At 38.7% G+C, this 117,071-nt stretch overlaps 8 protein-coding genes and 2 non-coding genes across 19 annotated transcripts; 6 read left to right on the top strand and 4 right to left on the bottom strand.

The window, feature by feature from the left end:
* The first annotated feature begins 1,210 nt into the window (after positions 1–1,210).
* On the top strand, positions 1,211–19,209 carry plekhm1 (pleckstrin homology domain containing, family M (with RUN domain) member 1). 2 transcript variants are annotated; one of them, XM_085170241.1, is made up of 12 exons: positions 1,211–1,420; positions 2,104–2,190; positions 5,152–5,393; positions 6,356–7,027; positions 7,422–7,875; positions 8,850–8,997; positions 10,556–11,524; positions 12,917–13,062; positions 13,964–14,157; positions 14,311–14,374; positions 14,471–14,628; positions 17,158–19,209. In XM_085170241.1, exons 2-12 carry the CDS (start codon positions 2,140–2,142, stop codon positions 17,264–17,266), a joined length of 3,207 nt encoding a protein of 1,068 aa, XP_085026367.1. In that variant the 5' UTR covers positions 1,211–1,420; positions 2,104–2,139; the 3' UTR covers positions 17,267–19,209. The 2 variants fall into 2 exon arrangements, with proteins under 2 accessions (XP_085026367.1, XP_085026368.1); XM_085170242.1 differs by lacking the exon at positions 1,211–1,420 and having other exon boundaries at positions 1,427–2,190.
* Positions 19,210–20,947: 1,738 nt separating this feature from the next.
* Positions 20,948–33,429, top strand: LOC146512349 (kelch domain-containing protein 1-like). Of its 4 annotated transcripts, XM_085170246.1 has the most exons (14): positions 20,948–21,059; positions 21,159–21,829; positions 22,576–22,646; positions 22,920–23,037; positions 26,339–26,451; positions 26,654–26,744; positions 26,835–26,933; positions 27,871–27,945; positions 29,780–29,838; positions 30,262–30,374; positions 30,687–30,759; positions 30,939–31,023; positions 32,222–32,301; positions 32,978–33,429. In XM_085170246.1, exons 2-14 carry the CDS (start codon positions 21,728–21,730, stop codon positions 33,096–33,098), a joined length of 1,200 nt encoding a protein of 399 aa, XP_085026372.1. In that variant the 5' UTR covers positions 20,948–21,059; positions 21,159–21,727; the 3' UTR covers positions 33,099–33,429. The 4 variants fall into 4 exon arrangements, with proteins under 4 accessions (XP_085026372.1, XP_085026373.1, XP_085026374.1 ...); XM_085170247.1 differs by lacking the exons at positions 20,948–21,059; positions 21,159–21,829 and adding an exon at positions 21,889–22,086; XM_085170248.1 differs by lacking the exons at positions 20,948–21,059; positions 21,159–21,829 and adding an exon at positions 22,149–22,250.
* A 138-nt stretch (positions 33,430–33,567) lies between these two features.
* On the bottom strand, positions 33,568–48,439 carry LOC146512348 (LIM and SH3 domain protein 1-like). 3 transcript variants are annotated; one of them, XM_085170250.1, is made up of 8 exons: positions 48,311–48,439; positions 47,267–47,361; positions 45,676–45,760; positions 39,876–39,983; positions 38,396–38,503; positions 35,057–35,126; positions 34,889–34,980; positions 33,568–33,967 (listed from the first exon to the last, which is right to left on the bottom strand). In XM_085170250.1, the coding sequence occupies exons 1-8, from the start codon at positions 48,377–48,379 to the stop codon at positions 33,794–33,796; spliced, it is 801 nt and encodes a 266-aa protein (XP_085026376.1). In that variant the 5' UTR covers positions 48,380–48,439; the 3' UTR covers positions 33,568–33,793. The 3 variants fall into 3 exon arrangements, with proteins under 3 accessions (XP_085026376.1, XP_085026379.1, XP_085026378.1); XM_085170252.1 differs by lacking the exon at positions 33,568–33,967 and adding an exon at positions 33,984–34,673 and having other exon boundaries at positions 34,829–34,980; XM_085170253.1 differs by lacking the exon at positions 39,876–39,983 and having other exon boundaries at positions 33,575–33,967.
* A 491-nt stretch (positions 48,440–48,930) lies between these two features.
* LOC146512346 (plexin domain-containing protein 1-like) lies at positions 48,931–68,474 on the bottom strand. Of its 2 annotated transcripts, none has more exons than XM_085170245.1 (13): positions 67,897–68,474; positions 60,428–60,588; positions 57,114–57,257; positions 56,959–57,028; positions 56,736–56,858; positions 56,534–56,652; positions 56,301–56,400; positions 55,178–55,270; positions 55,005–55,086; positions 54,876–54,936; positions 54,673–54,790; positions 52,611–52,768; positions 48,931–51,006 (listed from the first exon to the last, which is right to left on the bottom strand). In XM_085170245.1, exons 1-13 carry the CDS (start codon positions 67,970–67,972, stop codon positions 50,881–50,883), a joined length of 1,431 nt encoding a protein of 476 aa, XP_085026371.1. In that variant the 5' UTR covers positions 67,973–68,474; the 3' UTR covers positions 48,931–50,880. The 2 variants fall into 2 exon arrangements, with proteins under 2 accessions (XP_085026371.1, XP_085026370.1); XM_085170244.1 differs by having other exon boundaries at positions 55,178–55,273; positions 67,897–68,472.
* On the top strand, positions 49,304–49,375 carry trnac-gca (transfer RNA cysteine (anticodon GCA)). The gene has a single exon. It is a non-coding gene; the product is annotated as a tRNA-Cys (tRNA).
* A 4,698-nt stretch (positions 68,475–73,172) lies between the features above and the next one.
* Positions 73,173–73,245, bottom strand: trnav-cac (transfer RNA valine (anticodon CAC)). The gene has a single exon. It is a non-coding gene; the product is annotated as a tRNA-Val (tRNA).
* Positions 73,246–78,682: 5,437 nt separating this feature from the next.
* LOC146512344 (dickkopf-related protein 3-like) lies at positions 78,683–85,720 on the top strand. Its single transcript, XM_085170240.1, has 4 exons — positions 78,683–83,696; positions 83,843–84,017; positions 84,111–84,312; positions 85,113–85,720. Exons 1-4 carry the CDS (start codon positions 83,544–83,546, stop codon positions 85,171–85,173), a joined length of 591 nt encoding a protein of 196 aa, XP_085026366.1. The 5' UTR covers positions 78,683–83,543; the 3' UTR covers positions 85,174–85,720.
* Positions 85,721–87,257: 1,537 nt separating this feature from the next.
* tectb (tectorin beta) lies at positions 87,258–92,017 on the top strand. Its single transcript, XM_085170851.1, has 11 exons — positions 87,258–88,340; positions 88,422–88,497; positions 88,798–88,988; positions 89,482–89,633; positions 89,742–89,814; positions 90,007–90,110; positions 90,204–90,287; positions 90,382–90,544; positions 91,273–91,351; positions 91,449–91,481; positions 91,740–92,017. Exons 2-11 carry the CDS (start codon positions 88,431–88,433, stop codon positions 91,814–91,816), a joined length of 1,023 nt encoding a protein of 340 aa, XP_085026977.1. The 5' UTR covers positions 87,258–88,340; positions 88,422–88,430; the 3' UTR covers positions 91,817–92,017.
* An 866-nt stretch (positions 92,018–92,883) lies between these two features.
* Positions 92,884–104,208, bottom strand: gucy2g (guanylate cyclase 2g). Its single transcript, XM_085170989.1, has 18 exons — positions 103,834–104,208; positions 102,562–102,910; positions 102,068–102,177; positions 101,120–101,302; positions 99,904–99,994; positions 98,832–98,998; positions 98,620–98,751; positions 97,556–97,627; positions 97,007–97,175; positions 96,762–96,917; positions 96,222–96,399; positions 95,860–96,000; positions 95,577–95,769; positions 94,989–95,163; positions 94,127–94,225; positions 93,233–93,324; positions 93,057–93,149; positions 92,884–92,964 (listed from the first exon to the last, which is right to left on the bottom strand). Exons 1-18 carry the CDS (start codon positions 104,206–104,208, stop codon positions 92,884–92,886), a joined length of 2,856 nt encoding a protein of 951 aa, XP_085027115.1.
* A 676-nt stretch (positions 104,209–104,884) lies between these two features.
* Positions 104,885–114,411, top strand: acsl5 (acyl-CoA synthetase long chain family member 5). Of its 3 annotated transcripts, none has more exons than XM_085170848.1 (22): positions 104,885–105,008; positions 105,752–105,810; positions 106,389–106,554; positions 106,654–106,765; positions 107,991–108,055; positions 108,157–108,258; positions 108,344–108,443; positions 108,727–108,905; positions 109,053–109,085; positions 109,177–109,228; positions 109,953–110,026; positions 110,153–110,230; positions 110,298–110,432; positions 110,556–110,690; positions 111,634–111,729; positions 111,987–112,059; positions 112,173–112,261; positions 112,590–112,706; positions 113,436–113,579; positions 113,658–113,759; positions 113,850–113,921; positions 114,246–114,411. In XM_085170848.1, the coding sequence occupies exons 3-22, from the start codon at positions 106,399–106,401 to the stop codon at positions 114,381–114,383; spliced, it is 2,052 nt and encodes a 683-aa protein (XP_085026974.1). In that variant the 5' UTR covers positions 104,885–105,008; positions 105,752–105,810; positions 106,389–106,398; the 3' UTR covers positions 114,384–114,411. The 3 variants fall into 3 exon arrangements, with proteins under 3 accessions (XP_085026974.1, XP_085026975.1, XP_085026976.1); XM_085170849.1 differs by having other exon boundaries at positions 104,951–105,008; positions 105,757–105,810; XM_085170850.1 differs by lacking the exons at positions 104,885–105,008; positions 105,752–105,810 and adding an exon at positions 106,018–106,042.
* Positions 114,412–117,071: the final 2,660 nt, after the last annotated feature.

The following is a 117,071-nucleotide window of genomic DNA, read 5'->3' as shown; positions in this document are numbered from 1 at the left end:
TGTTGTCTTAAATAAAAAATAACCCGGAAACCATAAGACACAAAAAATATGTCGACAGTAAAAATGAAATCTCGCCAGAGGATTGGAAATCAACTTGAGTTGGAGCTCGTTTAGATGGTGAAATGCAAACACGCTCTATGTAACTCCTGCCACATTAAATCCTTATATAAATAAGCTAAAAGCATACATAACAGATAAAACAATTTTATTCTATTTACTTTTTTCTATTTAATTGAGCTTTTTACTTTCGTGTATTTTTGTTATTTTCATGTTATTAAGCTATTTGGGTTTAACCCTGTACAAATACCAGGATAGAATGGTTTATCTTCTGGGTGATAAACCATTTTATCATTCAGAAGGGCAAAATAGCCATTTTTGTCTTTTGTTTTTTGTTTTAATGTGAAAGTCATAAAGCTAATAGCTATGTCACTTCTAAGTCAGATTAAATAACATAGGAGGTCACTTTTACAATTCATGAAGAATAATTTTAATGTCAGGGGCAGGGTAGGCATGCAAGTGACACAAATAATGTCAATAATTATTATTATTTTTTGTTTTGTTTTGTTTTTGTTAAGACTGAGGAATAAGTTCAGGCAAGAGTTTCCATTGGCTGTGATGCTCGCAGATGACATTGCGATCTGTAGTGAGAGTAGGTAGCAGGTGGAAAAGGACCTAGAGGTACGAGCCATGAGGGAAGGTTTACAAGACAGGAAAGAGACCTGCTATGATTTATGGTTTGGAGGTGGTGACATCGACAAAAAGACAGGAGATTGAGCTGGAGATGTTAAGGTTTTCTGTGCAAATAATCAGACTGGAAATGAGCATGTCAGAGACAAAGCTCAGATCAAGTACATTAGAGATAAAGTTAGAGAGATAAGGCTGAGATGGTTTGGACAAGGGATACTGCATATACTGGGCAGAGGATGTTGAAGATGGAACTCCGTGGAAAAGGGGAAGACCACGGAGGACGTTCTTGGGTGTAGCGAAGAAGAACATGCAGAGGGTTGGTGTGTCAGAAGAGGATGTATAAAATAGGGTGAGATAGATGATCCACTGTGTCCTTGAAGAGGATGAGTAGGAGAATGAGAAGAAGATCAAGAAAATTATAAAGAAGCTCACGAAGAAGAAAAAGATCGACAAGAAGAGAATCCATGAGAACAAGCCCAGTTTCACAGCATTTGTGATGGAGCCTGAACGCATCACTAGTCTGAGTTCCCATGATGCACTTCGTCTTCAGTTGGATGGTGACAGTCCAGCGTCTAAAGTCGAGCTGACTTCTGCTCTATTTTTAGGTGTTTTGGAAACGATGGAGAGTGACTGCACGGATTTTTGTGCCTCTAACGTGCAGCTCATGTGTTTACGTTAATTTAAGGAGGCCACGCGCTTGTTTTTCGACCTGTTAGCTAGGCTGTTTGTTTCGGTAAGCAAAACTTAGCTAGTAAAAGCCGCCGACAACGTCTGATTTTACTATTATTACATAGCCGATAGACATTTCGTTATTTACACAGCTTTTTTAAATTGCTTTTTTATTTTATTTGTTTAATTTACAGTGTTTCGGTCGTGCATTTCTGTCATTAATGCACACACGCCCAATGCTCGTCACTGCAAAGCGTCTGCAGAGAAAACGAATGCTTCTAAATGTCGCTTTGGGTGTTTAAAACGAAACTATTAACCAGCCACTGTTTGGTAAACAGTACTTTGTTTGCGGATAGCCCAACACTTGATGTATTTAACGCATCTTATTTGGATGTGATGATGTCAGGGTGGTTGGATTACATGCTAATTAGTTCTCAGATTGTCTCTCAGTTTTTATTGGGGAAGTAAGAAGCTACTTCCCTGCAGACGTCTTCTTTAATCTGTGCTTCACATGACTTAGAGGGTCACTCACAGAAAGCATGAAATGGCAGATAATGTCACAGAGCACAGCCTCGTGATAGGAAATTCTGGAAACTCGATGTGAGGAGGGAAACTCGTTTCCTTCTCGTCACATGTCTGGCTCGGAGGCGTGGCCATATTCAGGATACAAACTCGCATGACTCGTTTGGTCGCTGTTAGTCAAGCCTGCAAGTGCAAAAAGCGCAGGTCTTTTTTTGTGTGTTTCAGTGTGCCATGTTGGAGTAACTTATTCCAGGAGGTGCCATGCTCGCCACGCAGACTGAAGCTCCACACGAGACTAAGGATGTTAAAAAGGTAAGAATCAGCTCGTTTCACGTTGCGGATTTCACTTCTGTCTGGCTCCTTCCTCTGCTGGTGAGCCAGCGTGAGAGTTGGCTTGTGATATTTAAGTAGTATTGTAATGCAAAGTACCCCCTTGATGTTTAGGTTGTGGGGAACACGGGGTGCTCCAAAAGGAAAAACAAAACAACAACAGCACAGCCTGTTTTCAATACGCCACTAATAGCGGATGCAGCAGAGGAAATGCAACATAATCCCGGTGCTAAGCTCATCAACAGAGGATTTTCATTATGTTTAATGGTGAAGCTGGTCTTGCATAGGTGTAGTCCCACCCAGGACTACAGGAGGTCTTCTGGTACAGACAGGAAGGGAAACAAAGGCCCAGATGGACCTCTCTGCTGCTGTTGTGCACACTTTAGGGGACCTGCATTGAAAGACTGAATGAAGGTTAACCTAAGAAACTTGTAACAAGTTCTATTCTTTTGGATCAGTGGTGGACATGTTTTCTCTCACAGGGTCTTACTTACTTTGATAAATTAACCCAAGAGTCAAATATTGAACAATTAATGTGAAATAGTTTCACATATTTCAGAAGTATTTCAAGATTTTTTCATAGACATAACTGACGCATCAGGCCTGGGTGATCGTGTCAGGAATCAGGAACTTGCTGTTAGTACTTTTTGTGCTTGTGTGTCTATGGTGAACTGTAACATAAAACCATAAAAGCTGAATTACTTAACAAAGAATAGATCTGGCTAATATTTGCTGTTTACTTTTAATATTTTAACTCACACATTGGCTTTCTTATACTTGATACATGCGGCATTAGTTTATTTTCAGTGTGACTATTTTTGAGAATTGATTATAACTCTGAGATTTTAATGAATCATCCCGTGTTTCTTGAATCTAAATAATGACAACAAGTGAGACGGTCACCTCTCACCATCAAAGCTGTTATGTTAAACATGTTATTGCTCCAAATGTGTTTGGGTTTGTTTTTAACCACTAACCACAACTAAACTCCTCAACATCATTCATATTCAATCTGTTATGATGGCTTGCCGAGATTTGTTGTGCACTGTATATGATTGTATAACTTAAACTGTGTTCTTAACTGCCACCAGTCTGTGGGCTACTCTTTGAGAGTCTTAACTCTAACCTGAATGGTAGACTTCAGAATCAGAATACTTTTATAATCCCTAAGTAAATTATGTGTGTTAAAGTTGCTCCAAGACAGTAACAGACCAAACTAAATAAATAATGCAATATGCTACAAAGGTTACAAATTTAAGAAACAGCGCTAACATATACAAATTGCTCAATTATAAATATCAAGAATATTACAGAGGTAAATATATATGATTGACATTTAACTCTAACCTGTGAACTTTGTCATTTGATATTTTACTGTAGAGAGTGTGCAAAAGGGTGTAACTATTGCAGTGTTTACAGTATATTAGATGGAGGACTTGTACAGGGAGATGGCCACAGGCAGGAATGATTTCCTGTGTGGTGCAGTGTGCTTTTTGGTAATCCGTCTCTCATTGAACGTGCTCCTGTGACTAGCCTGCATGTAATGGAGTGGTATTATTCAGCATTGTCCTTATCTTGGACACCATCCACCTCTCAGACACGACCCTTCCTGCAACATTACTGGCCTTGCGGATCAGTTTGAGTCTGTTGGCATCTGCAACCCTCAACCTGCTGCCCCAGCATGCAACAGCATAGAGGATAGCACTGACCACAACAGACTAACAGAAAATCCTGAGCATTGTCCGACAGATGTTGAAAGACCTCAGCCGCCTCAGAAAATAGAGACGACCCTTACTGTAGAGTGCAGTGGTGTTCTTAACCCAGTTCAGTTTATTGTCTTTGTGTACTCCAAGGTATTTATATTCCTCCGCAATGTCCAGAGGGTTCAATTAAAGAAGAAGTGTTCCAACTAGGCTTTCCTAGGATCATAAAAATGAAGACGTAAATGATCCTTTAACAGTAGGAAGCCTGAGTCATAGGTGGGGCTACCCACTAAAGAAGTTTTTGACCTTTCACCAAAGAAAAGTATCCAGAACTATGATTACAAATATTTGTAACCAGTATTTTTTTTTTTTTTTAAAGTGAGGCTTATTTTACTCAAGTTTAAAATACTTTTTTTAAAAATTTGTTTATAAAATAGCTAAAAATAACAGGGAGAAACTTCTGTTAGCTTAGATAACAAATCTTATTTTCCGTAACTATGGACCAGTCGTGTGTAGTCATCCTCCAGACGCCAGGAAAACCCCAGGGTTATGGGTTTTTTTCAAATGTGTTTTTCAGATGTTTCAATGAAAGGAAAAAAGATTAGTTAAAAAAGCGTAAATAATTTTTATGTTTTGTTAACAAGGCTTTGAGACCTCAGATTATTAGGTAAGGTGAAACAAAGTCATTGCTTTGAGTATAGTTGGACAAACTGTGCTTGTCTGGCCCATCGTGGACCGTGGAAAAACCCTGTAATTCTAGTTTTGCAGAAAATAACCCCGCTGCATTAATGTACTGTATATGTCCAAGTGCTTGGAACTAGACCTGTAGATGTTTTTCTTCTAACAAGTCAAGCACCGCAAAGGAAGAGTTCTTCAGTGCTCAAGAGCACTAAGTTTCTTGTGTGTTGCGAAAGAAGCTGCCTTTGTCCTCTAACCTTTAACATAATGTAGGTCTAATGTGTTTGTTATTTTTTCCCCATCAGCTGACAGTGGGTGACATGTGACAGGAGGTTATATACAGGTTGAGTGTCATAACATCACAGCTGATCTCAGACTGCTTGTTTGTCATCACACTGTGGAATGAAATGCAGAAAAAAGTGCCAGTCGATGCTTGAAGATGTTTTCTATGTATGTGGTTGAACAGGAATTTTTTTCTTGTTTGACAGCTGCTTCCCATCAGAACCAGTTGAGGAATGTGTTTTATTAAAATCTTTTTCCTCTTCCACGTATTGTTTCTTAGATCAAAGAGAAGTTGGCGCAGTCGCTCAAGGCCCTGCAGAAACGATATGTAGCGTCAGACTCGGTAGTCACCAGTGATGATTCCGATGCTAACCTCCTCTGCTCTGCCCTGGAGGCCATCTTCATCCACGGTATCAAGAGCAAGTACGTCCGCTCAGAGTCTCGAAGCAGCAGTAGGAAAGGGGACCGTGGATCCCTTCCTCAGCCTTTTTTCTGGAGCCTCCTCAAGAGTGTCACCCACCGGTAAGTCAGAACCAAGGCACAATTATTCCTAAACTTTGGGGGTTTTGGACTTTTTCCCTTTGGAAAAAATACATTTGGAGATTTTATCGTAGACTTCAGGTTAATTTTATTGTAGTGTCTTTACCTTATGCAAAGTGCCTTGAGGCAACTTGAATAATCAAGTATTCTAACAATTATTCCACTGATTAATCGAGTAATCTGATGACAACTACTTTTTTGGGCTAAGGCCTGTCCTTGCTATCAGAGGGTGAGAGCCAGGGTCCACCCTGCACAGGTTGCCAATAAAATAAGGTATACATTACTCTCCTTCTTGGAAGACTATCTTCCAGGAGGCAAAAAGAATTCTGACAGTATTGTGTCTCCTGGATGAGGGGGTTTTGGTGTGTGTTCATGTGTATGTGTGTGTCTCTTTAAAGCAGCATGTGGTGGCTGCAAAGAAGAAAAGTGAACATACAATGTTCAATCTTCTCAACAACAATGTTATTGAGAAATTCAGATCAGTGATTCCCAAAGTGTGGCCCTCAGCTTCCTTTTGGGTATTGAAGGTATGCAGGTTGTCTGTGTGGTCAGTGAAACATTTACAGTTGTTGAGCTTGAAGTTAAAATCTTCTGAGTTCCCTGAGTAATTTTCAAGTTTTAATATTTCCATTTACAAAACAAGTACAAGACAAAAGATTTTAAAAATTGACTGATCATTATCAGATGGCAAAAAAAGGCTGTTAATAAAGAATTACACAGAATAAGAGAGATGATTGATCAAATGAAATGAAGAACAGAAACGTCAGGAGGTCATTAATCCGAGTCTTGTGTTTAAATCAGAGTTTTTAGTAAAGGGTTAGAAGTGTCCCTGAAGATTTTCAGAGTTCATATTGAGTGATGCCGTTCTTAAGTTTAAGTATGACTGATTTAAGGTATTATTCTGTGAAAATGCAATATGTTTATCACACTCTTTCTTTACCTAGTGATGTGATCACAGAGCTGGAGAAGATACGCTTTGTGGGCACTGATGTGGGTCGCTGCCGAGCGTGGCTGCGGCTGGCCCTCAACCACGGCCTCCTGGAGTGCTACCTCGTATCGTTGTTCCGCGAAGACTCCAAGCTGCAGGCCCATTATCAGCCCAGTGCCTTGCTCCTGAACCCGGAGGAGCGAGAGGTTCTGCTCAGCTACCTCCAGGGTTTGGCCTCCCTCACATTCAGCCTGTCTTACAAGTCATCTGTCCTCAATGAGTGGACCACCACGCCTCTGGCTCTTGCCGGACTCTGCCCTTTGTCCCAGGCAGACTTACTCGACCTGCCCCTCAATGGTGGAGACACTCCCACCTCCAAGCCCATATGGAAGGAAATTTGGGATACAGTGTCTCAGTCATCGGGTTCTTCGGACGCACTGGATGTACAGAGAGGCTGCCCAGTTTCAGTGGGGAGGGGATCAGATCTTTTACAAGGGAGTGAGACTGCTCTTCGTTCTTCTAATTTAAGCCTGGATACCACAGGCTCCTCTCAGCTGTCCTCCAGCTTGAGCTCTGACAGCCTTCTGCATGGACAGGACCCCCGCAGCCCGACAGGAGAGCATTGGTCTTCATGTGACTTGGAAGCAGCCATTAATCCCAACATCTGCACCAAGAGGCCACAGAAAAAGTATGTATACATTTTAATCAGTTTTTAAGCATTCTTGAGCAAATAGGAGTTAAATAACTTTGTTCTTAGCACCTGAATGAGCCCCACCTTGTAGTATATTTTTAGTCAGTCCCTCATACACCATCCTGTTGTTCTGATAATCACCAGAGCACCAGATATGTGTTAATCATTGGCAGGAAATAGCCTCCAATAAAACTGAAAGATATGTGCACATCCACCCCAATATGGGCTCTGGCACGGAACTGAAAAGCAGCCAATAACCAGTATATAAAATTAGCAGCTTGGATGCAGAGGTTTTGTTTGTTTTTTTTTTTTTGGTCTTTCGTCAACAAAAGCTTTTCTTTTATTTAACTTGAAGTAGAATGCATGTTTTGAGTTGTCTGTATCTCTGCAGCTCGCTGACTGATTTCCGGGAGAGCGGACACTGCAGTCAGGACTCGACACAGGAAGACTCATTTGTCTCCAGCATGGGTGCTTCTCAGTTCTCTGAGAAGGGTATTATCAGTGACAGTGAGCCCCAGGCTTCTGAGTACCAGCCTCCAAACTTTGGACAGCTTGATTTAGAGCAACCAGAAACAACCACTGAGCTGCCATCATCTGATGATGATAAGTGTCCCGCTGAAGTCTGCAAAAGTGCCTCTTCAGAGTTGCACTCGGACATATGTCTTATCTCAGCAGTCAGTGAACCTGCAGAACCTGTGGAGGAAGTAAGTGTCACTGTTGAGCCTGTCCAGGAAGAGAAGCCAACAGAAAGCTCTGAAAAAACCAACGCAGACTCTGCAGTTCATCAGTGCCCACGTCGCTCTACAAGCATCTTGTGCAGAAAGTCATCTTCAGATTCACTATCAGTAAGTGTAACATGTCTATAGAGGGTAACCGTTATTTGAGCTAAACCACAAACTTTATCTGGCCTTAATGCAAATTTGTCAAATGCACTCATATCAGTTCATAAATGCTGTGGTTGCTGATTACATGAAACACAAAAAAACCTGTTTGATATTTGTTGCATGAAATGTCAAGTAGGATGTTCAACTCTTAATCTTGAATCTTGAATAATGCATGGAGAAAAAAACAACACAATCTTTGTAATAAATAATGGGAAAATGTTATTTTGTGTTTATTTTTTCCCATTTTAAAACCCCTCACAAAAATGGTGAGTAGTCGCATTAGTTTTACTAACTTAGTCTGTCCATCCATCCATCGTCCGTCCATCATCTAACTCTTTGTCTAATTAGGGCTAACTTTTATTGACTGAGTACTGAGTCTTACTATAGTACTCACATCCACAGCGACGTTTTACCTGAAAAACACCTCTCTGTGGAATCTGTGGGAAGTAGCTTAAGCACGCAGCAGAAACCCACATGGGCACAGCAAAAACACACCAACCGGCTGTTCTAGTGTTCAGTGTTAATAGACTGTGAGAATACTGCCGGAAGGCAAACTGGTAGTGATATGAAACCAGTCCTGTGGTGAAATGTTAATAAAATGGAGTACAGAAAGTAGCCATACTATACCAGCAAATGCCTAGAGTGAAAATAACTCTTAATTGTGATCTCTGAATGGGAAAAGCTAAAGAGATTTCTTAGTGTTTTACATAAATATAGGAAAATCTCTTAACATTAGTCAAGACAGACACATTTGTGCTTAAATTCACATGACCGTTTAGAGACCAATGTTTATAGCTTCTACACCACTAACACCAACGACACATGATAAAAGGGGAACCATTTTTTTGCAAACTGCACTCTGCTACTTGCCATTAACATGCAAATGAAACCCTTTGGTTCCCAATGCTAAATAAAACATCTCCTGCTTTTTGCAGCATTCTTATTCTTGGATCTCAGACGATGACATTTATAAGCCCCATCTGGAGAATTTGCCGGACAGCGATGACGCACCTGTCTCTCCTCCCGCACCTGAGCCCAGCATCTCACCGTCACGTCCAAGTGTCGTCCATCGCAGACAAATAGGTACCATCCCCTGTCCCCCAAGCTTTGAGTGTAAAACCTATGGTAAACGGTTGTATGAAAAGAGTTTTGGGCGCTGGGCATAATTCACAGCAGTCAGTGCTCAATGTGAGAACATAATAAAGATTCTTTTCTTTCTTTTTTTTGTAAATGTGCACTACAAGCTTGCGTATGACAAGGAAAGATGTAAGACTTTTATGCGATATCAGAAAAATGCATAAATGAAGGAATAAGTAATTATGGGGAATCTCAACAATCTCACTGCCCGAGGAAAGAAGTCTGAGTTTCAGAATCCTGTCAACTGAGTTTCTCTGAACAGACTGTGTTTCTGTCACAAATAGATCATTGCATTCAAGTGAAAGAGACAGAGCTGTTAAAGAACAAACTAAACAGAGGTCCACATGTAAAATCGTTGCTCCACAGCACTTCTAGTGGTACCTGCAGTGTGCGCACACCTGGTCAATACAGGCCACTGAGGGATTACAAATGAAGTAACATACTGCACTAAAGTCCGGGAGCACTAGAAAGCGTGGAATGAGATTAAAGCCACGCCCCCAGATTTTCCCAGCAGGTAATTTCCTTCAGGTCTCAAAAGAGAAAACGCCTGCTGTTACGTAATGCTTGGCGTGTGGCCACATCACTGTGGAATGTGATCTTACTACATTTGCAGGACGTCACCTGGATGAGTCCCACGGCCTGTTTTAAAAATAGAAATAATGTGAAAGAGAGTAACACAGTAACATTAACAGCGCAGATAGTGAAGCATGTCATGGGACATTTTGTGACAAAGCATATGGACTATGCTTATTATTTATTTTTTAAATTGTTTTGTCAATAATGGGACTGTTCACGAGTAGCTAATCTCAGTCATTCACATCAACAGATTAGATTATTTAACTGTGTTGTGAGTCAATGTTAACTTATCTATTGAAGCAAATAATGGGGAATGTTGGCTGGTGAAATTATGCCACTGTCAACTTGAATTCCAAGCCTTCTTTTCATTTTGTTTTCGCGCTGCTAACAGGAACTCTGAAGTCATGTAATAGTTGATTGGAAATCCATTGACAGCTCACGTATCGGCCTGTTCTTTTTCTCGTAACCCCGTTTCCTTCTCCATTTTTTTTCTCTACATTGCATCACTGTGTTGTAGCAAGTTGAGAGGACTTGCCAGGGAAGAATTACTTTCTGGGGAAAGTAATTTGTTAGATTACTTATGTTACATTTGCATTACCATATAACGTGGCCTAAATGTCATAGAATTACCAGACTGTAATAACACATTAACAAACAATATAGTTTCTTACATAGACACAAATCCCTGTCCTAATGAGGATTTTTCTTTTAGTCTTTAGGTTTTAACACATAGTTGACAGCTACATTGAAAACCAGTCTAGTTTTTATTTATTTTTTTAATTTTATTTATGACAACCCTGCAAATTTGCTCAAAATAATGCAAAAGGTTCAATTGTTTCTGTATGTATAGCTCAGCTAGTAAACATGGATGTAAAAGAGGCATTCTCAGTGTGAAAACACAACAATGTCATCTATGTGTTTTTCCCAGGGCTGTCAAACCCCTTTCGAGGGTTGCTGAAGCTCGGTCACCTAGAACGACGCAGCGCCGTGGGATTATGGCGCGACTACTACTGCGAGCTGTCACCCTTTGAGTTCCGCCTGTATGTGAATGCAGATGAACGGATATGCTGCGAAAACTGCTCCCTGGTGCGATGTGAAGACGTTCGTATCACCTCATCTGAGGGCCGCTTTGACTTGATCTTCCCCGGAAAACGGCTTTACCTCCGGGCGGCCAATCGTGACGAAGCTGAGGACTGGGTGGACCGGATTATTGAGGCTGTCAACAAAAGCCGACCAGTACCGCATGACGAGCAGTGGGAGGTGCTGCACACCGGGTGTGAGAATGGTGTGGATGAACGTGCAGTTTCTTCGCCACCCTTGTCCCCTTCCAGCCCTGAGCAAGGCCCGTCTGGTTCTGATGCTTGTGGAGGGCAGGATTCTCCATCTCCTCCTCAGCAGGAATTTGACTGGACATCGACTACAAATTTAGAAACAGATTCCATCAAAGAAGCTGTTTTGTACTTCTCCACAGATCCTGAGGCCCGGACGTGGGAGCGTATGGTTTTCTCTCTCTCCTTGGAGACCTTGAAAGGATTTCTCGTAAAAGAAGGAAGGAAGCTACAGCGGCTAAACTACCCTGTTGAGGAAATCCGGGATGTGGTTCCCGATGTTTCTCAGGGGGGACCAGCCTTTTTCAAGCTCCTGACAATCCGAGAAACACTTAGATTTAGAGCGGAGAATGACAAGGAGGCTCGCTTTTGGAGGAGGTTTATCCGAGATGCTCTTGACTCATACCTGGAGAACGGGGAGTGTGAAGGCTCTGAGGTACCTTTGGAAGCGACTGGAAATCTGTACAGACTGGTGCAGCACAGGCTTAAAGAAGATGGAGCACTTCTTGTTCACCTTTTCAAAGTTCCCTCAGAGAAGGGCCTGGACACTCAGGGCTTCAAATGTGCAGGTAATGTTAGAATTTTAAAAAATATCTTTAAACCTTTTTAAGCCTGTTTGATGTAAAATCAAGCAGATTTTGCTTGTTGTGGTAATCCATCCTGTCTGCAGTAGCAAAAGTTGAAGCTTTTCATTGCACTTCTAGTGTAAGTGATTGGGTCAAAACCCTTTACTGGATTTGAGCACGCCCTTTTTTTATTTTTATTTTTTAAATTTAAGACTTCAGCAGTCTGAGACGGACAAAATCAACCTTGTTTTAAAATTCTCAATTTAACAGCATTAAAAAGCATGTTTTTAACACCGTTTTGGACTCTTGGATAGTTTCGTCCTTCATTAATAACCTTTACAGTAAATGAATGCTTTAATAACGCATTTGTTTGCATTTGACTAAAGCTTAAAGTTAAGGGTATGGCCTAATGTTTATAATGTGCCTTTTGGAACATTTTAATGGACCTGACTTCCTGTGTGGTACTGATCATTGCAGATGCGTCTGTGTGTGTGAACCTATGGCTTGAGCTTGCTTGTGTTAGCTAATAACTTTGCACTTCAACCTCTTATTCAAATATTGTTCACTTCTGGCTCTGCAAAACTAATATATTGACAGCCAAAACAATAATGCTGAAACTTTAAAATCCAGGATCCATAAACCAGTAGATAATGTAATGTTATGTACTAAAATAATAGAAGAAACTTTATGGAAGATTTGCACTTGTCTGTTCAGTCTGTTCATTTCCTGTTGTGTTTAGTTTGGTTTTGAGTGTGATGATAAAAATCAACATGTTGCCTAGGAGTCTAAGACCTGATCTTGTCGTTCAGTTGTATTTTTTACGATCCTTTTACCCAAAAAACAATAAATCTCATCTTTAAGATCCACCTATTTTCCCAAAAGAAATTTAAAGTATTCCTTTGCTTTTGTCCCACTTTTCCAGCAAGTATCTTAAAACTTGGTCAGGTGTTTCTTTGCGTAATCCTGTTGACAGATCCACAAACAAACGGCAATGCAAACATCACTTCAGCCAACGCGACACCTTGTTTACCTGCAGTATTGAAGAACAAAGAGCTATTTGCAAACGTGGAATGTGCCATGAGTTAATGATTAGCGCTTGTTTGGTTTATAATAGTAAGCAGTGATTACATTTTCTCACCTTTAGCCTCTCATATGAAGTTTACAGCCTGTGTAGGCCACTTTGTCCAGCCACAGTCTCATCCATCTGTTTTGGGGTTTGTTCTTTTTGTGGGGGGGGGGTAAATCTTGGGATGATGGGATGAAAGACAGCAACTTCCGACACGCGGAGCAGATCAAGCATAGCCTTGTAAATAATAAAGTATCACTGGCTGGAATCAGACTCATTGTGAGAGTGGATGTGACTCAGACTGAGTTGTGCTTTGCTGTGTCTTGCAGGCTGTCCTCAGAAGATTGGACTGTCACTGGGCAGAGCCAGGTTATGTGAGTTCTCTGGGCTGTACTACTGTGAGTCATGCCACAAAGGTGACACCTCCATCATCCCCTCACGCATGGTACACAACTGGGATGTCGCCCAAAGAGAGGTAGGTGCAACACATAACTATCTGCAAACAAACTTCTATAAAAAAATTAGTTACAAATTTACAGCAATTAGAAAAAAAACATATATGACTTCCTACCTGCTAATTTAGATGAAAGCTTAGTGTCATTTGAAGAAACTGGCCTTGGGTATTAACACGAGTGCTGCAGACTGGAAGCATGAAGCACACTGTGTAATGTGTTACACCAAACTCTATGAACACATCTTAAAGGTCTGAGTCTCATTTGAAACTACAAAAATGTTTTCTAATATTTGTTTTTTTGTTTGTTTTTTTGCAACTTAACTGTTTTGTGACCTCTGAGGTTAAATAAAAAGATGGCTTTGCTAAAACAATCAAGTCAAAAAGTAAATGCCATTTCAGTTTTTAATATCTCAAATTTAATTAAGGAAATATTTATATTCACATACACTAATTATGAGCATAAATGTGATCACTGTCATAAATATGAATGAGTAACCTTTTTCTTTATTTCTTGCAAGTTTTGAGGTTTGATTCAAACATTGATTTATTACAAACCTGAATCAGGAATTGAAGAATGTATTAGGCTAATATGTACTAAATGTGCCAACACAGTGTTTATATTTTGAGGTCACCTCTTTCTAAGACCAAAAAGTCTGGTTGTTGCTGTTTGTCACAGAAACTCTTCACACAGCGCCATCTGCTGGAATAGAGTTAAATGGCAGTACAGACTATTTGCATTTCCTCCAGGCTAACTGACAGTACAGTCCTTTTACTGTTTTTGTGTGCGGGTTTGTTTTATGTATTCTAATCCACTCATAACTAAATATTCTAGTTTGTCTTTTTTTTTTTTTTTTAAATTGCTGAACATTTTGAAGCAACATGTCAGCCTCATGAGACTGCTTACACTTGTTTGTCTGCACAGGTGTCTAAGAAAGCCCTGTGGCTTCTGAAGCAGGTAGAACAAGAGCCTCTGCTCAACCTGGAGCAGCTGAACCCTGAGTTGGTTGCGCACACAGAGTCCATGGGTCAGGCCCACGAGCAGAGGCAGAAGCTATGCCTTCTGGTTGAATATCTGCGTACCTGCCGCAGTGGAGCCTACAAGAAACTCCAAGCGAGGTGTTTGGCAGAATGCCTTGGCAATAACAATAAATTACTCTAGGCTACATTGTTCCTATTGAATTTCTTTTTAATTGGCACAATCAATTTAAATGCTATAAAACATGTTAAACACCTTTCTTTTCTTTTTTTCTTCTCCTTCCATTTCTCTAGAATGGGGCAGCGAACTTACCTGTTGGAGTCAAACCACCTGTACAGTGTCAAGGACTTGCGACAGGTAACCTTCTGGCCCACTTTCATTGCATACAGGATCCGCCACCTTAAAATACCTACATATAGGCATTTGTATTTTTTTTTATTTCTTTTTTGTCAGGTAGCAGAGGGCCAGTATGTAAACTTTCTGCGCAGGCTGGTGCAACATGCCTCTAATCACGTGTTCAGCTGCGACCTTTGCACCCAGCGTGGCTACATTTGTCAGATATGCCACTCTACTGACACCATCTTCCCCTTCCAGTTTGAGACAACCACAAGGTATGTTTTCCAAAGGCATCTCTCTTCATTCCTCATTCTTTTTATTTGTTTGAACTAGGGCTGCCACAAACGATTATTTTGATAATCGACTAATCAGATCATGCATGCATTGGACGTACAACGTACAGCTTATTGCACCAGCATGCATCTGCTCTTATATAAATATCATTAGCTTACAGCTTTAAGTGTTTAAGGTATGTGCTAACTAAAAATAAAGACAAGATGATGGTTTATTAAATTTTAATGAAATTTGCAGATTGTTTTGGTGAAGTTTAATAAACTCAGCCGTCTGCTCCTTGCTATCTAAAATATACCGGAGTATATTCTCGAGCATCTCACACTTCTGATAATCAGTTGTCTGCTTGACGTTTATTCAGCTGTGTAAAAACTATAACTTTCATCTCAGCCAAACCGATTTACTCAGGAACAAATAAAATACTAAAAAAAGCCAAACAATAACATTTTTAAGTTATCTAAATGACTTATACATCATGTTTAACCTGAGTAGCGAAAGACGGCGGTGGGTTTGAAAACGATTTGCCGGGAGTCCGGTGTTCTCACGGGCTCTAGTGAGCCTTGCCCCCGGCTAGCTATCGAGCTAGTGGCTAACAGACGTCTCCCAAAACGTCGGAGCGCTTTTGAAAATATGTGGTGTCTTGATAAACTGAGCAGATATTTGAGGTTTACACAGCTACATTCTCGCCTGAAAATATGTTAAATGTTTATTTTGTGACCCAGAAAGAATAATAAGAGTAATATTAAAACTAACTAGCTGCCGCCATTGTTGGAAACTGAGCAGGGCTGCGCTATGAATTCTGGGACAGAGCTTCTTCTTCGGGGTTTACCGGCAGCTGGCATCCATGTACATGCAGTGCTGCCATCTTCTGTTTCAGTCCGTTATTACACTCTTAAATCCTACTACTTATTCCTACGTCTTTTGTGATCTTACAAAGCTTCAAACGACGCGTCGACTATTAAATCAGTCGTTGACGATTTTGATAGTCGACGTAATCGTGACAGCCCTAGTTTGAACCCTAAAACAAAATAGTTTTAAAAAGAAAGGAAAAAGTCTCCACAATGAGGCCAGCCTTGTTGTCCAAATATTCTAAATTAAATGCTAAACACCAGCTCCAACTTTTTAAACATCCTGTTCTTCTGTGTGACTTCCTTTCCCTTGTTTTCAGTGTTCTGTTTAGTCGCCACTGTCTGTCGCTTTTTAACGTGGGCTACATAAAGTGTAAACAGGACAAAAATAAACCGAAGCCCTCTTGTTAATATGAATAGCAAGACACAATCTACCAGAGAGACGTAGAAAACACTTTTAATAAAGCACACAGACCAAAATGATCTTCTTTTGGCTGCTACTTTTAGGGGTCGCCACAGTGGATCACCTGCCTTCATCTCACCCTATATGTAGCACCCTCCTCTGTCACTCCAACCCGCTGCATGTCTTCCTTCTCTTCTCTGTGGCCTTCCGCTTTTCCTCCTGTCTGGCAGCTCCATGTCCAAACCATCTCGGCTTTGCCTCTTTAACTTTGTATTCAAAACACTCATCCTGAACAGTCCTTCTGTTACAATAAACTTGTCTGTCCTGCTCACTCGCACTGAATCTCTTAGCATTTTAACTTGTCTACCTGCAACTCTGCTGGTGCCACCATCTCCAAACCATCCATCTTAGTAGGTCTCACTACCATCACTACTTCCAGGCTCATATGGGATTTGTCACCAACCTAATGAACATCTCTTGACGTCAGTCACACAAACTCTGTAACAGACGATCATCCATGTCTTTGTCACCACCCGGCTTTTCCCGCAAAGCCCTGGACAGAATCCAGTATGTCCAGAACTCATCTGCCAGGCTTCTAACATGCACTAAGCTCGGGGAACATATCACACTCACCCTCATAAATCTCCACTGGCTCCCAGTCAAGTAACGCATTACGTACGAGATCCATCTTCTCATTTACAAATCCCTCAATGCCCTGTTTTCATGTGCTTTTTTTGAAGTGGAACTGAAATCTTTGCACTCTTGTCAAACCAGCCAGATTCCACTGACAAAAATAGTAATTATACCTGAGAACACACTTTAGATTTAGATTAGCAACTGCTGTCTGGTGGCTTTGAAAATTACAATGTACTCATTAGTGTGGAGAAAGTCCAAGGGGGCTTTGAGCTTCTGAGTGAGAGTTGGTGTGATTCAAACTGTTCTAATATAAATGACTGTCTTGTCCTGTACCTCATTTTAAAATATTGATAACATCTTAAAATCTGTGTCTCCAAAGCTATAAAAATAACACCTATATGTGTGGAAATTATTTGGGAAACACATTTTTCTCTATCGGAGGATTTAAGGCTGACACTGTCAACTGACTGAGAAATTCTTTTGTGAAAATCATACTTTAAGTTTGTGGAAAAGCAAAACAAAACCTTTAACACATGCTAACTTTGGTCATTAGTATTTTTACTAGAAGTGGTGTGGAAATTGTGTCCACAGTGCCTTTAATTTGGTTTGTTTTTTCTCTTGTCCAGGTGTGAAGATTGCAAAGCTTTGTTTCACATAAGCTGCAAGGCTGATGAGCAGTCTTGTCCTCGCTGTCAGCGGATGAGGAAATACATGGAGAGGGATCTGCAGGACTGAGCACGGTCAGTAGGGACAGTGCTGAGCTGTGAGCGACAGGGGCCAGACTGTTAAACGTAAGCTGGTGGAGAGTGAAGAAAACAAAATTTAGCTTTCACATGATGTAACCTCAAGTGCAATTATGAGTTTGCCTGCCCTAACTGACTTAAAGCAAGCATGAAGATGAAGGTATTTGAAGTCACAGTGCTACAGTAGCTAGACTCTCTTGCACTAATGTAGAGGCATTCAGAGCCTCGTGCTGCTCACATGATGCAGCCAAATGTTACTGACCAGTGATTTAAATACCTCTCTGATTTCTGATTCAGCCACGACATCAAAAAAGGCCAGGTCAGACGTCGAGGGTGCTGCCAATCTATTGTATCCAAACATTTTTTAGAGTTGGCCGTTTTCCACTGCAGGAACTAATAAGTAGCTTGCACCATTACCTATTCTAAACTCAGGAATCCCCACACCCACTCCCGTAGAACCTCTTCTAGGACTGCTTCTGGATCAGTATCTACTCCGGGATAAGAGCCTGTACTTAGAGGTTCTTAACTACTATGAAACACTACTTTTTTTTTTTTTAGTTTCAGAACAAGAAAATCTTTGAAAAAAACCCAAACCTATTCGAACAAAGAAGATTAGGAGTCTTTCAAATTGTAAAATTTAAGTGGATAAAACGAATGACAACCATCATCATCTGGTTTCACGGATTCATAGTTTAACTAGTGGTTTAATAATTTTGAAAATGAGACCGAAATCAAATGGAAAGTGTCGGATTTCAGTTTCCTGAACCAAAGCATACTAGTCTGGTAAAAGCTGTAATGCACCGATCAGTGGAGGAAAAACCAAGGTATGAGCAGAAATCATAGCATTGTCTTACCCTTCGCCTTTTTTTTTTTTTTTTTTTTTGGTGCATTCAGGATCTCCACAGATTGTAAGAGCTGATCATGGGGACTTCCTGTAAACTTGGTTCCTGCTACAAGTTTGTGCAGTGGAAAAGTGACCATTCACGCTCTTTACTTTGCTTGTCACATCAATGTCTTCTTAACCATCATGTTTACACAAGTGATCCACAGTATGTTTTCTGTTTGCTCTCAATGCACAAATTATTCAGACATGATTTCCAGCATTAATATTTAGTACTGTACTTGTAGAATAATGAGAAATGTTTTGATTAACAGATCTTGATTGTGCCTTCTTTTTTTATTTAAGCTTTACAGTTTTCCCATGATATCTCACTATTACGGGGCCAAAACTCTTTTTTTAACCCATAATCATGCAATAAAAAAATTAGATTGATCAATAAAAAAAATTAGATTTAGTGTAAATATGAGCGCTTTGTGGAATGTTTCTATATATATGTGTGATTAAACAGGCCATTCTTAAGGCTCACAGAGGAGATTTGTTTATGCTGCTTATTCATGCATTTAATGAAATAATTTAATAAAAAGTTTGTGGCAAAAACATTAAAAATGAAGATTTGAGATGAGTGTTTATAAAGTTTAAAATGTAATTTGCATATTTGCACTCGGAAATGACTGTTAAATGGATATTTCAGCTGAGTTATTTGAGCTCTGATATTTTCGGCCACATTAAATTATCCCTAAACTAAAAACCCAGCTGTGTTTATGATCTTTTTTTCCCCCTTTTCTTTCATTTTTGACTTTGAACTGGGAATCATCAGACTTCTCTGGGGTCTGCAAAGAACAAAAATAAGTTGAAGATGTACTGAACTCCATTTTGCGATGTGCAGAACATATCATATGCAAAGGGAAAATTGCATATACTGCAGTACTGTTATTTCCTGATTTGTATTTATTTCGTCTCATTATGTATGAATGACTGTATTGAAATAAATGTCAGTGTATTTGATTCGGTTGTCTTTTATTTTAAGCCTTTCACACCAGATAATGTTCATTTTACTCACAAAGCCATGTACGGAAGAGGATTAGGGCCACTGGGAAGGGAAAAAAAAAAAAGTGGGCACGTCTTTTTTTTCCTTCTTCTTTTCCTGAATTCTGACTTTTTTCTCAGAATCCTGAAAAAAAAAAAATTTTGATGAAAAAGTCAGAATTCTGACTTTTTTCTCAGATTTTTTTCCAGTGGCCCTAATCCTCTTCCGTAGCCATGGCACACACAGGCATACCGGCTAATTTTCATCATCAGTCCCTGGAAGGCTGATGAAGACCAGATGCTTATTTTGCAGTACACACACCCCGGCACCTCACAGTCACAGAGTCATCTCTTCAGTAAAACAATATTAATTCCTAATAAAGTCAATAATATATAAACAATTAAATACAACTGCCAATAACATGCAAACCTGGATTGAATAGTATTATTGTGCATTACAGTCTTATAGCAGCTTGCACTGTGGTGCACTGAGTCTTTGGCTGAAGATGCTACTGTTGATAACCTCCAGGGCATGGAGTGGCATGTAGTGGGTGGGTGAGGGTTGATCATAATTGACTTCACTTTTGAGAGGATTATTCTTCCACCACCTGCTGGACTACCTCTGTTTTGAGACTGTAACACAGAGCTAGTCTTCTTGATATATTTGTCTCCATTGTGGACACACAAAAAACAGGCCGTGCAGTGCCTACCATATAGAGATGTTTGCTAATGCACATACTGTGGTCTAAGGAAGCAAGCTGTAATAAGGTTTGATTTGACACAATAGCTCTGATATACGAAAAGACCAGTCAAGCGTCTTAATGACATGTGGTGAGCGCTATGGGTCTTGTAGTCTTGGTATTTGGTGTGATGACTCTCCTTTGCAACAGGGACTAAGCAAGATGTGTTTCACAGGCTTGGGACCTTTTGCAAATGCAGGTGTGCTGGAGGACCACATATTTCTGCAGAACATGTTTTAACAGTCTTGGGCTGATGTCCCATGACCCTGTATAATTCAGGGGTAGGCAACTCCAGGCCTCGAGTGCCGGTGTCCTGGAGGTTTTAGATGTGTCCATGATCCATCACAGCTGATTTAAAGGGCTAAATGACTCCTCAGCATTTCTTGAAGTTCTCCAGAGGCCTGGTAATGAACTAATCATTTGATTCAGGTGTGTTAACCCAGGGTGCGATCTAAAACCTGCAGGACACCGGCACTCGAGGCCTGGAGTTGCCTACCCCTGCTGTATATGAAAGTATTCCAGTCAAATGTGAGGCCATTTGTCCAACGCTAAAGCTTGGTTCAATAATAACACGGTGTTTAACAAGTTCCTCTGTGCAATAAGGAAGTCAGGAAGTTAGTTTCATCGCCATCTGTCACACTGAAATCATTGTAGGAATTTGGGTGTGTCTTTACATGTAGAAAAGATAGAAGAGAAATTCCTGTTTTCAACAACTTTTAAGATGGACATTTTGTGCTTTTCATCATTTTCTGTCATATTTATACGGATACATCAGGGGATCCTTATATTAAGATAAAAACATACCAAAATTGCGAATAGTGAAATCAATATTTATAAATGACGAAAGCTGATGCTTCAAAGTGTTCTAAACAGATAGTTTGATCCTCACTCTGGACTCTGTTTTAGTTCATTGAGCGTGGATATCCCTTATATGGTCACATGTGGCACACAGCAGTCCCACAGACCTTATGTTTACCAATCAGAAGAAGGATGGCTTAAAGCGAGAGGTCCTAAAACAGTCTATGGGGCTGTAACAAACACCAGTATGAGAAAAACAAGGATTATTTTAAACTGAATAATGCAAAGCTACTCTAGTTGAGTCCAAGTTTAACATGAACCTTGAAATGTGCTTTTAGAGACAAAGAGTTCCTGCAGAAGGAAGTGGATGACCATTAAATGTGATTTACAGTGTTATGGGAAATAAACAGGATCAATGAAACGAATGTTTTGACCTTCATTTCACTAGAATTGAACTAGAATTTAGGAAGCTCCTGAAGAGGGGAGGAGGGAGAAGTCTTGGCTGTATAACAGGTTGACAAGAAAAGGAACAGATGTATCACTCGGAGCAGATTCCTTAATACCAAACCTACCTGCCATACTTGACACTTCTATGTTCTGATTTCATCTGTGTTTGGGGAATTAAAATATCCACTTCACTGCTTCTAACCTGCCTGTTTATTGTTGAGTATACTAGCATGATTATATTTCACTCTATCACAGAGAAATTACACGCAATGTGTTAAATTTTCATGCGGCCCATTTAAACAAATGATTATTAATGACTTAGGTATTCTAAATACGCGACACCTCAGTGCGCTTTGGTGTGCCGAACTTGCATGAAGGGCTCATGCTTATGGGAGGAGTAAGCAAAGGCAGCAAGCCTGAAAAACACGTTCCGCAAAGCCTCCAATCCAGACGGTACTTTTCTCTGAGCCAGAGCGACATGATCAGGTCCTCTGAGCCGCCACAGCATTCACCTTGAGCTTTGTTAAGCACTTTTCGGCGGTTTTTATTTGGGGGACGTGGCGCTGCTCATCAGGCAGGAGTGTCAGAGCGCAGAGCTGGGATGGATGCTGCTCAGAGAGACGCGCCGGTCAGCCCGCTGGAGAGGAGCAGCCACACCGCGTTCATACACAACAATACGCTGTATGTGTGGGGAGGTTACCAGGTAAGATGAGCCGAGGTGTAATTATAGCCTCGCTACCTGTGCAGGTCCCCAAAACTTGATTCTGTTAATCTGAACGTCATGGGGGAAACATTTCGTCACTCATCCAAATGACTTATTCAGTCTCGCACTGATGATGAAGAGAATGAACTTTCTAGAATTTCTTCTCTTTACCTGGATGATTAGGTGCAGGTGTTTCTACGCGGAGCCACGTCATGACAATACATTTAAAGAAAAAGTCACTGGTGACTGCTTCTATGGTAACTCTGCGTCCTCGCTGTGTTTACTTTGAGGAAATTGAATCCTAAAGGAATAAATTACCGGAGTATATCAGTGTTCGTATTTATATGATGAGTACGACAAATAACATGCATCCAGCATGTGTCGTTGAAATGTATTACAGCTTGAGCTGCTACTGAACTGAGTGAGTTACACAAAGGTGCACCTTTGTGTAACTGTTCACTTTAATTAAAAGTGAACAGTTGTTTTGGTTCAGTGCGTTTGTGACTGTATATGTAGACTTAAAAAAACACTGCGGAAACCAACTTGGCAAATAAACTGGAGATTTCAAATATCCTTCTAGGAATCCTTAGCTGCAGGAGCATGTTTCAACAAGAAACATTTTTTTTTAAACTGCATCTTGCTGCATCCATCAGCCATCTAAAGTCACCACAGCTTTTCAGCAATGTGCAGCTTTAGTGAACAAAAGAGGACATTCACAGCTTTATCTTGTCTTTGTTCCTTCACAGGTAGTTGCCGGACAGGATGTCGTGTTGCCCAGTGATGAGATATGGCTCTGTGATTTAGACAGTGGGATGTGGTAAGATCAAATGAGGGCTGTTTATCAGCTGAGATAAACGGTGTGCCACACTGACACGTATCAGAGGATAGGACAAACTAGATATAAGTGACTTAGCAGGCTGTATAAGAACACAGATTCAAAAAACAGCCTTTTCTTTAATGGTTATTTGAGTCAGGTCAACTAAAACCAAAGCCAACCTTTCTTAGTGTTTACTTATAGGTGTGTCTAAGATTTCTAAGGCTTTACCTTCTTATCTTTTACAGGCGTTTTTTAACGATTTTGTCTTTGCAGGGAGCGGAGAGAGATGACTGGAGACATCCCACCAAACCTGTCGGCCTTCTGCGGTGCTAATATTAACACTAAACTCTACATCTTTGGAGGATATGAAGCAGCTGGGTACTCCAACCAGGTGAGATGCTGGGCCACACATTCTGTTCCAACTCAGACCTGAGCATCACGTTTGATAAAGATAAATGCTTAAACTTCTACAGTCATACAAAAACCTTCTTTCAATTTTATGGTTTTATGTATCACGACATAATAAAATAAATCATCTGGTACTTACCACGTTCATCCATCAAAATGCAAAGGTGGTGTCTGAAAAACTTCAGCGGAGGAAATAATTATGCACAAGGTTGTGTGACAGCGTTTCAGCTTGGTTGAGGTGTGGACCTTGATTTTTTATTTTTTTATTTTTTTGTCTTGTTTGGCCAATTTAAATAGTCTTTAACATGAATACAGCCATTACTTCCTCTTGAAAACATAACACTAAACCTTTTACTGTAAACCTATTCCAGTATTCTTTATCTCAACTCATCTTATTTTAAATGATCATATCTTTCATTAAAATACTTCTGGTATTGCCAGATGTCGACACTTAGACATCTTGGCACTATCCTATGGATGCTGGAGAATCTGGATTTTCATTTTCTTCTTTACGGTGATTTTCTTATCTTGGACTGGCAAATCATGCGCTCCATGGCGTTCACTTGCTTGGTTCCTTTTCTTGTAGTCCTTTTTTATTTATTGAGCTTTCACTCAAGCTGTAGTGAGTGTCTGACAGCAGATTGCATAGCCCTGTTGGTTCACAATAATTCAGCTCTACCAACAAATGCACGGTGGTAAGTTAAAAATGGGCCAGTGTACATGTTTCACTAATGAGACACTAATTGAACAATTTTCTGCAGGGTAAGAACTTTTCCATGCAGATATTAGTACTTAAGTAAATGCCTTCTTGTATGGCTCAGTTTCAAGGAAGTTTTAAGTTGTCGCAGAGATGTCCCCACATCTAGAGGAGTTCATGCTCCTCTGGCTGCAAAATAAGCCCTATAATCATTACCCATCCACCACCGTACTTGACAACTGGACTGCCATGAACTTTTACATTTAACATGTTAACAGAGGCCTATAGAGTTTGAGCTCTTGGGTTTTTTTTCAGTTTCTCAGAGCATGCTGTTAACAGCGCTCCAGCTACTTCCATCCATCCATTTTCTTCAGCTTATCCAATTTGGGGTCGTTATGGGGGTGGAGACTATCCCAACTGTTATAGAACAAGAGGTGGGGTATATCCAAAACGGGTCGCTAGTCTGTTGCAGGGCAATCATTCACGCTCACATTCACACATATGACCAGTATAAGTTCACTATTTCACTTAACTAACTTCATGATAACGTGTGAAACTGTTGGAAAATTATTTTAGCCTTTCTATTTGACTGGGTGTAGATGTATCAGTGACAGTTTGCCTACCAGTTTGCTCCTGTCAGATAGTTTAATGTGAAAATTGGTAAATGAGTTGTACAAACATGTAATCCTGGTTTAGAAGAATGGACAAGAAAGTGTACCTTCTCACCTACTCCCATCCTTACCTCCAAACTGTCACCATGGCAGCTCTTTTTCATATATACAGTTCAATATTAAAACGTCTCATTCACATTGGAACATTGTATTTATACACTGGCTGTTCTTTGTCTTTGATATAATGAGCAAATATTAGCATACACAAAGTCAAAAAGTTAGCTAGTGACTTGAACTGGTGTAAATGTTAGACCTGAGAGGCATCAGCATCTTGGCACTGTTGTTCTTGTTCAAGTTCAAGATCAAGTTATCATTCTGAACGTTGCTAGACTTGCTCACAGTGGGAGTACATACTTCAGCAGAACTGTTTGAAGGATAGTTAACTACACCCAGCTACCTGCCCGTCAACTTTTGATATCAGACTTTACAGTTTTTGGTAACTTGCAAAAAAGCAAACATGTTTTTTAAAAGTCAGTTTCAGCACAATATTACTAAGATGCACGATAGTAAGAAAGCAGATAAGGCTCACTTTCTAGGGGTTTCTAAAAAAACAACTGACAAAACAAAATTCCTTGCATAACTACTTGACACTTTACATGTATGTGCAGCGGTGTGCATGCCTCCTTCCCCAGGAGCAACACATTAGAAGTTATGTATTTTTTTTAAAAGTGTAATATTGTTCATTATGTTTCAGATGTACTATTTGAGTCTTCTGAGCATTTTTTTAAAAGAAAGCTGTAAAAGTTGTTTGACTTTTTCAAAGGTCGTCAAATATTTGTCTCTTCTGAAAACGGGCTCAGCTGTGTGACGTCATTGTTGTGATAATGTTTAAGAAGAACTCACTCAGAGCCTGACCTGTTCTTTATGCTTTCTGGTGGCTGTCACTGATATGAAAGATTGGACAATGTGATCGGACGTGCATAAAGATTGCCCCAGAGTCGCAGGGGCTTGTCTGCACATCAGTGTTTAGAGAGGCATAAAGGAGATTCATCTATTTCATGTTTTGACTGTGGTGTTTTGATTCAGGGTATGAAGACAGTCTCCAAATGCAGTTTGTCTTGTGTATTATTCCAAGCACCGTGTGTGCGTGCGCGTGTATGTGTACAATTCACAAATGCTGTTTTGCCAGGCTCATACCAGACTCTGTAGAGACTGGAGATTATCCAGCTCGATCATCTGTTCTGATAGCTATTTGAAGCGTGTGAAAGCTCTGTAGAGGCAGACTAGAAGTTCACAAAGAATGGCTTTAAAATGAAAAGGTGCATAAGCAGTGTGGGTTTACCATCCATATAATATGCAAAATTAAGAGTCAAGAATTTGTGGTTCATTTTTGACAATAAAATACAAACACAAGCAGCCAGGAGCTCCTTTAAAAAAAAAAGGTTTGAATTAAAAATTGGCTAGATGGCTAGACCGTGTGCTGAAAAAATATCCCCTGCACCATTACCACCTGAACCATGTATACAAGGTAGCATGGATCCTTGCTTTCATGCTGTTTATGGCAAATTTGCTCCTACCAGTTTGGTTTCTCCTCTGATGTGTGACATCAACAAGGCATTTTTTCCCCCCCCAGAGAGCTGACACTCGCTTGATATTTTCTCTTTTTTCTGACCATTCTCTCTAAATCTTAGTCATGGTTGTGCGGGAAAAAAACAGTAGATCAGCAATTTGTAAAGTACTCGGATCAACCCATCTGCCACCGTAACCATGCCACATTAAAAGTCTTAAACCCCCTTTCCTCCTCATTCTGATCCACAGTTTGATCTTGGCCATGTCTAACATGCCTAAATGCATTTGACCATATGATTGGCTAATTTGATATTTGCATTACGGAGCAACTGATCAGGTGTACCTACCAAAGTAGCCAGCGAGTGTATTTTTCTTCTTTTGTCTAATAAATTGAACGGTGTTTGTAGATGTTCAGCGTTGACCTCTCTGAGCCGTGCTGCTCATGGAAGAGAGTGACTGACACGAAGGGAACGACCCCCTCACCTCGTAACAAACACTCCTGCTGGGTACACGGAGGCAGGTCAGTTACTACAATACACAAGCTGTCAATGAATAGCAGCCCCAGTTTTACAAATACAAATAGCAGTGGTTTATGTTGCACCTTCACCTCATTGTTTTGTTTAATTGATGGATGTTTTCACAAATTCTTCCAGGTTTCAGTAATTTCATTTGTAAATGAAAGTTAAAAGAGCAGTATTGTCTCCTATTTTGTCTCTGTGCAGCTTGATCTACTTTGGTGGCTATGGATGCAAGACCTTGAGGGAGTTACGAAACACATCGTCATCAAACTTCACTTTAGAAGAGATGTCCTGGGTAGATATTACTCTGATATAGAACTTTGGTTGCCAATTTATTGGTTAATCGTTGTTTTACTAATGATGATCGATATGTTTTTCTTTTTAGTCAGGAGCTGTAAATGAAGTAACTCTGTGCAAAGGATGGAACAGTGAGGTGAATGTGTTTGACACACTCACAGCTACATGGAGCATGCCAGAGACTCAAGTGAGTAAAACAATAAGATGGTCTTACTTTTGAACTATTAGGCTATAACCATGCTAGCAGTTCTCAGAGGCTGTATTCAGACACAGCTGTACCAGAAGCTATACTAAACCTTTGATGTTTTATGATGTTTTATCACAACGTGCTGACATCAGCCTGCTTTTCTAACAACACGCTGATGTCTGACCTTTGACCTATGACCTTGAAGCATTACACACTAAAATGGTATATTTTATTATCTTTAACCAAATGACTGGAGCAGAAGTTGATCCCAGCTGAAAAATTCCACACTTTTAAAAAAAAAAAAAATCTGCAATTTACTAAATTAATACCTTGAAATAATTAATAAAACATTAAAATAGCAACTGAGACAATACACTCACAAATAAAGTGTTTACTGAGATCATAATTAAGGGAGCTGAGGGCTGTTTTTCCACAGACTTGTACACAATTAGACACCTTTTTGCAACTAGAGGAGTCGCCCCCTGCTGGCCATTAGTAGGAATTAAGGTTTTAGCTACATCCTACATTGTGTTTACAATGCTCATATAATAGAATACCATATGACAGCATGGTGGTATATAATCGGTTTTTCATGTATGTAGAAAAATTAGGGTCTAACTGAAAGCGAAGAGATAGGTTTCAGTGGTAAAAACACTGTATTGAAATGCTGGTGGTGCTACAGGAAAAGCTGCGGGTCTAAGCTTCATCATCTGAGGACCATTTTGTGGGGAATTCGTTTGATGGTTGTGGGGAAAGATCACCAGCCTCATCAGTTCTTGTCAAGCTTATCAGACCAGCAAGGATGATGCTCTGGGTGGGCCTATAATAAATTTTTAAAAAAAGTTAAAAAAAAATGGAAAAGGATGATGTCACAAAACTATAATTTGTGTTTTGCTGATTTTTTTTATAATAAAATGGTGTGTTTTCTTTTGTTCAGGGTTCTGCTCCGTCCCCCAGAGGCTGCCATGCCAGTGCCTTGCTGGGGAACAAAGGTTACATCAATGGTGGTGTGGTGAGTTCACTTTTCTGAGCTGCTTAACGACACCATAAACGGCCAAAAATATGCAGACACTCTTGCACGCAACCTATTTTGTATCGGTTTATCTGCATTTTTGTCGTCCTCAAAGGGAAACTTTAATGCTATTTTAGACAATACTCTGCCTCCAACTTTGTGGTAATAGTTTGGGGAAGGCCCTTTCCTGTTTCAACATCCCTTTCCTGTTGTGACGTGAAGCCACTCTCATGCACAAAGCCAGATCCTTTATAAAAATGGTTTTCTTTTTTGGTGTGAAAGGATTTGACTGACCTGCACAGAGTCTTGACCTCAATCCCATCCACCCTCTCTGGGATGAGGTGGAAGTCAATGCTTATCACCTAAAAACAGTGTTCCACCTTACAAATGCAGCTACAGTCTGGTGGGAAAATCTCAGAAAAGTGGAGCAGAAATACGCCAGATTAATGGACATAGCTTTATATTGAGATGCTCAACAATAATATATATTCTGTGGGCCATGTAGTGTATGGCAGATTAACAGTCACTCTCTTAAAACTTTATTTCTCCAAAAATATGATTTTAAATGCCAAAAAGTTCCAGGATTTAAGAATCACGTTAAATTTCCCAGCTGCCTCTTTTAGGTTTATCTCCTTCCACACCTCCAGTCCTCTCCCAGCATGCCAATATTATTAGTTTGCTCCATAGAAATTCTGTTCTGACCTCAGACTGACTCGACTGTCATACAGTAAAAAATATGACAAAGTCCAGGTTCAGATGCTAAAGGTCGTAATAAAAGGCTTATATTTCTGAGCTCACACTGAAAAAATACACCAACTCATATCAGCTTGCAGCTTCTCTATTTGGAGACACAAAGAGGCAAATATATTTTCACTCACCACAGGTGTGATTAAAAGTGTAACGTGAGCACCCATGGGATCACACAATGAACATAAACCTCAAGGCGCTCTAAAAGGCTGATAACACCTTTCTTGCCCAGAATGGTGTAGACAAAGAAGAAAAAAATAACTTTGCATGTAACTAGTCCTGTAAGAAAGATGAGAGAGCAAAGTATGCATTGAGACCAGCATAACTGGTGGCCTTAAAGGCATACATTTAATATGCCTTATCTTTGTGTGAAGCTTCCGATTTTGTTGCATCATCTTTCTTTTAATTCGACTTTAATATTGAGGATCGACACTGCAGCATTCACAAGATTGTGTGGAGCTGAACCTGAAATTGGCTGCTTTTTACCCCTCAACTGCAAAAGGGTGATGGGGTGTTGTTGTCACCCCACTGATCGGGTGGCGTGGACACTTAAGTTTGTGAATGCAATAACTTGAGAACAGGGTGATTTTGAAATCGATACCATAGGTGTGTCTACTAGGAGGCTGAGGCGTTTTAGAGTTTTGTGAAAACAAGAGCATATTACTAACTCACCACCTGCCCTACTTGGCAGACTGTAACTTCCTGTAACTTTGTCCTCCTTCTCCTCAAAATAAAAACATGTTGTTGTTTTGACAGACTGGTGGAAGAGCCAGAAAGTAGTCAAACAGGACTTCCAGACTGTACATAAAGGATGGACATAGCTTCCAGGTCTGAAAAGTGTAGCAAATATGGAAGTGCTTTGAGCTTTCCTTAAATGGCCATCAGGGGGTGATTATGTCAGTCCCTCTTTTACATACAGTCTAAAAATAGCAGCTGCAAAATAACCGGTCCAGATGTGCACAAATTTATAAAGTTGTTGTACTTCATTTTTTTTTTTTTTTTTTAATGCTGAGTGCTGCAGTCATATACAGCCAAGTGTAGTGCCTCAGGCAAGAGCAATGCCTAAAATCTGAGTTTACATTTGCAGGAAGCAGAAGAGTTGGACATGTTCTGCTTAGACCTGGACACCTGGACCTGGACCAAACTGTAAATTTTCTTTCACTCTTGCACACATACAAAAGCAATGACCTAACACAGGGGTGGGCAACTCCAGGCCTCGAGGGCCGGTGTCCCTGCAGGTTTTAGATGTGTCCTTGAACCAACACAGCTGATTTAAATGGCTAAATTAACTCCTCAACATGTCCTGAAGTTCTCCAGAGGCCTGGTAATGAACTAATCATGTGATTAGTTCATTACTAATCACATGATTCACATGAATCACGAATCATGAATCACATGATTTAGATCTCACCCTGTGTGTTGACCCAGGGTGAGATCTAAAGCCTGCAGGACACCGGCCCTCGAGGCCTGGAATTGCCCACCCCTGACCTAACAAGATTTGTCCTTAGTGGCTTACTGACCACTGCTCTGTATTTTTTATTTTATTTTATACTTATCTTTTTTGAACAGTGACATCTCCACAGCTTTTGCACCTCTTGGTCGCTCTTGGCATACCATGACGCCCACGTCAGATCACACGCTGTTCGTGTACGGAGGTTTTGGCACAAATGGAGATACTTTAAGTAAGTCTAAGAACCCGGAATAAGCACAGATCTGTTATGGTATGAGACAAAATACTACAAGTAATTATAAAGAGGCAGAAAATGAAGTGGTTCTTTGTGGTCAGATTTCCAAAAAAACTCCCAAATATTCTCTCCCCAATAACTCCCCCCCACCCCCCCCCCCCCCCCCCCCCCCTTGTTTTGCCTGATGCCATTTATAAAACAGATAACCATTCTGATTGCATATAATGATAATCATTCTTTTGGTTCAAGGAAGTGAATGGTTTGTGAAAGCGAAGCTTCATTATTTTATCATGAGCCTCTTTCTTTTAGATGACGCTTGGCAGTTTAACACACAAACAAGAGAGTGGACCATGATGATACACCCCCACAAAGACAAGCCCAGGTAATTAAACTCATTCTGTAAATGTTAAAATTAAGTGTTTCAGCTTCATAGTTTTATCATAATTTGTTCTCACAGAAATGTCTATTTTATCCATAAAATCTTGTTATTTATTGCCCAGAACTCTTCAAAAATGCACAACATTTAAGCCTTTCTGCAGTAAACCTTTATTTACTTGTCAGAGTTTTCCATACGGCGTGCCCGGGGAGGGATAGTGACGTTGTGGTGTTTGGGGGAAGCAGGAACCTCCGCATCGTCATGGATTCGGTATGTGATTAACATCAGTCATATTGTTTTGTTTTACTGAATAAATCCATTGTGGTATAATCCTTTCCCATTGCAGACATCATCAAAGGGCTGCTGCATTAAACAGCAACTTTCCTTAAATACTTTTAAACCACATTACTCTTAAGGCAATTTGTTGAGTCAACCAATTACAGCGTCGTCTTTAACCAGGAGTGTTACATAAATGAAGCATAAGTAGTTTAAGGGCTCAAAGTATTAAATGCACCTGCAATGTGTTGCAGAGTCATGTGAAAAATAACCTCTTTCAGTTCTAAGGTTTTACATATCAAGGCAACAGAAACTGTAATTTGTTCCTTAACGGGTCTTAAAATGAGGTAAATGAGCCTCAGAATGGCACTTTACAAATTGCCATTATTTATTTAACAAATACTAAGCCAAAGTGAAGTTTATTATCTGTTTATCAGATCATCAGCAAGTGTGGAGAGCTCTATAAAAACATACATTTTGGCAGTTTGCTGGTCTGGAGCCTCCAGCTATGTGTTAGCACAGTGTAAAGGAGGAGAGACACCAGCGATGATTTCAGAGAAGCCATTATTGCTGCTAATTGATCTGGGAAGGGTTATTGGGTCATTTCCATTTTATTTGAAGTCCATCATTCTACAGTCAGAAAGTTTATTTACGAGAGGGAAGCTGACGATGTCTCCCAATGTGTTTCCCTCAAGTTCAGATCATGCAATGCTTAAAAAACTGCAAAAAAAAACAACAACCCTAAAAGCCACATCTCAGACTCAGATGTAGAACTTTTAGCATTATGCTTCGTTCACAAACAGAAAACTAACTCAAATAAGATGACTGGGATCACTGGTGCTGATGTTGCACAGAAAAAATGAACCTAGGACCGTTGGTGGGAGAGAAATCATGAGCTTTAAAGACGGGGGAAAAAAAGCATTTTGACATTTCATTCTTAATGTTAAATGTAGCAGTACTTTAGAAAATGTCAGGGATTTGAAGAAAGCCTTTATGATTTATTATCTGCAAGAAGTCCGTGCAAACGTTGATATGACCATACAGTAGGACATACAGAGTGTTCAGTGAGTGCGGCAACCATAAACTCTGATTCAATTTTTGTGCCCAAAAATGTTCAAGTAGGGACAAAAAGTATAATGATTCTTTCATGTATCATCCATCCTCATGGGATTATTTTGAATCCTGTCATCAGATGGTTATTTTGAGGCTTCCATCACCACATCACTGCAGAGACGTACTCATCTTTCAGACTCAACCTTACTCCCTCTCCAGGTATGACTAACTAAAATTTTAGGATTTGTTTAACAAAGATGCAGCGTGGGTTTCATACTTTCTGTTGTGTTAATGATGTATTTACACATGTATTTCTTGTCATCACTGAAACCTCCATTCACAATCTCCATTTACACAGAATCAGTTTTAATAAAGTCTGTAAACACAGCTATGCAACGCCTTGTAGTTGTGCTGCCTCACATGCAGCAAGGCGTTAGATTAATAAGCTTTATTTTGGTATTATACGAACACAGGTCACTTTATTAGGTACACATGTTTAACGGCTTATTAAAACAAATATCTAGTCATCTGGTTACATGGCAGAAACTCAGCTCATGACCAAGACAACCTGCTAAACTTCAAACTGAGCTGAGTATTTTAGAAACTGCTGATCTTCTAGGATTTTCCTGCACAACCATCTGTAGTTTTTAGAGAGAATTCTCTGAAAAATACAAAACATCCTGTGAGCAGCAGGAATAGAGATGCTTTCAGCACTTTGTCTGTATCATAAATAATTATGGCAGTTTTCAAGGCAAAAGAGGGCCCCAAGCTGGTACTAGCAAGGTCTACCTAATAAAGTGGTTGGTGAGAGTGTAGGTGACAGAAAACGTAATGGTTCCCTTGAATAAATAAAACTGCACGCTGAGGTATTTTCCTGTGTTCTGCTCTTCTTCAGATTATGTGAGGATGTCATTGGACGAAACTCGGAGCTGCTCAGGTTGCAGCTCAGCCGGCTGCCATCGAAGCTACAGAGGACACTTGAGAAGAGAATGAGCTTTTTTTCTGCCAGTTCTTAAAACTTAGAGAGGACTATGTTTAGACTAGACGCCAAGATTCTGAGCAAGTCTTCACTGAAATGTCTTCATTTATAAGTTGGGAATATGTATTTATACTTTGAAAAATGGTGCTAAAGATACTTTTTAACTTAATTTGTAAATAAAGCCTTTTTAATTTTGGGTAAAATTATTCCGTTTTGTGGTTTCATGCTGTGCTGTCTGTTTAACATTTAAAAATTGTCTGTGCAATAGTAATAAAAGTTATTGATGTAACATATTAGTGTAGCTTTTTTTTTTTTTATATCACTTTAAGAGTGGAAAATGTTGCAAAATAAAAGCATAAGTAATTGTAGCTTTAAAAATACACTGGATAAGATTCTACTCTAAGAGTGGGCTCTGTGCTAGTAAATGTTACCCTCCAAAAATATAAATAATTAGTAAATCTGAAGATGAATGGGTTTTATTGTGATTAAAAAGCTTTATTATCAATATTTATTCTTCATGGAAGTCAAAGAAACCATAAGCGGCGCCCCATCATACGATTTGAAAATTACATTTATGGAAAAAATGCAAAGCAGAACCAGGCAGGGATGCTTTTTAAATGCAATATTTCATTTGCAAAAAGGTGATTTTTAAAGCCTGATTGCAGGTGCGGGCAGCAGATCCATAGCGCAGGAGGTGGATCTCTTAATATCTGCTGGGCAGAACTGTTTGTTTCACACAGGTCGTACATAGTTAGCAGGAAGCATGCCCCGCTGCCCAGTGCGCTGGTTAAAGCCGAACACCCATCCCTCGTCTATCGGCTCCACATCTAAGATCACATCACCTTCCTGCAGAGAAAGCTCATCCGCTTCAGCTGCCATGTAGCTGTACATGGCCTGGTAGCGCTTCTGGATGAGTGGAAACGCACAGAGAAGAGATGAATGAACAGAACCAGTCAGACATGCAGACACACTGATATAGCAGATAAGAACATAAAGAGCACACAGTCTACCAGGATACATTTGAATTGAATTTCCCTACAGGAAAAATAAACAGAAGCAAATGTGCACATGGCAAGAAGTTTTAATATTAATTCACTAGAGCTCGCTGTGTTTATAGTTAATCAAATCTAAAGTCTAAAACTGTGAGCATTCACACCTATGGTGAAAGATTAAAAACTACAGTTGTGTTTTATGAATTGATAAAATCCGGGATCTGTGTTATTGCTCCAGGAGATGAGAGAAAATTAAAAAAGCTTGAAAAGCATTTCACACAAATACAGGGTATGCTGTATGAGCCAAAGTGTGTAGACACCTTTCTTTACTATTAAAATGTGGGAGGACACTTGAAATGACGTGTATAGAAAATATAATTTTGTGCAACAGATTGTGTTTCTTCTTGTGAGGTTTTTTGGTAAACATATTACCCAGTCTACACAGTCGCGTCCATAAAAACCTGGTTTTCTAGTCTGGTATAAAATAGATTTGGTTGAACTGGAAGCCAGGCTTTATCAATCAACAATCACAGTGAATCCCTGCAGATTCAACCTCTGGAGGAATCTCTCTAGATGATTGATGCACCCACAGAATGAGGCCCATCTTAAAAGAGAGCATGCTATCTATCTACTTAGCACTTTTAATTCTTATTTTTATTTTTTTATGTCTATATAAGCGTTATATGACAGTATGTTTGCACTAAGTACCGCAGCAATTTCCTAATGTTGTAAACCTGCTCAACATTTGGCAATAAAACCCTTTCTGATTTCACACAGGTGTAATGTATGTGTCCACATACTTTTGGGCATACGTTTGCTTATGTATTGTTCTTACCCCTCCACTGTGTGGCGCTACAGCAGCAGTACGCATTTGTCCAGCAGACTGACCGAAGTCACTGACAGGGTTGGATGGCTGGTCCTCGTAGTCTAAACACACACACAGTTCATACACACATTTAAAGGGAACATTGTTATAAAGTCCCTGCGTAAGGATCTGTCTCACCTTGCCTATTTTCCGGAGGAGGCGCGTCACTTCGAATCTTGCTCTTCTCAAATTCTTCATGGTACTTTATCTGCACACACATGCACACATGTTAAATCCACACGGGGGTGCTAAGCTTTCACATTTGACGGTTCAGCCTCAGCAAACCCTCCCACTGTGAGAAGCTGCTCACCATTTTAGGAGGTGCTGAGAGATGACGAGTGGATATTGCGGCCACAGACTCAGAGATAGAAAAACCCACATCTATTTAGTGTCCGCTTTTATTTGTCTATTTTCAGTAGTTGCAGCCCACTTGCTCATTTTTGAAGGTCAACCACTGTCACATTGGTTTCACTTGAGAGTGGCTCAAAAAGCCCCCACAGGCTCCCATGTTAAAAATACTGACCTTTATATCATTAAATACCATGTTTATAGCCCAATACAGAGAACTGGTTTTTCCTTCATTAAATAAACAGGAAATTATTTTTTAATTCATTCATTTGGATATTACAGGGAATCACTTTGATGTGCAGGTCTGTCTTCAAGGCTTCACTTCCAATAACAGGGTTAGGGTTATAGTTAGGGTCCTCTGAACTGGACCGCTTTGCCATGTTTGTGCGTTTTGAAGCTTTTTTAATGGCATTATCAAACTTGCTGCGCAGTTACCTGTACTAACAGCATGTCCTAGAAGCTTCTTTTGGTGCATCTTACACTTATCAATAATTATTTCTCTGCACTGGTTGCAAAAGGAAGTTGCAAATGCAGTCGTACACTTCAGTTTATCTTTGTGGTTAGTAAAGACGTGTGACGACCCCTGACTCTTGTTTTCAACCTTTTCACATTTGTCTTGATGCGCGTTCAATCATCTAGTTAAGGAAATCTCAAAAAATGTTGATTCTGTTCATCTGGATGTAGCGTTTTCAGTGGGAGAAACGTTTTAGATGAACAGAATCAACTTTTTTAGGTTTTCTCATTTGTTTTGATGTCGCTGGTGGGCAGAGGAGGGTTTGTCAGTGCCAGCTGTTCCCAGCACTCTCTTTTTCCCTCCTGCTCCTTGTGACCATCACACCCTGGATAGCACTTGTTTTTGCACACACACATACATTGCACACGTACATTCACTTGCTTACATGTCCTCACTCATCTACAGTGTTGGTCAAGTTACTTGAAAAAAGTAATCAGTAACTAATTACTGATTACTTCCCCAAAAAAGTAATCCCGTTACTTTACTGATTACTTACTTTCAAAAGTAATTAATTACTTAGTTACTTTTTAAAAACACGATTTACACCCTGAATAGGTGATAAAGCGATAGATCTTTCAGCCCAATTCTACTTTTTCTGCATAATCCATCATACAAAATGTAATCAAATGGAAAAGTCTCTTTTTAAAACTTGTTTTGTTAGTTTTAATCTTTTAACTTTATGCATCAAGTAAAAATTTAATTATATGCAACATTCTCTGACTTGAAGAAATTAGTTTAACATTTAAACCTATTTTCTGCATATTCCAGCACATAAAATAAAATATTTTTTGTGTTTACACTCAGTCTTTCAAATAGATGCAAGTAAAACACAGCAGAAAATAAATAAAATCAAAGACTAGCGGTCCTGTTGCTCTATTTTCACCTGTAAAGCAGGAGTGGGGTAGGCGGAGGTTTACCCTGGTGCAGGTGTGCCGCAGCAGTCAGTGGAAGAATCCGCGAGTTTCTCTGTGAATTTCCCATTACGTCGTAGCTACTCGGAGCTTGTTTAGGGTTTTTTTCGCTGTAAAAAGAAGTTTTCTTCCCACGCACAACGGACACTAATGTTTTTGTAATGTTTTATGGAATCAAACTCAAAGTAAGGTCAGTACTTCCACGCTTTAAACGCTGCACGCTCATACTCTCTCCCGCACTCGATATACGATCCATTGTTGATCTGCACACAGCTGTTGTCACGAATGTCGCACTCGCTTACGTCACTGTCATGAGACATTCTCGCAAAAAAATCACGGTTTTAGTAACGCAGTAACGCAGCGTTCCTACGAAAGTAACGGTAATCTAATTACCGTTTTTGCACTAGTAATCCCTTACTTTACTCGTTACTTGAAAAAAGTAATCAGATTATAGTAACGCGTTACTGCCCATCACTGCTCATCTACACCCTACGTCACTGAGGCCATTGATTTGCAAATGTCAATAGTTTCTATTTCAGTTGTTTAATTTGGTTTAATAAATAATGTTTATATTGGCGAGCGGTGTGTCGACCTTTTTGTCATGGCCTTATGAGCCATATTATTTAATAAAACAATGTGTTTATGCTGTCAATTATGTTGCCATTCAGACTAATACTGATGACAGATCACTGTAATATGTCATGGAGATCTACCCCTCACTGATTAAAAAAAAATAAACCAACATAGCTATGCCAAAAATATTCAAGTTGAGGCTTTAAAACAGAATTTCACTAATGACCTAGTGACATCACTGGCTGAGCTTTTGTATGCAGTAAATTGTATTTGCCTTTTTTGGTCTAACTGTCTGAAAGCAACTTATTTTTAAAAACTGCTTTTTTCAGTGTTTTCCAACAGAAGCTGCTGGTGACGGGGTATTCAGTGACACAAAGCAACTCAAAGATTCTTGAACTTTATACGTGTTGAACTTATTTTGTTGTTAGTTTGGTATGTTGCTTGTGCAACATACAGTATATCCCCCAAGAATAAAAACAACTCTGGGTCTAGTACTTAGAGGAAACTGGATGTTGCTTAAGGAAGAGAAGGAGCAGCCTCCTGTGACCTCGAGAAACCTCGAGAGGAGTAAACAGAAACAGGAATTTGTGGGAATAAAACTGGAGGAAAGGGATTGTTTTTAAAGTGGGAAGTGAGGGTGGAGAAATGAGAAAAAGACTGATACTAATACCAGTGGAAAAAAATAATATATTGCCCCTTTGACACACAGCTTATCACCCATGATTCCTTTCTACAACTAGTGCGCTCATGAGAGAAGAAGAGAAAGTTTGTGTGTACGTGTGTGTGGATAGCAGTTCCCTTTGTGTCCACAGCTGAGAGACTTTGACCATATAGGGCAGCTGTTCCTCAGTGGATGGAGAGAAATGCCTGAAATGTGCCTGTGTGTCTCTGCAGGGTTGTACTCTTGACATCTTTTGCTGCTCTTTGCAGCAACATGTTCTCTGCTTTGTATGCTGAAGCCATCAGCAAATCTACAATCCATGTTGCCATAGTGAGATGCATGCCAGATGTTTGACAGTCAAGGCCAAACATCCAGCAGTTTTCCTCATTTTTGCAAGTGAAGAGCAAACTGAACATACAAAAGTTCTATTAGAAGATATTGAAGGAGTCTGACAACATGACTGCACTTACGTTACTGATCTGATCCTGTGTCTTCTTCACTCTCTGCATCTCTGGAGTATCGACCACCACACTGAAACCTTTCCCCTTGTTCTTCTCAAACTCCTCCTTGTAAAGGGCCTGCAAATTTCAGAGTTATTTTAGAAGAATAATTTGAAGTTTAAAGAAAAATCTGCTTTCTTGGTAAAAATTATTCTAAAAAAATTGACTCCACTCTCTTTGTGTATCAGGACTGAGCTGTATCTGTTATTAAAATCCAACCGCATGCCTTTTTTTTTTGTTGTTGAAAAGATGGAGATACCACTTGAAATTACTATGACTAAAAAATATGTAGCAATGCTGTGCTTCCTTTCTTTGGCATCAATCTTGGTTGCATTGTAGCCCAGGTACAATAACATCTGTGTGTACTGACTTTCCTTATTGCTATAAGGTTTAACTGCAAAGGTCTATATTTTTCCTTTTGTTCTTACAGACTTAGAGCTGTTATTGACTAGATTACATGAGAACGGTTTAAAGCAGTTAATATGAAGCCGCTAACAGTCGTTAACTGTTGGGTCTGTTCCCCAAATTCCTCTTGAAGCATGTATAAGGTTGACTAGTGAACACTTTCTCTGTGAAAACAGTGGAAAAACCAATCTGCAGCTCTTAGGGGGTAATGTTATTGATATTAAGAGGCCTAATGGTTAAACTAAGCCAACTGGCTGGTGGTTCATTATTAGCATACGGACATGAGAGTGTTGTCAATCTTTTTATCTGCCTCTGACCAAGAAAGTTGAATGGTCATATTCCCAACAATGATCCAATATTTCTTTAAACATTAAACAAGTTAAATGACACAAGTGGAAGGAAACAGTTCGCTTTGTTACATATCGAATGCATGCATCGTTTTATCTTTGACATCAGCTAAAAACACGGAAGTCGAGTTTTAAAACGAAGCCGCATTCAGTTTCACTGGGCATCGTTTTACTGTTACAACAATCTGTTATTACAGCAACAAAAAATCCAATCCTGCAGCCTGTCTACCATGCACGCTAAAAGAAAATAGTTCTTTTCATGGCTTCTTTGCAGCCTGAAGTGGAAAATCTAAGACATTTTGCAAATGTTTCCATTTTAGTGAAGCTTGTAAACTAAGCAGATATCTCTTTAGAACTTTTCATCTATGCTTTTATTATTTTGCAAGGCACACCTGCAATTGTAACATCCTGGGATTATTATGATTATTTTTAATTTCATCTCAAATGTAGCACAACCTGAATGCAGCACTGAATCAAAGACAACAAAGGATGATTAACAAAGACTTTTACATGTATAAAAAAGAATAAGATGGTATGGAAGCCCATGCAGACATGCAGATAGCAAAGCCGCATCACAACCTTCAATAATGTTTTAAAGAAGGAGGGAAAAAAGAAGGAAGATCATTTGTTATAATTGGAGAGATCATGGATATCGGAGAATTTGATTCTTGGTGGTCTTTAAGGTGGACCGAGCATACGTTACTGATCTGGTCCTGTGTCTTCTTCACTCTCTGCATCTCTGGAGTGTCAGCCACGGCGCTGAAACCTTTCCCCTTGTTCTTTTCAAACTCCTCCTTATAGAGCGCCTGTAAATTTTCATTCATCAGTCTTTATTGTTCATTTTAATGTTTTTAACTTAGACAAAGGAGCTTAGGGCAATGCTTTGGCTTAAATTCTCAATTCTAAAGGGTTATACTTGCTAAAATGACCATGTTAAACATTTTTACTGCATTTTAATCAAAAATATACAAAAACTGATTCATGCAGGGCTTTAAATGGCCTTTTGGTGAGGATTTTTGAAGCTTAAAACCTCAAGGAAACACTTGCAAACTTATTCCATGCCTGCATGTTTATTTGAAAGTAAATCTGAGATCCCCGCGAACTCACGCAGACATGCAAACATAAGTGAGTCATGATGTTGCTATGAGGAATATGCCTCCTCGGTAAGAGAGCTTGACTGCAGAGACTTTTATGGTTATAAACAATGAACTTGGCTGGTTTGATGAGTAAAGCGCAGAACGGGAGGGGTGTAAATTTGATCATGCTGTTATAACAGCCGTGTTGAAATGAAACGACAGATTTAATTGTTAACCAAAAATACAGCCGCTCTTGGCGTGTTTGTCCTGTTTCATCAGGTGCTTGTTTATTTAGAGACTAACTGTTCAAAGAGACAGCTTAAAAGGAATCTAGTGGAATAAAAAATAAAACATTCACATTTTTTATAGGACTCAATCCTTTGAAAAAATAGGAAACCAGAAAAACTCAGTACAGCCTTACTGTGTCCATATGAATTAAGAGTGTAAGTTGCAGCCAAGTGCTGCTAATCAAATACACTTAATTAACTGATCGTCAAAAAGTTTCAGCACTTCCTGGGGGTGGATTTCCCAGCAAATTCCCCCCAAATTAGACTGTGCTCAGAGAAACAAAAAAAAGAAAACAAGAGTTATATATCAGACCCTACACACAAACATGTTAATAATAAAATTCATAACAGCAAAATTTTAAAAAAAAGGTGAAACATTGTTTTGCTTGTTTGGAAGAGTTGGTTAGAGAAAGCCTCTACATGGCAGTAGACGATATATCAAATAAACTTAATGTATCGCAAATTTTTCCCACTATGATGGTTAAAATGGCTTTATCATAACCATCCGTACCCTCAAACACACAATAATAACATGGACTGAACCACCACTCACAACCACTAGCACTTTATATACCTCTTTAGAAATTATCCACATATCTCACTTATCTTAACTGCACTACTGTATAGCTCTGTGTAAATAATCATTCTGTACATACGATAATTTTTAATCCTACAACTGTTTATAACTTGCATAGTTCACATTTCTGTATAACTGTATATCTCAGATTTCTGTATAGTTTTTTTTATTTCATATTTATATCCTGTTCATAGCCTGTACATACTTATAGTTATAGAATATTCATAACATACTTCATACCGTGTACATTATAACATACCATAATAGACCCATTTCACCCATTAACATACTTACATATCTATATTATTGCTAATATATATTGTAATATATCTATATCACTAAAGCACTTCTGGATGGATGCAAACTGCATTTCGTTGCCCTGTACCTGTGCATGTGCAATGACAATAAAGTTGAATTCTATTCTATTCTATTCTATTCTATCCAGTATAAACGGCCATGGCAATATTAAGCTGTCTGCACGTAATTCAGAGTTTTTTCTCCCACACGCTGCGAATGCATCATCAATCTCCCCTCCCAACAGGTACATTTCCTCTTATCACTCAGCCCTACTTGGCAGTATGGTTTAGGTTTGCAAAGCTGCATCTGAACGAACTGCAAGACTTTAGTAACAATGTGCTTTTGACAGAGGAGAACAAAGTGGAAATGGAGCCATAAAGAACAGCAAACCAAACAAGCACCACATATACCTTACACATCATGAGGTTTTGCAACCACGGGACCTGGGCAGTCACTGAGTCGACCATGAACTCTGTATACCAGAGTATTCTAGAGTCAAAAGTGAGGCCATGTGGCTGACAGCTAAAGCTTGCAATAGGACAATGATTGCAAGCACAGCAGCAAATCTACAAAAGAAGGGAATGACCCAGTCAAGGTTACACTTCAGCCCAGGTGAATTGTTGTGATGGGGACCTTAAAAGAGCTGTGCATAAATGAATGCTCACAAACCTCAGTGAACTGGGCAAATGTAGGTCACAGTGCCTCTCATCAAACAGATATGCTAATATTTACCATGAATGGTTTTGATTTATTACCACATGTTGACACAGAAACACTTGAAAATAGCAACGTGGTAACAAAGGAAACAGAATAGCAGCACTGAAAGTCAATACTGTTTGATGCATTTATAGATGACATCAATGAAGCTACAAAAATATCAAATGGTTTCATGCACCTTAATACACGTGTAATGGCTTCTGCTGTGTTACTGCAACCTTTGCATTGTTTATTGCATTGTAAAAGTTACATTTAAAACTGTGTCCTCTCTTTTCAAAAGCAGTTTATGTGTTGAATAATTCACAAAATTCACATTTTTCACTTGGATGATTTTTCTTGGCAATGCAGATTAGCGTTCTGCATACCTACGCAACTGGTTTAGCTTAACTGCTGGCATTATGAATGGGGGTAGGGGTCGAGGACCATCCAAAAAGCTAACTGTGCCCCCTCAGCTATATTCCTTTTACATATTTATATGTAAAATCCAGTCATACAGTTTGTTAATTAAGAAGTGAAACACCCACATTGCTGCTAATTTATTGTAATAACAACCAAGCTCATGTTAATGATTCTGTGAATCGCACCTTAGTGCATCTGCAGTAAACACTTTAGTATGACGAAGGAGGACACTGATTTTGGAGCATATGGGCCTATGCAAGTCAGACTTTGACAAGTACCCCTCACTTTTCTTAAGAACTGAAAAAATACCATTCACCAGCTTATGCATTTTTTTAAAGCACTTGAAAATTTAAAAACAAATGTGCAAGTGTGCATGAATACTTTCCTATAGAAACCATTTCCTGATAAACAGGAAACGTGAACTGGTAAAAGGTTATGCCGTGTTCAGTTAACTAAATTTAACTATTCTCTGCAAATTTCGATATTCTGTCTAACAAATACAGGTCTGCACGGGTCTTGCAGAAACGCAGTCGTGAGTGGATTGCCTAACTTTTTTCGTCCTTTTAAAAGGGAAGAGAAGCTTCACCTCAAAATGCTGAGTGGCAAGATGATCCTTAAAGTTTAATCCGTGAAGGAATCTCTTAAATTTTGCATGACTTTCAGGACTTATCTCTTTGATCAGGTTAGAACATGTTGGCATGAACAGTGTGATTAGATTAGAGCTTAAGAACAGGGATGGCAGGGAAAAGGAGGCCGGTAACCACATCAGAGGCTAAAAGGAGACTGGATCTGAGAGTACAGTGGGGCAAAAAAGTATTTAGTCAGCCACCGATTGTGCAAGTTCCCCCACTTAAAATGATGACAGAGGTCAGTAATTTGCACCAGAGGTACACTTCAACTGTGAGAGACAGAATGTGAAAAAAAAATCCATGAATTCACATGGTAGGATTTGTAAAGAATTTATTCGTAAATCAGGGTGGAAAATAAGTATTTGGTCACCTCAAACAAGGAAAATCCCTGGCTCTCACAGACCTGTAACGTCTTCTGTAAGAAGCTTTTCTGTCCCCCACTCGTTACCTGTATGAATGGCACCTGTTTGACCTCATCATCTGTATAAAAGACACCTGTCCACAGCCTCAACCAGTCAGACTCCAAACTCCGCCATGGCCAAGACCAAAGAGCTTTCGAAGGACACCAGGAAAAGAATTGTAGACCTGCACCAGACTGGGAAGAGTGAATCTACAATAGGCAAGCAGCTTGGTGTGAAAAAATCAACTGTGGGAGCAATCATCAGAAAATGGAAGACATACAAGACCACTGATAATCTCCCTCGATCTGGGGCTCCACGCAAGATCTCATCCCGTGGGGTCAAAATGATCATGAGAACGGTGAGCAAAGATCCCAGAACCACACGGGGGGACCTGGTGAATGACCTGCAGAGAGCTGGGACCAAAGTAACAAAGGTCACCATCAGTAACACACTACAACGGCAGGGAATCAAATCTCGCAGTGCCAGACGTGTTCCGCTGCTGAAGCCAGTGCATGTCCAGGCCCGTCTGAAGTTTGCCAGAGAGCACATGGATGATACAGCAGAGGATTGGGAGAATGTCATGTGGTCAGATGAAACCAAAGTAGAACTTTTTGGTATAAACTCAACTCGTCGTGTTTGGAGGAAGAAGAATACTGAGTTGCATCCCAAGAACACCATACCTACTGTGAAGCATGGGGGTGGAAACATCATGCTATGGGGCTGTTTTTCTGCCAAGGGGACAGGACGACTGATCCGTGTTAAGGACAGAATGAATGGGGCCAAGTATCGTGAGATTTTGAGCCAAAACCTCCTTCCATCAGTGAGAACTTTGAAGATGAAACGAGGCTGGGTCTTCCAACATGACAATGATCCAAAACACACCGCCCGGGCAACAAAGGAGTGGCTCCGTAAGAAGCATTTGAAAGTCCTGGAGTGGCCTAGCCAGTCTCCAGACCTCAACCCCATTGAAAATCTGTGGCGGGAGTTGAAAGTCCGTGTTGCTCGGCGACAGCCCCAAAACATCACTGCTCTTGAGAAGATCTGCATGGAGGAATGGGCCAAAATACCAGCTACTGTGTGTGCAAACCTGGTAAAGACCTATAGTAAACATTTGACCTCTGTTATTGCCAACAAAGGTTATGTTACAAAGTATTGAGTTGTATTTTTGTTATTGACCAAATACTTATTTTCCACCCTGATTTACGAATAAATTCGTTACAAATCCTACCATGTGAATTCATGGATTTTTTTTTCACATTCTGTCTCTCACAGTTGAAGTGTACCTCTGGTGCAAATTACTGACCTCTGTCATCATTTTAAGTGGGGGAACTTGCACAATCGGTGGCTGACTAAATACTTTTTTGCCCCACTGTATTTTTAAAAATGCTCTCAAACCTCTGATCATTTACAAGAGTTCCTGACGAAAAACGCATTTGAACTTCACGAACGTCAGATTGGCTCATGTTGTAAAAGTAGAGTCTCAAAATGACACTACCATGTCCTTGTTTAAGTAACTCATCAAAGGGTACCTTTGATTTAATCAAAGGAATCCAATTGTCATGAGAGCAGAGCCAAGATCTGCGTCCTGATCTCCTGCTCTGATACCGAGCTGAGTGAAGGATATATATATATATAGAACTTTTCCACCAATGGGTTGCTGTTGCCAGTGCTTAACCTAGAAAAAGATCCACTTATTTCCACCTTTAAAAAGACTGATGCTGGTGCCAAAAAAGCTGACATCAGCACAGCTCCAAACAATTGCTGCCACCAAAGTTGGAATCACTGCTCTCAGTGGCAGTGTGAGGGCCATGGCGGAAAATTCAGGGCTAATTTTAATAAAACATGAGCCAAAGCAACTTCTGTTAAAATGTCCAGCTTTTACAATGTAACATTCAGTTCCCTGGCGTATCTGGTTATCAAAGACACCAAAGCAGAACTGTTATTTCTCGCACCAGCTTCAACACTGTGATGACGGAAAAGAGGCAATCAGGACTGACAGATATGTAACACCAAGCGATGTTGCTGCAGTGAGCTTGCAAACAGTATCTCCTTTCTCTGCCGGTCAAGACCAAGATAAATGATAGCAGAGATAGGTCTGAACTGCTAAAGTCTCACCTGACTATTAAGCATGCTCTGTTGTTTGAGACGCAGATTCTCGGGGGTGTCGGTCACTATGGTGAAGGAGGTTTTGGGGTAATGCCTGAAAAAAAAAACAGAAGGGAAGAAATTAGATAAATGAACATTCACATCATGCATTCATCCACCCATCTATCCAGTTAAGCAGCAAGACCATGATTAGATTGATTGGTGTTAACCAAAGTCCTACAACATAACAGCAATCTTCTATGAAATCCAGCCCAACAATATGATTGGCTGATAGAGTTTTTCCATACATTTTAGTTCAGGTTTTGCTGAATGTCTTCTTCCTATGGATGTTCACTGGCTTTATGCTTGGCCGCTTTGTTTTTTGCTATATTTGATTTTCAGGAGAAGCAAACTGTTGTCAGACTGAATTGAATAAACTGATTAATTTGTTCATTCTGCAAATAATTTGTGCCTTATAATATTATGTAAAGAGCACAGTAGATGAACCCGGGTTGCTGTTTAATAACAGTCGGACAGCAAATTTCTAATCTCACGTCAATCTTTAGGAATGACTGGAATCACATGATTCAATCTGTCTGCTCACACTTCTCTTTTCCATCACTTCCACATGCTGTCTGCAGCTTCTCCTGCTCAACTGCTTCAGAATTTAACTTCTGCTCATGTGGTAGATTTGTTAATGATGAAACAACCAAACCTGTTCACAGATAATAGAAAAAAAGGCCGTAGTAAATAATTCCTGTTATGCTACGTATTATAATTTTGTGGCTATAGTTGTGTAATGAACAGATTTTGATTGACGCTAATGTTACTTAATAACAAGCTGTAACCTAAAGGAGCTGAAAAAGTGAAACGTCAAAAACTGTAGTGTCTCTAAAGGCCATTTTAGGCTGGCTCCAAAAGTGACTCCCATGTTAAAATGTCCAAATTCAGCAATAAACTTACAATATTTGCCTTTTATGATTACTCTACAGTGGATTTTTCCCCCAAGAAATCACTCATTTGGATTTTGTAGAGGCCTAAAGTAGTTGAGCCCTTTCACTGACAGGTGTGCCAACCCCTAGCCCATAGCCGATACTGTAGGCCTCACCTCCAGTAATCGGCATTACTGAACTGTACTTCTGGACCTCGTGTGTTAATGCAAACTCATAATATCTGACTTATAATATATGGCATGCTGCAAAGCACAGCCTGTCCAAGAAATCTGTGCTTCAAATTCAATGAATGAAATTCTATAATTTATTAGTCAGTTACTTGACACTAGTTAGCACACACAGTGTCTGTGTGAATCACCTCTACAGTGTAAGGATGCAGCTTTCTGAACAAGCTTGCTAGCGTTTCCTCATAACTTAGCGCTTGACTCTTTCATCCAAATAAGGCTGGCTCAAAAATAAGCAAGCAAACAAACAAAAAAAACACCACGTCTACGTCTGAAATGCTAATGCTGAGGCTTCAGAGGAAAGGTAACCACATCTTTTATATTTTAGATACGGTTTTGTTTCTTACAAATGTACTGCAAGCTCTTAACAAAGAGTCAGATGCTATCCAGCTAATTTAAGTGTTTGTTTTAGTCATCATGGTGGTGCATGCTGTGAACACTCACATAGTGCAGTAAGGTTTCTTCTCAAAGCCTTTGTAGTTCGTCATGCTCAAGGCCATCTTGCAGACCTCACAGCTGAAACAACCTTTGTGCCAATACTAGGGAAAAAAGAGAAGAAATAAAGTCTGTATTAAATAAAGTATTAGACTTAGAAGAAAATGCATTTCCATCGACACAAATTTAGATCTGTATTAACCTTTTTTGACAAAACACTGTGGAAATCTTGTTCACTCTTACTGGCTGATTGAATTAAATGGTTTTTCATTTGAAAAAATAAAACTCTCTTTCTCTCTCTGAACGGGGAAATCCCTTGACTCCTCTACATAAGGCCACAGCTGTCCTACTAATCTGTTTCTACTTCTCCCATCACTTCACTAAAAGATTTCCAATAAGAAATGGTTCCAATGGAAAATGACTGTGAGAAATAATGCTGTGAAATTAGGTGCATTTTTAAACCTATGCACTATGCATATAAACTTTCCCATAAATATATTTTTTGCATTATTAAATAAAAGTCCTGCAGGAAGCCATTTTTCCAAAAAGAAATCAGGAATTGATAACATCTCTGTAACTCAGGTCACTTTGCTTTGATTAAGTCCTTAAATTGATTAGATTATCTTGATTATAAATGATATTCATCTGATTCCACTAAAATGATCAGAATACATCTATTTGAGAAACCAAAGATACATAGATTATTACTGATTATGTAAGATATCAATTTTTTAACATTTGGAGATTTCTAGTTGATTTTATGTGTATTATCTGGACTTCCATTTTGCATGTTTTTTTTTTTGGCTTGGTTGTGACTGTACAAAATATGCACCCAGTTAAAGCATCACATGAGATATGACTGCATAAAAATATTTTTAAAACTGTAGAATAAAAAAGAACTTTTGCAAGTGGACAAAACTAATTAAAATTTAAAATATCTATAATAAAATTGACAGTATAAGTTAGTCTTGAAACTCACCTGATAAATCTTTGCATACATTAGAGTAAATTACATTAAGGTCAGTGGATGGGCTTAAACTTGTTTCACCTTACCTTATCAAGGCAGTTTATTTTTTCTGTTGGGTAAACTGGTTTATTGCATCTCCCACAGGGCGGATTCATGATTGCAGAAAAAACAAAAACAAGTTTACTAGTCCAAAAGTTCAGGAGTAAAGGACCTGTAATGGGCAGCTGGTACTCGAACCGTCCTCCCGCTTTCTCGCAGGCATTTCAGTTAATATGACCACAAGGCGAGGAGGAGTCAACTGTGCGGCACGGAGACCTCATGTTGCCTTTACGGGTCGTCGGACATAGCAATTAACTTCTGGTGTTTAAGTAATTAATACGAGATCGTCGTCAAATGTGATTCCAAATGATATTTTTAGTAACTTAAAACGAATTAACAACAACATTGCGCATCATTCAGCGGCCTCTTTATCTTGTCCAAATATGTTTCGTAAATTACAGGGTTTTCGCATGCCATGAAGGCAGCATCGGCAGCGTTGAGGAGAAGTGAGGTTGATGACCTTAAAAGGAGTAACAACATAGACTGATCCAAATGTACTGTAATAACGCTTTTAAATAAATAAGGTCGACTCTAAACATAAATTTATCGCGGTAAGCTCTAAATATCTACATTTATACAACAACGGGGTTACAACTGTTTATTAAAAAAAAGAAACATACACAGCACTAACACAAAAGTTTAACCAGTAAAGAAAACAAAGAATTATTCTTTCTATTGATGACGTGAATGATAAATAGATATCTCCAACTGCTACGTGGGGACATGATAATATCCTGTACTGCGGTTCGACTTTGTTTATTTGACGCCCTCTGCTGGAAACAAGCTCGATTACAACCAGGTCTGCCATTTTGTTTACATTGTTAACGTTAGCGGAAAGCTTCGGACTAAACAAACCTGTGTATTATAATATAGTTGGATTTATGAGTAAATGCAAGAAACAACTACTATAGTATATCCAGCGTGTCAGTACTGAACATGTGGTATATTCATATAGCCAAAACTTGGTGGGCTTGTACATCGGGGGTATAGCTCAGTGGTAGAGCATTTGACTGCAGATCAAGAGGTCCCCGGTTCAAATCCGGGTGCCCCCTCTTTTCTTTCCTTGGTGACTTTTTGTCGTTGCGTTCGTATAAATAAATGTAATAGAAAACTTCACCGATTGCTTAGCGATATATGAAGTTTATTCCTTACTTAACGAACATAATCTCTACGAGTAGCCGTATGTCTTTTTGTCGCTTTTATGCTTCCCACCGCACCTTAAAATACTATATTCCACCTTATTTAAAAGAAATTCTTCAGAGGGTTTTACCACTAAATTAATTACATGTCCCAATGTGTACTGTTACTTTACTTTTTGATTTTGTCACCATTAGTTGTGTGGAAAATCTCTTTTCTTATTAATCTGCAAAGTTTACAAGTATTTATACACGTTGCAAACGGTTAATATGCCTGTATGTTAGCAAAACTATCGGAATATCTGTCTCTGCTCGGTACACACCTTCATTTTTAAGATCAATATAATAAATGATCACCGTGGCTGCGCTTGTCATGTGGAATTTCGTGTTGTGTTATGGCGCCATCCTGTGGCAATGCTGTGCACAGCTATAAATACCTTACATTTTTGCAATTTTTAACCTATCATGGGACTTCAGCAAGGAAGGAGATAAATTTCCATCCCAGCTGTCTCAGGGCGAGAGATGCATTTGCTGTAAAATAAATTTGCATAAAAAATGAATTCCATACATGCAGTCATTTTCAGTTGTTATCACAGCAGTGCTTAAGATATAATGTAAATTTATTTTTAAAAATTAGATGCACATGAAGTATTAATGCCCACATAAGGTATTTCTCTAATACTATCTTTAATGCTGTTTCCTTCTATTTTAAGGCTCATTCATTTAGTTATAAAAATTGAAAACCATCTAAATAGATTTGTTAGTCACTCACCAGACTATGACCTTGAGATCAAAATCCAGACTCGTCACCAGCTTTTATTAGAAGACATTTAAACAGAAAGGTTCAAAGAAAACCCTCATAACTTCACGTCTCTAAAATTCATCCAAACAACATACGTCCTTATAATCACTATCAGCTATAAAGCTAAATATCTGTTGTAGTGAAGTCCACATAGATATAACATTTTATGAACTCATCGTTGCTCACGTAGAAGTTTCATTAAACAAAAGTGACTCCATAAAATGGATAAAAACAAAAAAACACAGAGTAAAGTTGAGTGGTACATTGATTTGCAGTATGAAGGCTAGTTTAATTCATTCCCTGACAGGCCCTTGCATCGTTGGCTTTTGGACATTTGCATCTCATCATTTCTGTACTGCTGTCTTCCTCTCAAACCCTCCAACCCTTAGATAATATGGCTAATCCCCTGTGTGATGGCAAACAGCAAAAGACACAGAGAAAGCTGGCAAGAGCTACAAGAGCAGTTACAGTAAACACTGTCCAGCCTCAAAGGTTGGAGTAAGGACATCGTGTGTTGATGGTCAGCCTGAATGTCCATATTCATCCTCCTGTAGTACCGCAGTTTTCCTCAAGATGGTGTCCTCTCTTCCACTGATTGAGTCCTGCAAGTCCTAGACCCTTAGCAGCAGTGCTCAGCTTCAATGAAACCTTCCTTTTCATGGCCCCCGAGCTCGACTTCAGCATAACTGGAGTGACAGCCCTGATTGCGGAACTTCATAGAGGGCCAGTAGTTATTGGTGCGTCGCTGCAGACAGAGAAACAGTAGTAGGTAAAGACCACATAGCAGGTGTTACGGATTCAAATATTGAGGATGGATACAGGAGGAAAACCAAAAATAACCACACTGGTCTGGCCGGGTCAAGTCAAACGATGATTTAATGAACACACACGTGGGAGATGGACACCATACAGCAGACAGCATCAAATCTCATTACAGACTCCACACACTCATTGTTTTATGAAAATCAGGGTATTCGAACGCCCCCTCATGCGTACAGGTGGTACAATACAGTCAATATTGACAACTTTAGACACAGCAAGAAAAACATTCTCTTCGTCTCGAGGACAGACACTGGCTCCCACGCCTCTCCTTAGAGCGAACTGTCCCCTACGGAGACACAACATTACAGCTGCAAGGTTTTGCAAATTATCAAGTTGACCTGTATATAATACGCTGAATCAGGGATACAATATTAAATGAATGTTGGTTTAATGAACTACCACTACTTAAAAACTTAATAAAAAGATATATCTAAATAAAAATCACAAAGAATCACATGATATCAGTGTTATGTAAGCGCGTGCAACCTCCTGGGCCCAAAGTCATCCCACACCATGGATCAGCCAGTCATAACGCTGACTGAAGTTTTTGACCTTTATTAACTCGGGCACAACTCTATAATGGGCAACAAACTGCCATATGTATATGGTGATCATGTTTACACCTGCAATGAGAGATCATATAATTATTCTGACACCTGTAAGTAGAAGATTAACACCAGGTTATAGCAATCACTGTAATACAAATGTTAAATGTAATGTCAATAGCTTCAATCAATGTTTAATGCAATGCTTATTAAATGATTCTGATATAATAATGATGCTACTGCTAAAAAATAAAAGTAAAACACCCCTTTTTACCCGACACAGGCAAATGGGAAGATGCGGGCTTCAACCATAGACGGCATAAAAGATGAATGTAGCCACTGCGATGGGCCTATTGCACATCCATAAATCCCCTAAACTTTACTGCAAGTGCTTTTATGAATTTTAAAGGTGAGTGTTTTCAAGTCAACAGTGGGTTTTACTGTGAAGCCACAAACTCATTGGCCCATTGGAGCTTAAAGATCATCAGGAGAGTGTTTCCAGTGTTCAGGGCTGTTTTGTCACAGACTCCTGCAAGTCTTTTTGCAGACACATGAACATCACCCACTTCTCATTCATCAGGTGAATCTGTCATTTCATTGACCTGTGAAATAAACTGGTCACCAGTGACAGAGTATGCATGCTTACACGTTTCACCTGTCTGAAGTCTGGTAGTTATGTAGACATTATAAAAGATGGACATAAGTTCCAGGTTTGAAAAGTGAAGCAATGCAGAAGTGCCTTAAATCTACATTCCTTTTAATACCAGCATCAATGATGTATTTCAACAGTGGCTTAAAACAGCTTCAATGTGCATTACCACCACCATCTGACCATAGCAGTATATTACAGCCCACCAGGTCAAAATTAAGGGAAAACATATATTTTAAGACAAGAAAAGGTCCTCTATATTTTAAAAGAAAATTAAAGTCTGTGACCATCCCTACTGCAGAGGGAATGAGAGCTGGATGTTGTTTTTCTGACCTGCATGAGGTAGAATGGTGGAGCCACCGTGGGATGTGTGTTGATGTAGTAAACAGCCAGTAAGGTGAGAGCTACAAGCAGAACTAGAGCAGCCACAACGCCTGCGATGATGGCCGTGTTCTCTGTCATCCCGTTGTTTGGAGGGCTCGTCTGTATATCTGAAAGGAAGGAAGATTGTTGCTCCTGTTAAAGCATTTCTAAATATAGAAATGTCTAGGTAGCTAACTATGGATTTTACTTTGGAAAACTCTGTGGCCAACTTCCTAAAACTAAGTGGGGACGATTTTTCTTTTTAAAATTTGGAATATTTTAATTCATAGTGCCCGTCTGTTAAGAGGCAGAGGGATTTTTATTGAAAATCTGTAGGGCATTGCTGTTGCACTGAGCTATTCTGGTCTTTTATCTCATTGGATGATGCTTGCATCTGTATATGTATACATGTATTTTATGTTCAAGTATGTGTGAATGTGTACATTTTTGTATATGTATGTGCATATTTGCATGTACAGATATTTTTTGTAAAAATATATGGATGTCTCTTTTTTCTCTTTTTCTCTCTTTTTTCCCTCTTTTTCATGCTATATTGGTCTATTTGATTCACCTTTGCTTCTATTGTTTATTTTATTTTATTTTCACTTGCTAAACACGGGACAGACTTGACTGGGGAAAAGAAAGGGGAGAAAGAAAGAGGGAAAGAAACGGTGATAAAGGGCAAAAAACAAAAACAAAAAAAAACAAACAGACAAAAAATACATATATCAATCACCATATATGGATGTCTTACAGTGTTTTCTATAATGTTTTCATCTTATCTATTTTAATTATTTTTATTATATTATCCCTCTGTTCAGCACTTTGGCTGACACTTGATGTCTTTTTGATGTGCTATATAAATAAAGATGACTTGACTTGACTTGACTTGACATGAGTAAAGTAAAAATGATTTGTCCTTTATTTACCACATTATATTTAAGCCTTTGAATACCTTCTGGATTCTTATATGAAGCTTTTAATTACTATAAGTTTATAAATGAACTGACATTAAATTAACATAACTCCTAGAAGCAGAAAGTGATGCGTGGATTGAAAAAAACAAGGGAAAAAAAAGAAGAAATTCACGTTCACTTGTTTGTATTTACAGTAAATCTCCCCAAAATCTGTATACACAGAAAATCAACAGAAAAACATTTAAAAACAATCCTCAGTCTCTTCCCAAAGTCCACATGGAAAAACAAATATTTGACTACTTGACTGTTGGACTTTATTAAAGTTGAGTTTGACACTTACATAATCTTTATTTAACTAGGATAATAGAATACATGAGATTTAAAATCAGTGGGTTCTTAATTAGCAGAATTTATACAAATAAATAAGTAGAAACATATTGATGAACTTGACATTTTTGAACATATTGAATGAATAAATTGTGGTCCTAGGATTGATCCCTGGGGCCTACCCCTGGTTAGATTACAAGCTTGGGAAATCATAGCTTCTGCTCACACACTTCTAATGGTTTCTTCTGATTATTACTGTCAAAAATGAAAATGTAGTCATTCATAAAAAGAGTCCAAACCAATGCAACAAAAGGCACTCCTATTTGCCTAGGTAGATTTGATTTTACATAAACATGTCTTTGAAAAGATCTACACAAAATCTCATATATAAATACACAGATAAGATCAGCAATTATTAGTCATAATTTTATAGTGAGATTAGCTTCATGATAAGCTTTCTGTTATTGTTATTTTTTACATTCTGAAAATGTTTGCGAAGATGTACAAGTTTAAATCTGACACAGATTCAGGGGCTATCTCCTGTTTATATTGAGTCGTGCAGCTGGTACCTGTATGCTTATGCTCTCTATGGAAATTCAGCTTTAATTCTGTAATGCTCAGAAGTCAGAGAGCTACTAGTAATTCTGCTTCTCCTTAATCTATTCACAAAGGGTCACATTTTGCATGATCCCCCAAAAAATAAACAATTAAATATTCCTTCATTAATGCTTCACCAGTTGTGGGACTGAGTTTTTGCTGACATACCAGCACTGTATTTTCCAACTCACCCCTAGTAACAGGCTGTTCTTCAAGCACTGAAACGGTTGGACCTGGAGAGGAGTGATTAAAGGAGCTCATAGTTGCTTCAGGTAGAACTGTGTTGTAGTCCTCACACATGCCTTTAGCCTGAGTGAATGCCAAAAAGAATGACTCAGGAATCAGTAACAAAGCTACTCATCTCTCTCTTGTGTGATATGGTAATGAGTCTCACCTCTTCAGGGCAGTTGTAATCCAGCCATTCTTGTCTATGCCGGTCTATACCATCAGAACATCTAGAAATGAAAAGCAAAGTGAGAAAAGGCGAGAATCTCATAACATCACGAATTGAACTTTGTCTTACCGTTGAAGTGTGTTGCACCAGCCACAGCCGCTCGTCAAGTTGGATGTTAGGCAGAGATCACAGGATGTGTGTTGAAGACAAGCTGGGGGAACGGGAATCGCATCGTTACGCAGTTACGGGGTGAGCAATGAGGCTAGGCTGTCGAACAAAAGCCAGTTTGAAACAGGACTTACTGGGCAGAGGTGTGAACTCAAAAGCTGATCCGCTCACAATCTTTGTGGTGTCAATGGCAACACGATGATACTCATAGATAGTACGCCGCTTTGCTTCTATCAAGACAAAAATTGAATGTCAGCCTGCAAGTCTTTCTTCTCTATTAAGTCTCATGTGGTCAAAGGAGCTTGCAAAGAAAAGCGTCTGGACTTCTTTAAGTTGCTTGAAGACGTTTCACCTCTCATCCGAGAAGCTTCTTCAGTTCTAAGGTCAAATGGTGGGGAGTCCCAGATTTAAACCTAGTGGGAGTTTCCCCCCACAGAGGGACAAAAGGACCCCCCGATGATCCTCTAATCGCCTGAGCCAAGGTGTGAAACTGGGTGTGGGTCCCAATCAGCCAGGGTTACGGATGAGCTCGTTGTGAAACCTGGCCCCACCTTATCATGCGAATTCCTGAGGTCAGATGGCCCAGGATGTGAGTGGGCGTTAAGGCGTCTGAGGAGGGAACTCAAAACTGGATTATAGATGGCAGACAGTTGGTGTCGTAAACCACCGCCTCTGTTCAAAGATGGTCGCTCACAGTGGACATAGATGGCTTCTTTCACTCCTCTTTCAAACCATCTGTCCTCTCTGTCCAAAATGTGAACATTGGCATCTTCAAAAGAGTGACCTTTGTCCTTAAGATGCCGATGGACTGCTGAGTCTTGTCCTGTGGAGGTGGCTCTTCTATGCTGTGCCATGCGCTTGTGAAGTGGCTGTGGCTTGTGAAGTGGTTTAAATCTGGGACTCTCCACCATTTGACCTTAGAACTGAAGAAGCTTCTCGGATGAGAGGTGAAACGTCTTCAAGCAACTTAAAGAAGTCCAGACGCTTTTCTTTGCAAGCTCCTTTGACTACGATGACTTGGATGACTGAGAACCTTCACAGACATAAGTCTCATGTGAAAACTTAAAAAGAAGTCTGTGCTCCATGTTTCTGAGAGGGGACTAACTCCTGTTCAAATTGAACTACTTGCAATGGAAAGTATTTAGTTTCTGCTTTTACTCCTCTGCCTTAACTGGCTTAATAATTTACTAAAATATGAATAATTACTTTAAATTAACAGTAGAGGAAGCATCTCTTTTTTATTTTAAAGGAACTGACCTGACAGCTGTGATGTAGGGAGGTATCCCATGAAAGCGTCAGACAGTCCAACTTTCAGCGGATGCTCAGTAGAATTTATTTCCTCCACTGGCAATGGGATCTCAAAAAAGGACAGAAGAGTGCGTTTTGACACTGGTAAACCTGACATTCAAGCTGAGCTGTGTTTATTACAAAATATTGAAGTGGTGGAATTATATTTTTTTGCTACATCTGATTAAAAATACATAACTTACATCTTTGTAGTTGAAAACAATTGTTCCATTTTTGTGGAGCGCTGCCTGGAAAGTAAAAGGCCCCGCTGCCTCTCGGTCCTTTATCCGCACTTTGTCCCACTGCACGACAAATAAATTTCCTGGGTAAAACAATATAGAAAGGCCAGTCAGAGATACCCAGGAGCTCCCAAACTCTAGACTTCATAGAGGAACCTTTACCTACCATTATCCGAGTACCTCACTGTTGAATTTTTAGAAAAGCTAGGGTCAAAATTGGCCATGAGGGGAGCGACATACTGGGTGGCGGTTAGCATTCTGTGAGTTATTTCACCCATGTAGATGAAACCTGAAGAGAAACATTAAGAGAAGTGAACAGTTAAAGATTTTAAAAACACCTCTACCCCGTGGTCGAACAGCATATCTTTAAACTGAAGCATGTGACCTACCTCCAGTTGCTATAATAATTTGTCTCAACTGGTGCCCATAGAAGGGGAAATCAAAGGAGAGTGCCACTCTCTGTGAATAAGAAGACATGTCAGATGTGGTTAAATCTGTATGTAAATCAGACATTAGTGCTTAAATGTGCGAACGCTCATCTCACCGCTGCCTGTCGATGCGCGTTGGACAGTATGCCGTGAATTCTGACTTGGTTTTTGTGCAGGTTGTCCATATCCACCCACAAGCTTGCAGTCTGTCTCTCTGTTGGACCAAAACTCTGCCATCTGTAGTACCTCTGGGAGTCCTCCTGAGAGAAAGAGGTCACTCATTAGACAAGTTTCCTGAATACATTAATCATGGTGAGGTAGTTTAGAGTAGGTCTCTGTATGAAATAGACTGATTTATATTGAAATCAGACTGGATAATTTGAAATGTATACATTTTGGGTAGCTCTAGCCACTCCAAAATAAAGATGTGTAGTTTTCAATCTTGTTTTATGTACATTTTAAACTAGTAGTCTAAAGGATTGCTGCGTGCATTTCCATATAATAATAACAAATGAAAAAAATAGAACATCTTACCCTTTTACATATCTCTGAGAAGAAATCTTATCAAAGAGAACTCATCTTTATGAACATTTGAGGGATTTTTGCATCCTATTGTACCAGATTCTAATAGCTAATCAATACATTTATCATCGTTCTAAACAGATTTCTTTTTACATTTGTGTTTGTACAAGGTACTTTTTTTAAATTACCTTCTTCAGAACTTCACCAACAGGAGGCAGCATTTTGTGAGTTGGTTTGTTGAGATTTTCCAGTGTTTACATGTTGATATATATGTTTTAAGCTACTCTATTTCCTGTGCTCTTAATGGCTTACTTAGTTAAATAAAGCTTATAATTATTCGCTGCACTATTTTGTAGTACAGGTATTATTACTGGTATTAGATGAAAGTCCAGTCTTACCTTTTTTCCTCTTTTTTGTGAAAAATATTTAGGTTAGTGTAAGTGTGAAGTGAAAAAAAAGTCGATCAGCTCAAAAATAATGTGAAAAAAGCAAAAATGTTGTATTTTGACTCATGCAGGGATTTTTCCCTTCAGTCCTGGCCACATAGTACCACTTGATGGAGCTGTTTACACATTGGCTTTGACAACAAGACTTGTGTCTTCATACAGATCTCCAGTCTTGATGGCATTATTAATGTATAGCATAGTTGAAGGTGACAGAGAGCAATGGTTCTGGGGTTTAGTATGGGCTCAGAAAGTGGAGCAGTTAAATGCAGCGCTCTCACAACCTCTCCGGCTGCTCCACTTACAGCAAGTGACCCACTTTTTTCTTCCATCTCCACTGCCTGACACCGGCCTGTATTTTCTAGGGGGATTCTAGGTGAGGAGAATAATCATTTATTTTCCCTCACAGCTGACTGACTTATTGAAATGACTCTGATTGGACAGGAGATGGAGGGTTTTGGAAATTGGGATCAGGCCTCCCCCTAAAAAAGCAGCAGCAGCAGCATTATAACAGGGTTACTTGTGATCCAATCCAAGTGAGTCACACACACATGCACATACTCGTGCGCAGCCATGCTTAAACAAACACTGTAAGCTGGCAACACAAGCATGTGGTCTGTTTTCAATTTGAATTGTAGGGAGAGGAAGAAAAAAACGTAGAACACAATTTATTTGGGCTAATTTTTGCTGAGGCTGATTGAAGTGAAAGATGAGTCTAGGAGGTAAGACACTCATAAAAACTCATCCCGTGCACTAACAACGCACACACGCAGACACACACTTCTAAAATAATGACTGGAAAATGGCACAGGACAGTGATGTCCTACAGGCTTTACCTTCGACTAAACTTTATTTTTTCTGGCTTAGCAGTACCTACTTGACTTGTCAGCACAATATTATTACCAAAGCCATTTACAGTTACAGTTTGCCTCACATTTAACTCTTCATATTGTCATACACAGATAACAATGAGCTATATTAAAAGTTAAAATGTTGTTAGGGGTCAGCACACCAACCTGTGATACCCCACCCTACGGTTAGGTTAATTCTGCAGCTTTCGTGAAAGTAACTCGTTTCTTGGTTTAAAGATTATAATAACCATGTAAACATCACTATATTGATTGACACTAAAGATTCTTTGGCTTTGGTGTAATGGATGGTTTAGTTTTCCTAAAATAAGTAGGGGATATTTATCCCTCAGGCTAATGTAATTTTAAGTTGGCAGCTATTAATGCCCTTTTTCTTGCAGAACCAATAAATATAAGAATTCTCATTTCTGTAATTCAGCTGACAATGACTTGCACAGCTGTGTTGACCTCATTCTCACTGGTCACAGTTTTTGGGGCAGTTTTTCTCATGCTCTTACTGGTTGTAGCTCTGTGGCTGTACAGTTTTCTACAACAATGAGCCCTCCATATGCAGTTTAGGCTAATTTTAGCATAATTTTAGTAGAGTTAGATAATACAATACAAATAGCACATTCTGAAGCCACATGCAGTGACGCAGTCTCAACATACAAACTTAGCAACAAAACTGACTCTGTAGACACTTCCTCTGTAGAACTTTTAAAGTTCAAGACAGTACAGTTAGAAAATGGCTGAATAATATGGGTTGTTTGGACTGCTCTTCTCTCCAGAAAGAACATAACAGCATGCTAAGGTTTGCACAGTTGCAATCCTAAGTGACCCTTGGAAACATAAAACCAAATTGAAGATGTTTGGTTATTATGCACAGTGCCATATTTGCAAAAAAACCAAACACAGCATATCTGCTCAACAGAAAACCTCATACCAACTTAGAGTTATGACTGCTGAAAGTGGCTCTATAAGAAACTGTTGGCGGTTTTGGCCATCGCAGTCTTACAAAAGGTTTGCCAAGCCAAAAGCATCTGTTTTATTCTAAATAGGACCATAATTTCCTAAATGAACATTATTCTCGATTGAAAAAGAGTTGACCATTTAAGAAAAGATAAGATAAGATAACATTTATTAGTCCCACACGGGGGAAATTTGTTTTGTTACAGCAGAAAGTGGACAGTGCAAAGTTATATAGCAAAAATGAGAGAACACTGGAATACAATAAGAATAAGATACTGAGCTAAACAATTAAGACAGTAAAGACATTGGGAAAGTGTTTACTTTGGTATGAAATCGACTGATATAAGGCTCACTTTCTCATGGCCATCTATACAGCTGGACCACAACCAGAGCAGATGCCCCCTGCTGGCCATTAGAGAGATTGAAGGCTTAAGGAACAGCTGTGTAGCTTTAGCTTCAAGCATAGGCATGATGTCATTATTTTAGAGCTTACATTAAACTTGATATTTACTGTACGTGTTGTTAGTAAAAGAGCAATTGGAGCGTCATTTCTATGAACATAATTTAGGCCATATTAAAATAGTTGATTTTCCTACTGCCACTATTGTAATCTAAGGTCTTAGCCATGAATCAGTCGTTGCATCTCACCACTATGCGAGTCATGTTGTCAGGCAGGGGACTGATATCAACTCCTCCTCCTCCTTCAGCCTGTGAGCTGCGGGCTTCCCTGTGTTTGTGTGGGGTCTGCTGGTCTCTCCTGGTTCTGTGAAAACTGGACGGATCTTCCAGAGCAGTTCCACTCCATGGATCTAGAACAACACAAGCAGTACACATACATTCATTCACGATGATGTATTTCTTGAGGATTTAATCCATGAATAAATACTCTCACCACATAATCTCTCACCTGTTGTTAACCATCAATTTGAGACATAAGAGTTCAACAAAGAAAAAGTCACAGACTTGCTTACTAAATCACAATTACTTTGAGGAAAAACAAGATAATGTAATTATCTCTCAAAATGTGTGAAAACTGTCTTGTAAAATGTAGTTTTTATAGACATTATACTGACTTTGACTTTAAACTCTGTGGTCACATCTGTTCTTTATTGGTTACCATAATCTGGATCATTAACAGGCATACATATCTAAAGAAAATTAAATCCATGTTTAGAGGTCACGGAGCAATAACTCACACAGAGACAGAAATAAGATCAGCACAAACAACACCGTAGATTTTCTATACATCTGTCATGCAGAAATAGGGGCACGATTCCTTTTTAACCATGTGGTGCCAACATTGTTCTTTGTTCAAATAATCCCTATGTATGTACAAAAGGATTGTGGGGATTTGTCTGTGTGTGCATCTTTTTAGAGCACTCACATCTCTACTGACCACCTACATTTGTGTGGGCTTTCGTGACATCTGCTTAACAGATCATAGATGGCTGTTTATGGTTTTTTTCAACCGATCTATGACTCACTGTCCACATTTTTAGTTGGCAGTTGCAAAATCAGCAGAACTCACTGATAGTTCAACAGGGTTAAGAGCTCATTATTCCCTCTGAAACAGAGGGATTAAATTCCCTTTGCTGTCTCGTTCTGAGCTGTTAGTTCACTGAACTGAGCTATTAATTAACAGCATGTTATGAACACTCCCTTCAGTGTGAGAAAGATGAACCCCGTCTCGAAGTTATGGCCAAAATTATGTGGATAACTCCCCCCCCCCTCCTCCCTTCAGTCTGGAGCTGTTTTATTGGATTGACAGTTTGTTCTGATTAAAATGTTAATGCCAGATTATTAGTTTAGCAGTAGTTTGTATTCCTCCCCTGTCTCATCTAACATGAAAGGCCTGTGTACAAAAAAATAGGCCCATAAAAAAACGTTTTTCACCGTTTGTTGTTGAAGAACTGCACAAACCCCCAACCATGACCCCATCCTGCAGATCTGGTATGAACTGAAAACTTTGACTGTGATCCTAAGATGACCTAAGATCAAAGGCTGGACTTGCTAACGTGCTTGAAAGTGAGATTGTCAGGAAAGCAAATCGCTGCTGCATAGGCATAGCTTTGTAACCTTCCAGTTTCTTAACACAGGTGGTAAATTAACCATTAGTAGTTTTACTAGTAATTTTTTCACAGTCATCTATACAATCAGACTTCGTGTTGTGACCAGTGGAGTCAATCACTGCTGGGGGAGAGGGGAGCTGCTTCAAGGCACTTCTGCATTGACATTGCTTTCCCTCTTTTATATAGACATATAGACTATATATTAATACAAAAACTATGAATATTTATGACTAACTCACACCTAATCATAAAGACTGAAAAAGATGGATGTAGTTCCTGGGTCTTAATGTATCTTAAAACTGCATTATTTTTAACGATCACCAGGGGGAAATACATGTGGTTGCAAAAAGAAGAGAAAGTGGCCCTCGTCCCAGGCCTCTGTAAATACTCATTTTGTGTCATACTGAATAAAATAAAATAAAATAAAAGTCAATTTTGTAAACTTTGGTTTCTATGTGTCAGAAAGAAGGATTATCTAGCGCCTTGGCGTACAACTTCAAAACACTTTCAAAACAAAGAAATGTCGACTCAGGTTGAGGCTTCATAATGGGACTTCACAAGCCAATGTGTCACGGTGGCTACGACCTTATAGTTTTTGTGCACCTAATATAGTTAAACTTAGTTATAAAAAAATAAAATTAGAAATTTGTGGCCTCAACATCAAAAGGTTCCTGTCCGGTTTTAAAGCCCAACATTAACTGCCTGTATTTTGATTGTTTCGCTGATTCAAAAAAACATGCACTCCACAAAGTTATACCTGATACCACACAAACAGAGAGTGCATAAAATAAATATATATAAAATGTTAATTTTTCTAAAGTAAGAATGATATTAAATTAAAAAGTCTTAAGGGACAAAATAGGACAAGTGAAAAAGAGAGGTTATTACACACTCGGGGGAGATTGTGCTAATGAGGAATCTTGTTTGATTATGGTGCGGTGGAAGCTAATTTCACTGCTGCAGAGCAAAAAGCTTCTAACTGGGTCAGATTGGCACTCATCATCATCATCATCGCTAAACAGCGGAGGAGGTTTCAAACAGCAGAGTTAAACAACGAGGAGGAGCTTTGAGGAGCAGGAAAACTGAAAAGGGGAGTTCAGGAGCTGCACACAAGTTAGCGCAGTTTAGGCTACAGTCTAATAGACCATGACTATACTTAGATTTTTCCTGCCACCCTTACAATAGGTCCCTTTGAGATTTGCTTTACAGATCTTCCAAGTGTTCACATTTTCTTTCCTGAAACATCGTTTAACCTTATCTAACTATCTCCATGTGGGGCTGGATGAACTTCAACATCAAAAGTGTGCTGGGCTTTGCATAAGGACCTAGACTTAAGACAGGCCTCAGTAGCATCATGTCTGGCAGACACATGTGCGTGTGGACCCTGCACTGGGAATGTGCAAACTGGTGCAAAAAAAAAACCTATGCTGATGAATCTGGAACATGGCCAAATGGTCTAATTGTTGACGTGACAGATGTGATGTGTGACAGATGTACGGGTGAATAGTCAGTGGCTTCACTGCAAAAATGCCCTCCGATGTTGCTGCTAAATAAAATCAAAGGCATAAAAAACACGTTCTGACAGTCCTTTGAATTTACATCTATGCATCTGCAGGATGTCAGATTTTCTGCTTTCTGCCAACAGCAGAAAATCCTTATTTCTGTGCCAAGTCTGTTGACTTGATTAAGAAGCATTAAATCCCTTAACAAATGCTCGCTATTTTGAGGAGATGGCACCTGCGTGGCAGCGGTGTCCACTGTACCTTCACATGTGTCTGCATTGCAGCAACCGCCACAAATCTAGTGGGTGTTGTCAAACTAGGACACAGCCTGATGAACCATATACATCGCTCTGTTGATACATGGATTGTATTCATTCATGCCAGTACCATGTTACACGCTCCTATTTCCATTTCTCTGATTTTTTGCTCTATTTTCTTCCTTTATAAGTATGAAAATGCAAAGCTGTAATATAATAACAATATAAATACACAAACCTTTTATTTATCCTTATAATTTACCTCATTATCTGTTGTCAAAGACAGATATCTAAGATACACAACAGGGTATATTTTTTTCTGTATGAAAGTATTTTTTGAAGGCTCTACAAAAACCAGAGCCACGTTCCTAAACTGAGACAAAAGCTAAATGGCCTTTCAGTCTGCTCAGATGGATCAAGTCCATGGGCGAAAAATACATTTCTTCTGAAAACAATATTTTCCTGGGTAAATGTGCAACACTTTGAAGTCTGAGTACAGGCGGGAATACATCGAGGGCATGTACTTGGTCAGTGAAGGGGAAAGAGAATTATCTGCAGGCCCATCAACAGAGAACAAAAGGCCAACATCTTTGCTCCAGAGACAGACACACTGAAGAGAGTGAACTATTGTGCACTGTCCAAACACAGCACACGAGAGCAGATTAAATCTCAAGATACAATCAAAGTCTTGACCCTATCACTCTTTTCTAGTGGTGGAAATGAGACACAGTATTACGTGCTTTGTCAGGACAGGGATTAGGGAACAATAATCACAAGACGAGGTCATCGCTTGTCGACTCAGTATAGTTCAGTGCAGTGGTTTTATTATGTTTGGATTTTAAAAGGGTGATCTGTGTTAAAACCAGCCTGGAGCTAGTAGCGTGGGAGGACCCTATTTGGCACCTTATCCTCAGAACAGCAGTAACCATAACACACAATCGCAAACACTAGCAGCTGGAATGATAAAGACCTGAAAATAAATAGAAAAATGTGGTGTTTAGATTAATGTGCACAAATTGACAAGGGTCAGTTGTTTATGTTTTTGAACGGATCTTTCGTTTTCAGTCCAGATGACATATGATTTGAGTTTGCAGATGTGCTTGGCCAGTTGTAGTTAACTGTTTATTTAGTGCTTTAATATTTATAGTCATAAATCTGAGATTACCTTAGTAAGAAATGTGCAGTAGCAACCAAGAAATGACTTCAGAGGAAAATAATGTTCTGCCCCTTGAAATGATAAGTGCAGCCAATCAGATTAAAATCAAAATAGTCTTGTATAGATGCCACATTGTTTAAAAAACTCTTAGTAGTGCAAATCCATCTACATGAGGCAAATGTTAACCACATGGGGCTAAGAGGTAGTCTCACGTTTTAACGTCTAAGTTTAAATTAATGATTTGGCAATGACCATCTATTGGAAAATGCTGTTTTGTATTTGAAAGCAATTTTCCACAACTTATTATTAATATAAATGAAATGAATCTATACTTATAGTCTTTATACATCTGTGCATTCCCTTTTTCTGTTGTAAATACTGTTAAAACTTTAAATATTATTTCAGCTGCTCTTCTCCCGCCTACTGATCTTTGGGTTGCAGTAGGTCAGCGCATCTCTTTTTGAACCATGTGTTTCTTGTGAGACCCACATGTGTTCACTTTTGTAAACTAGTTCCAATCAAAATGCGAGACATCATCTCAGTATGTGGAACGGACAAGGGACAAATATGCTGTGCATTCCCATATAAAGTAGGACATCTGGTAACCCTTGCTTCTGGAGTCCATTGCCAATTTTTGGAGGTTTCCGGAGTGTTCAGGCGATGTCCGGGCCAAGACTTTGTCCTCCGTCCTCTATTCACTGTTTGTTATGCAGAAAAGTTTTTTCAGCTAAGAAAAAGCTAAATTCTCGTCAGGTTTAAAAAAAACTACCCTTTGGCTAATGTCTGTTTGGCTCTTAGTGCAGATTGTTTGCCTGTACACAACCAGAATCTGCTCAAACATGATTGGTCATTAGGAACTTGGACTGCAAATGGAAACCATAGAGCAGGGGTCTCGAACTCCAGGCCTCGAGGGCCGGTGTCCTGCAGGTTTTAGATCTCACCCTGGGTCAACACACCTGAAACAAATGATTAGTTTATTACCAGGCCTCTGGAGAACTTCAAGACATGTTGAGGAGGTAACTTAGCCATTTAAATCTGCTGTTTTGGATCAAGGACACATCTAAAACCTGCAGGACAGCAGCCCTCGAGGCCTGGAGTTTGAGACCCCTGCCATTGAGGTAACACAGATCCTGTCCCTTATAGTGGTTACTTGTACATATATATAAATTAAAGCTACTTTGTCATTAAAGATCCTTGTGATTATAGTTTAGATTTCAAGCCAAGGGGGTTATCGCACTTTAGAAGTGCACGACTGTGCATACGAAACATAGGTTGGTGTCATTTGTTGACCAACAGAGGTCTTGCAGCAAAGGCATTTTTAAGCAAAAAACTCCCTGTTGCCTTTTAAACTTTTAAGCTCTGACACTGCATTATTGTTTGACTGACGTGTTTTAGCTTTTGACCTTTATCAGCATCATCAAAGCCATCAAGACCATAAAGTCAGACCTTTTCCTCTCCACCTTGAACGTAGGTGGTTGTGCCAGAAACCTATACTGTGCTTCTTCCATTAGGTTCTAGTTGGATTGGTTGTTGAGGAAATTTGGTTTAGCTAACATGAAGATGATTAGTGAATAACCTTGGGCTTCTCATCTAGTGCTATTAGCCCAGATACCTGGCCACATGTTGTTTGTATTTAAGATTAAATGGCAAAAGTTAGCATGCTAACATGCTAAGGATACTGACTGCTAAATACTGTTAGCACTGTTGTTGCAAGTTAGCAACTAGCATCTTTATAGACTCATAGTTACAGTGTTGCCTGCTTTTGCACAAACTCATTAGCACAGGTATTTTCCTGGTATTTGTCAGACAGATTTGATATAATATGATGATATCTTGCTTATAAAAGCAACACATACATGGATATATCAGCATTCATAAAATGCACACATATCTTTTATGTGGTGTTTAACTTCTGTGAAATTTGCAGATGTGTAAACAGTCTTGATGGTCTTGACCTTTGAGAAAGTGGGGACAGCCATGTAGTCTTTTTACCTAACTCTGCTGTATTATTATCTGCTCTGTAAAAGAGATTTGGCATCATCTGCAGTCAGGCGTTCCTTTAAGTCATTGAGCGTGTAGTCATTTAATTACCAAGCTTCCAGCACTTCCTTTTTAGTTTAGAGCTGTTCTACTTTCTGTTGAAACAGAACACTAATCTAAAAACGTCTGAGTTTACAGGGCCCAAAATACAGATCCACCTTTACGAGGGAGACTCTAATAAATTGATCTGGATCACTGATTTGGGAGTGTTAATGGGAAAGATGAGCCTGGACATTGTGCTGGACTTCGTGTGACCGTATATTTGAGGAGATGTGTCTCTCTGTATGTCTAGTTGTCCTCTGCAGAGCTAGGCCCCTGATCAGAGGAACTGGGACCACAGGAGAGGCCAGAGAAACTAGAGCACTGCTGATTGTCGGAGGAGGAGGAGGAACAGTGGAAGAACGGGGGCTGGCTAAAAATAATATATCTCCAAGGAGAACAAAAATACATACATGCACACACGCACCAACACACACCTACAGATAGGACGGCAGAGGATCCATATACAGGAAATGCACAGAGCAGGTGATGAGACACAGTCTGAGATGAAACTTTCCAAATTTAAGAAATCCTAGCTCAGATGCTGTTCTCACTGACTGACTTTCATCTTTCACTTTGGAAATGAATCTTAAAACCTCAAATATTTATTTGTTAAAATCCAGAATTCTCATTCACAGGATCAGTATTATTAAAGCAAATGAACCCCAGACATTTATTTTTCCTCCTCCAAACTGGAAATACAGAAGTTTTGGAATAGCATCATGAAAAGAGAGAGAAAATAAAAATCCAGACTCGCACACCATCTTTTATGTGCTTCCTGTGACTGACAGTGAGAACTACCATGAGACCAGTTAACTTCACGCATGCACGTATCCATAGACATGCCATAAAAAGTGCCAAAAAAGCATTTTAAGCCTTCCATAGTTAGTGACAACAAATTCAGGTGTGCGTGTGTGTGACATTAACTTTAACTGAGATTTTTAGAAGCTGTTTTGTGTGGCACTTGACAGTCTGTTGTGCAGAAAGGTAGTCGTAATGGTGGTGTTGTTTGTAGATCTGTATTGGGTGTTGACGTTAAAGAAAGGGGGCTTACCTTCATGCTCTTGAGCCCAGACTCTGCCTAGCTCAGCCTGGGAGAGACAGATGAGGAGAACAGCATAAAGCCCCATGTCCGGCTGACTGTTCTCCCTCCTTCCCCTTCTCTTGATCACTCCTCGTCTTCTTCTTCTTCTTTTCCCCAGTTTTCCCTCTCACTTTGTGTAAAGGAATGGGGCGCCTCACTCCACCACTCCCCCACCTTTCGTCTCTGTCTCTTCGCCTCTGCTCACCCACACAATTGCTGTTTCCTCACTTCAGCCAAGTTTTACTGCTTTTCCCCCTCCTCCTTTTTTGCCCTTGTTTGGCCCTCAGAATACTGTCTCAGATGATCGGTCCATAACGCAGGAGAGATGATAAACAGCTGAAGTGTTGCAGAGTGAAGAGGTGTGTTTTCTCTGTGCTCTTCCTTTGCTTCAGTCACATTTCTATCTTTGAATTAGCTCTGCACTCGGTTGTCTCACCTCCTCCCCTCTGGATGTCTGTCTGTCTCTCTTGTGTTTTTCTGTTTTCTCCAAAACAGAGCTCTGGATTTTTAGAAGACTTCCCAAAATGAAGGAATATTTATGTATTTCTACATTTTTTCCTTTCCTTCCACAGTAGGAAAAAAAAGGGGGTGTTGAAGATGGGAGGAGCATGTCTCCCCCATGTGGAAGCAAGCTGAACCAAAACAAATGTTGTAGTTAAATGGTTGGCGTTTTGAGAAGAACTTCCTCTGTAGTCTGTTACAGAGATAAAGCACATTTTTAATTGAAAGGTTTGAAAATAACTGTTTTTCTACTCTTGGTAGTAGGAGATTATTTGATGAGGTAAATATGTTTTGTGTCCAACACTTGAAAAAGAAGAACCTGGAATTATTTAGGTGCTGTTGATAGTGGTGCTATGGTGACCATTTTTATTTACCAGTTTCTTTTCCCTCTAGGAGTGCTATATAAGTCTCTGACCATTTCATTAGGTACAGATTGGTAGTTTGGTTTTCAGGACTATATGAATTTTTCGTGGAAAAAATTAAACGAGGAGCTGGAAAAATTCCTCAGACATTTTGGTCCATGATAGCATCACACAGTTGCTGTAGACTTCTTGGCTACAGTTCCATGATGAAAACTCCCATCTTATCTATTGGATTGCTGGATTTTATCAGAGCTTTTCCTGTGTTCACACTAGATGCCTGATATGTCTCTCAAAAAACCCTCTCAAAACTATGGGCCACTTTAGGAGGGAAAGACTGGTGTCGGTGCTTTAAGTAAGTAATTAATTAAGCAAATATTGCAAATAAAAACTAACAAGCACACAACTTCGGTGTTAGCCTTGTGTGTAGTTTAGTAACTTCTTTATTTGTAGAAGAATTGCTGTTATGATACGTGCTGCACAGAGTCAGGCACCGAGAATCGATGATATGACTCAAACCTAGGGCTGGGCTGTCCTAAAATTTTGGATTTTGAATCTAACTGGTGCATGGATTTGTATGTGTATGTTTGTATGTGCTACTAATTTTGTGCTACTCGAACAGTCTCATAAAAGGAACTTTAATCTTTATTGTCTTAATTTTCCTGGTTAATTAAATAAGAAAAACAATAATTAAATCATCTACTCTGACCACTAGCAGTTTATAAATGGTAAATGGTCTGTCTATGGTCTATTTATATAGCGCTTTACTAGTCCCTAAGGACCCCAAAGCGCTTTACACATCCAGTCATCCACCCATTCATGCACAGGTGATGGCAGCTACATTGTAGCCACAGCCACCCTGGGGCGCACTGACAGAGGCGAGGCTGCCGGGCACTGGCGCCACCGGGCCCTCTGACCACCACCAGTAGGCAACGGGTGAAGTAAAAATTAAGATTATCTGTTTTTAAACTGAACTATATTCATCTATTATCACGTCTTATTCACAAGGCTCTGAACAATAGCTCCAGTTTTGGCCCATTGGTAAATTGGTAATTGCCCACCCCTGCCCTCACTCACACAAAGAAATTATGTTTAGGCACAAGAAACATCATCTGAAAGCACCTCACAAGCTTCTCCATCTGTCCCAATAGCATGTTACAGACAGCTGTCCACATAAAGAAAAAAAATCTCTAAAACTGAAGTTTTTTGCTTTTAGAGAGCTTACATCTTTTTCTTTTTAGTTTGTTTTTATTATTGGTCTTATATAAAGATCACAAAAGTATAAAACTAAAGAATAATTAAACTAAAATAACAGGTTTTGTGGCTGGCCTTATTTTAAATCTCATTTAAAAAAAACTAAATCATCGTCCTCACCTTCTCTAAAACGCACAGCAAATTTATGTAAGATTAATACACATTTAGTGCTCCAATGAGCATTTCTGTTAACAGGATTGGACGTCAAGGTGTGCATGCTTGTTGTAATAAGGGAGCATGTCACACACTGAATTTGTGATGTGCGTGTGTGTGACTGTGTGTAGGTTGTAGCTGCATAACAATATTTTTTTACATGAATCTCTTTATTGTTTTGGTCTTTTCATAGGATTTGTTAACAATAAAGAAACCACCAGCATATATTTGCAATTGGTGCTGCTCTACTTTCAGCAATGAATGTCCCAGTGTAGTGGGATGACAAAATGTTAGTAGGTGTATTAAGATATTCATAGTTCTTCTGAAATGATCAATTAACGCCCCCCAATATTTTCTCCTATATCCTCCTGTGTTTTTATGAACTGGTAGGAGGACATCATGTGGTTCTGTGTAGAGTAGGCCTTGTTAAATTCTTGCATTTATATTATAAATGTTGAAACATGCAAATTCCCAGAATGAAGCACATTATATTTTGGTGCATAAACCAAACAGAGCGGATGTACACAACACTAGACCTAAATTAAACAGGCAGTGTGGTCGGCTTACTTTAAGCATATTCTTCTTTTTGTATTGTATAGGATATTTTCATTTTTTGTTTTTTCTTTTATCTATGTGTCTACCTCGGGTTTCTCCTCATGTGACTTCTTGCTTGTTCACAAGGTACCATAATTAGGGCAAAACTCTGGATGAAACGTGAAAGAGGTTTAACTTGACTAAACCAAAAAGGCCAACTCAAAATGTGTTTCACGCCTGTCAAAATGTTAAATGAGCGCATTTGTCATCAATTGGAACAAGATGTTGGATGGAAATGAGTTGCTAGATCTGGCTGAAAATGATCCAACACACTCTGATCCTTTAGCGGGGAGAATTATGCTTAAAATATGACCTGCCTTGTGATTCCCCATAAACTTACACAATGTTTTATCTTCCCCTGTTTTAATATGCAAACCCAGTGACTGTTGAGCAGAAGGTTTTACTGTTTTTATAGGTTCAGTAAGCCGGCAAATTTGTACCACATGATTACTTAGGAGACTGTTTATTTTGCCGAATGATGTGAGAAGTTCATTAAAAGTATATTCACTGATATTGCTACAACACACAAATGTTTGCCAAGTATGAGAATTTCTTCCAGACTCATAATGTTTGTGAACTGTGTGAACTGTTTAAAAAAGAAAAGAAAGAAGAACAACAAAACTAATGTGAGCAACACAATGTTTGCTGCATTAATAAGAAATGTTTTATATGTACACTTTAATCCGCTTAAAACTTTAAAGCCTGAGCCATGAAATATTTACCAGAAAGTAGTGTCTTAATTGAAAATTCTGTTTAAAAAAAAAAAAAAAATTAATTTGCATATTTGAGTTTTTAACTTCACTCACACTGATCCTTGAAACACTAGATGTTAAGTGGTTAAAGGTATTAGATAATAAAATGTGTAAACTAACTTTATTCAGTTGGAGAATGACAATATGAAGTAATACAGTAACTCTGGCAAAATTGGTTAGTAAGCTGCATTTATAAAGCAGGGCCAGGTGTGAGAGAGAATTAGGTCAGAGGGTGACTGGTCGCCTTAGCAACAGAGGCTTAAGTTAGTGGAAGTTTAAAAAACAGGAAGTGTAGTGCAAAGCTGCAGAGGCATATTAATAAAATACAGGGAGCAGAACTAGTAACACAGAAGGAGTTGTTTTTATCAAAACTATGTGTGACATGTAAAGGACCAAAATAACACCTATATGATACACATTTTTGATTTCTAATGCAAGAGATTTTTGCAACTGGCTTTGGGCTGTGCAGGTCTCTCTCTTCCGGAAGATGATTAAATAAAATAATTATAAATATTTTGACTAACTGAGTCGTGCTCTCTCTATTCAGTAAAAGAATCACAAGAACCAGATTTAATAAAAGTGTACAGGTGCACAGTGGAGATGTGGAAATGACTTGTCATGGAGTCAGCCTCAAGTGGCCAATCCGGGAACTGCAGTTTGGGCACTTTTTTTGGTTTCTTTTGGTTGCTGTGAGCAGTTTATTATTTGTGGGCTTCGTAAAGCTATTTTTACAAACCTGATGCTGGTGCCCAATCTAGAACTGGATCCACACATTTTCACTCTCAAATACTGGTGTTGGTGCCTAAATGCTGACACTGGCACAGCACTACAAAATTGCAGGGTTTAAATTTGGGACCACTGGCATGTTTGACTTGCTATGGATAGGGCTGCCACAAGAAATCCATCAGTAATTAGAATCTGGCTGTTTTGATTTTTTCTACCACAGAAATTTTCCCAACTCCCAATAAGCAATATGCTTGGGTTTTCAAACATAATGCCACCTGGTTCTCAAAGAGCACCAAGGAAGAAAGAACTGGTACTTCACTACTAATTACTTAAAGCTCAATGTCAAACTAAATATGAAGGTTTTATAAAACTGATAGATGCACAGTTATTTCAAATCAGACACAGAATGGGGGGTCTTCAAGTAAAAAAAAAAAAGTAATGGCATGTGTGTATTCTAAGCTCAATCACAAACACAAAAGGAATAGAAGCAAGATGCCTGTAAACTCAAGACTTATTGCGCAATCGTTTTGATCAAACATTTATGGGAGAGTGTGGGAATTTCCCAGCAAAATGGAAAATCTAGCAAATTTCAGACCCTTGTTGGACCTGTGCTAAGTTCAAATCAAATCAAGCTTTTTAGGGCTATTCTCCAGGGTCTTAAAAATATTATAACCCACACACAAACAGCATGCAAACACCCTACCCCCCATATTCAGACACACAACTGAAGCAAAAAGTCTACCAAATGTCCTAGATATTTTGCTGTACACATCCCAAACAACACTTTAACAACTTATGGGTGAAAGCTGTTGATCAGTCTGGAGGTTCTACCTTTTATACTACGGAACTGTTTACCTGATCGTAGTGGTTCACAGAATTTGTGGTGTGAGCGGTCCTTTATAAAACATGTTTCTGCCCGGTTTCGAACCAGGGACCTTTCGCGTGTGAGGCGAACGTGATAACCACTACACTACGGAAACTGCTGCATGGGGTCAGTTTCCAGAGTGTGTGGATTTGCCTCTACATCAGGAGATTAAAAGATATCAGTCTCTCGATTTCTAGGATAGCAGTGTCAGTACTTGGCAACATAAAGCAGGTTACATTTCCAGCAAGTATAATCAGAGTGAACAGGTCAGGTAAGCAGGTGGGTCAAGGGTAGACTTTCCCAAAGCATCCCTGAGCATTGGAAAAGACAAGTGAATAACTATTACGCAGAATTAACTCAAGCAAGCTGATAAGTAACTAAAGGCCTGAGCAATACTACCAAATGAGTATGTTAATAAACTGGCAATGCATATTGAAGGCTGAGTTAAAACACTATGCTGACTGCAGATGGATGACATGTATGGCTGGTCAGGGTTTCTTCCCATCACTGGAAGACATACACTATATTACAAAAGCGTCTTGATGCATCCAGGAAAGTAAATCTCCAAAAGTTGATTCTGTTCATCTGGACGTAGCGTTTTGTGGGAGAAATGTTTCGTCACTCATCCAAGTGACTTCTTCAGTCTCAGCTGACTGCAGGTTGGACTGCAAGTTGACCTGCAGTTTGACCTGACCTGCAGTTTGACCTGCAGTTTGACCAGCAGTTTGACTTGCAGTTTGACCTGCAGTCAGCTGAGACTGAAGAAGTCACTTGGATGAGTGACGAAACGTTTCTCCCACAAAATGCTATGTCCAGATGAACAGAATCAACTTTTGGAGATTGCCAAAAGCATTTATCCGTCCATTCACATCACTGGATTCATGTGTTCAAATCATTTCCATGGTCAGAGATGTATAAAATTAGGCACCTAGGCATGCAAACTGCTTCTCCAAACATCTGTGAGGTCTAAGGAGCTTATTGAATTCCAGCTTTGTACTGTGATAGGATGCAACCTGTGCAATAAGTCCAGTCATTAAATTTCCTCACTAATAAATATTCCAGTCAGCTGGTAGTGATATTATAACAAAGTGGGAATGATAGCAACTCAGGTTCTGTAAAGCAGGGTCAGCAGATATTGAGGTACATAGTGGGCAGAGTTCATCAACTTTCTGCAGTCAGTTATTGCAGATCTCCAAACTTCATGCAGCCTTCAGATTAGTTCAAGAACAGTACATGGAGAGCTTCATAGAATGGGTTTCCATGACCAAGCAGCGGCAAGCCTTGCATCACCAAGTGCAATGCAAAGTGTTGGATGCCGTGGTGTAAAGCAGCTAACCCTAACCTAACCCTAACCCCCTCTAACCCTAACTGGATTCTAAAGGGTTGGGCCACGTGTTATCTGGAGTAACAAATCATGCTTCTCCATCTTGGTTTGGTGATTGCCATGAGAACAGTACTTGTCTGACTGCATTGTGCAGTCACAACAATTTCAGGCTCCCACCTTCATGGGAACAGTTTAGAGATGTCGCCTTCCAGTTCCAACGTGACTGCACACCAGTGCAAAAAACAAGGACCATAAAGACATAGATGAGAGAGTTTGGTGTGGAAGAACTTGACTGACCTGCACAGAGTCCCGACCTCAACCTGAGAGAACACCTTTGGGATTAATTGGAACTGAGACTGCGAGGCCTTCTTGTACGAAATCACTGTCTGACCTCACAAATGCGCTTCTGAAAGAAAAGGCAGGTGCCACACCAGGCAGACAAGGAGAGCAATGACACAGAGTTTTAAGATCTTAACTCTTTTAAAGTGATGTGTTAGGCAGCTCTACACCAAATTAGGGGAACGTTTTTTACGAGATAGACCAGTAAAGTTTAAGAAACTTAAAAATATATACCAAAATACACTGAGGATGTTCCAAAGGTGCCTATTTTGACACAATTTACACTGTTTTTTGGGGTGGAAATCCCCTTTCCTCAAAAAGAGGATGTTTTCTGGTCCAGTTATATGCTTTAAACTAATATTAACAACACTTTTAACTATTGGGCACCAATGACCCTTGTTCTACATTCTCTTCTTGTCCTTTGCTTCTTTTCCCATCTTAATGATAAAAACCCCTAAACCTGGCACAAAGAAAGCACGCCTGTTTCCCATTATAGAAGGAATCACACTCTTAGGTCTTGTTCCAATTGAAAACAGGTTATAGAGAACATTATTTAAACCTGGATAGGAGTGTACTCAAAGATCTAACGACAAAATAAACACACGTTTGGTTCATTTGAGGTTATTTTTAGTGTTAAGATGGGGGTTTATTTTGTTTTATGGATACAAAACACAGCTGACATAATACTATCATGAGGTTTAGCACAATGTGTCCCTGTCAAATATGTGTCTTTGCAGGATTACTGTCACTCTATATTAGTAATCATAACGGACAGATGTGGAACTGGTTGAGTTACAGAGGCAGACATATGGTGTTTTTTTGAATCCTTCAGCTCACCATATATTGTGTTAGTTGATTTCAAGATGAGTCAAATTCAAGACTTATATTTTCTCACATCACCCTTTTAAGTTCTTTTTTTCTGTATTAAATTAAAGCATAGAAGTTCAGTTCAATTCAAGAACAAGTCATCTTATTTACAGAAAACTTGGCACTAAACATAGGAGCCATTCCCTTAGAAATAACATCTGTTTTACCAATAATAAAGTTCCCTCGTTTTTAAAGAATACAGTATTACTGTAACTTTACTAGTAATACAAACTTTACTTTAGATGTTTTTTCACATGTACGTGTATTTGTATTTGTGTACTGATGTGAGTACAGCTTTAATCCTATCTCAGTCCCAGCAGCAGTCTTCTACCTGCTAACATCTACTGGCTTGTTTCACTGCTCACTTCACTTCATGCAAAGCACCATAAAACCTCTGCCCTGCTTGCTCAAGGTGTGAATTGCCTGCCCACAAACACAGACAAAAGGCTTTAAGGCATTTATAGCACCTCATTTTAAATTGTAACCTCAATTTGGAAGAACACTATGATAGGAACATATCGTGCTACAGGGATACAGCCAGATACACAGCGTGGGAGTGACACCTGTACACATTCTGTTCACACTTCTTGAATTGTTCTCGGAGGACAAATTGTATGAATATCGAATATCATTGCATTTATGAATGTGTTCAGACACTTGGATGGAAGTTGATTATTTGGAAATCAAAGTCCAAAAAGTCAATTTATCCTTTAAGGGTTACAGGATGTTGGCCAAATACAGAAAAAACATGTCTGTAGCTTTAAGATTACAAAATAGTGAAGCTGATAAGAAAAACATGGATGCCCCTTTCCCCCCTAACAGTCCAACAAAAAGAACAATGTTAAGCTTTGTAACTCTACACAAAACAGGTAAATTAAGTAAGTAAAAAAGAATGGCAGCGAACCCCTACAAAGTTCTTAAACTCATCAAATCTAGTTATAGAAACCACTTCTGACTATGAGTAAGAAAGACAAAATGTGTGTGTGTGGGGGTGTGGGGGGGGGGGGGGGGGGGGAAACAGAGCTGCAACAGCATGCTGGTTTAAACAAACATAACAAACATCAGCAGCTACTCAACACGCAGGTCGCTAACCAAATCGCAAGGACCACTATTTCAAGGACTTGATATCCAGATATCAGTTTTGCAGAAGAAAGTCACTGAATGTTACGCCTTGTGTTTTTAGGCATTTGCATGGCTTGCAGCTTTAGGGAGCTTCTAACATCTTGAAACTTCCACAACAAACAGAGTAATGCTGATATTCATTCCAGTGTTAATTTTGATAAATGGAAGTCAATTTAAATCTATGGTCTCCAACAATCACCGAAAGAAAAACATTGGTCTCTTTAATGACTAATTTGGATCAAAATGAGCTTTAAGAAAACAAGTCTGCCAATACTAGGTTCACTGTTTCCACTGCCTCCTTCTAGAATGGATACAAGATTTGATCCATGCTAGCGGATCAAAGTGTTACACATAAGTAACATAGCAAAGGAAAAGCTAACCATAAAAACAGAGAGAGAATCCCAAAGACAAACGTGCAAATGCAATGACAAAATAATTTTTCAATATTTCCAATTTTGCCTTAACTTTACCGTCTGCAGATCTTTTAAAATTAGGTCTGAATAATGTAGTCATTGAATATTTTCTGATGCATAAACTGCAAATAAACAATGCGCTATTTTTCGCAGATACTTGTGCAGCAAACATCCGAGCTATGAGGTGAAACTCCCACTTAGCATAGCCATTCACTGGCCATTCAGCCAGTTGAATTGGGCTTTTCTGTCTTTAGCCTGTGGCAATAATGTTGCATGGATTGTGTTCGATTGACAGTTTCTTGTAAACCTAATGGATTTAATCAGAAGTTTAATCATTTATGAATGTGCAACATGTGCCTGTTTTTGTTATTGTGTCATTACTAAAGCACATCTACATTACTTTTGATTTACAAATCTTTCCCAATACATCTAAACCCTTTTTCTTTAAATCATAACTACTGGTGAACAACGCAAAATCAATGCTGACAGTTTTCAATCGTACACCAACCACTAACTGATTTTATTGTCCATAAAGTTTCCACTCTCCAGTTGTCACAAAACATTCAAGCAACTAACAGAAGAACAAACAACACAGCTGATGTAGCACAACTTGCTTTTGCCTTTCCCGGACTATAAATATTTATTACCATGAAGGCCTGGTATCATCTGACACTGCACACTGTAGTTTCAGTAATGCTGAAACGAATTGTTTTCCATTGACCTGAATAAACATACACTCTAAGGGACTTTTCTAAATTTTCCATCCGTCTTGCACTAAGTGTTTTCTTGGAAGTGGGAATGAGGACTAGTCATAACCTCCACCATTCACAGCTCCCCATGGTGGTGGTGGAGGTGGTGGTCTTGGGGGGTGCGGGGGGGTCAAGGTCCATTACAATGGGCAGACATCAGCTTGTCTATTGTCTCTCTTAATCCCTAATTGCACGACCATCAGCGATGTTGATTCTTTACATGCATTACAAGCGTCATTAGCAGAGTCATTAACACAGGGAAAACATGTTGAGGACCGTAGAGAGACAGTTATCTGTCACTGCATTGGGTAAATAGTCAGGGTGATATCTTACTGTAAGTACAGATGTATAACAATAGCGTTTTTGTAGAAGAATGATAAGGGGAGGGAGTGGGTGTAGTTTAAACTGTAATCCCTATGATGCAAAATGCAGTGCTGTAAATCTTATTAGGAAGGATGAATATGTGTATGTGTGACTCACTTTAAAAGTTCTGTTTAGGAGTTACAGAACAGAAAAATTGATGATGCAATGATGAGTCTGCAAGCTCTAAAACTTTTCCTACCAAAAAAAACATTGAAAAGATGACTGTGCCAGACACGTACCTAATATTCAGATTCGGCTAAAAAGTAAAAAAAAAAGAAACAAGAAAATATATTACATTAATATGATATAGTATATTTAGTGAAAATGTATCCTTTTACCACAGGTTTTATTTGAAAGGAAAAACGACATCATTACGGGGCGATCGTGGCTCAAGAGTTGGGAGTTCGCCTTGTAATCGGAAGGTTGCCAGTTCCAGCCCCAGCTCGGACAGTCTCGGTCGTTGTGTCCTTGGGCAAGACACTTCACCTACCGCCTACTGGTGTTGGCCAGAAGGGCCGATGGCGCAATATGGCAGCCTCGCTTCTGTCAGTCTGCCCCAGGGCAGCTGTGGCTACAACTGTAGCTTGCCTCCACCAGTGTGTGAATGTGAGAGTGAATGGGTGGATGACTGGACGTGTAAAGCGCTTTGGGGTCCCTAGGCGGGACTAGTAAAAGCGCTATACAAATACAGGCCATTTACCATTACTTCTGCAAACTCACTCAAATCGAACCCCTTTTTTTTATTATTAACAATTTTCATTTCTGCTTAAAACCAAAGCAAACGGAGAAACAAATCAGCTTAAAGACTAATAATAACCATTACGCTTACCTCAGTTCTGCTCAATATTAATTGTGTCTCTTTGTAAGCTTATTGGTGCAGCCCACCACAAGAATCCTAGTTTCTCATGTGGTCCTTGGAGGAAATGGATTGCCCCTCCTCTAAGTATCACCCTTCTCATGTTTTAATCGGCAACAAGTTGGTATATCTTTTCACCCAAGTCTACACAATCACCGTAGAGACAAAAATAATGGATGCAAGAAGTTGTACCCTTGCATCCTTTGACATGATTTTAATGTTCCAAAATATACTTGCCCCTTCTTTACCATCTGACCCAGCACCTTCATCCTAAGAGGCAACACTGCTTCCCAGTTCCCCTGCCTCTGTGGGAATAATAGGTTTTCATTATCCAGAGGTCCATATAAATATCCTTACCACGAAACACATATCGAGATGTAACCCCATGAGAAACAGAATTTAAGGTCAAATGCTGTTTAACATAAATGCATACATGGAATGGACATTGTGTAGCTTTGTGGTTGCAATCAAGTCACAGCAAAATAATAAGTGAGTCGGATGTGTTTAAAAAACCCCACATACATAACACATTATCATTTTTGAAACAACAGCTAGGCATCACCTTGACATCTACTAAACTTAACCAAATATAACCCAATTTTAGCTTTGATGTAGCCTACAATTTAGAAACATTGTAATATTTTTACTAGAGATGGACCGATCTGATATTACGTATCGGTATCGGTCCGATACTGACCTAAATTACTGGATCGGATATCGGAGAGAAATAAAAAATGTAATCCGATCCATTAAATATCAAAAAAGCACCTCACAAAACTTGGCGACATGGCGAGCCGGAGCAGTGTGGTCACATGATAGAGCGCTGTGTGTATTTGTAGCCTGCTAGCAAACATTTCATCTCCGAGGAAGTTATCTCAGAGAGAAGTAAAGCAAGTGTGTAAATTCATCTCTGAATGTTTGTAAAGCATTCCCGCGTTAAGCTTAACAACCGATATATAGAGCAACTGCCTCTTCTCTCTCTCTCTCCTGCTGCTACTTCAATCGTGAAACTGATCAATGATCAGCTGATCGGCTTTTCTGTCTCGAGTGTCTCTCTTCTTTGTTTTTGGCCCACTTCTCACCAGAAAGAGGAAACCAGCGGCTGAACAACAGCAGCACTATTAAGCTTGATAAGCTGTTGTTAGAATTTATTTAATATTACTTTCTAGACCAGGATCTTTTTCTATGCAGCTGACGGCTGGTAACTGTGCAGGGGCGGATCTATCAAAGTTTAGCCAGGGGGGCCGATAGGGCATTAACAGGGAAAAGGGGGCACAAAGACATACTTTTCTTTCTTATTCTCATTTAAAATATCTAGCTTTTAATTATTTAATAATTATCTGAATCTTACACCCAAAGTTTTAATCTGATGTAAAATGTATAGAAGTCCATTACTGTATATAGTAACTGTTAAGTCTAATATACCCTAGTACTTTTTAGTAGTAGTACTTTTTCCTTTGGGAAGGTACCATCTGTGCAGTCTGCAATTCTGTTGAAGAAAGATGTTGAATCTATTTAATTATTCTTGAAAAATAATTTATTTCTGTGAATTTTTTTCACCCTGCATCAAATTAAAGTTGATTACATTGATTAAGCATCATGAGGAAGAGGGTGGTTCCCTATTTTCTTTTGCTGGGAGTTTGCAACCCTATTAGTTAGGTTGCTTAATATTTCTGCTAAGTACTCTTTAAAATACCAGAATAGGGAGGATGGGGTAGATTTAACTTTATTAGATTGATCAGTGTTGCTGATCTATGAAATATTTTGGGTGCAGTGTGTCTTTTTTTACATACAGGTATAACAGAATAGCTTTAGTGTTGTTGTTGTTTTTTAACTTGAGTATGAACTTATACAAAAAGCAGCAAGATATTAAAAAAACAGTTTTACTGATTAAAAAACACACTATATCGGATTCATATCGGTATCGGCAGATATCCAAATTTATGATATCGGTATCGGTATCGGACATAAAAAAGTGGTATCGTGCCATCTCTAATTTTTACCAATAATGAACAGAAAACTGATGAGTACGATAAAACTATCTGTCATTTATTTGAATGGATTGGAATAGATTATATTTTCTTTCTCTCATTAATGCATCCCTTGCATTACCTCTTATAACTCAATAATCCAGTCAAAATGATTAGACTGCTCCAAAGGCTGCATAACCCTGACACAGTACTTATTTACACATTGCTAATTGCTACTATTGTGCCCACTAACTGTGCCATTAGTCTGTGCTACTCTGTTCTGATAAGGATAAGGAGCTAAGACAGTCCCAGACTGCAATATCTGTGTATCTGATCTGGGCTGTCTGCCACTTAGAAAATGTAAATTAGTGACAATTATTCAGGCACCTCAGTCTGAGTAAGAAATACCTGGTAATGTTAGATAAAGCTCTCCATACAAGGTGCATTAATTACAATTATAGACAAGACAAGATGTTGTCTTAGTTGGAGAGACATTAAGTGGTGGGTTTAATAGTGGCCTGGAGGCTCGTGAGTGAGACAGAGGGTCTGTGTGGGCTTATCGAGGTGTAAGCTATGACTACATTCATCCAAGCAAAACAAAGAACCAAATCCAATTTCCAAAAAAAAAAAAAGATTGGATGCTGTGTACATTGCAAATTTTAAAAAGCGTGAAACCTCTATAACGAATGTTAAAAATGTGAAATTGTATGTTTTTGAAAATATATACATGCTTATTTTGTTTTTGATACAAGAATGTTTTACAAAGGTCTGCACAGGGGAAACGAAGACTGAAAAAGTTTTAAAATGCCTATAAAACATCTTGTGGAATCCAAATGGAAATGAAAGAGAATCCCAGAAAGAAGAAGATGACTGTTTCTGAATCTAAAATTACATTTCATCATGGATGGTTCATAATATAATTAAGATTTAAAGGAACTGGAGAAAACTCTGGATGCATGGGACAAAGCCCTCAATCATTATTGAGTAGTCTTTGAAGCTCTCAGTCAGCTCTTCATTAAAAACAGACTGTCTTGGACATCACCGTATGGACTCAAAACACTTCAGTAAACCATGCTGTAGATGTGGAGTGTCATTTGAAATCATGGACACGAATCAGAAGTCACCATTGCTGATGGTATGGCCTGTATTTATGTACATGGGAAACCTTTACATCTGTGAGGACACTACTGAAGATACTGCTATATTTTTAAGGGAAGGCCTTGCTCATTTCTGCAAGAATGACCACATTTCTGCATGATTGCTGATGCCATAAAGAAGACTCAATATCATCTGAATTTTAATAACTACCTAGAATTATCTATATCTATATGTGTAAAAACCACAACCAGTATAGTCTATGTCTCACAAATGTTTATTCCAGAAGTCAGAACAGTACGGAAGGAGCTTAAATTGTCATAACTGGTCATTGTGGGGGAGTTTAAGCTCTTTTGGTCAGTGTGACTGATTTTAATTTTACTTTTGTAATGATCTGTTATATGACTAAATCATATGGGAGACTTTTACCTGGATAAATAAAGCATAACGAAATGATTTCAAACACAGACTTTGTGCATATTAAAAACTTAAAACTAGCTGATTGTTGGACATTTCAGTTATTATCATAACTGTATTTATAGAGAATTGCTTGTCCTGCTTGTCATGTATAAAGATTCCAGGACAAAAATGTGAAAAAAAATATTATTTTTATTCCCCTACAGCGCCTTGTCTTCCTTCTCCTGATGGTAATTACATTTAATGAGTTCAGGGTTCATCCGCAGGGTGCACTTCTCCAAATTGCTCACAGCATGGGGTCTGAAGTGGGATAGGGTAGGGGGTATCAGGACAGTCGAGGTCGGGGCCAGGAGTGTTTACCCAGTGTTTGGGGTCAAGACTTGCAGTGGCTCTACTTGTCAGAGAGCAGCGAAACATGTCATTAATTTGTCTGCTTTTGTCCTGCTCGTTTGTTTTTCTGGTAGAGATAATCACGTGAAGGTGGTGCTTGTCTTGGCTCTATTGTGTGAAACTGTTGTCAGTCCATCACCACCCTCAGTGCCCCATCTCTCCTCATTCCCTTTCTCCCCACTCCATGAATGGCCATTTTGCCACTATTTTCTGACTGCAGGGGGTGACCCCAACAATTTAGTTAATCCATTAACAACTAATTGTCTCCTCCTACTCTGTTGTTTGGACAAACAGCCTGGTGGGGGGAGGTCAAGTCCTTCTGACCTATAAAAGTCAAACCAGAAGAGCAGTGAGCCACTGTCACTGCATGGATACCTTCAGTACTGACTATTTACACTTTGACTTGCACTTTTAAGCTCTGGATTTTTGTTTTGAGGTTTCCTGGCTTTTTAACTCACCTCTTTTTAAGTTGATCATTTTTTATCAATCCTTTTTGTGCATTTTGGAAATGTTTGGAAATCTGTGGTTGGTTTGTTTGTGTCTGTCCTTTTATGGCACAGAAGCACGTATATGGGCCTGGATGCTGAACATGCCTCACAGTCCTCCCAAAGAAGGAGCAAAAGCACTTCGACAGAGCGCTCCTGTTGCCAAACCAGTCACGGTAAGATGCTTGAAAGTGGCCATGATTATTTTGTTTGAATTAACGAAATCATTTGACATCTGTAGAAAAGGTATGAGAGCAACATGGTCTTAAACTGGGCTTAGAATTTCAGGCAAAGTTTGCAATGATTTCCTTCTTTTCTTCAGGCTGCATGTGACCACGACAGAGCTTGTGGAAGGGGTTTCTCATGTGATCGCCACTTTGGCCTTTGTGTGCCTGTAAGAGGGGAGGGTCATTACTGTCGGAGAGATGCACAATGTGTTCGTGGACTTAGCTGCATGTTCGGGAAGTGCCACCGCAGTATCCCCGATGGACAAGAGGGTAAGGGTGGACCAACAAATGTAACCAAATCTTTTAAATTTCCCAATTTTTTTTCATACGAGACCAGAAGTGACCACTGTTTCCTTAATCCAGGTGCCAGGTGTAAAGTTGACAGAGACTGTGGAGCATCCATGTGTTGTGCCCGGCATCATGGTGAGCAGGTGTGCAAAAGAAGACTGACGTTAGATGAGAGCTGTTATGTGCCTGATGGTGGCCTGGCATTCAGCATCAACCAGATTTGTCCGTGTGATGAGGGTTTACTTTGTCGTGAAAGCAGTGGAAAGCTACAGAAAGAGTAAGTACTACAAACACAGCTTTTCATCATCAGATATTTTACTCAACAAACAAAGGGTTCGCTAAAGTGACTGATATCAATATTTACTCCAAAGCTTTTAGTTTCATTGACAAATCAGTTCTGGGGTCTTTGTTATCTAGATTTTATTGCAAAAAATTAGGCAAATGACAATCACATTTATACCATTTTGTGGGTGTTAATTCAAATTCTTCCTGGACTTCTACATAATTGAATGGACATACTGGGTTTTCTGGACTTTTAGGCCTTAGGCTCAGTTGGTGAAAGGGCAGGTCGAGGACTAACTTCCCAGAAAGCTTTTAAAGCTTTTAAGCCTCTCTGTTTGTACAACTGTAGAAAAGTTTATCTTTTTATGTTACTTTTTAATTTTTATGTTGTATTGTGTATTTTTAAGACTTTTACAAACTAAGTAGGTTTAGAGTCGTTTTTAATTTATACTGGAAATGTACATGTCTTTTGGCGTAAAACAGGTTCCACAATACAATTTACAGATGAAATTTAAGCAGTGCTCCAAGATGGAAAAGTGAAAAAGCCTTTAGCTAAGACAGTAAAAGAAACAGCTCAGAAAAGTTGCTCTACATTGCAAGGAAAATTTGTATGTTTGCACTATGTACTATGATTGTCTACTAATCTACAGCCTTAGTAACAGCAAGCTTTAAAGGCCTTTTTCTTTCATTCTATATGACAATAACTGCAAGCGAGTAATATGTTTCAAACATGATTCAGTTTATCTAAAATAATTGCTACTTGCAAAGACTAACTTGGGTTTGTTTGTCTTTCAGGGAGGAGTTTATATACCAGCCAGAACGAATAAGCTGGACCTGTCAAGTGCCCAACCTTTGATATATTATCAACAGAAGTTCTATTTTCTGTGTAACTATACTGTATATATTTAAATGTATATATTTTTAAATATGCTGTATTGTTATTTGCTCTTATTAGAGGCTTAAAGAAAAGTTGTTTTTAATATTTCATTTTGTAAATTTTAACAAAAAGCACTACTGTATGTAGCTGGGCTCAACAAAGCTAGTGTCTTATCCAAAATCTCCATCAGGATCATTTGCTGATCTTTCTTTCTCTAAATGTCTGAAATGCTTCAAGTTTTAAGCATAAATTAAAGAAAAGGTTTTCCAAAACTAATGAGTATAATTTGTGTTTCACAAAAAATGTATTACAGTTTCTTTATTTTAAGGCTTCCAAGATCATTCCCAATCACTAATCAAAACATATGGGTGATGAGTAAAGTACTTGTGCATACAGAAACATTATATACACATACAAATGTAAAACATTTATATAATCCAGACTTTACAGACAAAGAATGTTTTGAAATCAAAATATGTTTTTGGAGAATTTTGCCAAATAACATCAAGATAACAAAGGTAATTAAATATAGCAAAAATGAGAAGTAGCATCAGAATTATACATTTTTAAAAAGTAATGACAGTAAAGTCACTATTATTCTTTAAAATAAAATTATTTTAGATTTTAGGGTTTGTTTGTTTTTTAGATAATTTGTATATATTCATTTAGCATACAATCAATTAAAATGTAGAGACATTTTGAGAAAAGTTCATCTTCTTGGATGTTTTGTTGTTTTCCTTACCACAAAGCTAACCTTATAGTAAATTTCAAAGTACATGTTTATATAGTTAACTGTTTAAAGACTGAATTATGAAATAATTGCCAAAAATTCTTGGCAGTTTTTTAAAAAATAACAACCCTAAATGAAATATTAATTGGAAATATAGGAGTTTAAAGTTGTTGTTTTTTTTTTCTTTTTTTTTTTTTTTTTTTTGCAATTCCTTGATTTAAAAATGTATTGTGCAATTTTGTTTAGATTTGATTATGTAGAATTCTCAGAAAACTTATGTTTCAAATATGATGAAACTGAAACGATTTTAGGTGCTGTATTCCTTTAAAGCACTAAGTCGACTGTGCAATCTTATGAAAACAGAGTCTGTCTCCCTCTGAGCACGTTTCTTGGACTACAGGAAGGAGTTACATAATATGAAGGAATCTTGCAGCTCCTAATTGTTAGCATCACCAGATGCTGTAATGCTAGCTGTCCCCTGGCCCATTCTTAGATCAGTATCTTCCTCGGACTACGTCGGGCATAGTCTGAGGGCCATTTACATGCTAATCGTCCAGTTTGCCCCTTCAATTTCACGGTGACTTGAATTGTTCTGTGAAGGACATTAGTGTCTAACCTCTTTGCTATCGTGTTACAGAGCTTATCATTAAGTCTTTGCAAGGTGCTGTGAACAGAGCCTCACGACAAGAAAGATTGGAAAGTCTTAGGATGTTTTATTAAGGTATAGATGTGTTTTTTCTGACAAACCTTTTGATTTTATTAACAAACAGGATGTAAAAGGCAAAGAAGAATTTATGCCAGAAATAATGCACAGTAACTGATCACAACTAGAGTTATTAAGGCTTCAGGAGAAGCCAGTGTGACTGTTCTAAACCTGCCAGTGAGAACACACGTTTCACACACATAAGAAAGGCGAACGAGACAAAAGCGATATCTAATAGCACAAGACTTTGAGAAACCTTATATTGCCGAACGGTGCAAAACAGTGGCCTATCATCTCCACTTAAGAACAGAAGTTACCATTGTAGGCAGCACATATCACAGTCAACAATCGCATTTTGGAAGTATCTATACATGTCTGTTTGCACTATTTAGCTTCTTAAACGGTTTTCTATTCCTGAATGCTTTGTCCTCTAGCATGAAAGGAAATAAAACCAGTGTAGAATTTGAAGACATTTTAACAAGCTGCCTATTTCTCTTTTTACTCCAGATTTCTGTAAATATTCGCCTGATGTATATATACAAAACCGATCTATCTATAACTATAAAAAGTGATTGTTTTTTGTGAAGTTCGTTTTTATTCTATTATTTCATATTTATCTATTTTTATACCCTTTATTTAACCATAAATGCTTCAGTGAAATATAAAATCCTTTTTTACAAGAGTTACCTGCCAATGTAAGCAGCAGTATATTCTGTTACCAGGTATGGAGTTAAGGGCGTGGCCACCATTATTAACAGAGGTACCAATCATAGATCCTACAAAAGGTGGATGTAGCCACTGTGATGTCACCCATTGGTTTGTGAAGTCCTATTTGCAGGCTCAAGATTGGTGTTTATGGACAACTTTATTTAAAAACAAATTATGCGACAAAGATAACGCTTCCTGCAAAGTACAACCAACCAAGCAAGTGAAATTTTAGCATTTTATAAGTTACTTAGTGCTAATTATTAGATATGTGTTTCTTGAGTTTCATTTAGCTTAGATTAGCTAAGATTTACCCTCCCCCCTACAGGTGATAACGTTTGGCTAAAGAAAACCTCAATAAACTCCAAAAAGTAGTGTCCACAACCAGTGGTCTTTAGCCCTCAAAACCACATGAAGGTCAACTCAAAAATCAAATAACTCAATGACGACTCTACTGGTTGCGTAAATCATGTTGTGTTGGTCAGATGGGCTTAATTTGATAAAACTTGCATCCTTCTGGCTAACATTAGCTTTCTTGCTAACACGGATCTATGTGCATGATATTAATATTAGTTTTGCAACAATAGCAACACTGATCGCACATAAAGAGATCACACATAGAGAGACTCGCTTTAAATTTTGTACTAGTCAAAAACTAATAGTTTTAATTGTATAAATTTAAGAATTCTCTGTTAGCTGTCTTGAACACACTCTACGACCCTGAGAGCTAATCCTTTGAGAGACTTTGGTCATTTGAAAGTCAATGTCTGAGCAGTACAGAGAGCTTTTGTGAGAAGCTGACAATAGAGCTCTTAAACCCATCCTGCCAAGGGAAAAAGTGGAGATAGGAGAATGGGTGAAAGTCGATTAGCCTTACCTGTGATAGTATAAAATCCCTCCCTAAGTTATCAAGAGTTGTTAGCTCTTGAGTCACCACTCCAGGTAAACTGCTAAAGAGCCATGAGGAACCTCTGACCTCAAGGTGGTTGAAGACATTACTTCTGTCAGGTAAGCGTCATATGTGTTATATTTTCTCAGACTTACTTTACACATTATCCTGTTATTGATAATTCTTGAATTTCTCTGCAGCACCACACTATGGCTTTTGTCAGTGCACTGTTAATGCTGCTGCCTGTTGCATGGTCATGCATTCCCCAAAAAGCAGGTAAAAACACTTTGACACAAAGATGAGTATGTATTTAACATGCTTGTGCCTCATGACTTGTATAGCATTTATATGTAGATTTTTTGGTCATTGCTTTTTAATGCAAAAATCACCATGCATCCTAAAACTATGACTTATATGAGTTATTTTCATACATATATGAAAATCATCCCTAAATGTGAATAAAACTCAAGAGGAAAAACAAAGAAGGAATTGATAACCACTACTGTCACAGTATGATTAAATAAACTGTAAGGTACAGTGTATAATATTCCCTTTTTATTTTCATTTTTACTTCAGATTACGTTATGGTGTCATGTTTCCCTAATGCCATAATTGCCAACGTCCCAGAGTGTCCTTACGGCTGGGAGATTGAACACTTGTCTCTCGGTGGAGTCTGTTACAATGGAATGCACAGCCCAGGTTACTACCGCTTCACCATCCCAGATCTCACACCCAAAAATCACTCATACTGTGGGACTCAGTCTGAGGTGAGAAGCCAAGTAGGCCATAATAACCAGTACTTTGCCGCCATGCTTAGAGATTAATTTTGTCAGTTTTTCTTGAGACAATACCTGAGATTATTGTTGCCTCTTTACCTTACAATACAAAGCACCTTGAGGCAGCTGTTGTTGTGGTTTAGCACCATATAAAAAAACTGAATTGAAAGGTGAAATACTGACTTTTTATTTTGCAGACATAGGACAGGGACTGGAAATGTAATGAAGGCATTGCATTGCAGTGCATTGAGGAAAACAGACAATCAACAAAATACAGGGTCACTAAAATGCAATCATGCTGAGGTTATCCCAAGGTCTTGGCATATAAAATTAAAATGATCTATGTAGGTATAAAAACTACTGCATTATTTTTTGTAATTTGGTCTTACTGTCCCTTGAGGATAGTACTATTTAAATACAGAGAAGTCTCTCTCAGTTTATTTAAAAGTATTAATAACAGTATTTTATACTTTTCATGCCACAGTACATTCCCGGCAAAGACCCCAAATACATCTTCTACAACTCCATTGTGTCCAATGATACTTCACTGACAGTCAGAAACCAGCCTGTGAACTACACCTTCAGCTGCACGTACCGAGCAGCCTATCTGGTTAATAATGCGGTCTTTAGCCAAAGGTAAGCACCAGTTCAGGATACGAGATGACCACAGCTGCTGTCTGGATGATATGTGCCTTCTGACCCAATGACTTGCAGCGTTTTTACTAAACCCTCTGCTTTTTCCAGAGTGGCTACAGTTTATGTCAACAATGGGAGTATAGGCACTTTTAGATCACAGTTGTCTATGAATGTGTTCACGGTGAGTAGCTGCTCAAAGATTCGCCCGGTGGAATCGACATGTTTAACGTAATAAATGCTTTTTATCAGTGTGTTTTTGTTATAAATACTGTCTTTAATAAATGAAGGTATTATCGTGTACACACCACGATCATTGAATGCAAACGAGAACTGCAGACATCTTGAAAAACACAAAATGTCCCATATTTCATAGAATTCAAAGTTCCTGTATGCCAAGGACGCTCCCTATGTGATTGATACCTCTGAGATCGGCTCTGAAGTATTCATTGGCATCGAGGCAAAAGGCCTAAGTAACAGGTAGACTTTAGATGTTTGTATGTTTATTTTTGTAGTTTTAAAGGTAAGATTCTCCCAGACTTCTAAAGCGCATTTGTCCTTTACATCTCAAAGATTCAAAGTTGTGATAAACAACTGCTGGGCCACTCCTTCACCTTACTCCACAGACAGGAAAAGGTGGAGCCTCATCATTAACAGGTACTAAAACACAAAAGGCTAAATTCAACTTAAGGAACATTTTGTTCCCACTTCTTTATGTTTTCTAGGATGTTTAATTGCTGTTTTCCAACAGCTGCTCCTCTGACAACACTGTGACTATTTTTGAGAACGCCAAAGACAGCCGCTCCATGTTCAAGTTCAACTCTTTCCGCTTCCAGCGGCAGGAGAAGGTGTCCACTGTTTGGCTTCACTGTGAGGTCCAGGTCTGTGATGGAGAAATGATCACCTGTCAGCCAGTGAGTGTTTTGTTATTTAATGATACCAAAAACATTATAGCACTGAAGTCGTTCCCATCTACATGTTGCTGTTTTGCAACTGCTCTTTTTAAATGTCATAGTAGAAAAAGCACAGATGTTACTAATAATATTAACTGTGGCTCTGTTGTTAATTTCCAAAGTTTGACACGCACCAGATACAAAACCTGAAACATCTAACTGGAACTATCTCTTAGTCAATCTTCTTTAGCTCATCATCTCTGAGAGCTGATTTTCTTCCAGGCTTACCTGATTTGTTCCCTGGCAGCAGACCACTTAATAGATGCATTTACAAACCTGCAGGTTAATCTGGGCTGACCAAACCATTTTAGATTAAACTCATTAAACTCACTATCAATGGACTGATGCAGACTGCAAGGCTAGCAGCATTAACCAATACATTTTAAGTCTAGCTTCCACATAGCTGCTAAGTTGCCTTTACTGGCCAGTCCATGTTTTGGCCTTTGACACCATGCAATTATAAACTGAATAACAGATCACTATAACATTCAATTCTGTGTCTTTATAAAGGTAGGTAATTTTTCTGCAATAAATACAAATTAGTGATTTTCCTCTATTAACAAAAAAGCTAATTTCATATTCTGACTGGTTGTTTTTCAAATTCTTATACTGGCCTTTAACATCAAGTTGAGTACAGTGTAAAAAAACAAACTAACTAAACAGGAAACTATGGTTGCTTTTTCCTGAAGAGCCCCTGCTCTGTAAGGAGTTTGTCATCAGACGTAGACCCAAATGGGGGGATCCTTACTGCTGAATTTCGCATTAAAGGTGGAGTAAAACGTGACATATTTATGACTGAGATCAATAAAGAGTAACTCATGCAGTCGATTGTATAGTATGAACAGTACTGTCTTTATTTTAACAGGTAATCAGTCTTCTAATAATGGACACATAACAGGTAAGAAACAATGCGATGATAATTTTGATTGAAATCATAATCAAAAGATTTATGCTTTAAATAAATGGAGTAAATAGAGTAAATAGAGTGTAACTGAAATGTTTAAATCTGTGTACTGCTTTGTACATGAGCTGCAAAACCACTCAAGTTTAACATGAACTCATCCTCTCAAGGCTTAAGCTCAGCTAATCGTGTTCAGACTTGGTTCTCATTCACTGAGGTTTGATCTGTTAATTTTTTTTCTCCCTCCTTTAACAGGCGTCTCAGTGCTCATCCTGCTTGTGGTCCTGATAAACACATGTTATGATTTCATCAATGGATCAAGAATTTTATAAAACAAAATCATCAGTTTCCATTAACACACAAACACAGAGGGGAGTGCCACCCAGGACTCAGGGAGCGTATGAATACATTCCTCCCCACGCGATCATTATCTCACAATATGATTTTTATTTCGCATGTTTATTGATGCTTTGAACCTTGTGTGATATTTCACTCCTTCCTCTAATAAAGATTCATTACATTTTGAAAGAAAAGGATTTTTTTCCCATTTGTTCCAAACCATAAAAAACAAAAAACAATTTCATTCAGTCCTTAAATTAAAACCAGATTTTCGGTCTGACAGCACTACAACAAACAGAGCACATGACTAAACATAATATTACATTTTTTCTATTCCCATGACACAATCTAGAGCAACTATAAAATGTCTTCCTTATTTCATGTTACACTGAAAATAAAAACTCTAATATGGGATTTATTTATTCAGAGGAAAAATGAAAACAGATTTTAAATCTCGTTGTTTGCTTGTCATGTTTTTATGGAGTGTTTTATAATGGGAAGAGGTGTTTTTCTCAGTGATCAATCACAGCTCAAGCACAGGTATTTGATTATTATTATAATAAGCATTATCAAACTTCTGATTTACATAATCTAACCAAACTCCACAGTGATTGAGTTTAGTTATTTGTGAAATAGTCATATGACAATAATAGAAAAATACTCAATTACTGATGTATTTATTCTCTCCAGGTCTCAGTGGCCAAACTGTGCACAGCTGAATGACAGATGTTGATACAATAACCAGCTCTGCAGCTGTAAGAACAAATTAGAAATGCTTGATTAGCTTACAAAATATTTTCTTATGAGATAACTTTAGGCACATCAGAGCTACATGTGCCACAACAAACAGTTTGAATGGAACGCTAAGCATTTTGAAATAATTTACAGCCTTGTGTGCAAAAGTGGATCCACTAAATACTTAATCATAAAGAATAAAGAATTATAACTGCAATTAATTGCAATCCAAACTGCAGTCTGTGTTCATAAAAGCTGTTAAAAACTGATATCTTAAAATAAATTTCTGCAGTATTCCCTGCTAATTAATATGCGCCTTTTCTCTTTAGATGTGTATTGGAGGTATCGTGGGTTCAGTTATAGGAGGTACAGTCAGGTTTTTTGGGGCTCTGGTCACTCCTGGTTTCTTCAATGGGAGAAAATACAGTAAAACAATAAAAATACAAGTCATTATACAATACAACATATATACATATAAATAAATATTTGTGACTATACCTCTGTTTTTACTGGTGAAGAACCACGGTCTGTGAAGACAGGATTAAATCCAACTCTGTTCAGCAGCCAGTACGTCTTTTGAGTCCCTTTACCCTGTCACAAAGAGAAAGACATTCTGGTCAACCTAACATCTTTGTTATTTCATTTCGAGGGAAAAAATATTACAGACTGTTCACCTTCATTTGAATTTCTCCTCTTTCTTCCAGTTCAAATGATCCAGCCTGGAAAAGAATGTCTGCCGTGGACTGAGATACATGAATCTTCAAGGCTGTATGTGACATACACATATACTTCTAAAGAGAGATTTTAAGCACCTTTACCAAGACAAACTCCTAGGTTTGCATGTGAGTTCAACAGCTCTGCATGTTTAATCATGCAAACATGTTAATATAGACCATCACATCAAGCTAATTTTTAAGGCAAAATACGACTACTGTAGACTGTTAGCCTGAAGATTAGCACAAAATGCAGAAGGAGAATGCCATAAATATTTGTAGGTATAAACCAACCAAGAACTGGACTAAATGAAATATTGACCTGATGAAATATTATGAAATATGAAAAATTAAGGGATTGTCAACATAATTAGAATTCATCCTCAAGGCACCACTAGCATCTAGAGAAAATTTCATTTCATTCTCATACACTGTACCCAACATAAACTCGTATGAGTGATGGATATATCTAACAAACCAAGGACACTGCATGCTAGCCACTGGTCTCTCTGTTGCCAATGGGGTCAGCCCTGACTGGTCATGTGAAAGAATGCAGTCTTGTGGAACTTGGACACTGACTTTGCTTTCAGGCCTTCAGACCCAGAGAGTGCATCTATCATTTATTAACAATGCCACAATGAGTCATTAAAAAGCAGCCAAACTGACTGAAATCTAAAATTGTCAAACTTGTAGTGAAGCAAGAAATCAATAGAGTCATAATAGTTTTGATTTATTTATCTGCCCTATTAAAAAATTAAAGTTACAATAGTCACTTCAAATCATACCACAACTACATAAATCTTATTTTTTAGGGTTATTCAGAGTTTAAATTTTCAATTTCAACTGCTTACTCACGTAAGCTGTTGCTTTCCATGCGAGAAGCTGTGTTCACTGTGTCACCAAATAGGCAGTATCGAGGCATGGTGGTCCCTACCACTCCAGCAACCACCGGACCTACAAAATTTTTAAAAGTCGGAATGGATTTTGTTTAAATTACTCAAATGTTCAATGCACAAACTATTTTTCCCGCTACAAAGTCGTTCATACTTCTTGTCACTTGTACTTAGGTCTCAGTAATAGAGCTCTAGGAGCTTGTCAGTGACCATATGCTAGCCAAGTGGTGACAAAGGAAAAATATGTATTCCATGACCAATTGGCAAGTGTTTGCTGGAAATTGCAGGGTAGTGACTAGTGTGAAATTGGTCCCAAAAGTATATAGTCCTGGACCAAAAGCCCCTGTCCAATAGCTTTGGTCACGATTTCCATGGTTGCCAGTAGTTTGTATGGAAGACACCAACTTAAATATTTGCAAATAACTGAGAAGTGCAACACAAGCCAAAAAGAGAAGTTTTGCCTTCAGCGTAAAAGTTGTGTCTTATAGGTGAAACCAACACATTTTAAAAGATGCAACTTTTACACTGAAGGCAAATAATGTCAATTTCCAGTTTTGCTTTGCACTTTTTGAAGTTGCACTACTTCTTTGTGGTTAGTCTTTGCAAACAATTCAGCATCTTCCAAGCAAACTATGGGTAACCGTGACAATCTGCTAATGACCAAAATAATCAGAAGGATTTTTCTTTGTGCAGCATTCCCTTTGTGACTAATTTTACCCAGCAACAGCCACCAACCTCCAGCAATCACTCACCAACCAGTTGGGGTACTTTTCAAGACCTTCAAATTCTGTAATGCCATGGTCTCCATTGCTACTGTATCTTACCAGAGTGTATCCCAGTGCGAATTGCAAGGCTCTCATTTGGCATGTGACGGATTCTGAACACCTTTATGCCTCTCAAGAAATGTAGCGCCATTGTGGATATCTCCAAAGCATGCAAGTTTCCATTGGTGATAGGTAGACCACTTGCCACCATGTATGCATCACCAATTGTTTCCACCTTGTAATGTAGAGATGTAAATGACACTTTTAAAATAAAATAAAGCTGGAAGAAAATAAAACATAGCACAAACAGAAAAAAAGATCCCTGAAATTTCAAGGAAATTAAAATTTTCATTAAACAATTGTAAATTGTTTTTTTTATTTTCTTGTAATAGCAAATACATTTTCTAAAGTTTTAACTTTTAAGATTTTGCTTTTAATCAGATATGATTTCTCTGCATTGCTGGTTAAATTTCTTTAATTGTTTTTTTTCTTAATAAGATAATGTAACTGGATGCTGAGTCAGTAAATATGGAAGGAAATGGTAAAGCTATTCTCATGTCTTGGTAAGAAAGTCAATATTTATCAAAATATCTATCGTATGATAGATATTTTGCTTTTTATGATCACAGTATGTTCACTGTCACTTACTTTGTAGACATCGTACATCTTGATGATGTCATCAAAGAGACTGTAGAGGTCGTTGAGGAATGTTACCACTTCCATCGCAGAGCTGACTGAGCACATGGAAGTGAAGCCGACAATGTCAGAAAAGAAGATGGTGACCAAGTCATAGCTTTGTGGCTCCACTGACTTCCCTGACATCAGCTGTTCAGCAATATATCTAAAATCATTGCAAAAAAAACAACAACACAAGATAAGGTTGACTGAGTATAGCAATACAAAATTATATAGTTCCTTTTTTATCAAGTACCCTGGCAACATGCTGGCGAGGAGCTTGTCTGCACGAGTTTTCTCCACTGTAAGCTGATTGGTCCTCTCCTCCACCACATCCTCCAGGTGATTTGCATACTTTTCCAACTTGTCCACCATATTATCTAGAATGTTTGCATGGCTACAAGATAGAAATTCATCATTAACTCTTTTGCAAAGAGGATTTAGTTAGGTTAAATCTTACTTAGATTTGAGTAAGACTGAAGACGGTTGGAAGTTTTAGCTTGTGAACTTTAACATTTATGGGCATTATGGTAAATTTGTGTCTCACTTAAATAAAAATGTGGAATATGATTTTATACAAAAACTTTATAAAATAAAAAATTAGGGGTATGATATTACCTGTCTGGACTAATGTCTTTCAGCCGCCTCTGTATAGAACCAAATGGCGGTCGGTAGTCAGGGTTTTCACTCCAGCAGGCTTTTAGCAGTGCATTGATGTTCTCTTCAACCAGCTGTTCAGACAGCACTGGTCGGAGGGGTTCCCCTTGAAAAGGTGTACTCAACTGCATAATAATCTCTGTAAGAACATCTAGCATTAGAGTTTAATGGGCTATATCTTTCAACTTTGGTTCAGACTAAAATATAATACCGGAAAAATTGCCATAAAATTTTGTACTTCAATCCAATGCTACATTATTTCACATATACTCAGTAATCCACAAAGATACTTAAGAACTTGGTTGAAACCATCACATTTTAAAGTTATTACAAAACTGGGATAGACTGATAATTACAGCGCAAAAAGAAAATGGAAGTAGAAATGCTTCTAATGGTGCCAAATTGCCAGAAGGTAAATAAAGCTGTAGCTAACAAACAGTAACTGATTTTGGGAGTTGACAAAAAATTTGTAGGTTAAGACCGTTAAGAAATCATGCCAACCTTTAGGGTCCAGATTGATGTCCTGATATGGACCAGCTTTGGAGTTGTACATTAGTTCCCACATTATGATGGCAAAGCTGTAGACGTCACCTTTGGGTGTTCCATTGATCGGGGAACCGACCTGTCTGAGAAGCTCAGGGGCGATCCAGTACATCTCTACAACATGTTCTCGTGTGTTACTTCTCCATCATGTGAGTTTATTTAGGATAACAGTGATTATTACAACAAATTCTGATTTCACTGACCTTCGTAATTGGGGTTTTCCAGTGAGTTCATCTTGCCTTTGTTTCCATATTTAAACTCCCACAATCCAAATCCAGAGAGTTTGATTTGTAGTCGGCTATCCACCAAACATGTGCTAGGTTTCAGGTTCCCGTGAAATTTTAGGGTACTTTTGTGAATAAACTCCATTCCCTGGACAACAATTTAATTATTTTAAGATTTAAATAGTAAAACATTTCAGATTACAAAATACATATTCAGAATTTTAACATATAAAAGTAAAAAACCCAAAAAATGGTATACGTACAGTTTGATGTCTATTTTAAAAATGTGAAAATACATTTGCAACTGATTTTTTAATTTAATTCAGAACTTATAAAAAAGATTAATTAATAAATTCATTCATTCAGTCATCTGTTTCTTTTTGTAGATATGTTTTAATTATTTTATTTATTTATTTTTTACAATTTTTTAGTCACTTTATTGTTAATAAAGTTCCTGCTATGGACCTGATTACATTTTTTAAATTGTTATTAGAATAAGAAATTTACTCATTAAATAAATAGACTTACATTGACAATGTCATATGCAAAAGACAGCTTGAACATCCCATCTAAGTCAATGTCTGAAGCCTTAAGAACATCCTGCAGAAATATGCCAACATGGTTCACTTTTAAGTTAAATGTTTATTTATGGTTAATGCAATCCATTTTGAAAAAAAGAACCTTCAGACTTCACTGACCTTCAAACTACCTTTCTTGCAGTACTGGAAGACCAAGCAAATGTTTGGTGGTTCAATGCATGCGCCAAAAATTTGCACCAAGTTCTCATGTTTCATCTCTTTCATCTGTCTTGAAGAGTTTAAGAAGGTTAGGTACAACATAAATAAAAAGTGAAGTAAAAAATAATAGGTTGTAGTTCAATTAGATGCAGTCCACCTGGATTTTTGGCTGTTAGAGTTTTCAGAGTAAATAAAAAGTAAATTATGTTTTATCTTGAAAAAAAATGAGGAACTTTACCATATTGAACTCTGCAATGATTGAAGGCTTCTGGAAATTACAGCTAACAGGGTTCTCAGTGTACTTGATAGCCACTTGATTTCCCTATATAAAAAAATAAAATAAAAAATATATACATATCTTAAAGTCATACTAAGTAAAGAAGAGTATGTAAAGTACTAAGTAAAGAAAAAAACACCTCTTTATCTAAAAAAAGAAAGAAAAAGTGAATTACATAAGCATTAAAAGCTTTCTTTATAATTCTTAGATAAACAATAATTCATATTTGCATATGTGTTGATACATTTTCTTTTGCATTTACATTAAATAATATTTGAAACTAGCCATTCAGACAATAAGCTTGTTTACTGAATTCATAAAAGCCTATATGATACTCAAACTTTGACTGGAGTCACTGCAATTCACATTAATTAAAGTCAATTTTGAATTGAATGTTGAATTTGAATTGAATTGAATGTAATTTGAATTACACATATATTCTGTGTTTGTCTAAAGCATGCCCTATGTTATCATTATGTTTAACATGTACATGTAATGGATCAGGTATTCTGTCCTTAACCTTAATATAATCCCAAAAGTTACACAGGCTCACTGTAAACTCAAAATAAAACTAGTACCTGGTAGAGACCTATGGTGGTGTAGATATGTTCTTTGCCTGCTTTGTTGGTGCTGTTGGTGGATAAACTGGCCTGAGAGCTACCACTCCCAGAATGAGTACCTGAATTGCTTAGAGACATACCCTGATTTTCCTGAAGGAAAAAAAAAACACATGTGAAACCTTGTACACTTATCATTGTTCGACTTCACAACACCTGTCGAATGCTCATACTGTAGGTTCCCTGATGATGGTGATGTCGTTGTAGTTGATCATCCACCAGTAGGAGTCATCCAGCCTCGTCTGGAGTCGTAACTTCTGCAGCACCAGCACCCCAATGCTCAGAACTGCCAGTACCCCAATAACAGGGAAGGTCGCAAGAAGAGCCAGCAGGGCAATGTCTGTGTCCAGAGAGAGCAGTAAGTTATTATGACAGTTAGACATCAAAGTTTCTTACACACAAAATAAAGTCTTAGTGTTTTGAAACGAAAAATGTAGGTAAGGCATGAAGTCAAGCTGAGCTGCAATCTAGCAGACTGGTTGATACTGTGGCATACTTAAATAATTTGCGCTTTTAAACTGTGCTTTTAAGCTGCTTCTCTCACCCCAACCGGTCGCCCCTCCCTGAGCCTGGTTCTGCCGGAGGTTTCTTCCTGTTAAAAGGGAGTTTTTCCTTCCCACTGTCGCCAAAGTGCTTGCTCATAGGGGGTCATATGATTGTTGGGTCTTTCTCTGTATCTATTATTGTACGATCTACTGTGCAATATAAAGCGCCTTGAGGCAACTGTTGTTGTGATTTGGCGCTATATAAATAAAATTTAATTGAATTGAATGTCCACATCTGCTTCACATCTGCAAGCCACTTTGCAACCTAGTAAGTCCACTCTGTATTTTGTATCAGCTCTGCTCTGTGCTTGGACGTTGCTGCTGCTTTCTCTACCTGTGCCTTTCCTGACATGGGTGTGGAAGTCCCAATAGGCATATGAAAAACAAAAACTGAAATCTAAATCCATAAGGAATAGGTTTTTACCATTAGTCACCCATTCACAGATTTCATTGTTGAAGCCACATATTGGCACATCAAGTGGAGGTCTTCCTTTCGGCCACACCATAGACGCAAACATTGAAGTTTGTCTGAAATAAAACATTGTCTGATAACTACCATGTCTCTGTTGTGTTTTTTGTGTTATCATTGAGATGTGACTGAAGATTGTTGTCATACAGATGTGATACAAAACAATTTGGTACCTGATATTTTTGGTGTGACTGTCAAAATGGAGGATTGGGACAAACTTGGTGACGTCACCTGTGTGCTGGAGGTCATAAATTGAGTAGTCTAGATTTCGCTCTCCCTCTCCATCAAAATGGACCAGTCCAGAGGCTCCTGCAATGACAATCTGTTAGTGAATCAAAGTGTCATAGAACATTATGTGTCACCTTTGAGTTTGATTGTTTTAGCAAAGTGTTTGTGGGTGTAACTACAACCGATTAAAAGTCAATTCACCCAAAACATACAGTATCACCAACCCTCTGCCCATGGATCTGATTTCAGTATCAAATTGTGTTACATCCACAGATGAAACTACTTTTAACTACAGCAGGTTAAAAAATACCAACAACTAGATTGTCTAACTTTTGTAGAAATGAGGAATTCCCCAATTTCTAGATGTAAAATTTGAACTTGGATGCCAAACTCTATAACACGAGATATCTGATAAAAAATACAATTAAGGTAAGTTTAATTGATTTTTTAAAAGGTTTTTTCAAAGTCAAAGTAAACTTTATTGTGATTATTATTTTGTGATTATGCTTTGTAGACATGTTGATTTACTGTAACAGGCCCAGAAATATCCTCTTTATTGTTGCTGCCATTCCTCTTCCTTGTCAAAGTTGTGGTGTCTTGACTACACTGATGAATGGTTTGGACAGGCATGGCACCTGGGACAGTTTATTAGATTTCCCATTCATGGGCTGAACTGGTTCAGTTTACATGTTTACCTAATGCAGCTGTGCCGTGACGGCGTTACAGAGAGTGAATGTGGCGCGTTGAGGTAGTTGGCATGGTTAAAAAAAATAATAGCATAAAAGTTACTCATGCTTTAAGAGCTGATGGTCAGCTGACATCAGCATTATCCAAATTTATATCAACAAAACAAACTGTTAGCACTAAACTGATTATTTCCTTCACTAAAGAATATAGAAGAACCAAGTTCAAGAACCAAGTAAAAAAACAATATTTGCACTTTACACTGAGTCAAAATTAAAATACAGGTATTGAATTGTGTAGCTACCATAAAATTGAAAGTTGTTTCTTTTTTTCAGGATCTGTAATAACTCCCGACCATCATGAGGGTCTTTGCCACCTTTAAGGACTTCCTTCAGTGCCATCGCGTACAAAAGCACAGCGTCATGCAGATAGGCAGAGTATGGGCTAACCTGAAATACATTAAATCAGTAAAATAAATAAGTTCAGTATTTTCCATGATTCAAATTCATGCTTTCTGTTCCCTGTGCCTACTTGCCTGTTTTTCAGATGTTAAGTTACTCCGAAATGGATGTCCGCTTAGTCTTTCAAAAACTTGTTCAAAGAAATCATAATACTCGTAGCCTTCGTAGGATTTCTGAGCAATAATGAACACCATGTCAAAAGCTCTTACGGCAACCTCGTCTATCCTGCTGTTCAGGGCATTTTTCCACAAGTTATCCTGCTCAGGAAAAGAAAAAAGTTTAACATGAATAATACATGAGTCAGTAAATGCATAAGCACTTTGAGTACTCCAGGAGGGTAGAAAAGCGCTATATCAAAATCAGTCCATTTACTATTTACCACAAACAGCTTTGATCAATTTTGATGGCTCATAAAGATTTAACTCAGTCTGGAAGACGGATGCTATGATGCTACTTTATTTAAAAACAAATAGTCATATTCCTAATCATACATAAAATCATGTATAAGCTCACTAACCCTGCACCACTCTGCAGATATAACACAGCAGTAACAAAGTTTGCTTTTATAGCACAGCTCATGCAACACTACATGCTTTACATGCAGGTTATTGACACAAAGGAGCAAATATTCAAATCCATGAATTAAGTTATATCCAGCATGTAGGCACTAAAACTGTATTTGAGCCTTTAATTTTAGATCATGTGTGCCTTAAAGTTTTATTTAGTTTTTTGATGAGTTCTAAAAGACAACATATCCAACTCAAGAGTCATTCGAAAAGTAAAATATTGGACTTTCTGGGACTAATTTAAAAAAAAAAAATCAGGAGGCTGTACGTAATTAATATTGTTGAATTTTGTTTGATAAGAAATAGTCTCAGGATATAACGAATTTATTTGAAGCTTACCTCTCCTGTGTCTTTTCAGGCTTTGTTGTCTTGGTGTCCCCGTTTGTTGGTGATTTACACAGCTGAATATTTGTCTTCCTGTGTTGTGAAAGTTTGACTCACCACAGTGCCACTCACCTCAAAATGTTGTACCAGTAAGAAAATGTAGTCGCCATTCATCAGACCCTGACTCTCAGCCTCCAACAACAGAGCCATAGTATCCTCTTTGTTCGATAGTACCACAATAACTGAAGAAGGGTGGATGAAGAAATTAGAATTCAATTAAATTTTATTCATACAACACATAAGAAGTTCATAAAAACAAGGTGCTTCTATTGTAAGGTAAAACCCCTTCAATAATAGAGGTAGAATCACAGAGGTCCTCAAGGCGACAGTGGGGAGGAAGAACTCCGTTTTAAGCGTTTAAGCGAAAGAGACCTCGAGCAAAACCAATCTCAGATTATGGGATGAAGAGAACAAGACAACAGAAAAGAACAGCCAAACAAAAAGCAGACAGAGGACAAACTATTGCAGAGACTAAAAAAAGGGAAAAATTAAAACAGGAACAGATGACAGACAAAAAAGTGGTTTCATAGTTTGTGTTTCAAAGTGCTCATAGACATTTCTCTTACCTCTAGCAACCTTGGAAATGTACCTAACATTCTGTTGAACTAACTGGGGATCGCTGGTGTCAAATTTAACCCCTGCAGTGAGCTTGAATTTGGCTCGCAGAGGATCCTCAATCGTTTTCCACAAAGCGTCAACCTTGTCCCAAGTATTCGAGTCCAATCCCCCGCCGATCAAAGCTACATGACTCCACCCAAAGAACTCCAAGGTCTTCACCAGGACCTCGGCGCTTCTTTTAAGAGGGGGCATTACAGTGATGTAGGAATCGTAGATGTCACTGTCGTCCATTTTGGATGATTGTCCCACAAAGCCAAACATTGGGATGTTCCATTTAGACGCAATGAGACCAGTCACCTGGAAAGCAGTTTTAGTAAGTAAAATTTAAAGGGTAAGATTTTGTTTTTTACACTTTTTTAAAACACAAAAGGGGTTGGTTTATCAGAAAATGGGAAAGCAAGTTTTGAATTAATATTAACTTTAAAAGGAAAACATCAAAGCCTTACAACAACAGACTGTTTTTATTTAACTAAAATGTCTTTTTTTTAGAAACACTGAGAGATTTATAACATAAACTCATCCCTGACGAGGGGAACAGCAACTTAATAACCTGTAAAATCAACCACCTTCTTTGGGTGTATGGATGCACAATTAATTTCTAAAAATGTCCTTATCCTTATACTAAACTGATGAATTGCCTGATTTGTTTTAGGAAATATAATATAAGCAATATTTCTCCAGTTTTCCATGTTCAGTCAATATCTTGTCAGTAATGTAAGTTTGCCCTGATTAGTTTACTATTGTGTGATATGGCAGGTTATTGTAGTATTAAGAAGGCTTTAAAACTGACTATAATTAGACCTTGGACTTCAATCAATTTAACAAATTGTTTTGATGGTTTGATCCAAACTTCAAGCTGCAAAATAAATCTAAATAAATCAGAATCTTATCCTCTCCTCTATTGTCATTTTCAGTCTTTGCAGAGACTTCCCATAGCCGATTCTGGACCACTTGAGGAGCCAATTTGGCCCACAAGCCATATGTTTGATGCTCCTGCAATGAATGAGTCTAGCATACAATAACAAAAAAAGTTAGAGTAAATACTGGTAAAGTCATTTAAAATCCATCAAATGCTCTTTATTTACAGAATTTTATAAACTTTTAGGATGATTTACAATACATCAAAAAGAACCATACTTTCTGCTTATGCAGGAAGTATGCAACTTATGCAGGATATGTATTTCACATAAACAAAAACATTCATTTCACATGAATTATACCTCAGCTTCTTCAGGACATGCTGGACCGAAGAGCGCAGACACCTTTTCTTTCCACACCTGGTGAATAAATGCTCCTAGGGACTCTTTGGGACTACACTCAGTGTCCTTGAACACAAAATCCAGATTGATGTTTCCCAGTAAGGCGGGGTTGGCGTTCACCTTCTCCACAGCTATCTGTATGGCTGAGCCCAGCCGCAGGGCGCTGAAAGGGAAGGTTATGTTCCAGGGAGCCTGGAAGGCAATGAGCAGCTTGTGAGGCTGAGATCCATTGGTGCCATTGCTGATGCTAGCAGCAGCAGTTAACAGAAGTGTGAAGTGAAGCACCAGCATGGGACTCGTGCCACGGCAATATACCCCCCTCAGCATCACTCTCATCCTGCTAGTGGCTTCGTGTTACGGAGCTTAAATACGCAACTTCACTGGTGATGCTGGACATTTGGTCAGGGAGGGGGAAATGTAGGAGGAGGGAGGTGGTATAGAGAGGGAAAGTTTATTATTCTTTTTGTGGTTTGATCCTCTATTCAAAATAACTTTTAGTTGATACACAAATAAAATAGTAGAATTTGTGCTCTTTACTTTACTTTTCTTCTGTGTAGCTCATATTTTTATCCAGAAAACATTCAGCAATCCAAATAAGAATTCAGAATTATCCAAAGATTAACTTTTGATTTTATTGATTAACAAAATAAGCTCTTGATTAGGTTTCAACTGCAATAGACCAATAAATCCAACTGGTGTAACATTTATGTGCACATGTAGTCTCTGCTTGCAATCATAAATCCAGTGTCAAAGTTCAACCCGATCTGTTTTACCTTTAACAGTGTCATGCTTCCACTTCAAACAAACACATAGCAAAGAGGGAGAGGAAAAGAGGACACGTTTATTTAAAGAATGTGGGCTAAATTCATAAAGATTTTTTAGGGGGGAATGGAAAGTGAAAACTGTTGTAACTCTCCCAGGTGTGTTGTCTGCTTATGCAGGGCTGCAAGAGCCAGATGAGGCAGGTCGAGCCTTGCTCTGTGCAGAGGAGTTCTCACACCTGTGTGCAGTTTAAGGTGCTAATGACTGCAGGTGGGCAGGCTGTACATTAGTGGTGTTGCTTGCTTCAGCTGTTTTTTCTCCAGGGAATGAGCCAGCTCAGCCTGGGCCCCAACTACTGCCGCTAATCCCACCAGGTAACTTTTAATGAACCTATTCCCTTCATCTCACTGCCTGACAAAATTAACTCATTCGCACAAGAAAACCTGTTAGAAGATCAGCACTGTGTTCCTTGTTTTAAGTGAATTGACAAAGCTAGGTGTGGCGATTGTTTGTCAGACGTGTGTTCTGTACACACAGATAAAAGTTTGACAAGTGAGAAAACGCACAGATAATTTGGTGAATTCATTGGTATTCTTCAGTATTGCTGTTCGTTTCACCATTACTGACTGTAACCTGATGATAAGATGAGCAAATGTCAGGTGGCGTTTCCTTTTATCTAATCTTTCCTGATTTCAACACTATGCAATACACCTTGTACTGTCTTTTGAGGGGGAAAAGTGCTGTGTGACAATATCCAAGGTTAACTTATGGGATTTAAACACATGAAAGAGTCAAAATTGAGCTTAATAAACAGGAGATAAGAATAGTGCCCTTTCACCAAGTGCAACCTCTTGGACTTCCCAGTGTACACGCTGTCACTTATCTATTTGGACAGAAATCAAAGAAATTTTGTGGTTGAAAGGTAGTTTAATAAATTGCACAATGTACACTTTAATACAAGACAGGTTTTGATCTCTGTGATCATGTTCTCTCTTTTTTTTTTTTTTTTTTTTCTCTTTTTTTTATCAGCAGAGGTGATGGTGGTCAAGGTTCAAAGGTTTTGAAGTCTCATGCTCATTCATTTTTATGGCTTCTTATTCTCTGTGTTGCCCTTCAGAGCAGAGGAAGAAGATCTGCTGTGAGCACATGCCAGGCACCTCTAAGGACCAGCAGCAGGTAGGAGAACCTGTCGCTATTTCTAATTGTGTTGGTTAATTTCTAAACTATCATTAATTTTAGGACCTGTTCTTAAAAATCTCATTATAAATGTGTCAATAGATTTGCTGCACAAAAGGTAAAATATTTTTAAATGCACCTGCTTGACTGTTCAGTTGTCTTAATTAACATCTTTACTTAAGTGCAATTCAGCAGTTTGTCACGACGGTCAAGAAACCTTCCTATGCTTAAAGTAAAATGGCCATTAAAGTATGGATTTATGTTCTTCTCGTGTTAGGTGTTTGTAAATATTCTGCAGCACTTACTGTCTTTACACTGTACGGGCTGTAATTCTCTCTTGACCTTTTTATGGGTTGGACTCTAACTTGAGTGACTAGAATAACTTGCACAATTCATGTTGACTTTGAACTTGATTTATGGGCACAATATCGAGAGCAGTGTGAAGGAGCCCAGATGCATCACAATGATGTTTAGTTTAGCTTAGCTTTTAAAGAAACTTGACTTACATTTGATCAAATAGTAAAGACCTGGAGGTCTAAATCTTTATAAATCCACAACATTGTTCTGTATCCCTGCAGACTCTCCACCATGGACTTCATCTTTCACTTCCTGTTCTCCCCACTCCCAACCCCTATAATTGTCTCCTTGTTCGCTTTGGCCGCTGCCACCCTATTTTACCTGAACACTCGACCAAGTCCCATCCGGTCCCCCACTGACCTCAACTGCCAAACTATGGGTATCAAGGTAAAAGTCAGAAAACTGTCAGATATTGTCAAATACGACTGTTAAATTGGTGCATAAACTGCTACAGAATGTCACAGTGTCTCTGTTTGAAACCCTTAGGATGGTGCAAGAAAGTCTGCTTTGTTGGAGGATAACAACAACCTGATGTCATATTACTACAAAGATGCAAAGACACTCTATGAGGTTTTTCAGAGGGGTCTGAAGGTTTCAGGTAATATCACTGAATTTGTTATATGCATCTTTTACAAAACAAATCCCAATGTTGCCTAGCTTTCTTTTGAGGTTTAATGAGCATGTTTTCAGTATGCCTTGATAAAGCTGGGTGGTAGAAATGGCAAAGGTTACAATGTTATCAGTTCATGTTATCCACGGTTCTGGTTATCTTATTTTAGATATGGATTAAAACCTGATAACATACAAAAGGATTTAATTAACCGAAGACCTAAGAAAGTTCTCCAGTCTTAAAGTTGGCATCTACCTGTCCCTTATACTTGGTGGTTAGTATATTCTGAATTTAACTCCTCTGTACAATTTCTTCAGATAGGAACAGTAATTCCACTTGGGTGTGACCCTTTTGTGGGTGTGGTCTTAGTCCAAATCCAAAAAGAACTCAAAGTTCTTATAAAAAAAGATAAGTCAGATCGAGGTTGGATCATGTTAACTTCCATATGTATGCTGCAGGTTTAAGCTAAACACTCTTCTGGTAGCAATGAATATGCAGAGTATGTGTGATGTAGTGATGTGTGTGGATGGTGAAAATGTACCATTTGTAAGGAATAAATGCAACAAACAGTTGTATAGGCTCTGCTGTTCACACTTCAACTGTATAAATCCAAACATGTTAATTTCAAACACCGATACCCTTTATAAACATTAATAGGCATAACTGTTTACAATAATGTGTACAACTATATATAGATAAATAATACAAAATAGATAATTTTAAAAAGTCAAAAATTGGTACCTAAAAACAAAAAGGTAAAAGGTGCATGTAAATTTAAGCGTTCATGTGAAGTTCACTGGAATAAAAGGGGCTGACTACTGTGTCGGCAGCCCTATGCTTTTGGCCACGCCCTCTTCTCAACAACGCTGACAGGCGTCTTAATTGCGCAAGAGTGACGTAGAGCGAGGCCTTGCTAAAGAGGAAATCACAATAAACCAAATTACTAGTCAGGCTCATAAGTGGGATAACTCTTGTGCTGAACATGGCATAAAGCATTTACACTCTGTTTAACAAGACAGTTTTTCCAAGCAGGAAAAATGCTTCTAAAGGGAAACTCACAAACTAGATGCTGCTTCTCCCAGCTGAGAAATGGTCCTAAAGCAAACAAGTGAAAATGAAAAACTGATAAACTAGTTAACTCTTATATTGATTGCATTCCTTTAAGCACCTTGACAGTGTTGTGAAGCTCATGTTAAATCTCTTGTTGTTCCAGGTAATGGACCATGTTTGGGCTACAGAAAACCAGGAAGACCATACCAGTGGCTGAAGTACCAACAGGTAAAAGGATCAGCATCTATCAACAACATTTACACTGGGGGAAAACATTAACACCGAATGTGAATTTCAGTTCATACTCACCCTCCCCCCCTCTCCAAAAGGTGTCTGACAGAGCAGAGCACCTGGGATCTGGGCTTATTCATAAGGGTTTGAAGCCAAACTCCAACACTTTTGTTGGTATCTTTGCCCAGAACAGACCTGAGGTCAGTGAAGTTTAGATTTATTTTTTGTCTTTTTAATGTGATCAACATGCTTCAAATGTCTTACTGTTTCATTGGTCACTTGCAGTGGATTATTGGTGAAATGGCGTGTTACACCTATTCAATGGTAGTTGTTCCCCTGTACGACACGCTGGGTCCTGAGGCTCTTGTGTTTATCATCGACCGAGGTAATTGAGTTTCTCTTTGAATCCAATTCTGCTAATTAGAGCTGGGTGGAAGTCCGGTATCTCCCTGATCCCTACAGGGATCTGTGGCTTTCCCTTAATCTTTTCTTTTCCAATGTGCTCCTTCAAACATATTTTGCTTTTGATTTTCTGATTTAGCTCTGGAAAATGTATTATAAGTGACATTGGATTGAGGCATTTGATTGTCTCAAATTGTACTGGTTTCAATTTGAACAATAGCCTTCTAATTTAATGCGAGTCCAGCTGATGTTTTCCTCTGTTTCAGCTGAGCTTTCCACAGTGCTTTGTGACAATCAAAAGAAAGCAGAAACACTCCTGCAGAATCGGGAGAAAGGCCAGACTCCAGTCCTCAAAACCATCATCATTATGGACTCTTTCAACTCCGAGTTGGTCGAGCGAGGAGCAAAGTGTGGTGTGAACATTGCATCCTTGGAGGAAATGGAGGTAATGCACGCTGAGCACAAATAGTGGTTACAGATGTGTCATTGCTTTTGTTTTCTCCTCGCTTGGGAACGAACATTTAAGATCTGTACTGAAACTGCTAGAAGACATTCAGCATTATTGAAAACATGCTTTGTTTTTATTCTCCAGGCACTGGGGAAAAGCAATCCTCAAAAGCCAATCGTAAGTTTCTGATACAGCCATGTAATGAAATTCATTTGAGTCTTAAAAATGTTGCACACTGTTCTGATGAACTGATTTCATGTTCCAACAGCCACCAAAGCCAGAGGACCTCAGCATTGTTTGTTTCACCAGCGGCACAACAGGTAATGGTTTTAAGAATATCAAAGTCATTTCCTGCAGGAATTAAATCATTTAGGAAACTTAAACTTGATGAAGGTTAAATCCAAGTTTAATATAACAAGACAAAGTGGCAATGATGAAGGTGATAATTAACCACAATATTGAAAGGATGGCAAACTTGGTCTCAGTGAGGGTGGGAACCCTTTGGAAGGATTGCTATAAAATTATTTTGCACCAAATTTGGTGACTCGCTGGACTTCCCCATGAGTACAAACACGAAGTTAACACTTGTGGTTTGAAGCAAAATGTGTTGACAGCTTTGATGGAACCTTTTAACCCTTTTTTATGAATATTATGTTTCTATCAGGAAGAAATGAGGCGTTTATTACCCTGACCAACAATTTGCAACATCAAATGTTTTCTAAATGTACATATCTCCTTAGCCTGCAGCCAGCCTGTATATTTGACACACAATTATATTTGCTGGGGGGGTTGTTTTTCGGGGGGACCCGCACCTAATGAATTGCCCATTAAAATAAATCAAATCCCTAGAAATGTTTTGCCAAACTGTCTTTAGGAAATGTGTCTTGGTATCATGATGGAAGCATGTAAGGAAAACATGTTCTTCCTGGCCTATTATTCAAAGCAGTTGTGAAGGAAACGGTGTGAAAACATTTTGGGAGAAGTGGATGGCACTATGTTTGATGTTTAGGCTTTTATGGGTAAATCATTGTACTCATTTGTCAGGAAATCCCAAGGGAGCAATGCTGACCCATGAGAACGTGGTCGCCGATGCTGCAGGTGTACTCAAAACCATTGAGGTACATGAAAAGTGGAGTGGTTTTTGATTTATATTTTTTTTTTTTTCTTTCCCCATTCTAAATGTTGGGGTGAAACTCGTGTAATGAGCGAAAATTAGTGCTAACAGAGCTTGTGTGTAAATGCAGGTATCGATTGTTCCAAACACCCAGGATGTCGCCATTTCATTCCTGCCATTGGCACACATGTTTGAGAGAATCGTGCAGGTAAAGTCCAGACTTGATCATCATTCAAAGTTCTCTTTAAGTGTGCTAACTTTTTTGTATTTTGCAGACGGTGATGTTTGGTGCTGGAGCTAAGGTGGGATTCTTCCAGGGTGACATCAGACTGCTGCCAGATGACATGAAGACGCTGCAGCCCACCCTCTTTCCAGTTGTGCCTCGACTTCTCAACCGTATCTATGACAAGGTGGGTGTATATGTGTGTAAGCTAAACGGCTCACATTCCTTTTAAATATACTACAAAGAGTTGACACAACACAACTCCAGTTTCATTGATATCAAGTGCACAAATTTTCTTTTTGACTCTTAGGTTCAGAGCGGAGCCACTACACCTTTCAAGAAATGGTTATTGAACTTTGCAGTGGAGAGGAAATATGCAGAGGTGAAGGATGGCATCATCAGGAAGAACAGCGTATGGGACAAGCTCATCTTCAACAAAGTCCAGGTACTGCTTCTGTTTGAATAGCTGTAGTTCTCAAGCGACACACACCTAATAAAAACACAAGCAGCAGAGTAAATTGTGTGCACTCATGGCCACTTAAGTACATCTGTACTTAATTTAAGTCAAACATCTGATGAGCCAGTCACATGGCAGCAGCCATGCATTTATGTTCAAAGTTCAAACTGATGATCTTTAAGGGGAAGGAAGGTGTTTTTTAAAAATTCTATGAACGTGGCATAATTCTCAGTGTCAGACAAGACTGCTCTTAGTATTTCAGAAACTGCAGAAATGCTGGGATCCTTTTTTTCTCCCCCTCCCCCACACACTGCCATCTTTGGGCTGTAAATGACCCCAAAGCGCTTTACAGTACATTCAGTCATCAACACATTCACACACTGGTGATGGCAAGCTACCTTGTAGCCACAGCTGCCCTGCCCACAGATTAGTGGCTGACCTGCTCTGCCGCCTGAGCTACAGCCACTCCATTGTACACATTTTCCAGCAGAATAACACACAATGTCATAAAGCACAAATCATCTCAAACTGAACATGACGGTGGATTCACTGATGTCAAATATCCTCCAGTCACTAGATCCCAATCCATACACCTTTGGGATGTGGAAGAGGATATCATGGATGTGCGACTGAATCTGCAGCAAGCCTGTGACAGTTATGCCAATATTGACCATAATCTTGACTAGGCTGTATGGCATAAAGAATTAAGCAGAAGGGGATCCAACCCAGTACTAGCAAGGTCAAGTCACTGACTGCATGTTGAATTGTCAGTGCAAAAAGGGTGCACAGTTCATGAGGAAATTGTGATGTTTTGGGATTTTGCATTCACGGGGAGGACCCCCTGATCTTCTAGTTAATGTAACCTTCCCCTTAAATATTCAAAAGCTGCAATGTATTCACTAAAAGTATATGTGCTCGACCTTTCTTTTAGGAGTCTCTAGGGGGGCGTGTGAGGGTCATGGTGACTGGCGCGGCACCCATCTCTCCCTCTGTTCTCAAATTTCTCAGAGCTGCTCTGGGTTGCCAGGTAATAAACACTTTAATCCTGTGTGTGTGTAGTTTGTATTCAGATTTCTATGACTCACGTAGTCTCTTGATATTGAAATGTACTATAAGATGAAGACTTTCAAGGGCTTTGGTACATGTTGTTTTCCTGTAAACATGCACATCTTTTTAAAATAACAACATTAAAAGTGAATTAGGTCCAAGAACAGGAGGTTCCACACTGGTATCTTACAGATTTAAGATTGTGACTACAATGTTCACTTTTATTGGTCCCCTTAGATCTTTGAGGGGTATGGTCAGACGGAGTGCACAGCCAGCTGCACGTTCACCATGCCATGTGATGCCACTGCAGGTACATGGCACAGAAGCATGCTGAGTTTATTATCACTTCTCACTGACATTTTGTGTTTAAATGTTATTTTCATCTTAAACATTTGGTTTTGTTTTTTGTTCCTCCTCCTATAGGTCATGTTGGGGTGCCGTTGCCTTGCAATTTTGTGAAGTTGGTGGATGTTGAAGATATGAACTACTTTGCTTCAAATGGTGAAGGAGAGGTAGGCTTTTTGCAATTCAGACAATGAGGCTTTGGGATATTTAAACCTGCAGCAAGAGCAGTTTAATCTGAAGTACTGAGGTAATTTATCCAAGCATGTTCTTAAAGAATAAATAAGAGTAAGTTTTTAAACATCATCCCTATAGTTAATCGTATAGTTCTGCATCTGTTTTCTCCATGAATTAAAACAGGTGGGTGGGCAATAGTTTACTTTGAACTGGTTTGTTTGTTTTAAAGGGAAAAGTGGATAAATGCATGGATGGGTTAAATAAAAAAATTAATGTCCTACTCATCCTGTAATTTCATTACCTTTTTTTTTTTTTTTACAGGTCTGTATCAAGGGCAACAATGTGTTCAAGGGGTACTTAAAAGATCCAGAGAGGACTGCAGAGGCCTTGGATGAAGAGGGTTGGCTCCATACTGGAGATGTTGGGAAATGGCTTCCGGTAAATAGTCAGGCCATTTTTAAGTCTGACTAAAAGTACGACCACATGCTTTCCTTCCATGTACCCATCATGTAGAACACAAAATGAAGTTTAGTAGAAAATAATGAGGTGAAATCAGAGTTTAAGAGCTCAAAGGCTCTTATAAGTGAGCTACTAAATTCGTTTTTTGTTTTTCTTTTCACTGCTTGCCCTGGAAGACATGGCGGTTACACTGCCTGACAAGAATGTAGGGGATTTCTTGAGGTTCTGCCATTTAAAAGGATCAGACTGACCTTGAGGTGCTTGTTCTCTTGCATGTTAAGTTTAGTGAAGACATCCAGCAACTCATTTATCTGTCAACTAAATGTAAATCTTCAGCAAGAGATGGCTGGCTTTTGAAAGGCCTGGGGATTTAAGGGGAAAGTTGGATCTGTTTTAATATGGGGAGGGGGAAAATTGTTTTTGGGTAAAATTAAATCTAACAACATACAAGCTCCTTCACTTTAGAAGTACTGGTGAACAGAATAGGTTTTTTGTTTTTCCTGCAGGCTGTAGCTTTTGGAGTGTTATTGGTTTTCAAGGAACTATTACCAAGAAAACCAACATGACTTCCATTTAAAAATGTTTACTTGAAGCTCAGGAACAATGCTTTCCCAGATGTTGACCATTATTTTAATGAGATGTAGGGACACACAACAGTTCAAATCACGCTCCCATTCTCTGATCTGGCCTGTTTTTTGTTTGCGGCAGAGTGGAGTTCTCAAGATTATTGACCGAAAGAAGAACATCTTCAAGCTGGCTCAAGGAGAGTACATAGCACCAGAGAAGATTGAGAATGTGTATGTACGCAGTGCACCAGTGGCACAAGTGTTTGTGCATGGAGACAGTCTACAGGTAAATCTTTGGGCACCTTTGCTATGTATACACAGTGGATAAAATTCACCTAGACTACACTGCCTTCTTTGTCTCTAGTCTTGCCTGGTTGCCGTTGTGGTCCCTGATCCTGAAGTCCTGCCAGGTTTTGCTAAAAATCTTGGCTTCCGTGGTTCCATTGAGGAACTCTGCAAGATTCCTGTAATGTTTTTGTCTCTTGCAAGTTTTGTAACACAATCGTATAAACTTGAAATGACTTGCTGAAAATTTTTTATTTGTCTTTGTCTGCAGGAAGTTAAGAGAGCCATTATTTCAGACCTGACCAAACTAGGAAAAGAAGCAGGACTCAAGTCTTTTGAGCAGGTCATGACTCATCCTTTTATTGCGAAAATGAAACAGCTGTGTAATGTCTCGGGAAGTTGGCTGTCCACATTATCAACACCTTTTCGGGGGTTTTCTGCACTTCTCAGTAACCTGGCTTTTATCACCCTCTAACGGTTAAAATGTGCAAAATCAGCTAATTCTTCTCATGTGCCCCAAAATGTCAATTTTCTTTATTATTATTATTATTATTATTATTATTAGCCTGTTAATCTTTGGTTTACAATATATGCCATAACTTGAGAAATGTAACATTAATTTGCTTTCTATCATGGCTAACATTTTCCATTTTACTTACTCATGCAGGTTAAAGATGTGCACCTCCATCCTGAGCAATTCACCATTGAGAACGGCCTGTTAACCCCCACCCTTAAGGCCAAGCGGGCTGAGCTCAAAAACCTCTTCCAGTCTCAGATTGACCAACTTTATGCTAAAATCCAGTAACCTGAATAAAACACTTAAGACAAAAAAAGACAAGTAGTTATTTTCCATCATCTGTCAAATTTTATAGAATGGTGACTTAAACATTGGTTTTAATGTTTTGGTTTTTTCTTTTTTCTTTTTCTTCCTTTTTTAACCAACATTGAAGAGCACTGGGATGATGCGGTTTTGTTGGCACCAATTCACTTGCGTTATAGCTCAAGTGAATTATCGAGTTCCAGTTAAAGGTTGAAAGGTCACCTAAGTTGAGGAAATGGGTTTGGTGAACTTGGTACAATCTAATAAGAATAAACTGGGGGGAAATGCATTATGGAAAGTGAACTGAAAACAAAAGCAAAACAAGCAGTGTATACAACTTGATGCTGCCGCTGCCTGACTCTGAGGCCTGTCTGTATGTGGTCCCCAGGACTTATATCAAGTTTGATTACAGATGAACATTTCTGCTGTGGCTCAACACCGCCCTCATGTGTTGCTTTCAAACATAGCAGGAACAAACATGTTTCGTGCTAAAACAGCTGTATTAAAGGGCAATCAAATGAATCATTTCCAGTCTATACATCAGTTTTCAAGTGTTCAGCACTAAGAAACACTGATTTCAGCATTAAAACGTAAGGTAGGCAGAACACTGACACTTTAAGTTCACAGCTAACTTAGATCTAATTTCTTGTAGGAGTTGAAGCTGTGCTTTTGCATTTCAATTTTTTATTGAACCCCTTTGTGGATGTATGCCAAGATAAAATCTGAAATTGTGTATATTTTGACTGACTTGTAAACATGGTTGCCAGATAAGCTTAGCACAGAAAGGGGGAGAACAGGAAGTAAAAAGGCTCTTGGAACCCTTTACTCGTTTAAGATGTTCAGTATTAAAAACCAGTATATTTTCCTGCTCCAGTAATACTTTCCCCACTCTCCTACCCAAACTATCATCCTCTCCACTCTTTTAACTCTCCCCCTTGTGTACAATTCTCTTCCTCATTGACTCCCTCCTACCTTCTCTTCTCTCGTCTTCCCTCTCTCTACTACGCCCTTCTATTCTGTACCTCTTTCATACTCACCACTTTTTTTCTTTCTTTTTTTTTTTAAAACCTCTTTCACTTCCACCTCCCTCTTCTTTGTCTTCCTTAATTTTTTTCACTTCAGACTGTTTCTTCGCTCGGCGAGGATGTACCCCTCTCTACCTACCACCAAAGAGATGTTTTCAGGTTGTAGGTGGGTTTCAACCTGAAAGCAGAAATATTACATTTCTAATGTGATCAAATGTTAAACACTGACCTAATTGTGACCCAAGATACCTTTATTGGTCTGCTCCATATGAAAAGGTCATGCTGTGAGGAAGTATTTACCTGCAGGAATCTGGAAATTACACAGAGCGGGGAATGAGAGGCTTGAAAAATGAATTTTGTTAAACATCAGTCGAGCGGTTTGAGGTAATGGGCACCAAAGTTTAAATAAAGAATTATTGAATTTACTTTGCATATTTTCTTTTTGTTCAAAGTCAATTTAATCATTTGCTTGTATTTTATTCTGAAATGCAATAATAGACTAATCCTTTCTCAGGCAAATATGAAAGAATGAAAACAAAGCGCAGCATGTCTGCAGGTATTTATCGTACGTCTCAATCAGTGATTGACACATTGTTTTCAAAACAGCCTTTGCAGTGCTGTGCAGCTCCAAAAAAGCTTGAATAGTTTTCTTTGTTGTTCTTTAAGCAAACTGTTACACTGTGCAGAACCATCAGGGTGAAACTATTAATGTAGCTTCCACACGTTATGTAAAAACTTCTGTTTTTATTCTAATGACTTAACTTGGCAGCAGTTACATGTTTGCATTCACACTGACTATTAATCCTTCTGTGTCTAAATCTTTGATCCATGCATCAGCTTATGATGTGAACTTTTTGATGAGCAGGGTCTCAACACATAAAATTCTCACATAAAACTGGTATGTCAGGAGTGCTGATGTGCTTTTACAAACCTTGGTGGTAGAAATGCCAGCAAATCTATTCTGACTGAAAGTTTCAGTTCCTGAAAAAACATGATCGCATTAATTTGAATCATACTGGAGTTTATTTGCACTAATTCCTCTTCCTTCCCTTATGTTGAGACAAAGAGTCTGTTTTTTTTTTTTAAGGTTTTTATAATATATTTTATATTTTTATGTAGTCATATGTTTAATTGTTTCAGCAGTTTGCTTGTTTGTCCTTTTAAAACCATTAATTTTAACAATTCTATTATAGCAACACAAATTTTGAAATGGTCACTAATTTAGAAGATGGCCCATCATATTCACCTATTTGTTTTCCCTATCCACGAAAGAACTTGATCACTGGCTCCATATTTCTATTTTTCAATACGAAAGGGAGACTGACTTTAGTTATTTATAATTTAGCTCCTTATTTTGTGTGTGTGGCTGTGTGATTTCCTTCATAGATATTTAGAAAATATTTGGCTGATTGAAAAATAATGAACACTTTAAACATAAAACACCAGAATAAAATAAAATGGAATAATTGAATGAACAACCCAATGGGTTTTGAATGGGCTTTCCTATATTTTATACAAATACATTTGATAAGTATCATCCATTATTTGATTTCAAGTCGCCACATAGGAAATCTGGGGGGAAAAAAATCACATTAACTTAATCATTTATTTCCAAATTTCTGGCATCTCTGAATACATATACTGAATA

The sequence above is a fragment of the Neolamprologus multifasciatus genome, chromosome 8, assembly GCF_963576455.1.
Source record: "Neolamprologus multifasciatus chromosome 8, fNeoMul1.2, whole genome shotgun sequence".
Lineage (NCBI taxonomy): Eukaryota > Metazoa > Chordata > Actinopteri > Cichliformes > Cichlidae > Neolamprologus > Neolamprologus multifasciatus.
This window is presented reverse-complemented; position numbering and strand designations above follow the sequence as displayed.

What these genes read in the sequence shown, in the direction of transcription:
- LOC146512349 (XM_085170246.1), top strand. Translation starts at nt 21,728, where the DNA reads ATGGATGCTGCTCAGAGAGACGCGCCGGTCAGCCCGCTGGAGAGGAGC. An exon ending in GATTTAGACAGTGGGATGTG is followed by an intron (nt 22,647 to 22,919) that starts GTAAGATCAAAT and finishes TTGTCTTTGCAG; the next exon opens with GGAGCGGAGAGAGATGACTG. An exon ending in ACCTGGACCTGGACCAAACT is followed by an intron (nt 29,839 to 30,261) that starts GTAAATTTTCTT and finishes TTTTTTGAACAG; the next exon opens with TGACATCTCCACAGCTTTTG.
- plekhm1 (XM_085170241.1), top strand. Translation starts at nt 2,140, where the DNA reads ATGCTCGCCACGCAGACTGAAGCTCCACACGAGACTAAGGATGTTAAA. An exon ending in CTCAAGAGTGTCACCCACCG is followed by an intron (nt 5,394 to 6,355) that starts GTAAGTCAGAAC and finishes TTCTTTACCTAG; the next exon opens with TGATGTGATCACAGAGCTGG. An exon ending in GTGTCAAGGACTTGCGACAG is followed by an intron (nt 14,375 to 14,470) that starts GTAACCTTCTGG and finishes CTTTTTTGTCAG; the next exon opens with GTAGCAGAGGGCCAGTATGT.
- gucy2g (XM_085170989.1), bottom strand. Translation starts at nt 104,208, where the DNA reads ATGAGAGTGATGCTGAGGGGGGTATATTGCCGTGGCACGAGTCCCATG. An exon ending in CCACCATAGGTCTCTACCAG is followed by an intron (nt 97,628 to 98,619) that starts GTACTAGTTTTA and finishes ATATTTCTGCAG; the next exon opens with GATGTTCTTAAGGCTTCAGA. An exon ending in AGATGTACGATGTCTACAAA is followed by an intron (nt 95,164 to 95,576) that starts GTAAGTGACAGT and finishes CTACATTACAAG; the next exon opens with GTGGAAACAATTGGTGATGC.
- LOC146512344 (XM_085170240.1), top strand. Translation starts at nt 83,544, where the DNA reads ATGTTTGGAAATCTGTGGTTGGTTTGTTTGTGTCTGTCCTTTTATGGC. An exon ending in CTGTTGCCAAACCAGTCACG is followed by an intron (nt 83,697 to 83,842) that starts GTAAGATGCTTG and finishes TCTTTTCTTCAG; the next exon opens with GCTGCATGTGACCACGACAG. An exon ending in TATCCCCGATGGACAAGAGG is followed by an intron (nt 84,018 to 84,110) that starts GTAAGGGTGGAC and finishes TCCTTAATCCAG; the next exon opens with GTGCCAGGTGTAAAGTTGAC.
- acsl5 (XM_085170848.1), top strand. Translation starts at nt 106,399, where the DNA reads ATGGACTTCATCTTTCACTTCCTGTTCTCCCCACTCCCAACCCCTATA. An exon ending in GAGGGGTCTGAAGGTTTCAG is followed by an intron (nt 106,766 to 107,990) that starts GTAATATCACTG and finishes TTGTTGTTCCAG; the next exon opens with GTAATGGACCATGTTTGGGC. An exon ending in GCCATGTGATGCCACTGCAG is followed by an intron (nt 112,060 to 112,172) that starts GTACATGGCACA and finishes CTCCTCCTATAG; the next exon opens with GTCATGTTGGGGTGCCGTTG.
- tectb (XM_085170851.1), top strand. Translation starts at nt 88,431, where the DNA reads ATGGCTTTTGTCAGTGCACTGTTAATGCTGCTGCCTGTTGCATGGTCA. An exon ending in TGTCTATGAATGTGTTCACG is followed by an intron (nt 89,815 to 90,006) that starts GTGAGTAGCTGC and finishes CATATTTCATAG; the next exon opens with AATTCAAAGTTCCTGTATGC. An exon ending in TAATAATGGACACATAACAG is followed by an intron (nt 91,482 to 91,739) that starts GTAAGAAACAAT and finishes CTCCTTTAACAG; the next exon opens with GCGTCTCAGTGCTCATCCTG.
- LOC146512346 (XM_085170244.1), bottom strand. Translation starts at nt 67,972, where the DNA reads ATGGGGCTTTATGCTGTTCTCCTCATCTGTCTCTCCCAGGCTGAGCTA. An exon ending in AGTGAGGTACTCGGATAATG is followed by an intron (nt 56,653 to 56,735) that starts GTAGGTAAAGGT and finishes TGTTTTACCCAG; the next exon opens with GAAATTTATTTGTCGTGCAG. An exon ending in TGGTGCAACACACTTCAACG is followed by an intron (nt 54,937 to 55,004) that starts GTAAGACAAAGT and finishes TTTCATTTCTAG; the next exon opens with ATGTTCTGATGGTATAGACC.
- LOC146512348 (XM_085170250.1), bottom strand. Translation starts at nt 48,379, where the DNA reads ATGAATCCGCCCTGTGGGAGATGCAATAAACCAGTTTACCCAACAGAA. An exon ending in AAATAAACTGCCTTGATAAG is followed by an intron (nt 47,362 to 48,310) that starts GTAAGGTGAAAC and finishes TTTTTTCCCTAG; the next exon opens with TATTGGCACAAAGGTTGTTT. An exon ending in CACAGGATCAGATCAGTAAC is followed by an intron (nt 35,127 to 38,395) that starts GTAAGTGCAGTC and finishes ATGTGTGTGCAG; the next exon opens with ATAAAGTACCATGAAGAATT.